General features: G+C 50.1%; 6 protein-coding genes across 6 annotated transcripts; all 6 read left to right on the forward strand.

Moving 5' to 3' along the window:
* The first annotated feature begins 4,374 nt into the window (after positions 1 to 4,374).
* ZNF541 (zinc finger protein 541) lies at positions 4,375 to 18,408 on the forward strand. The gene is made up of 15 exons (XM_036747277.1): positions 4,375 to 4,681; positions 5,969 to 6,212; positions 7,491 to 9,342; positions 10,370 to 10,428; positions 10,811 to 10,970; positions 11,389 to 11,562; positions 12,159 to 12,492; positions 12,950 to 13,013; positions 14,239 to 14,381; positions 14,792 to 14,895; positions 16,124 to 16,199; positions 16,504 to 16,592; positions 17,638 to 17,778; positions 17,969 to 18,150; positions 18,237 to 18,408. The coding sequence occupies exons 1-15, from the start codon at positions 4,375 to 4,377 to the stop codon at positions 18,406 to 18,408; spliced, it is 4,101 nt and encodes a 1,366-aa protein (XP_036603172.1).
* Positions 18,409 to 22,151: 3,743 nt separating this feature from the next.
* Positions 22,152 to 44,415, forward strand: NAPA (NSF attachment protein alpha). The gene is made up of 11 exons (XM_036746135.1): positions 22,152 to 22,408; positions 29,904 to 29,983; positions 31,955 to 32,071; positions 39,903 to 39,949; positions 40,953 to 41,030; positions 41,155 to 41,210; positions 41,297 to 41,381; positions 42,420 to 42,524; positions 43,033 to 43,101; positions 43,651 to 43,701; positions 43,796 to 44,415. Exons 1-11 carry the CDS (start codon positions 22,311 to 22,313, stop codon positions 43,895 to 43,897), a joined length of 888 nt encoding a protein of 295 aa, XP_036602030.1. The 5' UTR covers positions 22,152 to 22,310; the 3' UTR covers positions 43,898 to 44,415.
* Positions 44,416 to 44,821: 406 nt separating this feature from the next.
* Positions 44,822 to 51,530, forward strand: KPTN (kaptin, actin binding protein). Its single transcript, XM_036745559.1, has 12 exons — positions 44,822 to 45,102; positions 45,732 to 45,814; positions 46,581 to 46,665; positions 46,790 to 46,844; positions 47,130 to 47,205; positions 47,361 to 47,434; positions 47,619 to 47,728; positions 47,839 to 47,949; positions 48,201 to 48,279; positions 48,650 to 48,785; positions 50,676 to 50,873; positions 51,242 to 51,530. Exons 1-12 carry the CDS (start codon positions 44,877 to 44,879, stop codon positions 51,362 to 51,364), a joined length of 1,356 nt encoding a protein of 451 aa, XP_036601454.1. The 5' UTR covers positions 44,822 to 44,876; the 3' UTR covers positions 51,365 to 51,530.
* Positions 51,531 to 54,035: 2,505 nt separating this feature from the next.
* On the forward strand, positions 54,036 to 72,540 carry SLC8A2 (solute carrier family 8 member A2). Its single transcript, XM_036747644.1, has 10 exons — positions 54,036 to 54,339; positions 57,662 to 58,373; positions 59,397 to 60,064; positions 61,714 to 62,136; positions 65,882 to 65,985; positions 66,446 to 66,463; positions 67,780 to 67,904; positions 68,147 to 68,246; positions 69,643 to 69,921; positions 70,341 to 72,540. The coding sequence occupies exons 2-10, from the start codon at positions 57,699 to 57,701 to the stop codon at positions 70,715 to 70,717; spliced, it is 2,769 nt and encodes a 922-aa protein (XP_036603539.1). The 5' UTR covers positions 54,036 to 54,339; positions 57,662 to 57,698; the 3' UTR covers positions 70,718 to 72,540.
* A 26,314-nt stretch (positions 72,541 to 98,854) lies between these two features.
* Positions 98,855 to 106,903, forward strand: MEIS3 (Meis homeobox 3). Its single transcript, XM_036745950.1, has 11 exons — positions 98,855 to 98,866; positions 103,297 to 103,484; positions 103,694 to 103,865; positions 104,029 to 104,079; positions 104,439 to 104,489; positions 104,572 to 104,742; positions 105,270 to 105,381; positions 105,511 to 105,659; positions 106,054 to 106,130; positions 106,373 to 106,431; positions 106,713 to 106,903. Exons 1-11 carry the CDS (start codon positions 98,855 to 98,857, stop codon positions 106,901 to 106,903), a joined length of 1,233 nt encoding a protein of 410 aa, XP_036601845.1.
* Positions 106,904 to 118,311: 11,408 nt separating this feature from the next.
* Positions 118,312 to 120,518, forward strand: SELENOW (selenoprotein W). The gene is made up of 6 exons (XM_036745595.1): positions 118,312 to 118,436; positions 118,821 to 118,845; positions 118,957 to 119,010; positions 119,362 to 119,436; positions 119,638 to 119,730; positions 119,963 to 120,518. Exons 1-5 carry the CDS (start codon positions 118,408 to 118,410, stop codon positions 119,713 to 119,715), a joined length of 261 nt encoding a protein of 86 aa, XP_036601490.1. The 5' UTR covers positions 118,312 to 118,407; the 3' UTR covers positions 119,716 to 119,730; positions 119,963 to 120,518.
* The last annotated feature ends 8,879 nt before the right edge of the window (positions 120,519 to 129,397 follow it).

Genomic DNA, 129,397 nt, shown 5'->3' on the forward strand with positions numbered 1-129,397 from the left:
GCTGGATGATAGAATAGTGAAGTGCAGCCTACTGCCTGAGTGACCATGATGGGTCAGTGTGAGCTTAAAAGGAGGTCTTTAGTAGACTGGTACCCCAGTGATCTTATTTTTGCCCTCGTGTGTTGTTTATCATTTTTTAAATCAATGACTTTAGATAAAGGCTTATACTTATTAAATCTGCTGATAAGACATGACAGGTGTCAGAATCCAAAACGATGTTGTTGCCATGGTCAAATTTGGCTCTGAGTGGAGTAAGATAAAATTAATCAGGATAAATATAAAGTTTCATACTTAGGTTTTAAAAAATCAACTTCATGATCATAAGATTGCCGTGACTAGATAGAGCAATTCATGGCCCACATGAATGGGAAACCTTAATAGAAGTAAGAGTGCATGGCTGTATTAATAGAGGAATAAAGTTTAGAATGGGGATGTTCCTGTCCCACCGTACTCCAACCTGATCGGCTACAACTGCAGTATTGTGCTCTGGGTAGAACACCACATTTTAGAGAAGACACTGATAAGTTAGGAAATATCCACAAGAGGGCGACCGGAATAGTGAAGAGCTTCAAGGTCCAGCCATGTCTTGGAGGAGTTCAGCCTGCAGAAGGCAAGGCTTAGGACCTGAAAGGTATCACCACTTATTTATTTGAATCAGAAGGATCCATATCTGAATAGGGCACGAAGGTTTGCAAAGTGTTCTCCCTATAGTGACCAAGCTGTGTCTTGAGGCCTGGACTCTTTTCCAAGATCCTTTTTTTTGTCAGAGAAGACAGAACCAAAAGGGGAGTGGTTCTGACTCCTGGCCATCATCCCACCCACCCCAGAGCATCAGTCCTGTACCTTTTTGGATCCTCCCTTGTCCTAATGGTGTTTTCAAAACCTTTTTTTATCCTTAGCATTCATTGCCAGCCTGTGCTCATTCTGTGCTTTATGCTCAGCTGAATGTTATTCTTACAGGACCATGCAAGGTTCTATTCATCCTGTTCCCTAGCCTGGCTTCTATCTGCAGACCTCTGACTCCCTAAGTGACTTTCCCTTTTTTAGGAATTCTTCCCTTCCTCCAAAGCCCTCGGGTGCCACCTGTCTTCATGAATATTTTTCTGATCTCTCCACTCAACACCACACACCTAGGCATGGTCCCACATTTCTCAGATATATACTTATAACTTGCTTGATAGTTGTGTGTGTTCTCATCTCATCCCTCCTCCAAGCCTTTAAGGACCTTGAAGGCAAGAATCCTGCTTTGTTTCCTTTTTGTATACCTAGTGCAGAGTCTTACATATGACAGGGGTTTAATAAATGTTTTTTAGTATATTAAATGAAATAAACTCAATTCTGGTAGCTCTAATCCAGGAATGATTAGGAGAAGGGAATATCAGAAGGAAGGTCTAGATTTGTTTTGAAAGTGAGTGGAAGTGAAGCAGATTTAGACGCAATACAAGGATTGGTTTCCTAACAGTTATTCTGAAAGTTGACTGCACCGTTCCTAGAAGTCTTCCAGCAAAGGCTGGGTACCTACTTGCTGGGAATGTTGCAGGGGGTATTTTTGGTTGGGCATGAGTAACAACCCATGGTTTAGATGGCCTGGGAGGGCCCCTCAACTCTGATTCTGTGATTCTGAGCTTATCAGCCCAGGCGGCTTGATGCAGTAGGGGCACTCAGCTGAGTCCGGATACCTGAGGATTTCAGAAGCCAGTCATTGCCCGCCACCCCACCCCCCACTCAGACATAGGAAATTAAAACTTTGTTTTCAAAAATCTAGACCAGTCGGCAAGAGGACTCTTCTAAACTACAGAACGGTCGATTAGCCTTCTGTATCTGTGTGTGTGTTGGGAGCGGTTTACTTCCAGCCAACAAAGACTTCAGACTTCTGAGCATCACTCCGTTCTTTCTCCTTTGAGGGCCTTCACACGTCAGGAAGTTGTTTTCCGTTTTTTGGGATATCTTCATTCCCTTTACTGTCTTCTCCCCTCCATTCTTGTCCCACCGATATTTTATCCTTAATTGATTCCATGCTGTCTCCACTGGTATAAATTGTAGGCCCTCCATGCCTTCCAGTCCTGTGAAATCCTCAGTGCGAGAGTCAGTCGATATGCCAGAAGCCTTGTTATGGTTATTTTACAGTTTCAGGGATGCCAAGTTAGGATCATAACACTGTTTTCTGGTCATACCTGGCCACCTTTCAAGTCATCATTAGTAATATGGTAGTGCCCTGTTGCCTGTACTGGGTATCTTTCCTTTGCCGTATGTGTACCTGCAGTTTTGGTCAGTGCGATCAAAGGTAATCAGAGATCAGTGTTCCGTGCCTCTCAGCTTGGTAATATCAGGAGAATATTGATGATGAACAGTTTTGGGGATCATTGAAGAGTTGCTATTATTTCCGAAATTTAACACAGCTTTACATGTGTGTGTATACATATGTGTAGTATTTGTGTTTTTGAGTATTTTTTATTTCCTGTTCTTACTTTAGAAAATGGTTGAGTGGGACACTTTTCCCTCTTGATGACGAATCTGAACATACCAGCTTCTCTTCCCCTGTCCTTAGAATCCTTACATTTCTTCAAGGTGTTTCTCAGAGGCCACCTCCTCTGGGAAGCCGCTGCACCTGTCAAACCGTCTTCATCTGTTTACTTGTCGAGTCCTTCAGGAGAATGGACAGGCTTTGAAAGCAGGGGCTGTCGTGCCATGCTTGTTTTTGTGTTCCCAGTGCCTTGTGCTTAGTGGGTGCATCATAAATACTTGTTGAGTGAAGTGCATTTGCCTATTAATTAAATAATTAATTATTAGAATTTTAATGATTAAATTATTAATTATTAAATAAATAAAAATTCATTAAATATTATATAACCCTTTATTGATTTTTTTCTCCTGTCCATCATTGACGCTTGATAGAAAAAGAGTCTTTACTCCTGACTTGGGCCATCAAATAGTTTTAGGTAGATGAGAAAACAGAACATGGCAGGAATGTGATTTAGTGAGCAAACTTACATAAAGTGCTTTGCAAGCCTAGTGATTATAGTGTGCGAAGAAGAGGTTTTTGTGCCCTGAAGACAAGGAGATGGTCTCATTTTTCCTTATTTTGGGGAAGCAAGAAAACTGGTTTGACTGATGTCTGTGTGTGACCTTAAGCCTAATCTAATGGAAAACATGCTAGGCCTAGAGTCAGGAGGCCTGGATTAAAGTCCTGGCCCTGCCATAAACTCCCTCTGGGACCTTGAGCATAGACAGAGCCCCTTCTCCATAGAATTAGGGGGACTGAACTAGATGGTCTGTCTCTATGGCCTCTTCCACCTCTAATGTTTTGTGAGATTCCAATATCTTTTTTTTTCCACTTAATAGTGTTTTATTTTTTCCAATTACATGTAAAGATAGTTTTCAACATTCACTTTTATAAGATTTTGAGGTCCAAATTTTTTTCTCTCTCCTTCCCCTCCCCCCACCCTAAAACAGCAAGCAATCTGATATAGGTTATACATGTATAATTGTATTAAACATATTTCCACATTAGTCATGTTGTGAAAGAGGGAAGAACCACGAGAAAGAAAAAAAACAAGATAAGTGAAAATAGTTTGCTTCACTCTGCATTTGGGCTTCACAGTTCTTTCTCTGGATGTGGATGGCATTTCATGGAGACTCAGTTGTCTTATCTGTGAATGCAAGACCTATCTGTAGGCAATGGGTTGGACCTCATCCATCAAAGAGCTTCTGTAGGGATGCAAAGATAAATGAGACGCAGACTGTTTTCCAGGGTCATCTAATGTAATCTAGTGGAAGAAAAGATGTGGACGAATAGGTGGGATGACAAGGAGATAAGGGAACGAATGAACATTTGTTAAGTATCTATTATGTGCCAGGCACTATAACTGCTTTACAAATAAGAGAGGTCCAGGCAAAATACCATGAGGCATTTGGGGAGAGGAGGATTACTTTCATTTCCTCTTCCTTTGAGCAGCTGGAGATACTGGGCATGAGCTATATGCCTGGAGGAGAGAGGGGCAGGGCAGTTATGGAGTGGTTTAATTTAGCTAGAATGTAAAGTGCATGGGGTGGGAGCAGGGAAGGGGGGCATGCTAAAAGCAGGATGGAGATTCAGAAGAGCTTGAAGAGAAAGCAATGACAGGACTCCCTAATAGATGAGATTTGTGGGATTGAGGGAAGGAGTCAAAAATGACTCCAGAGTGGATGATGGTGCTCTCAGCACAAGCTAGGGGATGCTTTGTGGGGTTTCTTATAGTTTTGTCTGCCCCTCGTTTATCCTTAGGATTTGGATTGGGCCTCGAGGCTATTTTCTGCCCACCCTCAAATCTCATCTTGGTCAGCTTGTTGGAAATCGGAGAGCAGCTTTTGGCCAGGACGTGGCAGTGGAGCGCCATGGACCAGTATAGCCTTGGGGATGATGGTGCCCTTCAATCAGAGATGCATCTTCCTGGATTTTCAGATAGCCAGGGGCTGAACTGCAGTGACACCCTCAATCGGGACCTGTGCCCCAACACAAGAGACCTGCTCTACACTGGCCTGAGCAGCTTAGACCTGGACCCTGGCCTCCCAACACCAGATATGGCCAGCGAGGCTCTGGAGGACAATCTCGATGCCCTCTCCTTGTATTCGGGGAAGGAAGGAGACTCGGCAAAGCTATTGGAGGAGTATGCTGACTCGGATTCTCAGCCTTCCTTGCAGGGTGAGCCTGAGGGAGACTGGGGGGGGGGGGGACTGGACTTGTGGAAATGCCATGGCTGATGTGGGGTTGGGGGCATCCAGTCACATGAGGGGGGGTGTGAAAATTCTTCCCCATTTCATCAGAGACTTGAAAACTCATTTTTATGCACAGTTCAGGTCAAAGTCCTTCTATTTTGCACCAGAGTTGAAAGGGAAGAACTGAGGATGTTTTAAAATCATGTATTTTAAATCATAATCTGCTCCCAAAGAAGAAATCCATCATTTGATTGAACCCACTCAATGATTTCTTTGGAAATTGGTTTGAAAATATGAATGCATGGACCTTAAAAAATACTTAAATCTATTTTTCTCAGAAGAGGTTACTTCTAAATACTCTCAGTTGGAAAAGAAAAATTATCAATGCTGATTGCAACTGATGTTTCTAGAAAAGTTCCAGTACCTTGCTTGGATGGAGATTGTTCACAGGACTCATTCATTGTCCACCATGACACACAGAGGACCCTGAATCTAGAGCCAGATGGGCCCTTAGAAATCGTCAAATAGAATCCATTCATTTTATAGATGAGGAAACTGAGGCCTGTGGGAAGAAGGTGACTGGCCTTCTTGTGATTTCAGTCAGCAATTAGGCCTTTACAAAAAAGAGAGAAACATTTTTATCATAGGAGAAAGTTGGGTTCAAAGAGGACCAGACAGCATTTGGGGGACTCTCTGCCTCCCTTTCTCTAGCTAGTTTTCCTTAGGCAGAAAGTCTGAAACACCCTCTAGAAACCTACCTAAGCTGAGCCTGGCGTGCTTATCACCCCGGCCTTAGGTCACCCTGTCCTTAGGTGTCTAAGACCTTAAGACGGAGTCTTCAACTGAATTGAATCTGGCTGGAGTAGAGGGATGGAGAGAGAGAGTAAGAGTGCACACGAGTGTGGGGTACTTGTGAGCACATCTTTGGGGAGGGGGGTGTCATAAGACATCTTGGACTGATGTGTACATAGTCACATGGCTGTGTGGGTGTCAAGAAACCAAACAGGCAACAGCGCTGGCCTTGTGCAAGCCTGGCCTGGCCAATCCAGTCCCTCTATTAGCCTTCCCTCACATTGAAGAACAGGAGAAGCTGTTCAGGATGAGCCTTGGCATTTGAGCCCCTGGCTCTGTAGGTGGGGAGACTGAGGCTCACTTGCCCGGGGTGCTCATGTTGGGAATCAGCAGCAGAGCCAGTGTGGAGCCCCCTCTCCCATGAACTCTGGCTCCCCTTCCTCCCTGCATGTCTATAACTTGCTCCTCTCCCTCTGTTTAGACCTGGGACTGGGTGTTCTTAAGGCATCTAAAGAGGCGGACGAAGGAGGCAGGGCCAGCTCGGGCAGTGCCAGGAAAGGAAAGCGGCAGCACAGCTCTCCCCAGAACCCGTTCCTGGATTGCAGCCTCTGTGGAAAGGTGTTCAGCAGTGCCAGCTCCCTTAGCAAACACTACCTGACGCACAGCCAGGAGAGGAAACACGTCTGTAAAATCTGCAGCAAAGCGTTTAAGCGCCAGGACCACCTGTATGTGGGAGTTGGGCGAGGTCCAGCACCTTTTGGTGGGAGGGCAGGTGGGGCGGGGCGGTGTCTTCTTCCAAGGTCTGCCCCTTCTTTCCTCCCCCTCAGGAGCCTGTTTAATGCTGTCCAAGGCAGCAGTGTCTTGGGGCCCTCTGGGCCTAGATTCTTGTGCAGCTGTTGCTTAGGCTCCCAACAGGGCCTGGGTGGTCTGAGGGCAGCATACGTATTGCCTTTGAACAGAGCCTCTCTCGCTTCATCTGGCTCCTGAGGCCAAAGGCTCAGTTCAGCAGGCATTTAGGGAACGTCTCCTGATAGTGAGCCTTCTGCTAGGCCCTGGGGATACCGAGTCAGTTGGTCAGCAAGTGTTTATTAGGCATGTGCCATAGCCATGTAGTCTAGAGTCCCCTGAGGGGAGGACAGGTACGCCAATAACCACACGAGAGAGTGATGTATAGTAAAAAGAGAGGTCTAGATAAAATGCCATGAGAAATTTGGGGGGGCCCTGGGGTACCAGAAATCCCAGTTATGTGGGCCCTAAGGGAGAGACCGGGTCTGTTTACCAGCACTAAGGAAGATCCGAGACATGCTGAGGCTCCCAGGTTGAATCTAGGAAAGGACTGGCAGGTCCTGGCCACTGTGCTTCCCATTGAGTCAGAGGGACTTCTTCCCACCATGCCTGATTAGTGAGCTTTCCAAAGGGAATCTTTTCCATGGATCTCAGAAACATTCCTTTTATTCTTGGTGGACATGGTGGTGCCAGGTCTTCCCAGCCCACTGAAGAGAAAGAGAACCCTTGTCCCTAAGGGCAGGCCGAGTGTGGGCCAGGGCCTTATGATGGCTTCATCCCCATGCTCTGCTTCATGTCCTTTCCTGGGGGTTCCAACAGCCTTGAATTCATTTTACTCCTCATTATTCTAGTGCCTGGGGCCTGGTTGTGCCATGTCTTCACCAAGAGTGTAGGCAGGCTTCTCTTATACACTTGATGTGTTAGTGAGGAGCTGTGTCTATGTGGTTGTTTTGTGTCCTCCTGGTGAGACTATTCAGAAGAGTCCTTAGTAAAGAATTGCCCCCAGTTCTGTGCTGGGTAAATGGGGTTCAGATAGCTTGTCTGCCTGTAGCGGGGCTCAGAAGTGGCTAGGTACAGGTTGCTTTGGCAGCGAAGTTTGCTGACTAATTGGTAAGGCAGACATTCCAGATTGGGAGATCTGTCCCTTTCTCTAGGGGAACAAAATTCATTTTGTCCCAGCTATCTCACTGATTCTCCTTTTTGTGTTCTGACTCCAGGACTGGACACATGCTGACCCATCAGAAAACCAAACCATTTGTGTGCATTGAGCAGGGCTGCAGCAAGAGCTACTGTGATTATCGTTCCCTGCGCCGACATTATGAGGTGCAGCATGGCCTGTGTATCCTGAAGGAGGCCCCTCCAGAAGAGGAAGCCTGTGGGGACTCCCCCCATGCTCATGAGGCAGGCAGCCAGGCTGGGCCCAGCAGCCTCCGAACCATGGTACCCTCTGAGGCCTGCTCCCCCAGCTCCCTCCTGCCCAACCGAGACCTCCTTCGGTGCATTGTGAGCAGCATTGTCCACCAGAAGCTTCCCTCACCTGGCCCAGCCACTGCAGGGACACCAGATGTTGATGGGAGGGGCTCACTGTGCCCCTGTCCACCTAGTACAGGCTCTGTCTCCTGTACTCCTGCCAATGCCATGGCACCTACAGGAGCCCTGGGCATTGAGCCTCCCGAGGATCCTCGGCCCCCAAGAAAGGATCCGGCCCCCTCTGACATGTTCACAGTTATCCATTCAGGGAATCTGGCAACCGTGGCCCCAGGGGGAGAGAACGGAGCCTCTGACCCAGCTGATTCAGAACTGCCTTTCCTCCCACTCCCATCTGCTGGGCTGGAAAGTTGGTCCGATGGGGGGACCTTGCCTTGTTTGCCTCTCTTCCGAGGCCAGGCGGTCTCATCAAGCTCTCAGCCATCTAGTCACAACTTCCAGTGGGTCAGGAATTTGCCTGGCTGTCCCAAGAGCAAAGGAAACAGTGTCTATGTTGTCCACAAGCCAGCTCCAGTCCCTGCCCGAGAGGGCTCTGAGCCCGGGCCTGGGCCTGTGTCCCCTCTGCTGGACCCTCTAGCTGCTCCCGCAAGCACCGGTCCAGAGGATGTGCTTTCTTTTCCTCCCACGCTTCTGAAGGCACCGGGGGAAACCCTGAGTGATGCCAGGTTCGCTGGTGGGGAGGACAGTGCCTGGCCTGCCCCACGGAACAAGTGTGACTGTGAGCCCTTCCCTTGGCAGAACCCTGGGGAGCTAGGCCTCCAGGATGTGCAGAAGCCAAGTGGGCTTCCCTCGGAGAGCACCCCGCTCTTCAGGCAACTCTTTCTCAAGTCCCAGGAGTCCCTGGTGAGCCACGAGCAGATGCAGGTGTTTCAAATGATCACCAAATCCCAGCGGATCTTCTCCCACACCCAGGTAGCAGCAGCTCCCTCTCAGCTTCCACTCCCAGAGACCAAGCAGGCTTTGCTGAAACCACTGCAGGGCGTGTGGCAGCAGCCTCTGGCCCCAGGGGCCGACTCATTCCATGCTCTCCCGGGAAACCCGGAACAGGAGGGGTCGCCAGCCCGCAGAAGAAAGACCCAGGCCCTGTTTCCAAGAGAGTCTTCACCAGGAAGCACAAGGCGGGACCCCAAGGGAGGGCCAAAAGTGGCCACTGCTTTGCCTTCCCTTGGATCGTCCCTGGACCCAGATGCTTCTATGACCAAGCAGTTGCGGTCGACAAAAGGGAGCCTAGGTCTGGGGGATGTTTTTTCCCCAGCGCATCCTCGACCGTCTCCATCGGGGGTGGAAGAGCCAACTGGAGGCCAGTTCCATTCAAAGCTGTCTCAGACAGAGAACGGCGCCCCCTCGTCCACCAAGGGTGACAAGAGTCAGGCCTGTGCCAGAGAAATGAGCTATAGACTGTTCTCTGGCAGCACCAGGGCCCAGCGATTCTCCGGTTTCCGCAAGGACAAAGTCAAGATGGACATGTGCTGCGCGGCATCTCCAAGCCAGGTGGCCATGGCTTCCTTCTCCTCGGGCGGAGCCTCAGCCGAGCCCTCGAGGGACATGAAGTCCAAGCTGACCGTCTTCAACAGGATCCAAGTACTTGCTCCTTTCCCTCCTGCCTCCTTGGCTGCGGGCTGGCATGGGAGGGAGGCGGGGCGCTTTATTCCAGAGACCACCTAAGCCGTGATGGAGAATTCCCCAGGATTCCCTGCCCTTTCTTCTGCCTTCCTTTTCCTTTTTGGCTCTTCCTGCAGACGTTAGACTTTATTAACAGTATCAGCTTAGTCCCCATTTCTGTGGTGCTTCAGGGTTTGCAACTTTAACTCGGGACAGCCTTGGGAGCTTTAGAGGACTTGAGTGATCCTCCTTTCACAGAAAAGGAGACTGAGGCTCAGTGACCATCTGTTAAGGGCCAACTGCACACCTGCACTGTGGTGGTGGGAGGGTTATGGAGAGAGGCCAGAAACAGCCTCTGTCTTCCAGGAGCTCGACATCTCCTGGGGTGGGAGGGACCACATGCAGACCAATGTGGACAAAGCAAGCTGTGTATGGGATCAATAGGGAATGATTGTCAGAGGGAGGGTGCTGGAATGAAAAGCTGTTGGGGAAGGTTTCCTGTATAAGATGAAATTTAAAGGAAGCCAGCCCAGGATTGTGCATGTAGTCAGTGTCAGAACCAGGATTAGGGCCACAGGCTCCTGAGTTCACTCTGCTTCCCTCCCCCTCCCCCTGCCATGTCATAAAGCCTTTAAAAAAACACTATCAAAGGTAGAAAAAAATGGAGGCCCTTTTTCTTTGTTCAAACCCAGTGGGGAGATGGAGAAAGAAAGTTGCATCTCTGGATGGAATTCCTAGCCTCTCAGGCCATTCCATTTCTGAGCCTCAGTTTCTTAATCAAGCAAATAGGGATGATTTTGCTCACCCTACTGCGCAGGATTGTTGAGGAAAATGCTTGAGTACTAACTATAAACCACTCTTGAAGCGGGTGTTGTTTTATCCAATGATAATTAACCTTCCTACTCATCCTTCATGTCTCCTTGTGAAATGACCGTGTGCTTTCTGGCTGTGAGCCTTTCCCCTCTGTTTCTGACATATTCGTTGAGATGCCTTCTCTAATCTGCAGGGTGGGAGTATCTACAGGCTGCCCAACGCAGTGAGGGAAGAGGGCCCGGTGACTGGCTGGTAAGCCTGAAGCCCAGGAGACACCTCCCTGGGGACAAGCACCTTCAGCAGGGCCTTGTGTGGTAGGAGTGTGTTTCCTTGGTCAGGGAGGGGGTGGGCCTGGTGAGCCAAGAACTGGACCTGGGGGTCAGTCCAATTCAGCAGACATTTTAAAGCACATCCTGTGTGCAAAGACCAACCCTGACCTCAGGGAATGTGCATCCTACTGGAGGCACACCGGTCTAAATAAATTCACTGTGTCTACAAAGTTGTGCTGAGAGAGGGAGAGAGAATTCACAAAGAAAGGGGCACGTGGGGCTTTGGGTCCTCCCCAAAGCTTGCTGCCTGAGCAGACTTTGAAGGTCTTGGCTGCCGGTGACTCCTGGGTGATTTCTGCCCTCAGTAACCAGCTCAACGGTGTCTCTCCGGACTGGACGGAGCCCAGGAACACTTACATCTGCAAGAACTGCAGCCAGATGTTTTACACCGAGAAGGGGCTGAGCAGCCACATGTGTTTTCACAGTGACCAGTGGCCATCACCGAGAGGGAGGCAGGAGCAGCAGGTGGGGGGAAGCAAGGCTTCTCATTCGTCACAGGATGGCTGCAGGGCTGGCCCCAAACTCTTTGGGCTCAAGAAAGATCCTGGATGGAGGCGTGTGACTGACCTCGGAGCATCTGAAATTTTGGCAGATGACGCCATTTGAGGCGGGGCTGGGGGGCCGAGGCTGAGGGTGGTGATGGGGTTCCTTAGAACCAGGGTTTGGGGGCTTTTGGCCCCAATTTTATAACACAAAGCCTGTCTCTGGGCTGGGCTTAAGTCTTGGGCCTGTGTGCTCCCTTAGAAAATAGGAGTCATCCCTTGGTGACTTGTGAAGCATCGAACAGGGAAGAAAGAACTTTTGCCTTTGCCGGGAATATGCGTTTTCCTTCTTTTCTTGCCATGCCAGCTATGTAAAAAGTCTTCTTATTTCTTGGGTTCAGTTGTATAGTGCAGAATATTGCAAACCCCAGAGAATGGTCCTAAGGCCAGAGGGTGATGGACAAAGCCCCCCAGGAGCTAAGAGGCCTTTGGAAGATCTCACTGCAGCGCCTTTGGTGACCCCTGTGTCTGTCCCTGTGCCAGCTGGGAGCCGACCTCCAGGAAGCCTGACCAAGGTGGGTCCACCCTCATCAGACATTCCTGATGTGCTGTGTGTCTGCAGAGTAGCAGCATCCTGTGGAGGGTGGGCTTCGGTGTCTTTCCCACTCCCAGCAGGAATGGCCTAGGATTGAGGGACTTGGCATTCTTCTTCATCAGAGGGGGAAGGAAAACAGTAAAATTGGCAAACTCACTTGTCACTCATGTGACACTGGAGAGTGGGTGCCCTGGGAGAGGAGGAAGCAGGTTCTGGTTTGTTCCCTGAGCATAGCCCTCAGGTGAGGAGCAGGAGCAGGATTGTTTCGGGCCCCTCCCTCCCCAGGGGCACTCTCTGGAGCCTGGCCTCTGCTCAGTCACAGCTGGAGATCAGTCGTTCCTTCTGGAGGTTCCACCTTGCCTTAGTAGTGTAGTAATCCAGGGAAAGATCAAAGATATTTGTAATCCCAGCTCTGACACTGACGGGCCCTGTGACCTGGGGCACTGTGTTCACCTTGCTTAAACCTCAGTTTTCTCATCGGCAGAATGGATATTTCGACCTCACTGTGCTATGGAAATGAGAGTTGCTATTAACTGCAGGTGATCATTTGAAGCTCTCGATGTTTTCATTCTCTAGGGACATGAGAGGGCTGGCCGAGAAGAGAGAGACACTAAGGAGACCAGCCAACACAGAAAAAGAAAAAAGCGCCCCCAGCCCAAGGCATTATTTATTCCTCCTCCACCATCTGTTTTTGGAGAGATCCAGCCAGGCCCTGGAGGCTGCTATCAGAGCTGTCTTCGTTCCCCAGTGTTCCTGGTTGACCATCTCCTGAAGGGTTTATTCCAGTGTTCTCCATATACACCACCTCCAATGCTCAGCCCGATCCGGGAAGGGTCAGGATTATATTTCAACACTCTCTTCTCCACATCCGCTCATTCTGGTCCTGATAGGCTCTACGGGGCTGTGCTGGGTGAGTGAGGAGGACCTCTCAGGGGTCATGATTGATGAGCCGGGGGAAACAGAACTACCATCATGGGCTAGACACTCGCAGCCCTCCCTTGGTGTATATGGCCCCAAGTCTGATCACTAGATCAGTGGGTGGGGGCCGGTGAGGCAGAGAGGTCCCATCCCCTGGTGGTGCATCTGGTTTGTAGAGCTGAAGCCTAACAAAGCTACTTGTAGGTGGCCTTGGAACATAGAATGTTTGTATTAGAAGGGACCTGAGGGCCTAGAACATCAGTGCTGTAGAATGCGTGATGTTAGAGCTGGGAAGGGGGCCTTCAAGGTGATGCTGGCCACCCTCTCTTTTATAAAAGAGGAGGTGAAGTGTTGCCTCTGAATTTAGACGGGTCAGAAGCAACTGTATGAGGACAGAGGAGAAGGACCACTGGGATCCCTTGTAACGTCTTTGGTCCTGTGTTTTCTAGACCAAGTGGATGGCTCTTTGGGAATCGCTGTGGTCAAAGACGACACCAAGATCAGCATTGAGCCGTGAGTGAGAATGAAAGATGAGAGGAGACAGACATGCCTTGGTTGTGTCGTCCAAGAGGGATTCTGAGAGAAGGCCTGAGCCCAGGGGGCTGGGGAGGGGGTGTTACCAGACCATCGCCCCTCATCAAGGAGCGTGTCCAGCAGTCAGTACCCGGTGATTCTGACTGGGCAGGGCTGAGGTGAAGTGGGGGCACTGCCCACTGGGTCAATCAGCTGGTCACGAGTGTTTATAGCACTTTGTCTCAGGTGTCAGGTACTGTGCTGGGTGCTGCTGGAGATAGAGACAATGAGGAGGTACAAAATAAATATGGACTGGTAAAGAAAAAAAGGTCATTTTGGAGAGATATACCCATAGTTGGGAAGTCTTTATGTAGAAGGTGGTGCCTTGAGCCGCTGCTCGAAGAATGAGGGGGATTCCATAGAGGGGAGGTGACAGAAGAAGGGCTGCATTCTAGGGCTCAGGGACAGACTGGAGAGAGGCCTGGACAAGGCAGGTCAGGTGTGAAGCCCAGCTGGCATGATTGCAGAGGGCATGTGGGAAGGGAGGTTTGGAAGGCTTTCATCCCGGAGCAGTCAGGACTGGAATGAACAGGAGGGGAGTGGCATGGTCAACTCCCTTGTCCGCTCACCCCCTCTAACTGCCACTGCCGCACATACCAAGGAAGAGCTTGCATTTACAGACTATGAGCAGGGTATAAACAACACGGGCAGGGTGTGATAAGTGCTTTTCAAAAAGTGCCACCCAAGAGCAATGGCCGTACAGAGGAAGGGTTCTGCTTGGAGCGATGAGGGATCAGGGGAGACAGAGCAGAGCCTCAGAGACAGAAGAGTGGGGTGTATTGAGGAAACCCTGAGGTGCTTCCATCTGGCCTGTGGGGGAAGCAGGGGAGGTGAGGGCAGTGAGGTCAGTTGGAGCCAGAGGATGGAGGGTGTGAGTTATGGGCTGGGGGGTACATATGTGACTCAGGAGGCCTTGGGGGTGGGGGGGAGGTGTGAAGGCAGACACACAAGCGTAGGCGGTCCATGTGTCAGTGCCTCACTTGCCCTCAACGTTGGTCTGGAAGTCGACAGTGGGGGAGCCTCCACTGTAGTGACGGTCACTGTCAGCAGTGATAGGTCACCTGGCTATCTCATAGACAGTGACCTGAGAGCCTCACATTCTCAACTGACTGCTCTGTATTTTTCAGTTATACTTTGGTTACTATGTGCCTTGTTCCCTTCTCAGACATATCAATATAGGGAGCCGGTTTCAGGCAGAGATCCCAAAGCCCAGAGAGAGTTCTCTGGCAGAAGGTGACCAGCATGGTGCTTCGCTGGTGTGGAAACCATGGGGAGATGTGATGACCAACCCAGATACACAAGACAGAGGTGGCTGACTTTGGGGTCTTCCCATTTCCCTCTGCACTCCCAAGACCAAGGTCATGCCACGCTTTTCCCCATGGCCAAAGAGCAGGGCCCAGTGGCTGTTTAAATGTTTAGCTGCCTGGGAGCCTGCTTTGGAATTAATGAGACCACCTTGCCCACCTCTACATGGGCATGGTACTCAGAGGAGTCTCTGGCCAGAGGCCAGGGAGAAGAGATTCTCTCATCTCTATCTTGTCTCCTTCTGATTCCTTAATCTGGGCTCCCCAGAGTTGGGCAAGGGAAGTAGCCAGGGACCTGCCTGGGATAAGTTGAGAGGGGCATCAGTTTTCTTTGGTTCTGTTACAGTAATCTTTGGTTTTCTTGAATCCTCTCCCCCTGCACTCCCTGTATCTTGCTCTGCATTGCGACCATAGTGACTGAACTATGTAACGTGGCCTGCTCTAGTGTGATGCCAGGAGGGGGTACCAATCTGGAACTCGCTCTACACTGCCTGCATGAAGCCCAGGGTGATATCCGGGTAAGGGGCTGACCATTGTGGGAACAAGATGAGAAAATCCTTGGGAAGGGCAGAGGTGGGGGGGGTCACCTTCTGCCTCTTCTTCTCCAACCCTCCCATCCCTACAGCCAGCTTTGAGAAACTCAGTTAAGTAGTACTTAACCTCTCCCTTTTATCCCTGGGGGACCAGGGACCAGCCCCAAAACACCCAAATGCAGGCCCATCTGGGCTTGGATTTGGTCTATGTGTCTTATGACAATGATAGAAAATAAACCATGGGCCAAGGAATGCCCAGGCCCGGGGAGGTGCTCCTGTCTCCTGAGCTCAACTCCAGTTACCAGGTGCTTGTTGGACATCTTCACCTGGATGTCCAGGGGAGATCTCAAGTCCTCTGTGTCCAAAACAGAACTTACTTTCTACCTGCCCCCTCCCCTAAGGCTCCCCTCTTCTTCACTGTTGAGGATCCTGCCATCCACTTAGTCATCTGGGCTTCCCTGTCTCCCCTCTCCCTTGCCCCACAGCCATTCAGTTGACAAATCTTAATTGGTTTTTCCTTTCATCATGTAGCTCCCATTCATTCCCTTCTCCAGTCCTATGGCTCAGTCCACTAGTCCAGGCTCCTCACCCCTGTCCCTTGGACTGCTCCAGGAGCCTCCTCTCTGATTGGTTGCTCTGCCTCAATCTTCTCTCCTTTTCAACCCATCCTTCACATACAAGTGTGCAAGTGTGACCACGCCACTCCCTTGTGCCTCAAGGAGGCGGGACACTGGCTTTGGGATCAGCTTCCAGACTGTGTTCCTGTTCAGCTACAGCGGCCTGCTGTGCCCCGGGGACCCTGTGTCTCCTGCCTCTGCCGGGAGGCTCAGCTCACACCCTGCTGCACTGGGCACTTCCTCCCAAAACTACTTTGTATTTGTGTTTGCAATGAACATACACATGGTTTCCCTCCCAATAGAGTGTAAAACTCCTCGAGGGCAGAGCCATTCCCTCTCCTCTGTGTCCCTAGTGTAATGCCTTGCTTTGGAAAGCACACAGGAAGTGCTTAAGAAATGCTCGTTGAATTGAATTAAAGAAATGTGTCCCTCTAGGATAACAGACAGTAAGCACAGCTGAGTGTCACCTCAGGGGTGGTGAGAGGGGTCAGGAACTAAATGCCAATATTACGTGAGTAGAGATGTATAAAGTGAGGTCCAAAGGGGAAATGTCACCACTGGGGGGATCCTCATCAGGTGACCTGCCTTGGTTCTAGGATGCTCTGGAAACCCTGTTACTCAGAGGACCCCAGAAGGCTCCATCCCATCCTCTTGCTGATTATCGTTACACAGGCAGGTGGAGATGTCCTAGTGGGCCTGGGTCCCTGCCAGAGAGGAGGCGGCTCTGCCGGAGCTCCCTGTGGCTTCCGACCCCACCACCCTCCCACGGGTGTGTGGTCCTGAGCGTGGGCCTCCTTCTGGAGCTCAGTGCAGAGGGTGGGAGGGAGTGCTTCCTGGGCCGGAGGGAGAGAGGAGAGGTCGGTTAGGACCCAGTTCCTGTCGGGGCTTCTCAGGAATGGGGCTGCTCCTTTGTGGTCACTGTAACAGGACTTGGTGGCCAAAAGGGAGAATCATGCTTTTTCCCTGTGTTTGGCAGGTTCTGACATGTGGACTCCTGTGGAGAAGAGGCTGTTTAAGAAGGCTTTCTGTGCCCATAAGAAGGACTTTTATCTGATACACAAGACGGTAAGGGTTCGTTCTCACACAGGCCTCAGCTTGTGCCATTTGGGTTAAGCAGTGACATTGGCTGCTTGGCAGAAAGGCCCAGTTGGAAGCTCGGTCAGTAAAAGGAGGACCTGTGGATGGTGGGACAGGTCACTGCTTGATAATAACAACCACCATTTACGTAGAACCCAACCCACAAGCATCCCATGCCATCCTCCCAGCAGCCCTGCCAGGCAAGTGTACTTATTATCCGCAGCTTGCAGTTGAGGAAACTGAGGCAGACAGGTGCAGTGATGTGCCACAAGTGTCTGAGGCCAGGCCCAGCACTCTCTTCCCTGCACTGCTGGTATTCCAGAATGAAATGACACAAACAGGCAATAAGTAAATATTTAATGAGTGCACACTCTGTGCCTGCCAGGCACTGTGCTGAACACTGGGCACACACAAAGGGACAGGAGACAGTGCCTGCCTTCAAGGGGCTCATAGTCTGCTAGTGGAGACAAGCAGCAAGCTGTGTGCTGTATGGGATAAACAGGAAATCATTCCCTGGGGGAAAGCACTGGGATTGAGACACCAGGTGTCCTTGGGAGTCCCGGAAGTGACTCGCCCCGGGGAGGAAGGAGCAGAGCCGGCTTTGGGCTCCAGGGCCACTGGGGGCACTGTAGTGCACAGAGCGCCAGGCCTGGTGTCAGGCTGACCATCTCTCAAGGTCAAATCTGGCCTCACTCTTCGTGACGTGTGACCCAGGGCAAGGCACTTCATCACCTCTGCCTCAGTTTCCTCATCTGTAAAACGAGCTGGAGAAGAAAATGGTAAAACCACTCTGGTGTCTCTGTCAAGAAAACCCTGACGGGTCACAGGGAGTCAGACGCAGCTGACGGTAAAATTCATGGCTATGAGTCCGGTGTTCATCCCCTGTGCCGGTAGAGAGCAGATGGATTTGCCTGAGGAGGACTGGAGAGGTTCACTGGCATGAGCGGCCCCAGGGGGGCCGGGGTCGAGAGTGTGGCAGCCGCCATGAGGCCGCTGGTACGTGCTCTGTGACCTGCTTCTGTTCTCTTCCCAGATTCAGACAAAGAATGTGGCCCAGTGCGTCGAGTATTATTATATCTGGAAAAAAATGATCAAGTTTGACTGCGGCCGAGCCCCCGGGCTAGAAAAGAGGGCCAAGAGAGAGCAGGATGAGGTGGAAAGGACAGAGGACAAGGTAGAAGGACGCTCTGGGAAGGTCGAGGGGCTGGGGCCGAGGCTCCCCACTGTCCTGGACAGAAAGGGCCCCTCTCCTCAGTCTGGCTGCCCTCCAGCCGGGCGCTCCCCATCCTTGGGGCTTCCTCTGGTAGGGGTCTTGTGTGTCAATTCCCCAGGGCAGCAGGGTCCTAAGCATCTCTTCTCCCCAGGTGACCTGCAGCCCTCGAGACCGGCTCAGTCACCGGCCAACCCCAGAGCTGAAGATCAAAACTAAGAGTTATAAGAGAGAGGCCGGCGTCACCTCTAGCCCGACCATTGGCCCCAAGAGGACGCCGGAGCCACCGGGGAGCGCTGAGAGCCAGGGCGTGTTTCCGTGCCGAGAGTGTGAGAGGTATTTATCCCAGAGGCCCTGCTTGCTCTCTGTCACTTTGTCCTCTGAGGCTCTTGGACATGCCGTTCTCCCCACTCTCTCTTCAGGGTGTTTGATAAGATTAAGAGTCGAAATGCCCACATGAAGCGCCATCGCCTGCAGGAGCACGTGGAGCCTCTCGTCAGAATGAAGTGGCCCGTGAAGCCCTTTAGGAGTGAACCACGAGATGAGGAAGATGAGGAGGAAGCTGGGGCGGAGGGGGGCCCCCTCCGGTGGTGATGGGAGGAAGGCCAGGATCCTGGGGAGGCCTGCCTGGCCAGGGCCTCCGACCTGGGGGGAGCAGGTGACCAGGCCTGGAGGAGCTGCTGGGGCACTGGCGGCTCTCTTAGGCTTGGTCCGATTGGGAGCGTGCCCCTGACGTGGCCACAGCTTCTTTTTGCTGTCTCATTGGATAGCCCAGGTGTCTGATGGGGCAGCCATGTCCTATGTTGGGTCAAAATTAGGAACGGGTCAGGGAAAGCACAGGGTCATCACATGATTGTTGAGGCCATGTAGTATGGACATCCAAAGCTCTGTACCATTTGGTTGGGTGACCTCTCCCCTTTTTCCAATCGTATCTCTCTGGGGGGAGGGGAGGAGAAAAAAAGACAAAAAAGTTGGATCTAAGTAGCTCTTAAATCTTTGCCTAAGTTTTGGGGTTTGTTATTTTTGTTGGAAAAGGCCAAGATTTTAGAGAATCAGTGGGAAAGTACCTTTATAGCGTGACATGTCAGGGCTTCCCTCACCCAGGGAGGTGCCCTCTGCATTGAGTCCAAGGTCCTGTGGTGACTTGTACATTGTTCAGTTTTTTTGTACGTGCCTACTATATAGCTTATTAAATTGGATTTTTGAATGGCTCTTGGTGTGCTGCTGGGACTTTTTAAAGCAACAGAGGCCTTCCCACCTGCCACTTTTCATCCAGTTCAGTGGAGCAGTTATGAAGTACCTACTGTGTGCCAGGCACTGTGCAGGACTTTGGAGATATAAGACAGAACCAAAAATAGCCCCTGGCTTTAAGAAGCTTCAGTTGTCCCGGGAAGGACCAGGATTAGGACATTGACCCCCATGAGTAAAGGAGATCATCCTAGGAGAGAGGGGGATATCAACTGGCAAATTGGGAAAGGTTTCCATCAGCAAGCAAAAGAGAAGGGGAGGAAGAACAGGCTCCAGGTATAGGTCAGTCAGTGAACATTTATGAAGCACCTACTGTGTGTCAGGTACTATGTGCCAAGCACTAGGCACACAAAAAGAGGCCAAAGACAGTCCCTGCCTTCAAGGAGCTCACAGTCTGATGCGGGAGACAAGAAGCAAACTAGGTACAGAATAGGAAATAAGGAACAGAAGGCACTAGAACAGAGGGGCTGGTGAAGGCTTCCTGTAAAGGTGGGATTTTAGTTTAAAGGAAGCTGGGAGGAGGCACTGAGCAGGGAGAGCATTCCTGGCCTGGGGGATGGCCAGAGCATGCTCAGTGCCAGGAGATGGGGGCTTGGTGGGACAGCCAGAGGCCAGGTCACTGGAATGAGGCATGTGTGGCAAGGGGGCATGATGGGACCTGCACATTTAGCAGAATGGAGGATGGACCCTGCCCCCCAGCAGCTAGTTTGGTAGTCCAGGTGTGAGGCGACCAGGGCCTGCCCCAGGATAGGTGCGTGTCAGAGGAGAGAAGGGGGCATATGAAATGAACAGCTCAGATATTGGGGGAGCGGTGTGAGAGCTAGTGAGGAGCCCAGGATGGCTCCTGGGCTGTGAGCATGACGGACCAGGAGGAGGGGGTGCCTTTGAGGGTGAGAGGGTGGGTTTGGGGGGAAGAACATGAATTCACTTTTGGACATGCGGTGAATAGGAATCTACTGGACATGCAGGTTGAGCTAAGACTGGAGGTGAGCAGAGAGGCTGGGCTAGGAAAGGCAGACTTGAGTTACCAGCATTATTGTTGTTCAGTGTGGCCCACTCTTCCTTGAACCCTTGGCAGAGATACCAGAGGGGTTTGCCATTTCCTTCATCTTATTTTGCAGAGGAGGAAACTGAGGTAAACAGGGTCAAGTCACTTGCCAGGGTCACACAGCTAGAAAGTATTTGAGGCCAAATTTGATCGTAGGGCCTCCTGACTCCAGGCCCAGGGCTCTATCCACTGTGCCGCTCAGCTGCTCAAGTTATCAGCAGAGATGGTAATTAAATCATGGGAGTGGATGAGGTCACCAAGTGAAGTAGTACCAGGGGAGAAGAGGGCCCAGAACAGAGCTGGGGGTCAGAGGGCATGATCTGGAGGAGGATCCAGCAAAGGAGACAGAGGGAGCGGTCAGAGACGCAGTAGAACTGGGGTGGAGTGGGGTGTGGGGGAGAAGTGTCAACACCAAGGAGGAGAGCACTGGGCAGGGCCAGAGGTGGCAGAGGTCCAGGAGAATGAGGATTGAGGGAGGCCACTGGATCTGACCACGAAGCCATGCTTAGTAACTTTGGACACGGGGATGATGAGGTCTGAGGCCCCAAGGGGCAGAAAAGGTAGATGACGGAGTGGGAATGGAACAGTTGAGGAGGTATGGAGAGATGTGGGCATGTTTGTGGGCGGCAGGGAATGAGCCCCTAGAGAGGAAGAGTGGGGATGACCGGGCAGCAAGCTGGAGGAGGGGATGAAGTGGGACCCTGGAATAGAGGGGTCAGCCTTGGCAGGTGAGAGCAGTGACGGAGGAGGGCTGGGGAACAGTGAGTCCACCACAGCCTCTGCCTTCCCTCTCAAGTGTGAGGGGAGGCTCCTGTGGGGAGTGTGCGGAGGGCGGAGAAGGCTGGGAAGACGACGGGCAGGTCAGAGGGGGCCAGGGTGCTTGCCTGGCAGCACCGAGGGCCCCCTGAGCTTAGCTCTATAACACGTGGCGGCAAAGCCAGAAGGGCTGTGGGATTCCCTCCACGACCCCTCAGCAGCCCGGGTGTGTGTGTGGGGTGTTAGGTGAGAAGGGCCGGCTGCGGGCAGAGGATCCCCGGAGCAGAGTCACCGCCCCCGCGTCGGAAGGGGAGCTCCCTGGAGCCCGTGAAGTGGAAGCTCTCCCACGGCCCTGCAGGCGCTCAGCTTGGAGGGGGCCGTCTCCTGATCCGTCACGAGAGAGAAGTGGGGGGTCTCCATCAGAGCAGCCCCTCGCTCTGTCTCGGGAGCCCCAAACCTCGGCCGGAACGGATGGGGGCCGACGCCAACAAAGCCACTGGGAGAATCTGGCCGAGGAGAGGGAGGAGGGCTCTTTGTTGAGGCCCGGCAGCGTTCTGAGCGCACTCCCCTTCTGCCCAGTGAAGCAGGACCGGGGGTGGGTAGGGGGCACGGCTCGACTAGGCCCCCCCCCCGCACCTTCTCTTCTGGGGGGTTCGGAGAGCCCCGCGTTCCTGCCCCGGAGGCTCCCGCCAGCCTAACGAAGCGCGGGCCACGTGGGGCCAGTACTTCCCGACCGCTCTCTGCCTTCTGCGACTGCGCACTCAGAAAACTAGCACTAGGCTTTCCGCATGCGCCCTGCGGCGCGCCCAGGCTTAGGCTCGTCTCCTTTATTCCCCGGTTTGGTCAACAGGGGGCGAAGACTTGGAATAACAGGCCAAGTAGCCTGGGCATGCGGTTTTGCGTACCGTTCCAGCGGCCGCGCACGCGCGCTCCAATGTTTCCTCGGCCCATCTCGACGTGCCATGACAGCGCCTGTCAAAGGCGTGTCCCATTCTGTTCATTCTTACCTTTCCCTAGCGCACGCGCTCTGGGTGTAAGGTCCTTCTCAGTTACCACAACATCCGGGGCAAGGGGGCGGGCGGGAGGCGGGGTATCGGGATGGGAGGGGTAAAATTTAGGCAGCTGTCACCTGATGTTAGGTGTCTTGAGTCACGTGCTGCAGGACCGGCAGGAGGCGGGTGCGGAGAGATGACGGCGGACAGCGATTGGTGGATAAGAGTCACGCGGTGACACGGGGCTGGAGGTGAGGAAAGGGGTGTGTGTTGGGGGCGGGGCTCAAGGTCTCGAGGGGCTGGTGATTGGCCGATTCGGATCACGTGCCCTCGCGTCTGCCGCCGTCCTCTGTCTTAGTTCGTCGTCCTATCTCTGTTGTAGCTTCCCGGCTCTGCTCTGTCCTGTGCCACCGAGGCCGGGCCGTCCCGGAGACTCGAGCCGCTTCCCCGTCATGGATAACTCCGGCAAGGAGGCAGAGGCGCTGGCGCTGCTGGCCGAGGCAGAGCGCAAGGTCAAGAACTCGCAGTCCTTCTTCTCCGGTCTCTTCGGGTGAGAGCGGCGGGCCTGGGCGCCGGGACGGGCCAGAGAGGGCCCTGGGCGGGGGGTGAGGAGGAGGAAGGCACCCGGCCAGGGAGAGGGCGGGGGGGGGGTGAGGAGGAGGAGGAGGAGGGGACCCGGCCTGGGGGGCCCAGATGGATCACTTGCTAGAGCTGTCCTAGTGTAGAAGGGGAGGCCCCGGAGGGGTGAACCCGGCTGACAACTGCTACTGGGGGAGAAAGGGACCGACGGGGCTTCGTTTGTTCCGATCCGGGCTCCCCTATTTACTAGCTGTGTGACTGTAGGCAGGCCATGTGACTTATGTGGGCCTCAGTTTCCTCACCTGTAAAATGAGAGGATTGCGTGGAATAGGCTCTGAGGTTCTTTCTAGTACTAAATATTTGATCCCTTGGAGAGTTTGGGGGGGGGGAATGTTGGACCAAAGAATGTGGGGAGGAGATATTGGGGTACCAGGTGGACTGGGGAAGAATAAGAGGAGGAAAACTAAAAACTAAGGAAGTGGAGGGATGGGGAGTAGAGAGTGAGGGAGGGTGTGTGGGGCATGGAGGAGTGAGAAGGGGAAATAACAGAAGTATTTGTTAGTGTCCGATTTCTTTCCACTTCTTCCTCCTCCCTTATAGGTTCCTTGAAAGAAAGAAATGTGTCACTTTTAATCTTTGCAGTTCCAGAACAGATGTTCTTAATAAACTTTTGTTTACTTGATTTGAAAGAAGGAAGGAATGTGGTATAGGCCAGGGTGGGGAACCTGCTGCTTTGAGGCCACGTGTGGCTCTCTAGATCCTCAAGTGTAGTCTTTCGATTGAATCCAAACTTTGAAGAACAAATCCCCTAAAACTTGGACTCAGTCAAAAGGCTGCACCCAAGGACCTGGAGGGCCACATGTGGTCCCCACCCCGGTCTAGAGAGAGAAGCCTAGGGTAAAGGCTTGTTGAGGGGCACAAAGAAGGGAGACTTGGAAGAAAGACTGAGGAAGAGGGGCCAGGAAATATAGTGTTAGGAAGGCCTGCAGTATTGGAAGACCCTGGAATGGGAGCACTAGATCCAGAAGAAAAAGTGAGGAAAAGAACATTCAGATACTTGGGCATGGGAGATGTGGAGAACCGGGAACTGGAAGTGGGGAAAAGCTAGGAAGTGAGTGTTGACAGTTTGGTGTCTGGACCTCCTGGTTCCCTACATCTGACAGGGATTTGTTTTCCCACTAATTCCCAAGAGAAAAAGTTAAAGTTTAACTTAAGGGGAGGGACATATCCTAGAGGATTTTCTTGACCTTTTGCTCCTAGTGTTGGGCCCTTGTAGCCTGAGATATGGTACGAGATCTCAGTTTAGTAGGTCATGCCTGAATGTCAGTCCTGCTTGTGCCAGGCTGTACTGAGGGAAGGAGACACCAGTCGATCATGAGGACTTCAGATCTTAGAGAGGACCACCCACACCAGAGGCAGCATGTGATGAAATCTAGCAAGTGACCTGGATTCTAGGACCTCTCTCGGAGACTTGGGCCTCACTCAGCCACAGTTTTGGACTAGATGACCCATAAGCTAGCTCTTCTAGCTGCAAATTGTGATTTTGTGACTCAGCACTGGAAGAATTGAGAGAAGCAAGCTGAATGTTGATTTACAAGGCATTGTGTTCCATTTGAGGATGATTGTGATGGTGCATCCTAGACAACCTGAGGCTTGGCTTTGGCCTCAGAAGTTTGTAGGTCAGTGTTGCTTGGGCAGAAAGGCCCTGCAGATGGTCAGAAAAGGGATGGACAGAGGTGAAAATGAGACCAGCCTGGGCTTAGGGCTGCCTTGCGGGCACTTTGGGTGGTAGGTCAAGGAGTTTAGTCTTCATCATCTAAGAAGTAGGGTGTCATTCAGAGCGCTTTCTAATCCATGTGGCTCTTAGGTTCTAATTCACAGAATCTGATTTGGGAGGGGTCATCTTGGAAAGGAATCCCCTCCACAGCATCACCCACATGTGGTCATCCAGTGATGGGAAGTCCTGCTTATTTTGAGGCTGCCCTTTGGAACAGTTCTAGTTATGGATACCATTTGCTCTAGACTGAGACGCCCTTCAACCTCTGCTTACTGCTCCTAGTTCTGCCTTGTAGGGTCAACCAAAACAAATCGGAGACTTCTTCCTGAACCCTTCAGGAGGTCTTGTGTTCATGTGGCCTTGGCATTCTTTCTAGGAGGCCCCTTTATTGCACCTCTCCAGTGGAAGGCAGGCCCCTGCTGGCTCTCTTGGGCCATTTGGGACATACAGAGTTGGGGGAATGGCTGAAGGGAACTTTGCCTCCCAACTGTCACCCTGGGAATGTTCTTTCAGCTGCCCTGCATCATCTGCCTCTGGGCCCACCCATGTGCATTTGTGCAGATGCAGAGATTCACTTCAATTCAGAGTGCTAGCTTTCCTTTTTCTTTTTTCTGGGCTTCAGATGGAGTGAATGGGAACGTGACACAAAGCCATCTTCAAGAGCCATTTCTTTGTCCCCTTTAGTGCAACCAAATTACGGTTCTTAGAGGGTGATCATCCTGAAGTTGTTTGGTGGGCGGGGCTCTCTCCTGAGGTCCTGCCTGGGTCCCTGTTCATCCCCCCAGTCACCACCAGGTGTCTGCTGCCACCACATAGTACCTTTATTCTCAAGGGTTCCTCTTCTCTGGCTTCTCCTCACTGACCTTGGGTTTCATCTCGCACACTCAGCATGGCAGCTGTTGGAATTGGACCCTATTTGACATGCTTTGGGGAAGCTGACTAGTGAAAGGAGCCCCGTTTTGGTTGTGGTGGCACATGTTGGGTTTTCTTTAAACAAACCCAGCATTGCCTCCTTCTTAGCTGAGCACTGAAGAAAGATGGATGCCTCCTTCAGCTTCCAAACCTCCTTTGGTGTCAAAACCTGAAGACTTAGGCTCCAAAGTACACAAAATTAATTCTCCTGCTATATTTTTCCAGAAAAGGACTTGAATCTTCTCTGGTCATTGGTTCAGTTTAGTACCTGAGTTCATCACATAAAAGGTGGCATTTCTTGCCTGTCTCAGGGCTGTCAGCTTACGTTTATAGTAGGGAATATTTCTGAGGTGATGCAGGGTTTCTGGTTATTCCAGTGGTCAAACTGATCACCAGGTTGTAGGAAGCAGGTGGAGCTGCATTGTCCTGGGCCTTTTCCTGCTCTTGCCTTGATGTGAGGAGGTCAGGCCTGATGGCCTGTACTCTGCCCTTCCAGCTCCACAGGGCCCTGTGATTGGCTGATTAAGGGAGGTTTGACATAGTGTTATTTACCAGCATCCTTCCAGTTCAGGAATGGGCAACTGAGAAATTTTAGTCCTTCCTAGGAAGTCTTCGAGAAGAGAGGGCTAGGCTTTCCTCTGGCCTTGTTTTGTGCCTGTGGATGTGTTAAAGACTGCTTCACCAGCCTTCTGCTGTGGTTCAGTGTTCTGTGGGGCCTCCTTGTCCTTCTCTGGTCAGGCCCAGCCCTGGCTCCTTCAGGGCCAGGCTGCTGCCTCCAACGTGTGGTGGTGCTGGGTGTGGGTCTCCCGTACAGAGAGGGGTTCTCCTGACCTGTGGCTCCAGGCCGTGGCTGACTTCAGCCAAGTCATCTATAAAATGAGTAGTTGAGTTGTTGATGCTGCTGTCAGGAGTCCCAGGCTCCATCCCCTTGGATCCTCAGGCAGTCTTTGGTTCTAGGATACACTTCCTGAGGTCAGGACTTCTCATTTTGGGCCTTGTTTCCTCAATGTATTGCACATAGGAAGGGCTTAATTCACGTTTGATTCCTTGAATCCTGGTCACCGTGTCTTGGGGGTGTTATAGCTTGGCAACGTCCTCTTCTCAAATTGGACTTGAGATTCTAACTGCGGTGTGATCAGGTAGCACTGAAGAGGCAGGGGAGGCTGCTATAGCCCTACTGTGTGCCAGGTGCCGTGCAGAATGCTGTACACAAGCTCTCATTTGCTCCTCCCAACAGAAGCAGGAGGTGGGTCTATTATGATCCTCATTTTATAGTCAGTCAACATTTGTTAAGTGCCTTCTCTGTGCCAAGCACAGTGCTAAGAGCTGAGTGTCCAATCCTCCCTCAAAGATCACGCGGTCTTCTGGGAGAAAGCTGGGGTGGATGGCCCAGGCAGGAGTGCAGTGGGAGAAGGCACAACCTCCCCTATTTTGGCCACTGCTTCTTGCTGGTGGGACCTCAGCTGGCTCTCATCTCTTCCAAGTGTCTGTTGCTTCCCTGGCAGGCTTTTTCCTGGCAGAGTTGAACTCTTCCATCTGGCAGTCACTAGCAGCTGGTCCCAGTGCCAGGGAGACCTGAGAAGACTCCCTTCCTGTTCGCCATAGAGACGCAAAGTGTGTAATTATAGACACCCCAACACTAGGCTGGCCCAAACCAGTTTGCTCTATTCTGGTCTGTGAGCAGAGGGTTCAGGACCAGCCCTGGGAGCTGAGGCCTGCTTGAGCATGGGTGGGGGAGTGGGGGGGCAGCTGGCTGGCTGTCACGACTCCTTTGGGAGGGCCTCAGTGGCAGGCTTTCAGCTCATTTTCCCTTTTCATCCCTATTTCAAAAGGCAGTTTGGTGCCTCTGGAGGCACTGGAATTAGAGGTGGGACATACAGGCTGGTCCAGCCTGTGCCCTCTGACCATGGCCATTTGAGCTTCAACTTCCTTATCTGTAAGAGGAGAATCATTCTTCCCTTGCCTACCTCAATTCAGTCGGACGAATCACTGCCTTGGCAGGCTGAAGTATTTTATTGAGAGGCAGCTGCTTCAAGCTAATATTAGAATAGCCCACCTTTGTGCTGGATGCTGTGGGGGAGACAGATCTCACAGAGTCCCTGTTGCTATGGCACTTCCCACGGGACCCATCACCACCATGTGCCAGACCCTGGGCAGCAATGAGGCGTATGGGAAATAGCGTGAGGTCCAGCATTGGCCCTTTCCCCATCCGTGGGACCTTGGTCGGTCGCCTTTATGTCTCTGGGCAGCAGCAGCCTCTGTCTCTGGAAGGGCATGGATTCAGTGGCCCCCGAGGCCCTTCTAGCTCTCTGGAGAGCTCTGCGTCAGCGAGTTGCCTAGTTATGGCTGAGAGCAGGAAAAGGGGGAGCCCTCTGGCCCAGGAGTCAGTGCTGGCCACACTCTCTTTCTGAGATCCCTTGTTTTGCAGGGTCTCAGTCACCTGTACCATCAGATTTAGGGTTGAGGGACGCAGGAAATCAACTAAAGAGGAGGAGGCCAAAGTGAAGAAAAGGGAAGGTCTCAGGAGGCCTCGCCAGCTGATCCCCTTGGAAGGCAGGTTGGGAGTGCAGCAGGCCTTTCAGCTGGGCAAGGGAAGACTGTCTGGGCCCATGGAATCGGGGGCATCGAATGCTGCACCTAATATGTGTCCTCCATTACAGTAGCCTCAGCCCCAAGCTGAGCCACGGAGGGGCTGAGATGGGGGGACCAGAGGAACGTAGTCCTTGCTCTGCCCACTTAGAATCATGGCCTTCCAGAATTGTAGAATCTTAGCGCCAGAAGGTCCTCAGATGTAATGCAGCTCAGGGCCTTGACTTGACCTTTCATCACTGCATGAAGATTCTCTCTGCCTTGACTCGCTTTGAATCTGAGCATGCTCACAACCTTCTGAGGAGTGGGGGGACTTGGGGGGCAGGGCTCACAACTCCTAGACTTACAAGCAGGGACTTGGAGGGAGGGAGGGTTACAATAGGCCAGAAGTGGTGGAGTGGATGGAATGGAACCAGAGCCAGAGCGGGTGGCTGGGACTGGGAGGAATCGCAGGCCATTTCATTTATCCCCTTCATTGGACAAGTGAGGCCCAGTTCATGCCGATTGGGGCGGGGGGGAGGGGGGGGTTGCGGTTCTCCAGGCCTCTTTGCACCACCCCGCCATGCAGTCCTTGCCTCGTTCTCTGAGAGGACCTGGGTGAAAACAGGCAGGAGTTTTGGAAGAAGTGTCGGCAACAGCCCCTCTCCCACTTGTCTAGGTTCAAATATGAGACTTAGTGGATTCTCTTAAAATGTAATAGAAGCTTGTGGGAGTTGCTTTTGAATGTAGATGCATATTGTTTAGCCATGAAAGAAAGACTGTATGAAAATCTGATAATATCCAGATTCTTTTATTGCAAAAGCCACAATGGGAGGGGAGGGGAGACTGGAGGAGGGAAGGGCCAGGGTCTGTGACTGAGGCAAGAGTGGTGAATGACAACGTCCATGTAGGGCCTGGACTGTGGGGGCACAAGTTTTGTTATCTCCAATGAGGAAACTGATGCCAGGAAGTGCCTGGGCCAAGGTTTGAAACTGCTGGGATGACAGGTCCAGTGTTTTTATGCTTTGCCACGACACACTGCCTTTGGAAAAGACCTTGACACAAAGGAAAGTGTAACTCCACAAAAAAGTGAGCCCGGAGTGTGGGAGCAGCTGAAGGCAGGGGCCGGTGCCCGAGCAGGGGCTGGGCGAAGGGGCGGAGCGAGGAGGTGTCTCTTCCCTGGAGTCACTGGGGTAGGCTTTTCTGGGTCTATTCTGCCCCTGAAATTCCTAGAGTCTGGGAGTCCCTCTAGGGAGCCAGGCAGGTGCTTCCAGGAAGCTGAGCTTTGGGGTTTGGGTTTTTTTTTGTTTGTTTGTTTAACCTGAAGCTGTTTTCTACATTAGCCTGGAGGTGATTGTCTGGTTCCTTTTCCACCCAAGGGCCTGAAGCAGCTGTCACCACGAGGCAGCCACATCCTATGGGGAAGGGATTCCTAATCTTCATCCCTTCTTGTGCCAGGAAAGAACTTGGTCCTGTGTCCTGGCCCCAAAGCCAGGTGGGCTGGCGGCCTTTCAGGACCCAGCAAGAGCCATGTTCTAGGGGGAAAACAGGTGCTGCCCCAGCAGCTTTGCTGGGAGAACACATTTTATTAGTCATCCAGCCAATGTTTACGGAGCACTTGCTGTGTCCTGGGCACTGTGTTTGGCACTCCGGAGGCTGCAGAGCACTGGGGACAGGATTTCTACCCCCAGGGAGCCAGCTCCCAGGCCAAGGAGAAAGGAAACCTTGCTGGATTATCAGATATTCATTGAGCACCTACTGTGTGCAGGTCGTTGCGTCGGATGCTTGGGTGCTAGACCTGACTCTGAGCCATGTGACCTTGGGCACGAGCTCATCTTTGGCACTAGAAGATGCCCTATGCTAGGTGAGAGGGGCTGAGAAGGAGCAGAGGTGGTGTGCAGAGCATCCCTTCTGAGCAATCCCCAGTGCAGATCACCAAGCATGCATTAGGCTCCAGCCCTGTATGAGACACTCCCTCACCCCCTCCTCCTTTAGGGCAGTGCCCCCAGTGTTTGGTGACCAGGTTAGTGGTGTGTCTGACAGGAGGTGACTGCACATTGGAACCTGGAGCTGGGTGTAGGCTCAGAAGGACCAGGGGCAGAGGCCATGGCCGTGCCCACCCCTTCCCTACAGCACCGCTCTCTTATTTCCTCCAGCCAGTTTTACTCAGCAAACTCCTTAATGTTGACCGTTTTTTCTCCTCCGTCAGAGGCTCGTCCAAAATCGAGGAGGCGTGTGAAATCTACTCAAGAGCCGCAAATATGTTCAAGATGGCCAAGAGCTGGAGTGGTTTGTATCGTCTCGATGCTGCTTTTAGGGCCGGGGCTTGTTGGGGTTCTCTTCCAGGTTCCTCCCCCATCCCCAGAGTTCTTGATCTCAGAGCTGGAGGGGACTGTAGGATTAGAAAGACATCTAAGTCTCTGAAAGGGGAATGGTGTGGCCCCACATCTCTCACCAGCTGGTGTCTGAGCTGGGACAAGAAGCCCAAATTCCTCCTGCTTCCCCTCTGGCCCAGACTGCCTGCCTGGTGAGAGCTGACTCATGGTGCCTGTTCTTTAAGATGGGTTCTTTGTAGCTTTTGGGTCTCTAGGGTTTAGATGTCATCCTACAGAGGGTAGGGATAGAGAGGCACCTTTAACCTGGTTATAATAGGTTATTTAAACATTTCAAGCTATTTTGAGGGCACAGGGGCCAGAGAGGTGACTTTCGGATGTTAGGGTCTAGTCCAGGGGTGGGGAACCTGTGGCATCAAGGCCACATGTGGCCCTCTAGGTCCTCAAGTATGGCCCTTTGACTGAATTCAAACTTCACAAAAATCCTTTTGTTAAGGGGTACTTGAGGACCTAGAGGGCCGCATGTGGCCTTGATGCCACAGGTTCCCCACCCCTGATCTGGGAGAAAAACTTTACCCTCAAACTGTTCCTTGGTGTTCCCATCAGAGGCTGATCCCTCCAGGGAGATTCTTATATTCTTGGTTTTGGGGAAGCCTTGGGTCTAAAACGGACATCCTAGCTCTGTCTGATGCAGCATGTCCCATTCTGGGCTCCCCATGTGAGAAAGATCGTTGGAACAGAAACTGGAGCTTGTTGAGACAGGAGAGTGGCTGGGGTGGCCAGACCTGGGGCCTGAGGATGGGCCGGAGACGCTTGATGTGCTTGGCCTGAGTCTCAGACTGAGTCCAGAAGGACATGGGGAAGGATTGGGCCTTTGTTCTCTCTGCCCCCAGTGGGGTGAGGAACAGAGTGGTGGGTGGATGTGGTAGAAAGTGGACTGACTCTGCCATTCGAGCCATCCCAATGAATGGGCTGCCAGCCGGAATCCCTGCATGTGGGGGCTTCCTTCAGACAGACTGTAGCCATTGACTAGGGGTTTGGAATGAGGGCTTTTGTGGTGGGGAGTCGAGGGGCTTCTGGGTAACTGTCCAAGATGCTTTCTGAGAAGTTGGAGTAGCTTTGAGACTCAGTCTTTGGGTTCTTCAGGAAGTGGAGGGACCTTGGTTCTAGAAGGCTGTGGATATTCCTCTACCAAAAAGCAGGACTAGACACAGTGTGAGTCTGGGTCGGGTAGTGAGAAGGAATTGAATCTGGCTTCAAGCCCTGCCTGGGGTTAGTTGTTTTAGGACCAGGGTGGGCATCCTGAGGAAGTAGGAACTTGGCAGAGCCTAGAGTAAGGGGGCTGGCAGCCAGACCTCCCCTCAGCCCTCTCTGTGATGAGCTGGGGAGGGGTGGGATCCCTTGAGGAATACAGTGTGAACTGCCTGTGATGGGGAATGGGCTGGGGAGTGAACAGGGGTCGGTGGACAGAGGTGAGGAAGGAAATTCCAGCAGGGACAGTGTGTCATGATCCTGCCCTTTCAAAAAACTCATTCCAATCTGCCAGGCCCTGCCAGCCCTCAGCAGCTAAGTGCTCTCCTTTTGAGCAGACTCATAGATCGAAGGGAGGGTCAAGGAGGCTAAGCCTACGAGGGCCCAGTGGCCCCGCTCTAGCTCTGGCCATCTGGCTGTGGGAACCCAAGATGTTGAGGATGACCAGGCTGACCTCAGAGTTGCCGCCCTGCAGGATCCTGCCTCCGGAGTCATGAGGGGCCGGCTCCCCTCGACAAGCCCCTTCCTCTCCATCAATCAACAGGCCGTGATGGCCCCTCCCTCCCTTTCCAGGGTCCTGGGAGCTACTAACCTGCAGGAAGGAGGGAGGGAGGGAGGAGGCCTCAGTGCCTGGGGACGCTCATGGCTGACAGCAGTGTCCTGTGCTTTTTTCCAGCTGCTGGGAATGCATTCTGCCACGCGGCCCAGCTGCACCTCCAGCTTCAAAGCAAGCATGATGCGGCCACCAGTTTTGTGGATGCAGGGAACGCCTTCAAGAAAGCAGACCCCCAAGGTGAGGGGCCCGGCGGACACGGGGCAGGGCAGGCTTGGGGGGGTGGGGTGGTTTCTGGGTCAGCACTGAGGTGCACCCCTTCACCTTAGTGTTCACTGTGCATTTGAACCCTTCCCCAAGCCGTCGGTCACTCCCCTTCCTGAGTCTGGGGTGCATCTGTAAGTGGGTGTTGGCGCTGGAGGCTGACTCTGAACTGTGGAGGGAGGGTCTGCGCTGTTTTCAGAGCTGATATGGGGACCAGAGGACAGGGATAAACAAAGGGGTTTCAAAGACCAGCTGGCTTATGAGGGGCCACCCAAGACTGACCCAGGCCAGGCTGGGCACACAGGGACCTTGAAATGGGAGAGAGGGCAGGGCCAAGGGCTGGGAGGGAAGGGTGCTGCCCTGAAGAGGGCCGGCTCACACCGCTCCAGGAAGGTGAAAGGTCGCATGTCCCCTCCAGTTTGCCACTGGTGGTAGACGACTGCAGATTTCAGGGTTTAGAGGTCAAGTCTAGTCCAGAGCTCTCAATTTACATTCTGGGAAACCAAGGCCCACAGAGGCTAAGGGATTTTTCTAAGGTCCTGGACTAGTGAGGAACATCTGGTTGTCCTGCTCCTGTGCCTCAACTTGGGCCAGAGCTCTCTGCACTTCTCCCCTGGTCACCAAGATGAGGAGGGTCTGGATCCCAGCAATGCGTGTACATCCACCCGGCTGCTGGCAAGGTCCATGTTTACAGAGGACAGCCTCCTCCTGGGCTGGCAGTGCTAGTTAAAATGGAGAAGGGAGCTAATTATCCAGATAATTAGAACAACACAGGCAATTCTGAGTTCCTTGTGGTGACGGTGCTGTTTTAATTTGTTTTTTGTTGGGTTTTTTTTTTAACCTGACTCATCAGGCAAACAGTGCCATTCACGCTTGTCTTCATCACAGAAACAGGTCCTTCGGGTTGCCTGAGCATCTCCTGAACCCATGGGCACCGAGGGCCAGTAGCCAGGCCAGCTGGCCCTGTCTGGGTGGGGGCGTTTGTGCAGCAGATGGACTTGATTCTGTGCTGGGGTGGGGGGGCGGTACTTGGTCAGCCTGACCTGGGCCAAGCCAAGCACTTCCTGAATCAGCCTGAGCGGCTATGCTGAGTGCTGCTTTGGGGCCTTGCTCCCTCTGCCCTCCGGGACAACCCAAGGGACCCTGGGAGAACAGGAAAGCCCCTGGTTGTGGGTGGGGCAGGGTAGAGTGGGCCACAAAGCTATCTGGGGAAGGGGGGCCAGGGGAGGGGACAGTGGGTGGGGTACAGGCTTGGCCCAGTCAGGGACAGTCAGACTGCGCTGGCCACAGTGAGCCGCTAGCTCAGGCCCTCTTTCTGTGGCCTTTCCGGAGCTGTGGACTCAACTGTGTGAGGTCATGATGCATGAGACAGTGGAGAATCTGGCAGCCTTTGCACATCCTGGATGTGCTTTGCCATCTGGGCTCCCCACCCCAGGCCCGAGACAGCTGCGTTGCTCACCCAATATGGGCAGAGGTCAGCAGTGGCACCGGGGGGGGGGGGGGGGGGGGGACGTGCAGCCCTGTTGTTGGGAAGCTCCTCCTCCTCGGTGGTTCCTCTATCTTAGGGGGTTAGGTAGTCAGTCAGTAGCCACTTATTAGACACCTACTGTGTGCCAGGCACTGAATGTCAAGAATCTCTGCTGACTTGGATTTCTTCCAGGCATGGTTGGGCTGCCCTGGAGCTTCCACATGTGCCTGTGTAGGCCATGATGAAATCTTCTGCTGAAAAGCTCCCAGTCAGGAGTGCGCCTCGTCACTCCCTGGGCTCTGAGATGCTGTCACAGCTTCCGGCACTGGCTCCCTACAGCCCCGAGAGATCCTTGGTCTCTGTTCTTGCCGACGAGCTGCTTCTGTTGAGGGGGCAGCAGCAAGATCAGCCCTCCTGGCCTTTCATCGCTCCTGCCCCTTTCTGTTCCCAGTGGGGTAGTGGCCTTTGGTGTTGAGGGACAGGGATCTCTGCAGTCCTGATCACTGACCTGCCCTCCTCGCCTGTCACCGCAGAGTCCTTAACTTGGAGTCCTGGGCTTGGAGCCCAGGGGCTGCTTTCTGTCTTCCCAGAGCATAGTGACACTTGTCAGCCTTGTTGGCCTGGCCCCCCGATGGTGGCAGCTGGTGTGGAGGGGGAGGGGGGCTGCCACCCCCTGGGGCTTAGATAGAGGATCAGACATTCCAGCTGAGAGCAGCGCCTGGTGTCCCTGCCAGCTGGGAAAGAGGTTGCCCTGTCTGGGCTTCAGCTTCTCCCCACTTGCTATTTCTCCCGTCTGTCTACTTCTCTCTCCCCAAGCCCAGGGCTTCCCATCTTCCCACCTCAACCCTTCGAGCAGGCACAGTTGGCTCTCTAGTTTTGTCAGTGTTCTTGGTTTGTTTTTTTAACATTCATTTAAAAAAATTTTCAGTTCCCAATTATCTCCCTCTCTCTGACTCCTCTCCCACCTATTGAGAAGGCAAGCAACATACCAGTTACACATGTGAAGTCATGCAAAATGTAATTCAGTATTGTTGTTCAGTTGTGTCTGACTCTCTGTGACCCCATCTGGGGTTTTCTTGGCAGAGATACTGGAGCGGTTTGCCATTTCCTTCTCCAGCTCATTTACAGATGAGGAAACTGAGGCAAACAGGGTGAAGTGACTTGCCCAGGGTCACACAGCTAGGAGGTGTCTGAGGCCAGATTTGAACTCATGAAGATGACTCCAGGCCCAGCACTCTGTGCACTATGGCTCCCCCTAGCGCCCCCTAATTCCCTATTAGCCATGGTTTTGTTGAGTTTTTTTTTAAAGCAAGAACAACAAAGAAAGTGAAAAAAGTCTGACATAGTTACAAACTGCCCTCCTTGTACTAGACACTATACTAGGAGATGCCAATGTAAGGTGGAAAAGAGAAATAGTCTCTGTTGTCAAGGAACTGTGGGCAGCTAGGGAGTGCAGCAAACAGCACCAGGAAGACTCAGGTTCAAATCTGGCCTCAGACACTTAACTAACTGTGTGACCCTGGGCAAGTCACTCAACCCTGTTTGCCTCAGTTTCCTCATCTGCAAAATGAGCTGGAATAGGAAATGGCAAAACCACTCCAGTATCTCTGCCAAGAAAACTCCAGATGGGGTCAGGAAGAATCAGGCATGATGGAAGTGACTGAACAACAGAAAAAGAAGTTGGCCTCAGTCTGTGCTTAGGGTCCTTCACTTTTCTCTCTGGAGGTGGAAAGCATTTTTCGTCATGGACCCTTTGGAGTTTCTTGGATCACTGTACTGATCAAAGTAGCGAGGTCTTTCACAGTTGATCCTTGTCGACGGCGTCGCTCTCTTCCAGAGTACAAGCACTCTCCTGGCTGCTTCGTTTTGCATCAGTTGGTCTAAGTCGTCCCAGGGTTTTCTGAACCTCCCCACCTTGTTATTCCTTACAGCAAAGTAGCATTCCATCACAGTCATACAGCGCAGCTTGTTCAGCTGTTCCCCAGCTGATGGGTATCCCCTCAACTTCCAGTTCTTGGCTACCACGAAAAGAGCCTCTAGAAACGTTGTCCATGTGGGTCCTTTTTCTTTGATCTCTGGGATACAGACCTGGTAGTGATGTTGCTGGGTCAGAGGACGTGCACAACTTTGTAGCCCTTTCGGCCTAGCTCCAGATTGTTCTCCAGAATGGTTGGACCAGTTCACGACTCCCCTAAGTGCACAATCGTGTTCCCACGCCCCCTTCACCATCTGTCACATCGGCCAATCCGATGGGTGAGAGGTGGCACCTCAGACTCGTTTTCATTTACATTTCTCTGATCAGGAGTGGTCTAGAGGATTTTTCTTGTATCTCTTGGTAGCTTGTCAGTGTTCTTTTCAGGGCCCTGCCACTTCAGGAGAGCTAGCTGGCGCCTCTTCCCCTGCAGATGCCCTTTCCCCAGACTGAGCATCTCCAAAGCTCCTGGTACCATCTTCCCTTGCAGCTCTCTGGGCCTCATGTGTCTTCTTGTTACTTGACTGTCCGTGGTCCAGCTGCTGAGCTGCCCTCTCTGAGGGACCTACCAAGACCTCACCTGCTCTTCTGACCACCTGTCTGCCTCTGGGACATTGTTGTTTCTCTGCTTGGAGCCTTACTCCCTCTTGGCAGCTCACTCCTGGTCCTCCTCCTTCCTGTGTGTATGATGGCTTCTTTCCAAGAACCTAGGTTGGCTCATCATCCACATCCTTCTCACGGTGGCTCTGCCTGAGGACTGTCCTGGCCTCTCTTCTCCAGGCATCTTTCTGTCTTCTTTCTTGGTGACCTACCAGTTGCCTCTTCCAGGGCAGGCAAGCCAGCCCAGTGAAGCAGCTGGACCCTCTGAGGGGGAACGAGGAAGCAGGGTGGGCCAGGCAGTTGGACACCTTTAGCCGCCTTGACCACCACCTCCCCTTGGACCCTGAGCCCAAGAGTCTCAGGGATGGCCGTGCTTCCTGCTCAAGGCCCATACCCTTTTATCAGTAGGAATGACATTGGGGAAGGGGCAGCACCTTCTGCTTTACTGCTGCCCTAAGGACCATGGGACCTTTGCGGCCGGCTCACAGCTGACCCTTTGCTGTGTGTTGTCTCCCCAGTAGGGGCAAGGGCTCACTGAGGGCAGTCTCTGCCTTACCTTTCTCTGTGTCCCTGGCACTCAGCACAGGCTTTGTATATGGACAGTGCTTAACAGACACTTCCTTCAGCTCCATGGGTTTAGCGTCACCTCTCTGGGGATGACTGGGGTTAATACGCTCGGCTCCCATCTCTCCCCTGAACTTCAGTTCTGTGCCAGTGGTTGCCAGTTGGATCTTTCAGACTGGATGTCCTGGAGCAGTCTCAGACTCAGAACTCATCATCTTTTGTCCCAAAGGTACCTCTCTTCCAGACTGTCCAAGGCACGGCCACCCCTCCAGGCTCCCAGGCTTTTGACCTCTGTGTCGTCCTGGCCCCTGGTCAGGCTCTGTCACCCCACCTTGTTCTGTGGTATCTGCTCTGGGACAGCTGCCTACCATATGACATCCTGCTCCCAGCGGCCCTTCACGTAACAGCAAAGAGGTTTTCTCTGAGATGTTCCCCAGCTCCCCGTCGTCTGAGATCTAGACTTCTCCTTTTGGCTTGTGAGGTCCTTCCAGACCTCATCCCGACCTGCCTTCCCCTGCCCCTCACTGTGCCTCCAATGCATTCCCTCCTCAGCCCTGTTCTACTTTCCCAATCTGGGGTCTCCGCTTCTTGCCTCAAGCCTTTCTCGATCTCCTCAGCAGTCTCTGTCGATTCTGTTCTGTGTCTACTCAGAGGAGGCCTCGCTGGCTGCCCTCTGCAGCCCAGCCCAGAGCCTGGCATTTCAGATATCATGGGTAAAGAGATTTCTTCCCTTAGGCATTCCCTGGGCCAGCCAGGATCTGGTTAGTGCTCCTCCCTATCCTGGGAAGGAGATTTGATCCTACAGTGAGTGAGCCCCCCTTCTGTGTAGCCCTCAGGCCAGGAGAGCTAGGAGCGCACTGAAAGGTGCAGGGCCTTGCCCAGGCACACGCAGCTACAGTCGAACCCAAGCCTTGCTGACCAGCTGGCTTTCTTCTAGGCTAGCTGCCTCTCACGAAATAGGCATCATCACAACTGTTCCCAGGTATTTCAGAAACACTTTGGGGCAGTGTCGGGTGGACCACTGAGTCTGTGGAGGTCAGGCTACGGCGGTATGTCTTCTGGGGTGGCCGCCTGTGTCAGGCTCCTCTTGGGCCTCGTCCATTGTGGGGCTTGTTCAGAGGCAGTCTGGTCTGGTTGAGTTGGGCACCTGCCCAGGAGAGGGTGAGATTGAGGGCCTGCTTTGCTGCTAGTCTAGGGGTTCCCCTCTGATCTGTAAAACAAGTTGTAACAACAGAAAGGATTCTAGTAGTTGTCTGTTTCAGCTGGCACCTGAAGGAATGGAATAGATCATGGCAGTCGGCTCCAAGCTTGACCCAGGACTTAGGGTCTGAGGCCTTTGGAAGCCTCCCAAGCAAGCGGAGTCCCATGAGACTTGTCCTCTTCATACGGGGAAGTAACGATGGAGCTGAATGCCAGAGCCCAGCCCCTGGAATTGTAGGGAGGGAACACCGGTCTCAGGAAAACCAGGGCCGAAGGGGGCCTGCTTGTCTCTCTCCTGGCAGCTGCTGAGGCCATTTGCCTGCTCCCTGGGACAAGTGTCCGAGACTGGTTCCTGCTGCCTCTGTTGAGCCTCCTGACACAGATGGGAAAATGAGAGCCTGAGTAATGAAGCAGGAAGCCTTCTGGCACCGAGGCCTCAGGAGTCCTAAGGAGGAAGCTTCCCCAAAGAGAGGGCCGACCTCCAGCTGAAGGGATCCCAGGAGGAGAGGCCAGCCACACTAGACACCAGGGCAGAGCCATATTACACTGCCTGAGAGCAGGCCTCAGTGACAGGCAGTCCTGGCCATGGGTGCGGAGAAAGTAAAGCCCTCCCACTTGGGCAGCCCCCCTCCCTCCTCCAGAGAGACCCAGGCAGGACCTACTGCCTTCACTGTCACAGATCTGGAAGGAGCCTGGGCCAGCCCTTCATTTTATAGAGAAGAAAACAGAGGGGCCAATAGGAGAAGAGCCTGGCCCAAGGTCACAGCCAGCCTGGGGCCCATGATGGGATTCCAGCCCAGATCTCGGGGCTCCCCTTTCCTCAGCTCCTGAAGCAGACCCACATTATAGCACCTTTACTCCTCCCCCTCCCTCCCCTCTTCCCCCCCTTGCCTCCCCTCCCTCCCCCATTACCTCCCCTCCCTCTTCCCCCCCTTGCCTCCCCTCCCTCCTCCCTCCCTTACTTCCCTCCCCCCATCTCATCTCTGCTTTTCCCATTTCCCTTCTCTCTGAGCTTCACCCCACTTGCCCGCCCCCTCCTGGGCTCTCCCATACCTGGATTCTATCACTTGATCCTGTAGTGTCTGGCGTTGGATCGGCTGCTTCTGGAGGGCAGGCAGCCTGTTCTGGTTCACGTTTGTCCCTTCCACTGCACCTTAATGAAAGGTTTGCTGATTTGTGTGTGGAGGCCCTGCTGTGGCTGAGGGACATACCCTCCACCACCTGGGGCTGGGCAGCTTAGCCAGCTCTAGGTGGAGGGGGCGGAGCCAGAGATGGGGCGGGACACATCTGCCCCAGGGAGGAGGGAGGCCTGGGCAAGAGCTTGCAGGAAGGGCTGGGGCCTGGGCTCATTCCTTCCTCTTTCTTGGGCCTCATTTCTCATCTGGAAAATGGGAACAATATAATATCTTTCTGCTTTCCCAAGGTATTGTAAGGAAAGCACTATGTAAATGAGCTGTTGTTGTTGTCATGAGTACTTAGGGCATCCTGGCACCCCCAGCTTCCTCCTCCACTCCTGTCTCCTTCCTGAGAGTTGGTGGTGCATAGCTATGTTAAAATAAAAATATCTGCCTCGAGAACTCAAGTCTTTATGTGCTAGAAAATGAGAAAATACTTCCCACTCACTTGTCTTTTTCTCTCCTCCAGAGAACTTGTCAAAAATAAATATAAAAGACCCAACAAAAAATTTTAAATCTTATGAGAGATAGTAAAATGAGGGGAGCCCATTCCCTGCCCCCAGATGCCGTCCTGGGCTCCCTGCTGCTGGGACAGTTTGGGAAGGGGCAGCCCAGGGGGTGGAGGGCTCGGCCATGCCGGGGGGCTGACTCTAACCTGACCCCCAATCCTCTGCTGCCCAGGTGCAGGTTGGGGAAGGACAGGCATTTCTTATCATACTGCCGCCTTCCTCCAGCCCCCCTGCAGTGTCTCTTGGGCAGTGGAAGCAGGGTGGGCAGCTCACAAAAAACGTCTTCCATTCTCATCTCTCCCCTCCTCTTTCTCCCCAGAGGCTATTAACTGTTTGATGAGAGCTATTGAGATCTACACAGACATGGTAAGATTTGGGGGCCACCTCCCCTCCCCCCTGCCTGGCTAGGTCCCTACCCAAGCACCTCGAACTCCCCAGGTGATCAGCGCATCTATGGATTTATCTAAAAAGGCTTTTGGGAAGGGGCTTCTCTGCCTCCCGAATCAAGGAGGCTGGGAGTCACAGAAACACCTGGGTTTGGGATCAGTTGAAGCCCTGCTGAGGCCAGGCCAGAGGGGTCCAACTTGGCAGGGTGGAGGGAGGAGAGGATTGGGCCTGGACCTCCCAGCCTGTCTCACATGCAGGATGGTCGGCCTCCCTTGGATCGGGCCTGGCTCTCTCTCCCCTCCCCGCCCCCGGCCCCACGCCAGTCTCTTCTGAGGTTGACATTTACCTTCCTTGTATCTGTTCCTGGGGCCATTTGATGGTGAACATGTAGAAGGGCATCAGAGGTGAGCTTAGAGGGAAAGAAGTGGCAGCCAGGTGTGGAGTGCTTCACAGAATTAGAGACCGTGCAGCCATACTTTGCCGGTGGCGTTAGCCCCCTTCCTGAGGCCCAGAGATGAGATGCTTCTCCCCAGGGCTCCCAGCTCAGGAGCCATACTCAAGCTTTCCTCAGGTAGGGTGGTGCTTCTCCTGTCTCTCCTCTTCTCGGGGCAGTGGGAATCACTGCCCTCCTGAAGGCTGGCTGAGGGACTTCCCAGCCCTACGACTGCTTGTGGGCAGGCAGGAGGGGCACTGGTGGTGGTTTGTGGCCATCTGTGGACACTGACCGAGCACCTGCCCCCTGTATGTAGGCTCCCGGGCCCTGTGTGGAAGGTCCTTTAACACAGGGCCTGGCCCAGAGCAGGCTCGCCCTCGTCATCTGTCTTGTCTGAGCTTGGGGCATCCCTTCCTCTCTGGGCCCCTCATCCCTATCTGTCAGAACTTAGAACAGTCAGGTTAGGTGCAGGGCAGTGAAAACCCCAGCACAGCAGGGGCTTGTGGGGGTCACTGGGTGGTCCTTACTGACCCCTGCCTGCCTCTGCAGGGCCGCTTCACGATCGCAGCCAAACACCACATCTCCATTGCTGAGATCTATGAGACGGAGCTGGTGGACATTGAGAAGGTCAGCAGTGTGGGGGCTGCCCCTGGGGAGGGGAAGGGCAGAGCCCACCCCCACCCCAGCGCTTCCCTGTCCCCATCCCTCTCCTCGCCAGGGTAATCCCTCCAGCTGATGTGTTTCTCCACAGGCCATAGCTCATTATGAGCAGTCTGCAGATTATTACAAGGGGGAAGAGTCCAACAGGTAACTCCCTCTCCCCAGGCTTTGCGTCCCTTGCCCAGGCTGGCAGGATTTGCTCCCTGGCCCTCACTGTGCCCTTCTCCCCACAGCTCTGCCAACAAGTGCCTGCTGAAGGTGGCTGGTTATGCCGCTCAGCTGGAGCAGTACCAGAAGGCCATTGAGATCTATGAGCAGGTGGGTGACGCCCAGGCCCCTGCTCCATTCTCTGTCCCAGGGTGGCAGGCAAGGGGATGGCTGGGGAGAAGGGCATACCATAGGCTACTGCTGGCTTCAGCCCATAGCTGACACCACAGGATCCTGGGGAGTGAGCTGTGGGGCTTAGGGCTGGGCACTGCCATGCCACCTGTCACTTCCTAGTCGTCCTGTTTCCTCCTCCCCCACACAAGAACCCCTTCTGCAGTGACCCCTCGTGCTGTGGGAGGCACTCTTGTGCACCTAGCACAAGGCTTGTTGGGGGCCTTCTTTGGGTCTGGCCGGGGTGGGGGATGGAGGGCAGGAGAGGTCCCCAGTCCAGCAGCAGGAGATGCAGAGGCAGAAGCCGGCCTGGGGCCGCGTAGGCATCTTGGGAGGGCACCTTCAGTAGGGGACCACCAAGCATCTGCAGGAGTATGACACTCACCCCCTCTCAGGGCGGCCTGGCCCATGGCTTGGCAGCTGTCATCGGGCCCTCCCCTCCTCCTGAGCCCATTGGTTCAGTTATATTCTCTGGGCTTACGTCACAAGCCTCCAATTTTAAGATCCTGGGCACCTTGCACTGGGCCGAGGCAAAGCCACAGGAGAGGCTCTTGGACTGAATGTGTTTGGGATGGTTGGTGGGGACCCGACCCAGCCCAGCTCTGACATTCCCAGGACAGAGGGGAAGGACAGAATGTCAGTGGTGGAGGCTCCCAGTGGCTGTAGTAGGATGGGAGAGATTCCTGCCATATGTGGCGGGCTTAGCCTGGTCTAAGAGTGGGGTATCTGGGACTGGAGAAGAGATGGGCAGGCACTATCTTTCAGTGGCCCCTCAGCGCCCCTGCTCTGCCAGCCCTTCCCCTTCCAGTCACGGAGCAGGCGCTGTGTGGGGTGGCCATCTGGGTCCCCATGGTGATCCAAGGTACTGGCTGCCTCTTGCATCCTCCCTCCCACGCCTGCATCCATGGATGCCTTTTAGCAGGAGCCTTTTGGGTGCCCAGGCCCCCCAGGCAAGCCCCCTCCTTCTGTCATCTGCAGGTGGGAACGAATGCCATGGACAGTCCCCTGCTGAAGTACAGTGCAAAGGACTATTTCTTCAAGGCCGCTCTGTGTCACTTCTGCATTGACATGCTGAATGCCAAGGTAAGAGTCCCCGAGCCCCCCACTCCTCCCTCTGAGGCCCAGCCAACACCAGGCACCTGTGGATAATTGGGGCATTGGGATTCTCCAGGCCCCTTATTTCCCCATCGAGTCACCCTCCCCCCGGCCTGGGACATTCTACTCCTCTTATGCCTCGGTTTTGGGACCCCAGACCATCCTTGTGCCAGTGCCTTTCTGAGGCCTTCTGGAGGCAGCACCTTATTCCAGAGGAGAGCTGGGGTTTCAGGTGAGAGGGTGGCCAGGGATACCCCCTTTCTTCAGCCCCCATCAGCACCCTCTGCTCTGAAACCCCACTTGACCTGGGGACATAATCTCTGGAGGTGGAACTGGGCAGGACTCCAGCCAGTGCTGCCCGGGCAACAGGATGAGCCTGGGTCGCTGTGGCAACGAGGCTGGTCCCTGATCCCTGTGCAGAGGAGCAGAGGCCACTTCTTTCATCGATTTCTCTCGTCTCCTTCCCCCCACCCTGCTGCTGCCTGTCCACACTCAGTTGGCCGTACAGAAATACGAAGAGATGTTTCCAGCTTTTTCTGATTCCCGAGAATGCAAGCTAATCAAAGTGAGTGTGGGGGCTTCTGCCTCCCTGCGGTGGGTGGGGGCTCAGCCTGGGGCTCCCTGCTGACGGGCCTCGGCTTCTTTCTCACATGCATCTCCCCACCTGCCTGTTGAGTGCCTCAAGAGCTATCCAGAGCCCTGAGGGGAGGGCAAACTGAAGCCCCTCTCAGGTAGCAGTAGTAGTGATAGCCAACATTTTTGGGGCATCAGCTGTGTGCGAGGCACCAGGTTGAGTGCTGTACAAATATCACTTACGTGATCCTTACGATGGAGGTGCCGGGATGATCCCTGTTTTACACATGAAGAAACTGAGGCAGATGGGGAAGTGACTTGGCCAGGGTCACACGACTAGTAAGCTTCTGAGGCAGGATTTGACCCTAGGTTTTCCTGGCTGGGTGTTGCCGGAGCGACCTCTCCCTAGGAGGCTGCGGTCACCCAGTTCCTTGCCTGCACTCGATGGTGTCCAGGCTCCGTTTTTGCTCTCTTGTCCACACTGGGCCTGCAGTTGCTGTGAATTGGGGCTCCATTTCCCTCTTGCCTCCTCTCCCTACAGAAACTCCTGGATGCCCACGAAGAACAGAATGTGGATGCCTACACCGAGCTGGTGAGTGGATCCCTCGGTGGGAGGGCTTCTAGGGGCCCCCTGGGCTGGGGGCAGCAGGTGACTGCTGGTGATGGTTCCCTCTCCCCCACCACAGGTAAAGGAATACGATTCCATCTCGAGGCTGGACCAGTGGCTTACCACCATGCTTCTGCGCATCAAGAAGACCATCCAGGGGGACGAGGAAGATCTTCGCTAGCCCCCAGCCCCAGCGGGCTCTTGACCTCCATTGGGCTCCCCCTGACCTCCCCCCTTCAAGGCTAAACAGATTGTAGGATGGGTGGGGAGGGAGGTGTGGGGGAGACCCTGCCTGGAGGCCTGTAGCCAGGGGATTGAACCCCACAGCCAGAGGTCCAGAGGGAGTCCCAGCCCGGAGCCTGGCCCCTCTGTGGCCCAGCACATCTGCACAGAACCAGGACTTCAGCCTAACCCGTGCCCTGGCCTGCCTTCTCACCAGGGGAGCAGGGGGGATTCTCTGCTTCCCTTTGCCGCCCCCCCCCCCCAGGGGGCCCTCTGCTCAGGCTCTGCCCCCCTTTCTATGCATCCTTTCCCCCAGGCCCCCCCACCTCTCAGGTTTGGCCCTTTGGCCCAGGATGCTTCTCCCCTCCCCCTCCCGTGCCCCCCTCCCGCTGCTGGGGGAACGGGGCTCAGAGCATGTTTGTCAAGTGGGTCGGACGGGAGGATGACTGGAGAACAAAAATAAACAGTTTTGCATGAGCAGGCCTCGCCTTTCCCCTTGGGATGGTCCGCCCTCGCTCTTGGGTGAGCCTGAGCCGGCTGGGGGGGCTGTGCAGGGGCGTGCTGATAGGCCCCTTCGTGACCCAGCTTAGGGGAGGGGGGCATGCGTCAAAGCCTTCCTTCATCTCGCGGGGGCGGGGGGCCCTACAGCTGCCCCACGAGTCCGGGGCTGGACGCTCCTACGGACACGCCCCTTTGTTCCCTCCGGCCCCAAGCCCTGGGATGGGGGAGGGGGAGGTTAGGCATTCCCCGGCCGAGCGCAGGGGACGGTAGAAGGGAACCTCCGGCATCATCGGTGTGCGCCATCGCGGCAGCCTGGGCGCTGCCATCTTGGTTAGGGGCGGTGTTGCCGTCTTTGCTGGCGTCATCACCCCGCGCCAGTCCCGCCGTCGGGGCAAGCTGGGGCGGCTGGGCTGCTCCGGGGGCCCCCTGTGGAGTCGATGTTGGCGGGCGCGGCGGGCGCCCCGGGGCCGTGTCCCCTGAGTGAGGACAGCTTCACGCGCTTCTCGTCTCAGAGCAACGTGTACGGACTGGCGCGCGGCGCCCAAGGCCGCGGGGAGCTGCTGGCTGCCACTCTTAAAGGGAAGGTTCTGGGCTTCCGCTACCAGGACCTCCGACAGAAAATCCGTCCTGTGGCCAAGGAGCTGCAGTTCAACTACATCCCGGGTCCGCCCCGCGCATGCGCATGAGGGACTGAGCTCCCCCACTCCCCCTATTCCCTTCCCCCCCACGCCCCCCACCCTCCCCGCCGCTGTGCTTGCTGCGTTTGTGCATGACGGGGCTGGGAAGGAGGTGTGCGTGAGCCTGACAGGGATTGAGGCCCGCCCTCCCAAGCGGGCTTCAGGGGGCGGGGTGGGGTCAGAGGGCAACAGGGTGGGGGAGAAGGGAGTAGGGCAAGCTGGATGGATGGGGAGCTTAGAAGGAAGGGGAATGAGCTCCTCGTCACCCCGAGATGCGGGTTTGCGGTGGCTGGGACTCCGGGTCTGGGGTCCAGAAGACCTGAATTCAAATCCCGCCTTTAGTGTTTACTAGCTGAGCACTGGGGCAGCCCACTTCCTCGACTAGACTCAGTTTCCTCATCTGCCAGATGGGCTGTAGTGAGACTCAGGCGCCTTGGGGGCCATAGAGCTCAGCCCCGCTCCTTTTACAAGTGGGGGAGCTGAGGCCCAGAGGGGGTGTAGATGGAGCGCAGGATCTGAACTAGGTGTCTCCAGGATCGCTGCCTCCGGGAGCGCTGTGGGGGGAGGGGGGACACAGAGGGTGAGACACCGACTCCTCCCTTTTCTTCTCTGCAGTGGATGCTGAGATTGTGTCCATCGACACGTTCAACAAGTCGGCCCCCAAGCGGGGCTTGGTGGTGGGAATCACGTTCATCAAGGTGCCCACCTCCCCTTGCTCCCCCTGTGCCTTCCCCTCCCCCCAGCCCCAGCTTCCCCCTCCGTGCAATGGGCTGTTAACTTCCCTATCCGGGTGTTGGGAACAGCCAGTGAGATGATGCCCAAAGCACTTTGTAGATGTGGAAGGCCAGTGTAGATGATGACCATGATGGTGCAGTGGTGATAACAGTGATGGGGATGCTGCTGCTGCTGCTGCTGCTGCTGCTGCTGGTTCTTCCTGGTCTGGACCTTCCTCTCCCTAGGCCCTCCCACCTTGACTCAGTGCCCTCCCATTTCATGCCCCTCACCCCCAACCCCAAGACCTGGGTGACTCCAGGCCTCCAAGATGGTTCTGACCTCCTAAGACTTTTGTGGATTGAGCACTTGGCCTGGAGTCAGGAGGACTTGATCTCAGGTACTTGCTAGCAGTGTGACTCTGGGCAAGTTACTCAGCGTCTCTCTGCCTCAGTGTCCTCAGCTGTAAAGTGAGGATCCTAAAAAAGCACCTCCCTCCCAGGGTTGTCTTGAGATCTGTACAGGGCTTAGCACAGCCCCTGGTAGGTTATGGGCGCCTAATAAATGCTGATTCCCTCCCTGTGATTCCTGGCTCAGAACACCCTAAGGTTCTAAGGTTTTAAAGTGCTAAGATCAAATGAGACAATGGCTGCAAAAGCCTTAGCCAGTGCCTGGCATATAATAGGTGCTTCATAAATGCTTCTGCCTTCCCCTTGGTCTCTGGTCTGAAAGATTCTCACCTCTCTCTCCCAGGACTCCGGGGACAAAGCCAGCCCCTTTCTCAACATTTACTGTGATTATGAGCCTGGATCAGAATACAATCTGGACTCCATTGCCCGTGAGCCCCTGAGCCTGGCGGGGGGGAAGGGCAGGGGAGGGGCACAGCTGGGCCTGGCGGGGGTGGGGCATGATGGGGAGAATCACAGCCAACCCCGCTCACCCTTGTCCCCCTGGTCTTTCAGAGAGCTGCCTGAACCTGGAGCTGCAGTTTACCCCTTTCCAGCTGGGCCATGCCGAGTAAGCCCTGGCTCTGCCCCCTCCTGTCTCAGCAGCATAGATGGAGGAAAGTCAGAGACCTGGGTTCATGGTCTAGCTTTTGCTCCTTCCTACGTGTGACCTTGAGCACTGCCCTTCCTGGGCCACCTTTCGTTTGTAAAATGAGGTCTTGGACTGACGATCTCTGAAATCCCTCCCAGCCCTGACATTCCCTGTTCTAACCCCTGACAGTCCCTGTTCTCAGGCCCCTCCCAGCCCTGACATTCCCTGTTCTAAGAACCCTCCCTTGAGATCTTCTCTTTCCAGGGTCCAGGTTGGGGATCAACTGGAGACAGTGTTTCTGCTCAGTGGGAACAACCCTGCCATTCATCTTTATAAGGAGGTGAGGCCTGGGGTTGGGGGTGGCTCTGGTAGTATGATGGTGAGTGGATGGGAAAGGGCCTAGATAGTTGCCCAGGCTGTGTGGGTGTGTATGTGTAGGGAATCTTCCCCTGCCCCTGCTGTTGCTGCCCCTCAGCCGAGGCTGTTCTTCCCTAGAATGAGGGTCTGCATCAGTTTGAGGAGCAGCCGGTAGAGAATCTCTTTCCTGAGCTCACAGACCTGAGCAGCAGGTAGGAGGGCAGCCTGGGCCCTTGGGAGGGGAGGGCACTGGGCAACAGAGAGGGCAGCAGGGGGGCAGGGGTGGGGAAGGGGACCTTAAGCATGGGGGTTCAAGGTGGGGCCTGAAGAAGTCGGGCATCGGTAGCCGGGGAGCCTCAGCCAGGGGTTTATGGGGCTGCTGGGGTCTCTCTCCAGCGTTCTGTGGCTCCACGTGTCCAACATCCCAGGCTCGGGCCGGCGGCTCACCGCCTTTGGCTGCCAGAGTGGATATGTCCGGGTTGCCCATGTTGACCAGACCAGCAGAAGTAAGACCCCTGGGAAGGGGCGGGGGGAAGGCAGAGACTGGGGAGCAGGGCCTAGAGGGAGGGGCTGGAGCCATCTCTGATCACTCCTCCCCCCTTCCTGCCCTTCCCAGCTGTGCTGCAGACATGGACAGTCCAACAGGATGGACCCATCTCCCGAGTTGTGGTCTTCAGCCTCTCTCCCCCTGCAGCAGACCCCTCAGCCCCCAGGGAGGGGGGAAATGGTGAGGGTTCTTATCTCCAGATCCCTCTGCCTGTGGGTTCCTTGGTCTGCCAGCTCCCCACCCCCTGTCTATATCTCTCTATCTCCTGATCTCTGGATTTCCCAGATCCCATGATTCCAAACAACCCCTGCCACTGTGTCCCATCACCCTCACATTGTCATTGTGTAGGAGACAAGCAGGAGATATGGGTGCAGGGTCGAGGCGCTCCCATGTGAATGCCCTCCCTCAGCTCCCTCCCCTTCCTCTCCCAGAGGCCAAGGGGCTGCCCCCACCCCCAGAGGAGTACAGCATCTTGGTGGCCAGTATGATGGAGCCAGCAGTGGTGTATCGGTGAGAGAAGGGGGAGGACCACCCTTCACACCCCCTCCCTCCCCTTGACTTTGCGGGGCTGAGACCCAGGCTGGTGGAGAAGAGACAGCCTCCTTCTTCTGAGGGTGGGGAAGGGCTTCAGGCCTGGAGACAAAGACCTCTAGGGATCCATTAGGGATGAGTGACTTGAAGTCCTGGCCAAAGGAAGAGGGTGTCCAGGCCTCAGGTGATGGGAGTGGGAGGAGTCAAGCTTCTGGGTTTGGATACCAGAGTGTCTGGGGTGGGAGATGAGAGAGACCTAGAGCCTAGATCTGCCCGGCCCTTGGATAGGTGAGAGGTGACCTACCTAGACTAAAGCCTAGCCCTTCCCCTCTTGCCCCTGGGGCCCTAGGAATGTCTTGTCCCATGGGCTTCGGGACCAAGTGCTGCTGCCAGGGAGTGACCAGTTTGACAGTGTCCTGTGTGGGCTCGTCACTGACGTGGACCTGGATGGGAAGCCTGAGATTCTGCTGGGCACCTACGGCCAGGTGTGCCTTGTCTAACTCTGCTTTTGCTTATTTCCTTCCATCTCTCTGTGGTTCTGCCCCTCTGTACCTCCCCCATCTTTGTCTCTTAGGTCCTGATCTGACCTTCCCTGTGGATAAACCTCCATCTTCACCTTGTACTCCAGCCCTTGCCTCCTCACTCTGGTCTAAGCTCTGCCTCCCCACTCTGGTCTAAGCTCTGCCTCCCACTCTGGTCTAACCTCTGCCTCCCACTCTGGTCTAACCTCTGCCTTCCCACTCTGATCTAACCTCTGCCTCCCACTCTGGTCTATGCTGTGCCTCCCCACTCTGGTCTAACCTCTGGCTCTCCACTCTGGTCTAACCTCTGGCTCTCCACTCTGGTCTAACCTCTGCCTCTCCACTCTGGTCTAAACTCTGACTTTTCAGTCTAACCTAACCTCTTTACTTCTCAACACACTATTGCTTTCATCCCTTGCATTGCGGTTTGATCAACAAGCATTAAGCACCTACTATGTGTCAGGCACTGTGCTAAATGCTAAAGATGTAAATAAACAAACAAAAAATAATCTGTGCTCTCAAGGATCTCCCAGCCTAATGGAGCCAGGGAGAGAGGGTTCATGGGTTCTGGAAATAGAGTGTTGGTGTGAGGAGGGAAGTGCCAGGAGGCCAGCATCACTGGATTGGAGAGGATATGTTGGGGAGTAAGGTGAGAGACTGGAAAGGTGGGAGGGGGCAGGTGATGAAGGGCTTTGAATGCCAAGCAGAGTATTTTGTATTTGCTCCTGAAGGCACTAGGGAGCCCATGGAGTTTATGGAGTAGGGAGTGACATGATCAGACAGACCTGCACTTTGGGACAATCCCTTTGGTGGCTGAATGAGCGGGGTTTGGAGGGGGACAGACCCAGCAGCTACTGGAGTGATCCAGGGGGGAGGGGATGAGGCCCTGCACCAGGGTGGGGGCCATATCTGGGGCAGAAGGGGGCTTGTCCAAGAGACGCTGCAGAGGTGGTGGCAGCTGGCCTTGGCTCTATGTTGAATATGGGTGGGGGGAGATTGAGGAGCCCAGGATGGCTCCTGTTTGTGAACCTGAGGGATGGCAGGAGGCTGTTTTCTCGGCAGTAATAGAGGAGGGGGAGGGTTGGGGGAAAGATCATCAGGTCAGTGTGGGACATGTTCATTTTCAGATGTCCACTGGACCTGCAGGTAGAGGTGTCTGAGAGGCAATGGGAGAGGGGAGATCGGAGGTCAGCAGTAAGACTGGGGCAGGGAAGGTAGATGTGAGAGTTATCAATGTAGAGATGGTTATTAGATCCATGGGAGCTGACGAGACCCCCCAGGTGAAGTCCTTTGGAGGGAAAAGAGAAGAGGGCCCAGGACAGAGCCCTAGGGGTCACAGGGTCAGAGGGTGAGATCAGGAGGAGGAGCGGTCAGAGTGGGAGGAGGAGACACGGGGGGAGAGAGAGAAATAGAGACAGACAGACAGACGTGGGGTGGGGGGGGGCGGGGAATATCCTGAAAACCTAGAGAGAAGACAGTGTGGAGGAGGAGCCCATAGCTGCAGACAGGTCACTGTCATCTCAACCTCATTCCGCAAGTCCTGTGTCTGTCCTTATTTTGGTCTCCGGGTATCTCAGTCTCTGTTTCTCTGTCTCACTCTCTCTGGCTCTATCTCTGGCTCTCCCCTCTCTCTCTCTGTGTCTCTGTCTCTGTCTCTGTCTCTCTCCTTCTCTCTCCCCACCTCCTCTCTCTCTCTCTCTCTCTCTCTCTCTCTCTCTCTCTCTCTCTCCCTCCCTTTCTCCCTCCCTCCTTCCACCCCCCTTCCCTCTCTCTCTCCCCTTTCTCCCTGTCTCTCATCTCTGCCCCCCCCACCTGTGGTCAGGCTCCCTGAGGCTGCCTCTCACCCACCTACAGGAGCTGCTGTGTTACAAGTCCTGTGAGGCTGGGGGCCTGACTTTAGGCCTCCCCAAGACTGAGGCTGATGGCGGCTTCCGCCTCCTGTGGCATCGAAGTTTTGCCAGCCCTCTGCTGGCCATGGAACATGTGGATCTGACTGGGGATGGCCTTCGGGAGCTCGCCGTGGTCTCCCTGAAGGGTCTGCACATCCTACAGGTAGTCTGGCTGACCCCCATCAGGGCAGTCCCTCCGTGCATCCTCCAGGCTTGTCTTCCACTCCTCTGGGCCCCCTCCCACCCCTGTGATCTCCACCCACCCCTTTCTTTGGTGGAGTCTCTGCCCCTCCTGGCTCCCACCAGACTGGCCTTCCCCTCATTCATCCTGTCTGCTTAGACCTCTGGGCCTCCCCTGCCCTCTCCTCTGGCCTATCCTGTCCTCCATCCCTCGTGGTCTGACCTAACCTCCTTGGGGACCCTGGAACCCTCTCACCAAGGCACCACCTCCATCCCATGCCTCGTGGTCTGATGGCTCTCTCTCACCCTGCCATCTCAGCCTGGTCCCCCTGGTTCTGGTCTTATCCACAGCACAGTCTGACCCAGGCATCCCGACTGGTCCTGACCCGGCTTCAGCAGAGGGCTCAGCAGCAGAGACGCCAACCACAGGCCGAGGGAGATGGGCCCGGGACAGCCCAACGCTTGGTGCCTTGAGCCCCCTCGTCAATTCTCGTTGGCCCATCTGTCCTCGGCTCAGGGAGTCAGGACAGCAGGGAGGGCCGTGCCCAGGGACCCCTGCATTAGTTGGGGGTGGGGGGTGGGAAATTTTGGATGAGGTCAGATGACTGGGAATAAACCTGAGAAGAGGCTCTTCCTCCCACCTCCACGGTGTCATTGCCTTTTAGATGACCTGGGTTTGAGTTCTGTGTGGGGCCTGATCTCATCTGGGACCTGGGACAGTCTATAAAGTGGGGATGATCCCCATGCCCCCCTCCCAACATACACACATGCATAAGCACGCACATACACACGCGCGCGCGCACGCACACACACACGTTGTAAGGAGCCACAAGGGACCAGAACTTGAATAGATTGATCGACAAGTCAAATGTCCCCTCCTGTGTGGTCAACCCTGGCCTGGGCTTGTGTTCCAGTGGGGTAGGTTGAGGAGGGGGCAGGTAATGCCCCAGGGGAAGCGAGAGAATGGATCCAGTCTCTTTTTAGCCTGGGGATGAGACAGGCCCCAGAAGTGATGTTGAGGGGGACAAGAAGCCTCCTCTTGATTGTTGGTTGGGGGCTCACCACCCATCCTGGCTCCCCTTCATCTGGACATTGGCCCCATCCTTGCTCCCTGACCAGCTCTCCACACCATAGTACACTGGTTTCAGGGCCAGAGGACCAGGGTTCAAGACCTCGCTCTGCCACTTAGACTGTTTGGGCCTCAGTTTCCCTGCTCTCCAAAATAAAGGGGTTAGTTTGGGTGCTTTACGACCTCTTCATCAGTGCTAGTACACAGTACACAGGTCAGGGAAACACAAAAGAATGCAGTCATTTCAGGAAGCCAATAAGGGTTAAATGGGGGCTGGAAACCGGTGTGGACACGCTGGAGCTCAGGATTCCAAGTTCAGAGGTGAGGACCAGAGCTTTCTCCTATGGACCCATTCCAAGACTCATGAGAGGCTGAAGACCCTGGACGGCCTGAGTGTGAGGGGAACAAGGGAGATGGGAGCCAGATTGGGGAGGGCTCTAAATGTCTGCCTTAAGAAAGGAGACAAAGTCCAACGTGGGGTGGGAGTATTGGGAACCATCAGCAACGCGGTGTAACACCATCATTCCTGGGATGTCCAAGCCAGGTGTCGCTGGTCAGCCCCACAACTCATGAGGAGGAAAGTGATTGATTAAATGCCTTCACTAACACGGAACATCCCCTGGGTCTGGTTGGCTACCAGCATCTCCTCAACAAGACAGAGATCACAGGCTTGAGCAGAAAGGAAGTCCCCACGGTGCTGATTACTGGGTGTCTCTCCTGGGCTTGGTTTGTTTGTTTTTTTGCAGTCTGTGTCAGAGAGGAAACTATTCTAATCGATACAACTTGAATACTCCCAACCCCCTCCAGGGATGGTGACTTGCTTCCAGCTCTTGGGTCTCAGGTCACCCTTGGGTCTACTTAAAGGGAGGGTCTGCTTTTCAGTGCCAGCTGGCTGACCACCCTCACCCAGAGGAGAGGGACTGGGGTGGTGGAGGGCTTGTCCCCCTTAAGGTGGCCAGAAACTGGAGTGAGGCCATGGGGGCAGGGTCCTTATGTCCCTCTTATGATTTTTTCTGCCATGGCTGTCTCTCCTCCTCCCCGGGGAAGCAAGAGTCCAGAACAGAGGGTGGCCTGGTGTGTGAGATAGTGAGGCTGAAGGGGGAGCAAGTCCCCAGCTTCTCAGCTTATGGTGTCCCTGCTTCTGTGGCCCTAGCCTCGGGGGATACTATGATCTTTCCTCCATCTACTCCTCATGGTTAGGAGAAGCCTGGTCCTGGGGGAGGGGATGATGCATTAGAGTCCCACCCCCACCCCCCAAGAGTACAGACCTAGCCAGATTTGGGTCGTGGGAAGGAGCAGCAGTCAGCCTGTGCCAGGGGGTAGGCTAGGGCCAGAGCTGGCACAACCCCCCTGGCATGCCTGCCTCTCCTGTTTTCCCTGACCCAGAGGAGTCAGGGCTGGGGCCTGATGGGGAGGGGCCTTTGGGATGGATGGAGTCTGGCTGTTCAATTGGACTGGTGGGAAAAGTGACTGATTTGTATCTGAGCTGGAGACTTTGGGTAGCTCTGAGATCATATGAACCTGGGACTGTCAGTGTGCGAACCTGGAATTGTGAGTCTGAGTTTGTGTGAGTGTAGCATTGTGTATGAGTTTGTGTGAATCTGGGACTCTGTGTGTGTGTGTGTGTGTGTGTGTGTGTATCTGAGTTTGTGTGAGCTTGGGTTTGAGTCTGGAACTCCTGCTCTGAATTCTCCCCACCTCCCCTCAGCCCCCTGGCTCCCTCTCCCTGGTGCTGAACATGAATCTATACCCCACCCTAGACAAAGGAGGGTCTCTGATCCTCTCCCCTCCTCCTTTTCTCTGGGATCTCTCACACCTCCTCTGCCATCCCTTATCTCTGCTCTCTCCTCTCAGGGCTGCCTACCTCGATAGGTCCTCCCCCTCCCTGCCCACCCCACCCCCAAAGCCCTCCCTACCTTCTTCTCCCAGCCACCCACCTCACTTGGCTTTCCTCCTCCCCAGGCCCTCCACCCCGAGCCTTCCCCTCCCCTTTCCCCTCTCCTCCCTCCCCTCCCCTCTCCCTGATCCCTCCCACTTGCCCCTCTTCCCCTCCTTTCTCATTTCCCAGCTGCCTCCCTCAGCTTGGTCCTCTCCCTCCTCCGTCTTCCTCCCAGCTTCCTCCTCCTTCCCTGGCTCTCCTCCCCTTTCCCCGTCCCTCTTCCTGCTCTTCTCTCCCCCTCCTCTCCTTCACTCCCCTCCTTCTCTGTCCCTCCCCTCCCTCTCCCCAGCTCTCTCTCTCTCTCTCTCTGGTCTCTCCCTGGCCCCGGCTCCCTCTGTCTCCTTCCCCAGGTCTCATCCCCTCTTTTAATCGCCCCCATCTCACGCTTCCTATCACTGTCTCTTGCTCTCTGGTGGAGCATTGTGACCGGAGAACCAGCAGGTAGGAGCCCCCAAGCTGGGTAAGGAGATGGGGGTGGGGGAGTGGGATGGAGGGAGATTATTGGTCACTATTGGCGGATCCAGGCCCTTAGACTGGTATGTGCTGGTGAAGGGGGGTGGTGTCCAGGACCATTCTATGTATGGGAGATTGAGTCCCCCAGACTGGTCTGTATGAAGAAGATAAAATCTTCCAGACTAGTCTATAATGAAACTGGGGGCCCTCAAATGATGCGTGCTGGGAAGAGAGGCCCCCAGGTGGTCTGTCCTGGGAAGCGAGGGTCTGAGTGAGTGATCTGTGCTGGTGATGAAGACTTGGGTTCCCAGATCTTTCCTCTAACGCTGAGGGGAGGGGGGGGAGGAGGATGATTTCGTGGGATTCAGGGGCACAGAACCTATCTGTCTCCTCTGGCTCATGGTACCTGTCTATGGCCCTCTGTCTCTTTTCTGTATATGTGTCCCTTACCTTCATGCCTTTCCATCTTTCTGTTTCTTTGTGCTGCTCCTGTCTCTACATTCTCCAGCTCTCTCCTCTCTCTGTCCCTGATTCCCCCTCCCTCTCGTCTCCCTCTCGTCTCTCTCTCGTCTCTCGTCTCTCATCTCTCTCTCTCTCTCTCTCTCTCTCTCTCTCTCTCTCTCTCTCTCCATCCATCCATCCGCCTCTCCATCCCCTTCTCCATCCCCTTCTCTCCACTCTTCTCCCCCAGAGTCTGGTAAATCCCCGCCCACACACTCATCTCCACCCCCGCTTGCGGAGGCGGGTTTCAGGAGGGAGGGGTTTGAAATGAGAGGGGGCCCCATGACTGTTCCCACTACCTGAACTCACACCATCATCAGATGGAAGGGTTTCATCCTTTCCTTCTCTCCACCCCTAGCTCGGTCCCTCTAGCTTATCCCCTAGCCACCGCTTCCCCCTGTACTCAGGTCTGCCCTACGAGTCCCAACTGTATTCTGCCCTCCATCCTCCCCACCCTTTGGGGGCTGGCTTGCCCAAATAAGATAGATGGGAGACGAGGGCTCTGAGGACACTAGTTGGGGGTGGGGGGTCTTTTCATTAACATCCTTTCCCCTGGAGGCCGATGTTGATTTCCTGAGGGGTTTGCTTAAGACAATTCTTCCTGAAATGGAACTCCTCATCCCAAATTAGGTCCATTGAGAAGGGGTTGAGATGGGGGGGATGGGCAAAGTGAAGATGACTGTTGTGTGAGCGTGTGTACATGTGTGTCTGTAAGTGGTGTCTGTGTGTCTCTGTAATTGTGTTTCAGCCGGGAGACTGAGGGACCAAGCGTCTATTTCAGACGGGTGGCTCTGGGTGAGTGTGTTTTCCTGGTGGTGACCATCCATATGTGTGGTTGATTATATGTTGATATTCTGTAACTGTATGTAGTTTGTGATTGTGTGTTCATGCCTAGGAAATGTCTATGAATGTGTGTGTGTGTGTGTGTGTGTGTGTGTGTGTGTGTGTGTGTGTAGGGGAGGGGTTGTTGTGCACCTGGCTCTGTGGCTGTCTTGGTGAATGTGTGTGTGTGTGTGTGACTGTGTGATTGTGACCAAAGTTGGACACGGTCTGTGGTTGGTAGGATGTGTGTGTGTGTGTGTGTGTGTGTGTGTGTGTGTGTGTTCGTTCACCAGAGGGGGCTGGACTCTTCACATTCACAACTGGAAGACCCATTGGAATGAGGGTGACGCCTTACATAGAGCCATGGACACATAGTCGAACAGCTGCGTGCCAGTCACACACACACACACACACACACACACACAAGCATATGCCCAAAGAGGCACAGACACCTGGAAGGAAAAGGAAACTTCCTTCCTGTCCCCATCCTGGCCCACAACCTAACCAACAGTGGAAGATGGGGGTCAGACTATGGGAAAGACTTCCCAACAACCCCTAGAAAGTTAGGATGTCCCTGACAAAGAGAACAGATCCAGCCCCCTCGGGGACATATGACCAGGCTCATCTGGCCCCGGATCTCAAAGCCCTGATCCGGTTTCAGGTCAATGTCAGGGAGAGAGAAAAGCTGATACCTCAAGGATTAGGAATTGGGTGGCTGCTAAGAGGAGGTTACTGGATGTGGGGGGTGAAGAGGGTCTCTCCCCACCCCCACTCTACCATTGGGAAGTCCTTCCTTCAAGTCTGCCCACCCTCCCTCCTGCTGCAGGAGCAGGGGTAATGATGACTCAGTAAGAAGGAAGGTGGGACGTAATGAGGCTGTGAGCAGGGGAGGGCAGGAGAGGGGAGGGGGAGCAGACACACTGTCTCTGAGTGCTCAGGGGACACCTAGTCTTGGCCTGGCCTCCCTCCTCCCTGCTTTCCCCCACCCCCCAGCTTTTAATAGTCAGGAATCGGTTGCCATGACAGCTGGGAGGAGGTGGGAGCTGCTTCTGTCTCTTGTGTCTTGTACCATGCCTGTTATTGTCCCCATTCCCTCAGCCCAGGGGGTCCCAAATCACTATCCTGTAGGATCATAAGGTGGAGCTAGGAATTCTTTCTCCCTCCATCTCTCTATTTGTCTGCCTTGTCTCTCTGTCTCCCTGGCCCTTCCTGGTCTCTGTCTCTTTTCTTATCTGTCTCACTTTGCTTCCACTCCCAATTTTTCTGTGTCTCCCCCTTTCTCTGCCTCCCTCCATCTGTCTATCTGGTCTCTCCCTGTCTCTCTCTCCATTTGTTTGATCTCTGTCTCATCTCTGTGGTCCTCCCTTTCTCTACCTCTCTTCTGGTCTCTCTGTCTCTCCCCATCTCTCTCACTCTCTCTGCCTGATCTCTGTCTCTCTTCTTGTCTGTCTCTCCATTTGTTTGATTTCTGTCTCGTCTCTGTGGTCCTCCCTTTCTCCACCTCTCTTCTGGTCTCTGTCTCTCTTCCTGTCTCTTCCTATTTGTTTTTTTTGCCTTGGTCATTGAGGTGTGTCTGTCCCCACCTAGTTTTTCTGGTTCTCTCCTTCTATTTCTGCTTCATCTCTCTGTGTGGCTCTCCCTCTCAGTTTTTGAGAATCTTCCTTGAACCTGAAACCCCAGTGAGTGTGTGAGAAGAGACTAATTGAGTCAGACCCATATTCCATTCCATATGTGAGGAGGTCAGGGAAGATACTTGCCCCCACTCCCACCCCATCTCTCCTTCAGATCCATGGGCTTGGGAGAGAAGAGGGTAGAATTTATCTCCTTTTTCTGACTCTGTGCCCTGTCTCTGTGGGAGTGTGTCTTTCTTCATCTCTGTGTATCTCTGCTCAGTGTGTCTGTGCCAATATTCCCATCTCTTTGCTAGCACCCCCAACCCTCCCATAACCTTCCCACCTGACTGCCCTTCTTCATCTCTACTCAACAGACCAGGTTCATCCCGTGCTCCCTTTCCCTGTCTCTCCATGGCACCCTCACTAGCTCTGGCTGGGGCTGCCCTCCTGGCAAGTGTGGCCCCTTGCTCTGGGGATACCCCTGCCTCAGCCTCCCCGCCACCAACCTCAAGTCCCAACACAAGCCAAGAGAGCAGCTGCCCTGGTTCTACACGCTGTCAACCTGGTGTCCTGCTGCCTGTGTGGGAGCCGGATGATCCTTCGCTGGGAGACAAAGCTGCCAGAGCTGTGGTCTACTTTGTGGCCATGGTCTACATGTTCCTGGGTGTGTCCATTATCGCTGACCGCTTTATGACCTCCATTGAAGTCATTACATCCAAGGAGAAGGAAGTCACTGTCACCAAGAGTAATGGAGAGACCAGTGTGGGCACTGTACGCATCTGGAATGAGACTGTCTCCAACCTGACTCTCATGGCCCTGGGCTCCTCGGCCCCAGAGATCCTGCTCTCTGTCATTGAGGTGTGTGGCCATAACTTCCAGGCTGGAGAGCTAGGACCGGGCACCATAGTGGGCAGTGCTGCCTTCAATATGTTTGTGGTCATTGCCGTCTGTGTCTATGTTATCCCACCTGGAGAGAGCCGGCGCATCAAGCACCTGAGGGTCTTCTTTGTCACAGCCTCCTGGAGCATTTTTGCCTACATCTGGCTCTACCTCATCCTGGCTGTCATCTCTCCTGGTGTTGTCCAGGTAAGCCTGTGGCCCAGGACAATGTTCCTCCAAACCCAGGCTGGTCCCCTTGATAGCCCCTCCTGTCTCACTGCTGCAAGGCTGCTTTGCCTAACCCCAAATCCCAACCCACTGCCTCCCCTTGCCACTCTATCTGACACTATATAATTCTGATATTTCCCTCAATGTGGTCTAAGTAAGCTCCCCTAAACCCGCCTGCTGTCTCGGTCCTTGCCCTTAACCTGCTGCGTGGGTCCCCTGCTACCCTCTTCCCTTCTGACCCAGGTACTTCTATCCCCTACCCCTAAACCTGCAGGTCTGAAATACGATTCCCAGCCCGCCATTTATAGGCATAAAAATAATAGCTCACATTTATAGAATACTTTAAGACTTTTAAAGATTGTTAGCTCCCCCTTCCCCTCCCCTCCAGAACTATGGGGGAAGGGGTGGAGGAGACATCAGAATCCTTTATAAAGGACTACAGAGTTGGGAGGAGGGAAGTAAAGTCCTGTCTTCCTAAGTCTCTCTTTTCTGTGTATTTTATCCAGATGGAATAGCTTTATTTCTTTCCACTTTCCCCCCTCCAGGCAAAAGGGCCAAGCATCAGATTAAGGTTGGGGGTCCTCTCGGAGCTGGGACAGTTATTGAAGGGGCAAGAAGACAGACAGACAGAGATGGGAAGAGAAAGCTATGAGAATGAGTGGGACACAGCGATAGAAGGAAAGGTGTGGAGAGAGAGAAAGATAAGACCAGAGAGGAGAGAGGAAGAGAGACAGACCAGCAAGAAGAGTGAGGACTAGTGAGGCAGAGACAGATAAGGAGGAGATATATAGAGATGAGGAAAGAGGTGGATAGAGATGGGAAGTGATTAAAAAATGAGCTGGAGGGAAAGATGGGAGGAGAGAGAAGGAAGAAGGGAAAGAGAGACAGAGACACAGAGACATAGACTCATGAGAGCACAAGAAAGGAAAGGGGGCTCTCAGGCTCTTTCTTAACCATTTCCTCTTCTTGCTCTGTCCCTTTGCTGCCGTGCTTTGTCCCCAGGTGTGGGAAGCCCTGCTCACTCTGGTGTTCTTCCCAGTATGTGTGGTCTTTGCTTGGATGGCCGACAAGCGTCTGCTTTTCTACAAATATGTGTACAAGCGTTACAGGGCAGACCCCCGAAGTGGCGTCATTATTGGGGCGGAGGGTGACTACCCCAAGGGTATCGAGATGGATGGCACCTTTGTGGGGCCAGACCATCACCGGGTAGAGGCTGGGATCATGCCTGGGCCAAGCCCCGAAGACCGTGAGCTAGATGAAAGCCGGAAGGAAGTGATTCAGATTCTCAAAGACCTGAAACAGAAACACCCAGACAAAGGCCTGGACCAGCTGGTGGGCATGGCCAACTATTATGCCCTTCTCCACCAGCAAAAGAGCCGAGCCTTCTACCGTATCCAGGCCACGCGCCTCATGACTGGTGCCGGCAACGTGCTTCGGAAGCATGTGGCCGATGCCTCCAGGAAGCCGGCCCTGCTTGACGGTACCGATGAGGAAGAGGAGGATGGGGCCAGCCACATCTTCTTTGAGCCCAGTCTGTACCACTGTCTTGAGAACTGTGGTTCCGTCATGCTCTCCGTTGCCTGCCAGGGTGGGGAAGGAAATAGCACCTTCTATGTTGACTACCGGACTGAGGACGGATCTGCCAAGGCTGGCTCAGACTATGAATACAGGTGAGATTCTCCTTCCTCTCCCATCAGCCACCCAACCACCATCCCCAGCCCACTTCCTCCCTGGACCCAGTTTCCCCTGTGTTTTTTGTTCTGTCATCAAGCATCATCGGAGCTGACCAGCTCCTGTATACTGTGAGGTGGGGCTGGGGGTAGGAATTTATCTGAGGAGAGTAGAAGAGTCATGGTGACAGAGATATTTTTTTATTTTTTTTATTTTTTTGCTTTTTTTTTGGCAAGGCAATTGGGGTTAAGTGACTTGCCCAAGGCCACACAGCTAGTACAAGTGTCAAGTGTCTGAGCCCGGATTTGAACTCAGGTCCTCCTGACTCCAGGGCCGGTGCTCTACTCACTGCGCCACCTAGCTGCCCGACAGAGATATTTTTAGGGTAAAAGTGGAATTTTTGTAGCTAGGATTCTGTGTTCCCAAGGGACCCTGGCCCAATGCAGAAATTTGGGGGTGGAGAGGGTAGAGAAGGAGGAGCGACCTCCTTGAAAAGACAGATTATTTCATAAACCAAAGGCTTTCCTCCAAAGTGGGGAGTTCCTTGTAAGGAAACACCCTTCACTGACACAAATCACCACTTTCTCTTCAACTTCACATGAGGTTGCTGAGCGGGGACTCTGAGAGGTGACTTCACTTGCTCAGGCCTACACAGCCAGGTTGTGTGAGAGACAGAATTTGAACCTGTCTCTACCTGACTTTGAAACCAGGTCTCCAGCCACTATCCTAATGGCTGCCTCATTAATGGAAATCAATTAATTACTATGCATCAAGCACCAGTGGGAAGCACCCCCTTTTCATTAGGGCCCGAGATAGGAACTGGGGCTGTGGTCTCATTGCTATTGGGAACTCCCAAATGAGGGAAATTTCTCCTCTGGAGCAGATCATCACCAGCTCTGCCACAGAGGGGCTGGCTCTCTATCCACTATCTATCTCTATGCCCCTCATGGATCCTCAGTTCCCATTTCATGTAACTTTGCTGGCCCCCACTCCGTCCCCAGCCCTGAGACGAGCTTTGGGGGTGACTGAACACAGGGAGCCCTAGGCTGACTTTTGGGGAGAAAGGGAGGGAGACTCCCATCTCATTAGGGAGAAGAGGTTTCTTCTCAGTCCCTGTGAGGAACTCTCTGAGAACCTTCTAGGGCAGGATAGAATGCGGGATCACCCCAGTGTGAGGCTACCACCAGCCAGTCACTGGAGGAATTGGGGGAGGGAATTGGGAAGGCAATCCGAGAAGGAGGATCTGCCTAAGTGAAAATGCAGAGGTGGAAAGGAGTAAGCTATATTCTGTTTTAACACCTGGGACCTGTGAGCCTCCTCTCCTCTCCTCCCCAGCTAGACTGGAAGGACGGGGGGGGGGGGGGGGGGGGACTGTCTGAGGGTGGGGCCTTGAGCTGCCCCTTCACAGTCTCCCCTAGACTTCTAAGCACTTTGGGGGGGTGTTTGGTAGCTAGGTTAAGATTCCTGGCTTTGCCTCAGCTCCGGATGCACGACTTTGGGCAAATTCCTTCTCTTCTCTGGGCCAAGCTTTCCTCCCTTGTAAAAGGAGGGGATTGGAATAGCATCTCCAAAGTTCTAAAATGAAGATTCTAAGATCCAGGCTGTAGGATGACTCTTGTTTTTTTTCCCCTCCATGGATCCCCCAAAGTGAGGGTACATTGGTTTTCAAGCCTGGCGAGACCCAGAAGGAGCTGCGCATCGGCATTATAGACGATGACATCTTTGAGGAAGATGAGCACTTCTTTGTCCGGCTAATGAACCTTCGGGTTGGGGATGCCCAGGGCATGTTCGAGCCTGATGGCGGCGGGAGGCCCAAGGGCCGGTTAGTGTCCCCCGCCCTCGCCACGGTCACCATCCTGGACGACGACCACGCGGGCATCTTCACTTTCCAGGACCGGCGGCTGCACGTCAGCGAGTGCATGGGCACTGTGGATGTCCGAGTTATCCGCAGCTCTGGGGCCCGAGGCACTGTTCGCCTGCCCTATCGCACGGTGGAGGGCACAGCTCGTGGTGGGGGTGTCCACTATGAGGATGCTTGCGGGGAGCTCGAGTTTGGAGACGACGAGACCATGTGAGGGGCCATGAACTCATAGGGGAGAGGGGAGGGACCAGAGGGATTGGGTCATGATCCTAGGGAGAAGGGGACACTGAGGAATTCACAGAGAGACTCAAAACAGAAACAGGCCTGGAGAGAATGACATTCCAGCTGGCTTCAATCTAGGAATGGCACAGGAGTCCTTGGGAGAGGGGAGAAGGGGCCCCCACATGCCATTCTCATGCAGGGAGAGTTTTCTGGCTGGGGACGAGATATCATCTCTCTTCCCTCTCCCTGTATCCTCTCCCCTAATTAGCCATGTTTGCCAATAGGCCCCGTAGGGGGCCAGTGAGTGACTCACTACAGGCTGGGCTGGCAGAGAAATTGAGAAGAGGAGAACAGGGAGGAGCAGGGAGGAACTGAGGAGAGCATTGGACCCCAGAAAGATACAGATGGCCAGGGCTGGAGGGTGGTGGGAGAGAAAAGCCCAAACCCTGACTGGGCAGAGAATGTTTTCAGAACTGTTAGCACAGCAGGAGGGTTGGAGGCTGGAATGGAAGGACTTCCTGAGGTAGATTCCCCAAGCCTGGCCCCTTCTCCCCTCACCCTAAAGCCCCCAAAAATAAATGTACAGATTTGGTCTAAATCTGTGGCTTCATCAACGTGAGGGAATTCCCAGTGTAGAAACTCCCTCCATTGATTTAGGTCAGCCACTTATCTCTAACTTAGTCTTAGCTGCCTAAATTACTGAAAGTTTAAATCACTCAACAGCCAGAACATGTCAAAGGTCGCATTTGAACCCAAGTCGTCCTGACTTCAGGGCAGCCCTCTCTCCAGTATACCAGTGTGACTCTCAAAAACGTATAGCTCCATGTACAGACTTGGAGAGAGATCTAGGCCTAGAGGTGACTGCAAGGAGAGAGATCCAGAGATCCAGAGCTAAATGCCAAAGGGAGACCCTGACCCAGGAAGATACATGAGGATCGAGATACAAGGAGGAGACCCTGAGACAGGAAAATCAGAAATATGTGGCACTATGCAGATGATGCCCATGGAGAAAAAGACCCACTGACAGACCTATAGATATGTGAGCCTCTCTCCTCTTTTCCACAATCTCTCTTGCTCCCCACCTTTCTCTTTCTCCCTCCGTCTCTCCCTTTCTCTTTCCCTCATCTTTCTCTCTCTCCTCCCCTCTCTTTCTCCCTCATTTCTTTCTCCTTCCCTCACTTTCCCTTTTTTCTTTCTCTCTCCTCTCTCTCCCCATCGTCTCTCTTTCTCCCCAGCTCTCTTTCTCCTTCCTCTCTATCTTTTTCCTTCCCTCTCTTTCCTTCTTTATCTTTCTCTCTCCTTCTTCTCTCTCCCTTCTCACACACACACAAACATGATCACGCACACACAGACAGACTCCATCCATCACTTTCCACCCTCGCACTGCCACTGAGGAAGCTGCCAGCCCTTGCTTTCTCTCCCTCCACCCTCCATTCCAAAGACAGAGATGGAGCTGGAGCCCTCCCAGCTGCTGCCTGAGCCTTCTGTTCATAGATCTGGGCAACAGAGCTTCATCCCCCATCCTCCCCCACCAAAATCACTGTGCACCGGGGCTCCTGTGTCACCGACAAGGTAGAGAGAGACACTGAGAGAGAGATACAGACAGAGATGCTCAGAGACAAAGAGGGAGAATCTCGTGGAGACAGGGAGACTGAGGGAGTGTCATTCTCAGGAAGCCCAGATCTTGTCAAACTTCACACTTTCCTCCAGTTTCATGACTCTGTCCCTTCCCTGTCCTCATTCACCCTGGATGCATGAGAATCTGTGTGTGTGTGTGTGTGTGTGTGTGTGTGTGTGTGTGTGAGTGGGGGGGAGGGGCAGGGTGGAGAATATAAGTCCAACATGGTATATGGCAGAGGTGTCAGGAGAGTCCAGGGACCTGGATTTGGATCCTTGTGCTTCTCCTTAATAGCTGTGTGACTTTGGCAAGCACCTTTACCTCTTTCTATCTCCGTTTCATCTTCTGTAAAATCAGGGAGTTGTATTTGATTAGTCCCTCTTTATCTCTGAGAGTCCAGAGGTTTCAGAAATCAGGGTTCAGCACCTTGGACAGCCCCTCCCTCCTTAAGAGTGATTCCTGGGGGTAGCTTTTTCCCCACCTACAGGAATTTAAAATATATAGGAGGGAAAAAAGAAGGTACGAGTTGCAAGCTGGGTATTGGAGTGAGACAGGGTGTGTGTGTGTGTGTGTGTGTGTGCACACGCACAGGCGCGCACACTCACACACATGGCTCATGTGAATCTGTCTGCGACAGATGTATGGATTGTGTCACATCTAAACTTTGTGTCTCTGTCAGCACAGGACCCTGGACACAATAGATATTTAGTAAATGTTAATTGAATTGGATTGAACTAAACCAAATTGGAGTGCATACCTGTGCTATGTGATTCTGCAAGTACTATTTCTGGTGACAGTGTTGTTGAGTGTATGTGGTGCCGTTGCGTGTTTTATGGTGCTGTGGTTCTGGGTATTGTGTAACACTGCGATCCTGTGGCGAATGTTTGGCTAGATCTGTGTTATCTCTGTGTCACTGTTGTCTACAGTGTGCTTATTGTGTGATTGTGTTGGTGTGTGGCTATGCTTGGCAACAACAACAACAACAACTCATTTCCATTAAGCTTTGAAGTCTATAAAGCACTTTTATAGACATCATCTCATTTGAGCCTTCTAATAATCCTGTGAGTTAGGTACTACAGGTGCTGTGTCCACTTTACAGATGAAGAAACTGAGGCTTTAGGAGGGGGAATTCCATAGGATCATAGATATAGAGCTAGAAGGGGCCTCAGAGGCCATCAGGTCCAACTCCCTCACTTTACTGATGGGAAAATAAGGTGTTACATGATTTGCCCAGGGGAAGCTAGGTGGCATAGAGAGTAAAGCACCAGCCCTGGAGTCAGGAGGACCTGAGTTCAAATGTGGCCTCAGACATTTGACACATGTACTAGCTGTGTGAACTTGGGCAGGTCACTTAATCCCAATTGCCCTGCCCACAAAAACAAAACAAAAAAAGAAAAAAAAATTATTTGCCCAGGGTAACCAAATGGACAGTTCATTGAGGCTGGATTGGAAGTCAGGTCTTTTGATTCTACAGTCAGCTTACTTTCTATCATACCACACTTGCCCGGGGTCACACAGCTAGTAAGTTTTTGGTGTGGGATTCAAAGCTTTTAGGTGTGAGCTGACACTGTTATTTCCTCTACAGCTTTTATCGTTGTATGACTGTGTGTTGACCAGTTGTATGATTAGGTACCAGTATTACATGATTGGATATCAGTCATGTGTAGTTGTATTAGTTTTTGTTTGTGTTATACAGTGAGGTGTCAGTGTTTTCTGACACCATGTGTCTATTTTGTGTGGTTTGTGACTTTGTGTCTGTAATGTGAAGTCAGACACAGCGTCTGTGCTCATGCGAGGCTCTGCATGTGTGTGATGCTGCTGTGTGACTGGAGTGCTTGTGTTGAGGTCTGTGACTGTAAGGCAGTTTTCTCTCTGTTTCCTCCTTCTCAAATATGAGTCCAGTTCCCATGGTGATAGAGGTGCTCAAGAAACCAATTAGTGTCTTCAATTAACCCCCATGAAACCCAGGATCTGTTAGGGGTGGATCAGAATCAGGATATGAGGGCTTAGGAGGGATTACTAGAGGCTTGGAGAGAGTCCCCAAGAGAGAACTCAGGTCCCCCATGGATGGGCAACAGGAAGTCCACCCTCTGTCTCTCTCTTTTTTCCAACCAGGAAGACTCTCCAGGTGAAGATAGTGGATGATGAGGAGTATGAGAAAAAGGACAACTTCTTCATTGAGCTGGGCCAACCCCAGTGGCTGAAGCGAGGGATCTCAGGTGGCTGTGGCTATAGTTGGTCTGGGGGTTGGGGAGGGTCAAAGGGGCTGGGCCAGGAGATGACAGAGTTCAGTTTAGTAACTGAATGAAGGAAGGTGTGGAGGGATCAGACCTAGGAGGATGAATCAGAGAACCAGATGGAGCATAGGTGTGGGTGGGCAGGGGTTTCAGGGGGCATGGAAAATCAAGGATGAATGGGGATAGATGTGGCCCTTAGGGGAAAAGGAATCTGAGAGGAAGAGGGACAGGGGACCCTAGGACCAATGGAACAATGGTAGAGCCACTAGACCCTGATCAGAACCATGGATAGTGCCCAAACCCCTGTTCTCCTCTGGGTAGAGTGGGTGGAATAGTGGTTGGGTTAAAGGGGATGGGTGTCTGAGAAAGTGAGATTGTCTCAGATGAGACCCAATTAACACCCTTTCTTTCTATGTCTGTGTATCTTTGTCTTTCCGTCCAGCTCTCCTGCTCAATCAGGGTATGTAGGCTCAGGTGACAAAGGGCTGAGAGTGGGGGAAGGCAGTATTGGGGCTGAGATTTTTTTTTCAGATTCTTGGAGGTAAGATTGTCCTTAAAGGTAAGGTTGGGCTGGGATTAGAGTTGGGATGTGGTCAAGATTGGGTTAGGATCATAGTTAGGTTTAAGATGGACTTTTGTTGATGGATTGAAGGTTAGGGTCAGTTTCAGGGTGAGGCTTAAGATTGAGTAGGAATTTGAATCCAAGTTCCACTTTGGGGTCAAGCTTTGGCTTAAGGCTAAAACTAAGATCAAAGGTTGCCTTAGGATTCAGAATAAAGTTAGGGTTGGCGTCTCAGCTACTCTCAGGGGTCAAGGTCAGATTCATGGTTAGGGTTAGGACTATGTTCAAGGGGCAGCTAGGTGGTGCAGTGGGTAGAGCTCTGGCCCTGGAGTCAGGAGGACCTGAATTCAAATCTGGCCTCAGACACTTAATAGCTGTGTGATCCTGGCCAAGTCACAACCCAGATTGCCTCAAAAAAAGGACTATATTCAGAGTTAATGTCAGCATGGATCATAAGATTTTGATCATTAGATTTGAGAGATGCATCAATTTTAGAGTCAGGATCAGGATTAGTGTTGATACTGGTATGAAGAAGACCTCAGGTCAGGCTTAGATTTATAATATATGTATTAAGGTTAGGTTTCAGATTTGATCTGGATTAAGGAAGGCATCCTGACTTAAGTTGAATGTGGTCTAATGATGAAGATGCACCATTTTGTGGGAGGCTTGAGGTCAGCCTTAATCTAGAGCTCTTCTTCAGGTGAGGATCTGGGGATGGTTTGAAATCTTAGCATATGATATGATACCACCTGGCTGAGAGATGGTCTGGGGGTTGGTCTGGGGGGGGTCTCCTCCTTCCTAACTTTCCAAAAACCTTCCAAGCTGGAGAGAACTCAGAAGATGAGTGTGAGACTCATTCTGGGAAGCCAGAGTGGGATAGGGAGGGTCCAAAGTCTTTGGGGAGGGGCAGGGAGAGATTCCAGTAAAGGCCCTGAAAGATGGAAAATATTGGGAGAAGTGGAGATCAGGGGGAAGAAAGAATGGAGTTTGGAATATTTGGGGACCATCCTGAGGGAGCAGAGGGGGATGTCAAAGGGGGCAGTTTGATGAGCTAGAAGACTGACTGAGGCTGGGGCTGAGCTATTGTGGCTCTGAAAGCCAGCTCAGCTTCACCCCTCCCTGGGGTCTGAAGCAGCCATGCCTTCCCAGAATCTAACCTTCATCCTTCACACTGCAACCGAATCCCCCATCCCTTCCTGCGACCTGTCCCATAGGGGATGGAGACCGGAAGCTGACTGCAGAAGAAGAGGAGGCCCGGAGAATTGCAGAGATGGGGAAGCCGGTCCTGGGTGAGAACTGCCGCCTCGAAGTCATCATAGAGGAATCTTATGATTTTAAGGTGATGGATGCAGGGATTGGAGCCTGGGGACAAGGGGTAGAAAGGCAGGGAGTCCTGGGGATAAAGGGGCAGAAGAGCCTGGAGCCCTGGAAGAGAGGCTGCCAGTGTGTTTGCCCCTCTGTCAGCACCACGGAGAGCACCCATAGTCACTCCCCTTCTGGTTGAAGCTGGAGGGGCTGTGGGGAGAAAGAGTGGGGTAGAGATTGGAGTTCTCTGGGACCAACATGCCTTCTTTCCCTCAGAACACGGTGGACAAGCTTATTAAGAAAACAAACTTGGCTCTGGTGATTGGCACCCATTCCTGGAGGGAACAGTTCTTAGAAGCCATCACAGTCAGTGCAGGTACCACTTGCCCCCTCCATCCCCCTTCCATCCCTCCCCAAGATTAGGAAATGGAGAGAAGGAGTGAGAGAAAGAGAGAGGGGGAGTGGGAGAGAGAGATAGGGAGAGAAAGAGAGAGAGACAGAGACAGACAAAGACAGGCACAGAGACAGAGAGGAGAGAAAGAGAGACAGAGACAGTGACAGAGAGACAGAGACAGTGACAGAGAGAAACAGAGACAGCATCAGAGAGAGACAAACAGAAGGAGACAGAGAAAAAGACAGAGAGTCAAAGACAGAGATGAACAGAGAGACAGAGACACAGAGAGAGACAGAGAAAAAGACAGATAATGACAGAGAGAGAGAGAGACAGAGAGGAGATACAGACAGAGAAATAAGAATATGGGGGGAAAAGACAGAAAAGAGACAGGAAGAGTGAGAAGGAGGTGGGGAGTCCAAGATGCCTAGAGCCTAGGCAAAACTCTGCCTCTGTTTGGTGCTGGGCAAATATGTTTGGACCTTGGTTTGGTCCAGGCTTATGTCTGGGCCTTGATTTCTCTCTTTAAAATGAGGGGATTGGACTTGGTGGTGTGCTCCTCTAGGATCTGACATTCTGTGAGTACAGATAGATGTGGCGGGGAGGCAGACTGGAGGGAGGGGCCAACAATGATATGGGGAGGGAAGGGATTGAAGAGAAGGCTTCTCGAGGACTGGAGCTTGGGGAGGGTCAGGAGCACATGGAGGGGGCTGGGCACCACCATGTTTCAGTTATTGGGTGAAACCTCAAGGCTGGCCTCAGTAGCATCAGGGAGAGCTGTTTTTCCAACATCTCCCCACTGTTCTCCAGGAAGGCTTCAGAATGGCAGTGTTGCCCCTCTCCCCTAGGGGACCAGAGAGTAGCAGGACCTCGGGTGTCACTCTCCTGTAAACCCTCATCCCTGTTCTCCAATTAGAAAGAAACTAGGGTTAGGAGGTGAGATGTGGAGATGAGAGATAAAAGGCAAAGGGGTGTAAACCAAATCAAGGTAGCCAGACTTAGTAGAAACCAGGCAATGGGGATTAAGAACAAGGTAGTGGAGACTGGAACAAATGAGACTGTAGCATGCCTAATAGATGCCCTTAGAAAGGACATCTAGGGTGTAGCTAGGTGGCGCAGTGAGTAGAGCACCAGCCCTGGAGTCAGGAGGACCTGAGTTCAAATCCGGCCTCAGACACTTGACTTGACACACGTACTAGCTGTGTGACCTTGGGCACGTCACTTAACCCTAATTGCCCTGTCCCCCCAAAAAAAGAAGGAAAAAAAAGAGAGGACATCTAGGAGAAAGAAAGGTAAGGGCACCCCTAGCCTGAGGTGAGGACCACCCAAAAGATGGAGCCCACCACACCTGCCCTCTGATGAGGCTTGTCCTGTTGTATAGGGGACGAGGAAGAGGAGGAGGATGGGACAAGGGAAGAGCGGCTGCCCTCCTGTTTTGACTACGTGATGCACTTCCTGACCGTCTTCTGGAAGGTGCTGTTCGCTTGTGTCCCTCCAACTGAGTACTGCCATGGCTGGGCCTGCTTCGGAGTCTCCATCTTGGTCATTGGGCTCTTGACGGCCCTCATTGGTGACCTGGCTTCCCACTTTGGCTGCACAGTTGGCCTCAAGGACTCTGTCAATGCCGTAGTCTTTGTGGCCCTTGGGACATCCATCCCAGGTACTAGGGCAAAGGGCAAGGAGGAAGCCAGGGGAGGGGCATGGATGGAGGGAGATAGAGGGGAGGAGGAAACCACTGAGGCAGACAGAGACTGAGACAGACGCAGGGTGGGGGGCGGGGTGCTGAAGGGGGCCGAGATTGAGAGACAGAGAGAGAGGAGCTGAGTGGGAAAGAGACCAAGAAAGAGGAGGGAAGGACAGAGGGAGAGGTAGAGAGAAGTGGGTAAGTAGGGAGAGGGAGAGACACAGAAGCAGACTGACTGAGAGGCAGAGGGGAAGAAAAAGGTGGAGGAACAGGGAGATGGGAGACCCAGAAGCCAGACAAGATAGGCTAGAGAAGGGAAGAGAGCAGGGCTGGGGGAGGGACATGGGCTCCCTTGGAGGGCCTGACAGCTTCTTTCCACCCCCTTCCTGGGGCAGACACGTTTGCCAGCAAGGTGGCGGCCCTGCAGGACCAGTGCGCTGACGCTTCCATTGGCAATGTGACCGGATCAAACGCCGTGAATGTCTTCCTGGGCCTGGGCGTAGCCTGGTCGGTGGCCGCTGTCTACTGGGCCGCCCAGGGCAGGGCCTTTGAGGTGCAGGCTGGCGCTCTGGCCTTCTCCGTCACTCTCTTCACCATCTTTGCTTTCGTGGCCGTCTCTGTCCTGCTCTATCGGCGGCGGCCCCACATCGGGGGCGAGCTGGGGGGGCCCCGAGGGCCCAAGCTGGCCACTGCAGCCCTGTTCCTGGGCCTCTGGCTGCTCTACATCCTTTTTGCTAGCCTGGAGGCCTACTGCCACATCCGGGGCTTCTAGAAGATGCTGCTGCCGCCACCTCCGGGCAGCCCTCCTGCCCTGCCCATCCTAAGGATTTATGACCACACCCAGGGCTCCTGGAAGGGTGGCACAATTCAATCCCAGGGAGCCCTCCCCTCATGCTCGGGTAGCTACTGCCACACCCTTGGCTTCTAGGGCCCCTCCCCCAGCTCTGGAATGCTCTGCCCTCTCCCTTGGAGAAAATGCCTCCTCCAGGGAGCCCCCTCTCTCTTCCTAAGGATAGTGCCATATCCTCCCTCCTTTTCTTCCAGGCTGGGATGCTCACCCCAAGCTCCAGAGACAGCACCTCCTCCTGGCCCCCTAGGAATACTGCCTCCTCCAGGGAGCCTGCCTAACCTTCCTGAACAGAAGAGCTACTGCCGCAGCCGGCACTGCCCAGATTCCCCCTCCCCTCCCCGCTCCTCCCCAGGGCTGCCCCTTGCAGGGAGATCTCCCTGTCCTTGGAATACTGCCAGGCTTGGGCTCCCAGGCCACCCTGCCCATGGAGGCCTCCTGCCCTTTGTCTCCTGCCCATCTTGTGTCCCAGCCATAGCTTCCAGCCCCTCCTCCAGGCCTCCTTTACCATGCACCACCTCCAGGGAGCTCAGCTCTCTTTGTCCAAGAATCCACTGCCATCCACTCAGTCTTCTGGGGATTCTCATTCAGAGAGTGCATCTAATGGCTCCTGGAGGGACCAGAAACTCCTTCCCCCAAGGACCCCCTTCCAAAGAGTCATGTCCCCATTCTCACCAGCCTTACAGCCCAAGGTTTTGGGGAACCTTCTTGGGACTGCCTTCTCTGGAGAGTTTCCCAGCTCCTGGGACTGCCCTCCCCTGTCGTGTTCTGACTCCTTGGAGCCCCCTCCCACTCCCTTAATCTGTGGATGCCTCTCCAGGTGGGGTGAACTGAGCCCCCAAGCCCAGAACCAGGAAGCCTGGCTTCTAGTCCTCTCAGACTCAGTGTGGGACCAGGGGCCAGTCTCTTTTCTCCTTGAGGGGACTGCAGAGACCCTCGTCGTTATCTGGCCCCTGCCCTGCTCCGGCCAGGGCAGGGCAGGGATGACTCAGGCCCCGTGACACCTGGGGACTGGAATGCACTTTGCACCTGCAACTTCGAACATTCCAGGGGCCCCTGCTGGTCCTGCTACCTCTGGGCCCCGGCTGGGAACGGGGGAGGGGTACAGGGGCGGGGGGTGTATATAGAGTCGGGGTTGGGGTGGGTGGGAGGGCTGCATGATTGGGGGGAACAGAATCGCTGCAGGGGTAGGGAGGGAGGGAGGGCGAGCCCTCCAGGTCTGTCCCCTCCCCCTCTAAATCAAAGCAATGGAAGGGGAAACGGGGCAAGGAAGCCCAAAAGACAGGGCAGGACCAAGGGACCAGAACCAGAGAAGACCCTCCCCACTTGCATACACGTATACATACACATATACATCCTTCCCTGAAAACTGCCCTCGAAGAAAAGCTGGAGGGCCAGAAGGGACCCAGGCTATCAGACAGCCAGAGCTGCCGTGTCCCTGCCCACTGGGGGGGTGGGCTCAGGGGAGGAGGTCCTGTTTTTAACTTTAACTTTGGAGGCTCAATGTCTGTTGGTCTTCTGCATTTTCTTACTGTGGATTTTGTTTCCACCCCCTCCCCAAGATCTCTGGGGTCACATGGCTCTAAAGTGGGGAGGGGGGAGAGTGTGGGGCTGGAGAGAGGGCTCCGGGTTTACCAGGACTCTTGCCTCTGTCTTCTCTCTCCTCCCCTGCCCCACCCTGTCTCTTCCTCCCTCCTTCCCCATCTCTGTGATTTCTGCAAAAGTTGACATAAAACTTTGGAATTCTGCCTGTGAGATGCCATCTTTGGGGGGTGGAAATGAGGAGGAGGGCAAGAATCAGGAAGGGGCTAGGGGCCTCTTTTGGCACCCCCATAACCTTTACTAGCCAGACAGTCAAGTATGAAAGATCAAGATAGATACCCAAGGATAAAAGCCCTGATAGAAAGCCCCCTCTCCCCAACCATACCTGGGCACATCCATAGTTTAGCTAAACACACCCACCTGCTAGAAAGCCATGCCCACATTCCAACTAGGTGAATGCCAGTCTAGCTATTTGCACTTCAGTCTCTCTAGCTGCAACCAGCCCATTAGATGGGACCACACATAAAAACTTCCCACCTGCTCTTAGCACTACTAGGGGCCCCTGTTGGTGTTGTGGGAGGAAGAAGCGCTCTCTGGATTACCCTGGCTCAAGCCCTCATCAGCTCTCCTAGGCTACTGCAAGGGTCTCCCGATTGGCCTTCCAGTCCCCTGCCTCTCTGCTCTTCAGTCCATCCTTCACATGGTCACCAAAGTGATTTTCCTAAGCTACACCTCTGATCATATCGCACACACACACCCACACACACACACCCCTGGTCCTGTGGCTCCCTGTTATATCTAGCTAGGATTAGGCTTCCATTCCTCAATTTGGCACTTAAAGCTGGCTCCAACCCACCCTTCCATCCTTATTACCCTTCACCCCCCTTCTCACATGCTGGAGTCTGGCCAAGCTGGCCTTCTGGTTGTTTCTCCATCTCCCATCTCAGTGTCTCTGCTCTGGCTGTGCACCTCTCCCCCTGCCCCGCCCCCTCCCACTCCCATCCTTGGAATGCTCCCCCTGCTCCCCTCAAAGCTCAGCCCAATGGCCCGTTCTTGATCATCCCAGCTGCACGGACCCTGCCTCCATTACCTTATATTTATTGTGCAGGTTTTTAAAAATGGACTTATTTATGTGCACATTGTTTCCTCAGACTGAATGTGAGCTCCTTGAGGGGATTTTTGTCTTGTGTCCTCAGTCCCCAGTTTGGTGCTTGGGACAAAGCAGGGTCCCATAAATGCTCATCTTATTCATTGAATTTCTTCCACTCCCACCTTCTTCCCTATGGCTTTGAATTCTGAGCCAGGGAAGCATGAATTAGAGGTAAAGAGAATTAGGCTCCAAGACATACCTGCCGCTCAGCCACGTTGTTGCCCCTACTTGATTTTTCTCTAGAATAGAGCCAGCAGTTGAGGGTCTGGGGGTTCAGAGAGAAGCCCTGGAATCATTTAGGGGAGAGGGAGGGAGGCTCCAGCGGTGCTCAGGGAGGGTGCTTCACCCCAAATCCAAGGCCGAGTGACCTCTGCAGTGTGCAAGATTCAGGTTAGAGTCAAGGAAAACGCTCCCCACTCATTCCAGATGAAAGGAAGGGTTGGGGGCAGACACTGGGGCCCCCAGGGATTCCATTCCCAAGGCTGTATTTCCTCCCAGCCCACAAGAGGGCACCTGGTCCACAAGAATCATGGAGATAGATGGGCCATCCCATGCCTTTTTCTCAGTCTTTAGCCTTCTTGAGCTCCCTGCTGTGCTTCTGACTCAGTCGACCACTCCATTTTTTATTATTTTGAATTTAACAAACATTAAAAAAGAAAATTTCTACATGCAAAGCAGAACAGAAAAAGAAAACTATGAGTGAAAATTCTATGTGAATCTTTATTACGTATAGCTTGCTTTTCAAAAAAATATATAATAAATTCAACGTGTAACTTTCAAAGTTGTCCTGTTTATCTGTTTCTAGCCTTCCTTCTGTTCTCTTTTGTGTATTGAAAAAAATGCTTCAGTGACCCTCTTTCCTTTCTTTTCTTGTCCTTGACAGACCATGCTCTCCTATATGCACCCTCTTCTCCTTTCACACTGAAACTAGCCTACTACAGACCCTTATCATCTCATGCCTGGGCTACTGGAGTAGCCAACTGGTTGATCTCCCTGCCTTCTTCTTTCCACGCTCTACTCCTTCCTCTACCAGTTGTCAAACTCATCTTCTTAAGGTACAAGTCTGACCATATCATCTCCCACTCCATTAAAAAAAATTCCAGCCACTCCCTATCACTCCCAGTATTGATTATAAAATCCTCTGATTGGCTTTCACAGCCCTTCATAACCTATCTACTTCCTACCTTTCCAGTTTTCTTACACGTTACTCTCCTCCAAATACTCCTTTTAGAGATGCTGGGCTCCTTGCTGTTCCTCTTACAATACAACCCATCTCCAATTTCATCACCAATAAAAATATTTAATGCAGAGGCATATGAAACAGGAGATGAGAAAAGATGAGATGGAAAAGTTCAGGTCATCTATAGATTTGCAAGAAGTCCCAACAACACAGAAATGGAAGGTCAGTCCTAAGAACAACCATCTGACTATTGAAGAATAAAGCAATTAAGTATTTTCTCTGCCCCCCTCATAAAACCAGCTCCTGGTTTTATTTATTAGCTCAATGGTTTTGCTGCTTTCGATTTTATCAAACTCTCCTTTGATTTTCAGGATTTTCAATTTGGTGTTTAAATGGGAATTTTTAATTTGTTGTTTTTCTAGTTTTTTTTAATTGCATGCCTAATTTATTGTTTGAACCTTTCTCTATTTTATTGATGTAAATGTTTAGAGATATAAATTTTCCCCTAAGACCTGCTTTGGCTGCATCTTACAAGTTTTGGTATGTTGTCTCATTACTGTCATTCTCTTTATTGAAATTATATATTGTTTCTATGAGTTGTTCTTTGACCCAGTCATTCTTTAGGATTATATTATTTAGTTCCAATTAATTTTTAATCTATGTTTCCATGGTCCTTTATTGACTGTAATTTTTATTGCATTATGGTCTAAAAAGAATGAATTTAATATTTCTGCTTTTCTGCATTTGGTGGTGGTTATAGGGCATATGGTTATGCCTTAATAAGTGGCAAATTTTTGTGAAGGTGCAATGTACAGCTGAGAAAAGGTACATTCCTTGCTATTCCCATTCAATTTTCTCTAGAGGTCTATCACATCTAACTTTTCTCTTTTTGTACATATATTGTTTATTTTCATTGTTTCTCAGTTACACATAAACAAAAATTTTTAACATTCTTTTAAAAATTTTTTGAGTTCCAAATGTTCTTCCTTCCTCTTTCTCCTTCCCCCTCCTTGAGAAGGTGAGCAATTTTATATAGATTATACACTTGCATTCACACAAAACATTTCTACACTAGCCATGTTGCAAAAAAACAAAAACAAAAAACCACAGACCAAACCCCCCCCAAAATGATAAATTATCTTAAAAAGTTTGCTTCAATTGTCATTTAGACTCCATCAGTTCTTTCTATGGAAGTGGATAGCATTTTTCATCATAAGTCCTTAAGATCATTTTACTGCTGAGACTAGCAAAGTCACTCACAAAATTGCTGTTACTGTGTACAATGTCCTCCTGGTTCTGCTCACTTCACTCTGCATTAGTTCATACAACTCTTCCCAGTTTTTTTTTTCCTGAAACTATCCTACTCCTCATTTCCATAGTACAATAGTATTACATCATAACAATATGCCACAACTTGTTCAGCCGTTCCCCAACTGATGGACATCCCCTCAATTTCCAGTTCTTTGCCAACACAAAAAGAACTGCTATAAAAATTTGCCTGTGTATAGATTTTTTTCCATTTTTCTTTTGTCTCTTTGGGGTACAGACCTAGTGGTGGTATTGCTGGATCAAATAGTATGCATAGTTTGATAGCCTTTTTGAGCATAGCTCCAAATTGTTCTCCAGAATGGTTGTATTAGTTCACAGCTACACCAACAGTGCATTAGTGTTCCTAATTTTCCGTATCCCCTCAAACACTTATCATTTTCTTTTTCTGTCATGTTAGTCAATCTGATAGGTGTGAGGTGCCACCTCAGAGTTGTTTTAATTTGCATTTCTCTAATCAATTGTGATTTAGAGCAGTTTTTTATGTGACTACAGATAGCTTTGATTTTATCTTCTGAAAATTATCTTCTCATATCTTTTGTCTATCAGTTGGGGAATGAGTTGTATTCTTATACGTTGGACTCAGTTGTCTATATATTTGAGAAAGGAGGCCTTTATCAGAGAAGCTGCTGTAAAATTTCCCCCCGGTTTCCTGCTTTCCTTCTAATCTTGTTTGCCTTGGTTTTGTTTGTGCAAAACATTTTTAATTTGCTGTAATCAAAATTATTTATTTTACATCCTGTAAAGCTCTCTGTCTCTTGTTTTGTTAGAAATTCTTCTCTTATCCACAGATCTGACAGGTAAATGATTCCATGCTCTCCTAATTTGCTTATGATTTCTCCCTTTATGTCTAGATCATGTATCCATTTGGACTTTATCTCTGTATATGGTGTGAGATGTTGGTCTATACCTAGTTTCTGCCAAAGTACTTTCTAGTTTTCCCAACCATTTTTGTCAAATAGTGAGTTCTTGTCCCAAAAGCTCAGATCTTTGGGTTTATCAAATGCTAGATTACTATGGTTATTTGCTACTGCGTATTATGTACCTAATCTATTCCACTGATCCACCATTCTGTTTCTTAGCCAGTACCAGATCATTTTAATGATTACCTCTTTGTAATACAGTTTGAGATCTGGTCCTACTATGTTACCTTCTTTCACATTTTTTCATTGATTCTACTGATATTCTTGAACTTTTGTTCTTCCAGATAAATTTTATTATTTTTTTCTAGCTCTATAAGATAATTCCTTGGTAGTGTGATTGGTATGGTACTGAACAAATAAATTAATTTAGGTAGAATTGTCATTTTTATTGTATTGGCTTGGCTTACCCCTGAGCAATTAATAATATTTCTCCAGTTGTTTAGATCTGACTTTATTTGTGTGAAAAGTGTTTTGTAATTGTGTTCATGTAGTTCCTGGGTGTGTCTTGGCAAATAGACTCCCAAATGCTTTCTATTGTCTATGGTTAAGACTTTAATGGAATGTCTCTTTTTTTCTCTTGCTGCTGGACTTTGTTGATAATATGCTGATGATTTCTATGGGTTTATTTTGTATCCTACAACTTTGCTGAAGTTGTTAATTATTTCAACTAGCTTTTTAGTTGATTTCCTAGGATTCTCTAAGTATGCCATCATATCATCAGCAAAATAATTTTGTTTTCTCATTGCCTTTTCTAATTTCTTTCATTTCTTTTTCTTCTCTTATTGCTATAGCTAGCATTTCTAGAACAATATTGAATAATAGTGATAATAATAATCATCTTTGCTTCACCCTTGATCTTAGTGGAGAGGCTTCTAGTTTATCCCCATTACAGATAATGCTTGCTGATAGTTTTAGAGAGATATTACTTCTTGTTGTTTGTCCTTTGTTCTTGAAGAGGACCATGACATCTGTGAGGTGATGCCATGACGTGCAAGTGAATTGGATTTAAGTGAGGGAGGGCTGTGCAAAGTCACCAGCTTCATTTTCTCCTCTGGAGCCATCTGGGTCCAATGGCCAGATATAGATCAGGACAACCGGAGATGGCCCAGGATGCAGTGGGGGACCTTGGCCTTTTCAAGCTAAGGTCTTGAATCGGTTTCAGTTTGACTGAGGCAATACCCATTCAGTGATTAAGGCTTAGTAAGGAATGAGGCCTAGTCAAAAATGACCTAGTCAAAAAAAATGTATCTGGGAGGGGAAGACCCTCAGGGTTTCTGGCCAAAACAGAAACAATTTGAATGCAAACAAATATTACTTATCATTTTAAAGAAAGCTCCATTCATTCCTATGTTTTCTTTTAAATAGGAATGAGTGTTGTATTTTGTCAAAAGCTTTTTCTGCACCAATTGAGATAATCATATGATTTTTGTTGTTTTTGTTATTGATATGATCAATTATGCTGATAGTTTTCCTAATATCGAACCAGCCCTGAAATCCTGATATAAATCCCACCTGGTCATAGTGCATGATTTTTGTGATATATTGTTGCAATCTCCTTGCTAATATTTTATTTAAAATTTTTGCATAAATATTCATTAGGGAAATTGGTCTATAGTTTTCTTGCTCCGTTTTTGTTCTTCCTGGTTTTAGGTATCAACAACATATATATGTCATAAAAGGAATTTGGTAGGAACCCTTCTTTGCCTATTTTTCCAAATAGTTTATATAGTATTGGAATTAAGTGCTCTTTAAATGTTTCATAGCATTCACTTATGAATCCATCTGGTCCTGGGGTTTTTTTTTCCTTAGGGTACTCATTTATGATTTGTTCAATTTCTTTTTCTAAGATAATGTTCCTTAAGTATTTTATTTCCTCTTCCTCTATGTAAATATCCTCTTCCCTCTTTGTAAATATTCATTCATTTCACTTAGATGATCAGATTTATTTGCATACAGTTGGGAAAATTAGCTCCTAATAATTGCTCAATTTCCTCTTCATTGGTGGTGAATTCATGCTTTTCATTTTTGATATCAGTAATTTGTTTTTTTTTCTTTCCTATTTTTAGTCAAATAAACCAATGTTTTTTCTATTTTATTAGGTTTTTTCCATAAAACCAGCTCCTTTTATTAGTTCAATGCTTTTTCTATTTTCAATTTTATTAATCTCTCCTTTGATTTTCAAGATTTTCAATTTCATGTTTAATTGGAAATTTTTAGTTTGTTCTTTTTCTAGTTTTTTTAAATTGTATGCCTAATTTGTTGTTCCAATCTTTCTCCATTTTATTAATGTAAATGTTTAGAATTATAAATTATTCTTTAAGTACCACTTTGGCTGCATCCCATAAGTTTTAGCATATTGTCTCATTGTCATTCTCTTTAATTCCAATTAATTCTTAATCTATGTTTCCACAGTCCTTCATTGAGTATAATTTTTGTTGCATTATGGTCTGAAAAGGTTGAATTTGATATTTCTTCTTTTCTGCATTTGGTTATGAGGTTTTTATGCCCTAATACATGTTCAATTTTTGTGGAGGGACCATTTATAGATGAGAAAAGGGCATACTCCTTTCCATTACCATTCAATTTTCTCAAGAGGCTATCACATTTGATTTTTCTAAAATTCTATTTATTTCCTTAACTTCTTTCTTGTTTGTTTTATGGTTAGATTTATCTGATTCTGAGAGGAGAAAGTTGAAATTCCTCAGTAGTATAATTTTACTGTCAATTTCTTCCTGTAACTCATTTAAGTTTTCCTTTAAGAATTTGAAAGCTGTGCCATTTCAGGCATATGTCTTTAGTATTGATGTCACATCATTGTCTGTGCTACCTTTTAACAAAATGCAGTTTCCCTGCTTATCTCTTTTAATTAGGTCTCTTTTTGCTTTTTCTTTATCTGAGATCATGATTGCTACCCCTGATTTTTTTTTTTTTTACCTCAGCTGAAGCACAATAGATTCTGCTCTGGCCCCCTATTTTTACTCTGTGTGTGTCTCTATTTCGAGTGTTTTCTTGTAAACAACATATTGCTGGATTCTGGTTTTAATCCACTCTGCTACCTGCTTTTATTTTATGGGTGAGTTCAACCCATTCACATTCAGTTATGATTATTGTGTATTTATTTCCCTTCATCCTATTTTTCACTGTTAATCCTTCTCTGTCTCTCTGTCTCTCTGTCTCTCTCTCTCCCCCCACCTCCCTCTCTCCCTCTCTCTCTCCTCAAAAACTTGTTTTGCATCTAAACAGCTGCCTCCCTTAATCTTCCCTCTTTTCTGTTATTTCATTCCCTACCCCATGTCCTTTATTCTCATTCCTCTCTATTTCTCTGTAGGGTTAGATAGATTTTATACCCCTCTGAGTGTGTGTTATTCCCTCTTTGAGTCAATTCTGATGAGAATAAGGTTCAAGTGCTGCCTGTCAACATGCTCCCCTCCATTTCTCCCTCCAATATAATGGCTTTTCCTTTCGCACCTCTTTTATGTGAGATAATTTTCCCTGTTGTTCCTCTCCCTTCCCCCTTCTCCTAGTGCATCCCTATTTTTCATCTTTTAGTTTAATTTTTAAAATCATCCCTCATAGTCATCCTTCTGTCTATTTTTACTCCTTCTAGTAGCCATAATAATTGTAAAGTTCTTAGGAGTTACCAGTATCATCTTCTCATATAGGAATGTATATAGCTTAACTCTTATTGAATCTTTGATTTCTCTTTCATGTTTACTTTTTGTGCTTCTCTTGAATTTGAAATATGCTGTTCTTGTGTTTGAAAGTCAGGTTTTCTATTCAGCTCTGCTCTTTCCATCAGAAATTCTTGAAATTCCTTTATTTCACTAAATACTGCCCTGAAGGATTATTCTCAGTTTTTCTGGGTAGGCTATTCTTGGTTGTAACCCCAGCTCCTTTGACTTCTGAAATGTATTCCAAGTCCTCCTCACCTTTAAGGTAGAAGCTGCTAAATCTTGTGTGATACTAATGGTGGCTCCATAATATTTAAATTTTTCTTTCTGGCTGCTTACAATATTTTCTCCTTGACCTGTGAGCTCTGGAATTTGGTTATAATATTTTTGGGAGTTTTCATTTTGGATCTCTTTCAGGAGGTGATTGGTGGATTCTTTCCATTTTTATTTTATTCTCTGGTTTTAGGATATCAGAGAAGTTTTCCTTGATAATCTCCTAAAATATGATGTCTAGGCTCTTTTTTTCTATCATAGTTTTCAGGTAGTGCAATAATTCTTAAATCATATCTTCTTGACCTATTTTCTGGTTCAACTGTTTTTTAATGATATATTTAATATTTTCTTCTTTTTTATTCTTCTGGCTTTATTTTATTATTTCTTGATGTTTAATGGAGACATTAACTTTCACTTGCCCAATTCTAATTTTTAAGAAATTATTTTCTTCAGTGAACTTTTTGATATCTTTTTCTACTTGGCCAATACTACTTTTTGAGGAGTTATTAATCTTCAGTGGATTTTTGGGCCTCTTTTATCATTTACCCAATTCTGTTTTTTAAGGTGTTATTTTCTACAGTATTTTTATTGTCAGCCAAGCTGTTGACCCTCTTTTCATAATTTTCTTGCATGACTCTCTTTTCATAATTTTCTTGTATCACTCATTTCTTTTCCCAAATTTTCTTCTGCCTGTCTTATTTGATTTTAAAAATCCTTTTTTGAACTCTTCCAGAAATTCTTGTTGGACTTGTGTCCAATTCATATTTTAATTTGAGGCTTTGCATGTAGCTTTTTTGCCATCATTGCCTTCTGGGTGTGTCTTGATCTTCCTTATCACCATAGTAACTTTTTATGGTCAGGTTCTTTTTTGTTGTTGTTTGCTCATTTTCCAACCCATTTCTTGACTTTCAACGTTATGTTAAAGTTGGGCTTCCCTCATCTCAGGATGAGGAGGCACTGCCACATGCTTTCAGGCTTTTTTGTGCTGTTGTTTTCAGAGCTAGTTCTGGGGGTCTGTAAGTTTTCTGGTGTTTCCAAGGTGGTATGATCTAAGGAAAGATGTAGTCATTGCTCTCCTGGCCTGTCCTCTGGTCTTTTACCTGGGAAGGGACCTTATTCCCCTACAGCCACAAGTACTGGCATTACTCTAGTGTGTGTTGGAACTCTGACCAGGGCTTCTACTCCCCTGTGGCAGCTCCTCTTCACCCTTGAACTGCAACCCAGAACTGCATCTGGGCAATACAGTAGGGTCCTGAAAGCACCTGCAAAGGATCCCCTATAATTTCTTTCTGATCAGTTGTTTTCTCCTTTTACCATCTGTGGGCTAAGAGCTCTCAAAGTTGCTGTTGCACCTGCCTCCAAGACCTGCTGCTGGCAATGCCATAGCAGACTGTAATATTAATTAAGATGGGACTTTTTTTTACTGTTTTAGAATGATAAATTAATTAAGTGTCTTTGACTGAGTCTTACTAGGTATGAAGCCCCAGGCTCAAACCCCTATCTACTAGGTGCTAAGCATATGTGGGTGTGAAGCCCTCAGGGTCCTAAGGGAAGTTGCTAAGACCACAGCCAATAGTAGGAGCCTGAGTTCTGCTTGCTCAGATGACATTTGATGATGGCTGAAGGGTGTATAAAAAGAGAGAACAGAGCTATTTGGGGGGCTTTCACTCACTAGAAGAGTGGTGTGTGACTGGAAGAGACTCTGGGCAGCTATTAAGAGTCCCCCAGCTTGTAAACCCGGATGTTCAGACTTTGTTAAACCCTGGTAACTATGAATTGAGATTTGAATCATCAGACAAGATCTGTCTGTTGATGTTTGCAGTTTGCTTGTATTTGCTCTGAAATTCAGGGTGCTGGCTTTTTCCCCTGAACTAAATGAATTATATTTGTATGTTGGATTGAAATAAGATTGTTAACCCCCTTAACACTACTTTCCTTAGTAAAGCAGATCAAAATAATCTGTGCTTGCAGCATTTTTGTTGTTGGGCTTGTGTTGGTTGTTCACCCCCACAGCAGCTGCTAGCCGAATTGTTGCAACAGAGACATATCCTGTGCCCCAGAACTGATCACCACCTCACTGGGACAGACCTTTCCTGCCAACTTCCTAAGTCATCTTAGACTGGAAAACTATTCCACCCTGACCTTTTGTTGTCTCTGACACTCAAGAATTTGATTTAGGATGCTGTTTTGTTGTTGATTGGATGGGAATTTGGGAGAGTTCAAGTGAGTTCTTGCCTCTATGCTGCCATCTTAAACAAAGCAATTATGCAAGGGGAGATGATGGAAACTCTAGCTTCTCTGCAAAATGGTATGGCTGAATATTGGCTCACACTTTTATATAAGATCTAAGCAGTTTTCCAGCTTCCTATCGGGTGCAAGCCTGATCTCATCTTTCTTTCTTCTGTTTTTAAAAAAATCTAACCAGCATTTATTTTCACTTCTCCCCTTTCCTCCTCTAGCTGAACAACCACAGGAACCCCTCATAACAAATACGCAGAGGCCAGCAAAACTCGTGCCCATATTGGCCAGGTCCAAAAATGTAGGTCTAATTCTGCACCTGAAGTTCATCACCTCTCTGGGAGGAAGTAGGTGCTGTGCTTTCTCTTTGATCATCTGGAATCTGTATTGATCAGAATTCTAGTCTTTCAAAGTGTTTTTTCTTTATAGTGTTGTCACTGTATAAATTACTGTCCTAGCTCTTCTCACTTCACTCTGCATCAGTTCATAGAGGTCTTTGCAGTTCTCTCTGAAGATGTCCACTTTGTAATTTCTTATGGCTCAATAATATTCCATTACATTTAGATACTATAATTTGTTTAGCCATTCTTAAAGAGGTGGGCACCTTCTTAGTTTTCAGTTTGGGACTACTATGAAAAGAGCTGCTGTAAATATTTATGTGCATGTGGGTCCTTTTCCTCTTTCTTTGGGGTAAAGGCTTAGTTGTGGCACCACTGGGTCACAAGGTATGCACAGTTTAATGATTTTGGAGGCAGAGTTCCAAATTGCTTTCCATGCATCTGTTTTCCTGCAGCTCCTCCAACATTTGTCATATCCCTCTTTTGCCATCTTTACCAATCTGATGGGTTTGAGGTAGAACTTCAAAGATGATTTCATGTACCTTTCTCTAATTATTAACTATTTAGAAATTTTTTTCATATGTTTATTGATAACTTGGATATCTTCCTTTGAAAAATTCTGTTCATATTCTTTGACTAATTATCTATTGGAAAATGGCTACTAGTCTTATAAATTGGAATTAGTTATTCATATATCATATATCTTGGATATCAGAAAAACTTGCTGCAAATATTGTCTTCCCATTTACTTGTTTTCTTTCTAATTTTAGTTGCATTGGCTTTATTTTTGAAGATTTTTTGAATTACGTATACAAAATCAGTATTTTTGTAACAGGCTTTAAAATTGAGCAGCTTAAAATGTGTATTTTTAATGGATTTAATAAATTAATTGTGGAAAAATTTTTGTTCACAATATAGCTTATCTGTGCTCTGAATAATAACTACTGATGGTCTCCCAGGAGCCCAGATGGTGGAGTAAGCAGTAAACTGCCATAACTTTCCCATATTCAACTCCAAACAACCATATCACCCCACAACAAATCCTGGAACAGCACAATGAGCAAAAAGATGGGGTGAAATAATCTTTTAGTCCAAGAAACTTGGAAGATCAGCAGGAAAGGTCTGTCTCACTCAGGTAAAACAGGAGTGCAGTCCAGGACAGGAAGTGTCCCAACAAGCCAGCAGCAAGCCCCACCTCAGCAAACCAGTGGGAGATCCTGAGCCCCAGTACAGTGGAGCAGACAAACAACACCAGGACACTCCACCCCACCCCACCCTCCACGTGCCTCAGAATAGCCCCAGGCAACAGGTGGAATCCAGCAGTCAGACCCTTACATGCTTCAGTGTAGCCCTGGAGATATGCAGAAACACCCCACTGGCCTCAGCACACACCAGACACCAGCACTAGGACCCCATCTCAGCCCTACTTAAGCTGCCAGACCCCTACAGCCTCCAGTAGTGCCAGCTACCCCCACCCCACCCCCTCAGTGCAGCACCAGACAGGAGGGACAATATCAGTGAAGCACCAGGTAAACAGCCAGGGCCTACAGCCCCTGGCATAAGAAATCTGAGACAGTGCCCCTTCCACCCTGAGTGCAGAGCTCAAATATAAAAGAAAAAAAAAGCCAAAAAAAGATCAGCAAAAAACAACAAAAAAAGAATCTGACCATAGAAAGTTATTCTGGTGACAGGGAAGATCAAGACACAAACTCAGAAGAGGACAACAGCATCAAAACAACCTACAGGCAAAGCCCCAAAGAAAGGTGGGAAGTGGTATCAAGCCTAGAAAGAACTCATGGAGGACCTCTAAAAGCACTTAAAAATCATATAAGAGAGGTAGAAGGAAACTTGGGAAAAGAAATGAGAGTGATACAAGGGAATTATGAAAAAGAGTCAACAGCTCGGAAAAAGAAAACAACTGCTTAAAAAAGTAGAATTGGCCAAATGGAAAAGGAAGTACAAAAGCTTACTGAGGAAAACAACTTCTTAAAAGTTAGAATTGGGTGAGTGGAAGCTAATATCTCTATGACACATCAAGAATCAATCAAACAAATTCAAAAGAATGAAAAAATAGAAGAAAATGTAAGATACCTCATTGGAAAAGCAACAGACCTGGAACATAGATCCAGGAAAGACAATATCAGAATCATTGGACTACCTGAAAGCCATGATCAAAAAGAGGAGCTGGACAGCATCTTTTAAGAAATTATCGAGGACAACTGCCCTGATATCTTGGAACCAGAGGGCAAAATAGGCATTGCAAGAATCCACCAATCACTTCAGGAAAGAGATCCCAAAATAAAAACTCCAAGGAACCTTATAGCCAAATTTCAGAACTATCAGGTCAAGGAAAAAAAATAATGCAAGTGGCCAACAAGAAACAAGTCAAATACTGGGGCACCACAATCAGGATTACACAGGATTTAGGAACTGCAACATTAAAGGATCAGACATCATGGAACATGATATTCTGGAAGGCAAAGGAGCTAGAACTGCAACGAAGAATCACCTACCTGATGAAATTAAGCATAATACTTCAAGGGGAAAAATGGTAATTCAATGAAATAGAAGAGTTTCAAGATTTCATAAGGAGAAGACAAGAATTGAACAAAAAAATTGATCTCCAATATCAAGACCCAAGAGAAGCCTAAAAAGGGGAAAGAAAACATAAGAGATTCAATGGAATGGAACTATTTATGGGAAGATGATACTTGTAATTCTTAAAAATTGTACCACTGATAGTACAGCTAGAAAAAGTATGTATAGATAGAGAGTATGGGTATAAAGTGAATTTGAGGGAATGACATAAAGAAATAATTAGAGGGTGAGAAAGAGAAGTACACTGGGTGCAGAAGGAAGGGACAGGTAGAATGGGGTAAATTATTTCACATAAAGAGGTGCGAAAAACCTATTTCCATGGAGGGAAAGATGGGGTGGTGGGTGATGGGCATCACTTGAACTTTACTCTCATCAGTATTGGCTCAAAGAGGGAATAATATACACAGTCACTTGAATATAGAAATCTATTCTACCTAACAGGAAAGTAGAAGGGGAGGAAATTAAGTAAAGGGAGAAGGAGACTGACAGACAAGATGGCAGAGTAGGAGGAGGTAGACAGAAGCAAAACATTGTCAAGGAGGGAAAGGGTGAAAGGAGAAAGAAGACAAACAAGGGGTAAAATAGGCTAGAGGGAAATACATAGTTAGTAACCATAACTGTGAATGTGAATGGTTTGAACTCTCCCATAAAACAAAAGCAGATAGCAGAGTGGATCAAAAAATAGAATCTTAAAATATGTTGTTTATAAGAAACATACTTGAAGCAGAGGGATATACACAGAGAAAAGGTAAGGGACTGAAGCAGTCTCTATTATGCTTCAGCTGAAACAAAAAACCAAAACAGAGGTAGTAATCCTGATTTCAGACAAAGCAAAAGTAAAAATAGACTTAATTAAAAGAAATAAGGAAGGAAACTACATCTTGCTAAAAGATATCATAGCAATGAAGTAATATCCATACTAAATTTGGTATTTATATTCACTCTGTGCTAGGAGGGCAGGGACCTATAATCCAATCTATGAGAATGTGAATTAGGTTTAAGGCTTGGTTTTTGAGAAAGAAATCTAGCCAGTAAACCTGAAGTTAAGGTTTCAGCCATTGAATGGAGCACAAAGAGGAGGCAGAGGCAGAGGCAGAGGCTACTCAGAGGTTGTGTTTGTCCTTCATTCTCAAAGAGAACCATGACATCAGGGAAATGATGACATGACTTGCAGTTGACTTTGATTTGAGGGAGGGAGGGCTGTGCAAGGACACCAGCTGCACTTTCTCCTCCAGAGCCATCTGGGTCCAGTGGCCAGATATTCACCAGGATGACTGGAGATGGCCCAGGATGCATTGTGAGACCCTGGCCCAAGTACCAAATAGTAACTGTTTCTCTTTTGGCCAGGAACACGGGCCTCCCAGTTTCATTTTTTTTTTTTGGAGTTTTGATTAAAAGGGCCATCCCTCGATTAACTTCTTAAAGAGGCCTATTCACTGAATGGGCATCACCTTGCTCAAAGTGAGAACCTGAAAAGACCTTAGCCTGAAAGGGCCAGGGTCTCCCAATCAAAGTCAATGGCAAGTCATGTCATCATTTCCCTGATGTCATGATCCTCTTCAAGAATGAAGGACAAACACAATCAATACGAAAATAGTCTACCTGTCAGATCTATGGAGAAGGGAAGAATTAATGACAAAAGAAGAAGTAGAGGGCATTATGAAATGTAAAATAGATAATTTTGATTACATTAAATTAAAAAGCAAACAAACAAAACCGATGCAACCAAGATTAGAAGGAAAGCAGAAAGCTGGGAAATAATCTTTACAGCAAGTGTCTCTGATAAAGGCCTCATTTCTCAAATATAGAGAAGTGAGTCAAATATATAAGAATATAAGTCATTCCCCAATCGATAAATGATCAAAGGATATGAACAGACAATTTTCAGATGAAGAAATCAAAGCTATCTCTATAGGTATATGAAGAAGTGCTCTAAATCACTTTTGATTAAAGAAATACAAATTAAAACAACTCTGATGTACCACCTCACACCTATCAGATTGGCTCGTATGACAAAAAAAGAAACTAATAAATGTTGGAGAGGATATGGGAAAACTGGGACACTAATGAACTGTTGGTGGAACTCTGAACTGATCAAAGCATTCTGGAGAACAATTTGGAACTATGCCCAAAGGGCAACCAATCTGTGCATTTGATACAACAATACCACTACTAGGTCTGTATTCCAAAGAGATCATAAAAAAATGGAAAAGGACATACATGTGTAAAAATATTTATAGCAGCTCTTTTCATGGTGGCAAAATATTGGAAATTGAGGGGATGCCCACCAGTTGGGGAATGGTTGAATGAGCTGTGGTATATAAATGTAATGGAATACTATTGTTCCATAAGAAATGGTGAGCAGGCAGATTTCAGAAAAACCTGGAAAGACTTGTATGAATTGATGCAAAGTGAAATGAGCAGAACCGGGAAAACATACACAGTATCAGCAATGTTGCATGACTCAGCTCTTCTCAGCAATGCAATGATCCAAGACAAATGCAAAGGATTCATGAAGGAAAATGCTATCCACATTCAGATAAAGAACTGAGAGACTCTGAATGCAAATCGAAGCATACTTTTTTCACTTACTTATTTTTCATGTTTTTTTTTCCTTTTGCTCTGTTTCTCCTTTCACAATGATGACTAATATGGAAATGTGTTTTGCATGATAGCACATGTATAACCTATATTAAGTTGCCTACTATTTTAGGAAGAGGGAATGAGAGGAAGGGGGGAAGAAAAATTTGGAACTGAAGATCTTGTAAAAATGAATGCTGAAAATTGACTTAATATGTAATTGGGAAATATACTTTTTAAAAAAATAACTGCTGGTTATAGCTGTATTTTTGCATATAGAAGAGGAAAAGTTATAACTATTCTGGTTTCTGAGCAGAACTAAAATAGATTGTCAAAATTGGTAGATGAATGAAATGATTTTTCCATGTAAGATGATTTGGAGATGAACTCAATTGGATTAATGTTATCTCTCAGGCAATAAGTTTTATTTTGTATTTCATGTTTAAGTTCATAACATTTTTTATGTTAGTATAAAGCTTAGTTTTTTGCTTTGTGAATTTGAAAAGTGTTGTATAAGAATGCATGGATTTTTGGAAAGATTTTTTAAAAATTACTCTTCCCCTCACTAGAGATCTGAAAGGTAATTTCTTCCTTCTTCCTCTAGTTTGCTTATGATATCACCCTTAATGTCTAAATCATGTATGCATTTGGAGCTTGTCTTGGTATATGGTATGAGATGTTGGTCTATATTTAGTTTCTGCCAGATGGTTTTTCAGTTTTTCCAACAGCTTTTATTAAATAGTGAGTTCTTACACCAGAAACTAGGGTCCTAAGTTTTATTGAACACTATGCTACTGTATTTGTTTGCTTCTGTACACTGTGTGTACCTAATCTGTTCCACTGATCAGTCTCTTTCTCTCTTTTAACCAGTACCAAATCATTTTGATTATTACGATGTTGTAGCATAGTTTGAGATCTGATACTGCTGGGCCTCCTTCCTTCCTACTTTTTTCCTTAGTTCCCTTGGGATTACTGATGCTTTATTTTCCAGATGAAATTTGTTGTTTTCTAGATCTATAAAGTGGTCCTCTGGTAGCTTGATTGGTATGGCACAAAACAAATAAATTAATTTAAGAAGTATTGTCATTTTAATTATATTGGTGTGACCTATCCATGAGCAATGTATTTATCCAATCATTTGTCTCTCTTTATTTTTGTAGAGGGCAACTAGGTGTCACCCTGGACCTAGGGTCAGGAAAACCTGAGTTCAAATGTGACCTTGGACACTGTGTGACCCTGGGCAAGTCACTTAACCCCATTTACCTCGGTTCCTCATTTATAAAATGAGCTGGAGAAGGAAATGGCAAACCACTCCAGTATCTTTGCCAAGAAAACCCCAGATGGGGTCATGAAGAGTCGGACATGACTGAAACAACTAAAACTACAATTTCTTTGTAGAGTGTTTTTAGTCGGATTTATATAGTTCTTGAATCCAAACTTTCTTAACAAAAGGCATCGTGTGTGTATTACTGAAAGATGAGACCACCAGCATGATATCATCGAAGAGGCTCAGGATTTGGAGTCAGAGGACCTGGGTTCAACTCCTCTGCTACTGAATGCCTGTGTGTCCTTGATCAAGCCACTGCTTCTCTGGGCTTCAGATTCCTCATCTATAAAACAAATAGAGTGAAGTTTAGAATCAGGAAAACTTGAGTTCAAATTCAGCTTCAGATATTCATCAATTACATGACCTCAGGAGAGTCACTCTAATCTCTGTCTGCCTCAGTTTCCTCTTCTGTAAAATAGGGATAATAACAGCATCGGCCTCCCAGTGTTGCTGTTGTGAAGATCAGATGAGATATTTATAAAATGCCTAGCACAGTACTTGGCACATAGTAGTTTTTAATAAATGCTTATTTTCTTATATCCTTGTTCATTCCTTCCCTCCTTTCCTTCCTTCCCTCCTTTCTTATTTCCTCCCTCTCTCCCTCCTTCATTCTTTCCTTTCTTCCCTCCTTCTTTCCCTCTCTTCCTTCTTTTCTTCCTTCCTGTCTTCCTTTCTTCCTTCCTTCTTTCCTTCCTCCCTTCTTAGCTTCCTCTATGGTCCATTCCAGTTCTAAGTATTATGTGGTTATCATTGGATTATAGATTTTGAGCTAAAAAAGGGACCTTAGAGGTCATCTAGTCCAACCCTTGAATTTTGCAGATGGAGAAACTGAGGCCCATAGAGATTAAATGGCTTGCCAAAGGTCCCATGGGCAGTGTGTACAAGAGCTAGGGTTTGAGCCCAGGTCCAGTACGCCTTATACTGTCTATATGCTTTATGCAGGGTATTCACAGCCTGTAGCACTAAAAAAAACACAACCCAACAACAACACCACCTACAAGAAAACAATATATTTGTTGAGGACTCAAAAGTCTGTGCCCCCAAATCCAAAGGCTGTAAAGACCAGCTCGTTCTCAATTCAATAATTCTGAATTATAGGGGGCTGTGGCACACTCTTTTTAATCCCAGCTCCTGGGGAGGCTGAGGCCGACACATTGCTAGAGCTCAGGGGTTCTGAGTTGCAGCATACTAAGGATGTCAGCACCAACCCCAGCACCAATATCACGAGCCCCCCAAGTGCAGTGGAATGGGAGCTCAGAGTCACTGCATTTTCAGCCTCGGTGAGAAAGGAAGACACATTCTCCAAAAAAGAAAGTCAGTAATTATTGAACAACCTTCCCAAACGCCCTATACCATTTATACTATCTTTGCTAATTATCACAGAGCCTTTTATTCAGTTATAGGCTTATTCGCGTATGGCCAAGATACAAAATAGGCCCCCAGTATAGTGAGAATGTGAGAATATTTTACATCTACATGGAAACCTGTTCTCTATTTAAAACACAGCACCAACACCATAACGGCAAGTACAATTAATATAAAATGTGGCATTTTTCAGAGAGACAGTTTAAGCCATTATCGCTCAGTCTAGTCTTACATCCATTATTCTCCCTCCTAAATAGAACTAAGAATGGCTCCAAAATTAAAGAAGTCGAACCACATCACTGCATTATTAGGGTTATGCCTTCACTGAAAAATGCATTAAAACTCCTCATGGGAGCTTTCTCCAAAGATACAAAAGTGGCATCGGACTTGACAAGTATAACATTCCTAACAAACACCAAAGCAAGATAGAGACTGGAGGGTTTGAATCTGAATCCAGAAATCATATCAAGCTAACGAACTGAAGGCAATACCTACAGATACCTTACTCTCCTCCAAAGCAAGACACATTGAACATAAAAGTATGGTGGAGGGGTAGCTAGGTGGCACAGTGAGTAGAACACCGGCCCTGGAGTCAGGAGGACCTGAGTTCAAATCCAGCCTCAGACACTTGACACACTTACTAGCTGTGTGACCTTGGGCAACTCAACCCCAATGGCCCTGCCTTCCCCCCTCCAAAAAATCAAACAAACATAAAAGTATGGTGGAGAAAGGTAAAGTGGAATATATTACAAGTATTCCGGAATCGAGACTGAATGGGAAGAATGCATTTAAAGTGACTAACACCTACATAGTACCTGTCTTAATATGTGTTTTCAGAATTGTAAATAGATTTGGGATTGTAAATAAATTTGGGAAGTATCCTCCTAAAAATTGTACAATGTTAATGAAAGGCAGGGCCAACTACCTTCAAGTAGCTATAGAATGATCAATTCTTCTGCACCAAAAAACAGGGAAAAGATTGATAGATATTCTCAAAGCAAGTAACAAGTGAAAAACTAGAGAAGTTCATTTGAACAAGCGGACATCACTTCTTTAGAGCCGCTAAGGTGTACATGCCATCGGATTTGTCCAATGTAGACAAGATGGTTTACTTCTGAATGGAGCTTGTGAAATGCTTACAATCCAAGAATGGAACCAAAAGTCTCACCATGGGAGAAAGCCCCACGAACTCAGCCAACGGCATGTACACAAGGAAGCATCAGACAAGTGACCGAGACGTGGATTTGTTGTTGGACTTTATGATAGCGATTCATGACCAAGTCATTTAGGGGTAAGGACTGCAGACTTATTGAAGGTGACATGCCTAACTGAAGGCTGAAAAAATTTAGAGCCTATCAAATCCCTAGCAAGAAATGACCTGGGAGTCAGAATTATGCAGCTGAAGAATACTATAATTCATCCACTATGAGATAACAAATCTTCATGCCGCAAATACTGATCTCACAATATCATTGGGACAATTCACCCAATAAACTCCACAGAAACTGGACCATTATCCCAGACTCGACTATTGCCCACAATTCCCTAGATAAAACATTGACATACACAAAAACTTAAGAAGAATGTTTTAAGTAAATGTTGCCATATTAAAAACTCATAGTCTCAAAGTTACATGGAACGGAAAAGCTTTCAAAATACAGAAGAGAGAAAAGTCTTGTAGGAACAGGATGAGATACATATTTTCTGTGTTGTCCAGTCCTGCTAATGAAATTGTGCTGGGGTACCTTCAGTGAGCCTACAGAAAATGGGTTAGACTCTAATTCTTTTCTAATGGAAGGGGGAATTGATCAGGCTATCCCTGATCAATTGATTCCCCCCCCCCCATGTCAGCCCGGCTGATGAAATCACAGAAGGGGAAGGTAACAGAGAAGAGATTTCATTTTGATACTCCTTATGAAATGTGAAAGAGTTCTTGATGGAATTAGAACAGCTTGTTTCTGGGTGGCCAAGGATAGGACACACTCCTGATGGCCTTTAAAAAATCAAAACAAGTCTTCTCTTAAGGGTGAGCAATTCTGAGAAGTAACCCCAGCAGCAGATAAAAGAGACAGCTATAGTTTCAAGTAAGAATTAGCCCAGGCATAGAGAAATGGAGCTACACCCACAACACTCAAATGAGTGACTTGTCCAGTAGAGATACTTTTCCCAGGGGGAAGCATCTTGAAGATACCAAGAGAAGAAGAAGAAAATCAGGACCCTGGCAGTACCAGGGAGACACGAGTAGCCTTGGCCATATGTATTCAATACATGTCTCCTCCACTACTGTCCTGCTTTATGTATGCATCTAATCTATCCACCGATGCTTTCCGTATTTGGTGAGAAAGGGTGCCTGAGGGTTATGGGGGGAATGAATGTTTTGTATCTATTGTTTTTTATGCCATATTTGTAAATGATTTTGCTTTGAGCTAATTATGCCTACTGGCTCACTACTGAAGGTAAGCCAACCATGGGGGCTCATGGGCTATGGTTTTAGGAATGCGCTAGAAAGTACCTTGAGCAGAGGGTAGGGCCCAACCTGCAACCTGTAAAAGGCCGAGGTAGTCCAGAGGACACACTACGCTTTTACTCAAGCATTTAAAAAAAAACCCAACAGTTGCTTTATCCATCTGTGCAATAGGCCATAGAACATTAAAAATAAAATGATACTTTCAGAATAGTAACTGGTCCCAGTACCTTTCCCATCTGAAAGCCACAGAAGAAGATGAGAAGGAGACAATAAAGTAACTTTCCCCATTTCGCTGGTTTAATGTTTACAAAGACCACCTGAAGGGAGGTCATGTGAGCATTATTATGCTCGATTTATAGATAAATGGACTGAGGCCCACAAAAGGGACTGACTCAGGTCTCTTGGCCTTTTGCATAGAGAAGAGAGCGAGGAAACATGGGAATTTGCTTCCCCACCCTTCGCTGTTATGGTCGAGGGGATCAGCGAGGGAAATCAACATTTGCTGAATGTAGGACCTGATCCCTGTTTCCTTCTTGGTGGCTGCCTATTTTTCTGTCTTTATTCCCCTCTGTCTTCCCATCCCTTCCTCCATCTCACTTTGGCTATTTCTTCCTTCCTCTCAGTCTGTTTCTCCTCTGTGTCTCTCCCTGTGGCCGTCTCTCTAGGTAGTAGATACCTTCCCCCACCTGCTCCTCTCGGGAGCCTCTGACAGGTGACGGATGAGCTCTGTGTACACACACACACACACACACACACACACACACACACACACACACCATGGAAGGAGCTCCAGCTGCCAGATTAAGTCCCATCCATCCCATCCATCTTCCCTGCCCCCCACCCCACCCCAGGTCAGCAGGCCAAGCAGTCTAGGAGCCTGGTCTTCTGGCTCCCTTGACCCCAGGACCTGGGCTGGAGGGTGGCGGGGGTGAGGGGGGTTAGTTTTATGTTTTCATTGGAAGTTGATTGAAATTAATTTCCTGCTCTCAAGCCCTTGGGCTGGGGAGGAAACTCAGAGACAGAGAAAGAGGGCCATTCTTAAAGGAATAAATCTCTCTCCACAGAGAGGAGACTCAGAGAGAGAGGGGGAAAGAGAGAGGGGGAGGGGGGGAGAGAGAGGGAGGGAGGGAGGGAGGGAGAGAGAGAGAGGACACAGAGAGGACAGAGAAGAGAGAGAGAGGTAAGAGAAGAGAAGAGAAGAGATAGGGAGAGGGAGAGAAAGAAAAAGAGAAAGAGAAAGAGGAGGAAAGAAACGTGAGAAGTGGTAGAGAGACAAAGAAAGGTACAGACAGAGATAGAAAAGGAGAGAGAGAGAAATAGGAAAAAGGGGATCGATGTGCCCCGAGATTTGGGCAAAGAAGCAAAGAACAAAAGAGAAGGGAAAGATGGAGAGAAAAAGCAGAGAGAGAGCTGAGACAGGCAGAGAGCTACTGTGTGTGTGTGTGTGTGTGTGTGTGTGTGTGTGTGTGTGTGTGTGTGTGTGTTTATTTCTTTGCCTTATATTTATGCCGTGAGAGGGTCACATGAGAAAAGAGGTCATTTCCTCCATGCTCCTGCCTCCCAGCACCAGCCCTTTGCCTCTCTCTGGGCCCTCACTTGGTTATTTCTCACATTTCTTCAGGAACACCACCCCCTCAATGATTTTGCAGAGACCCCTGCAGGAATTCCTGGCTGAGGGGAAGAAAGGGCACAGGGAACAGCAGTGAGAAGCCAGGGCTCAGCGGGGACCCTGATTAGGGACCTTGGGAAATTATCAAGTTAGCACTCTCAGTGGGGATCAGTGCTCGGGCCAGGGAAGGACAGAGGCCAACAGCTGTGCATGGTGGGAGGTTTGGGGCGGGGGCGGGGTGGGGGGAGGTCCTCTCTGTCTCAATGTGTCTCTTGTTTCTGCTTCTGCCTCTCGGTTTCTTGCCACTCGCCTCGGCCTCCAATCTTTCTCTCTCTTGGGAGAAGGTAGGCCCAGGATAGAACAGGCAAACAGATTGTTGGGTCACATCTTGAACCCTTGGAAAGGTCCTTAGAGGTCATCTGGTCCAATCTTCTCGTTTTACGGATAGAAACTAAAGCCCAGAGAGATGATTTTCTCAAGGTCACATAGGTATTAAGTGGCAAGATTCTAACTCAAGTCTGGTGTTCATCGATCTTTCCAAAGCAGGCAAGCCAGCAAGTGGGCAGAAAGACAGATAAGCAGGCAGAACAGATAGACAGACAGAAAGGCAGGCAGGGAGAGAAGCAGACAGACAAACAGAAAGACAAGCAGACAAGGAGGAAAGGGAGGAAGGTAGATAGAGAAGCAGAAAGACAAAGATGTAGAGATAGATGGACAGACAGGTGGATAGATACAGACAGAGAGATAAATAGATCGAGAGACAGATAGATGGACAGAGAAATAGAGAGGCAGACAGAGAGAAAGAGACAGAAAGATAAAGACAGAGAGACAGACTGATAGGTGGAGAGAGAGGCGGGGGGGGGGAGAGAGAGAGAGGGAGAGAGAAATAGAGCAAGACAGATAGATGGATCGGCAGATAGACATAAATAGGGAGACAGAGAGAGACAGAAAGATAAAGACAAATAGGGAGACAGAGAGACAGATAGATGGACAGATAAATAGAGAGACATAGAGATAGATAGATAGTAGGTAGATAAGCAGACAAGCAGGCAGGCAGATGGACAAGTAAACAGACAGGCTGGTAAGGAAGACATGAGATAAATAAGAAGACAGACAGGGAGGCAAGCAGGAGGGAAGGAAGGGGTGAAGGTAGATAAGCAGGCAGAGGAACAGGCAGCTAGATAACAGGCAGGCAGGTAGGACAGTCAGATAGAAAAGCAGACAGACAGACAAATAAGCAGGCTACATTTCGTCCCAACCGTTAAAGCTTTCCCTCCCTCCTCTTAAGGGGCTGTCTTGGTTTTCAGTCTGGGAGATAGCACCCGGGGCCTAGGTGATTCAGCCACCTGCTCCCTATTCCTCTCCTCAATTCCCAACAGAGTAGCCAGAGACCTCAGAGATAAAATTCTTCAAGCCAGAGAGGACCAATGCACACAGAGAAGGAGCTCCTTCTACAACATCGCCAACAAGTGGTCTGCTCAGCCTCTTCTTGAAGCCCTCCCATAACAGGGAGCTCAGTACTGCCCTTTCTACCTTGGAATAGCTAATAATTCAAAACTCTTACTTGTGTGGAGCTGAAGTTGGCCTCTCTGCAGCTGTTACTCACTGCTCCTGGCTCTGCCTTTAGGGCCCAAGCAGAACAAGAAGGTGGTGGGGGGCTCTCTAGCAAATCTTCACAACTCCAACTCCCCACCTCCAAGAAATCTGACCACTGCCCCTCCACCTACCAACTCACTGTCCCTGTCTGCACACACACATACAAACATACACTCCTCCTCTTCCTCCTCTTCCCTTTCTTTCTCTTCTCCCTTTCTCTCTCCTCTTTCCTTCGTTCTTCTCTCCTTTCCTGTCCTCTGAATACATCTATACTCTGAGTCACACATATTCAAAGATACAGACATACACAATCAAACACAGATGACCAAATGAACACCCTGGCCATTGCTGGACCTCAGGGAAGTAGAGACATTCTAATTTCACTCTAAGGGGGAAAGGGTCCAGAGTGGTGACAAAATGACTCCCTCTCTATGTCTCACAGGTGGAAAAGAAAGAAACAGACACAGAAATGGATACATCATGAAAGAGAGATGAGAAATAAACAGGTTGAAAGATAGATGATACAAAGAGAAATAGACAGATGGAGGGAGAAAGAGAAAGACAGGGGGATAGGGAAAATAGGCAAAGAAAGAAAGAGAATGGGAGCAATGGGTCAAAAGAGGGTGAGGCAGGGAGCCAAGGATGGGAGGGGGGAGAGAGAGACACACACACAAACAGACAGAGAGAGATGGGAGAGAGAAGAAAGACAGAGACAGACAGAAAGACAAAGAAGGAAAGGAGAGGAAGGAAGAGAGAGAGAGAGAGAGAGAGAGAGAAGGAGAAGAAGGAGGAGGAGGAGAGGAAAAAGAAGAAGAGGAAGAGGAAGAAGAGGAGGAGAGGGAGAGAGAGAAAGGAGAGGAGAGGGAGGGAAGGGGGGAGAGAGAGGGAGAGAGAGAGAGAGAGAGAGAGAGAGAGAGAGAGAGAGAGAGAGAGAGAGAGAGGGAGAGAGAGAGAGAGAGAAGCTTGAAGTGAGAAGAGAGAAGAGAAGAGAAGAGGAGGGGAGAGGAGAGAGACCGCTAAGGAAAAGAGCTAGAGATTCACAGAAGACACAGAAAGACAAGGCTGAACCTCGGAGGGGGGGAGGGGGCGGAGGAGCAGGCGGGGACCAAGAGGCCTCTTTTCCCTCTCAGCAGCCCCAGCCCCAAGCCCGCCCTGGCCCCTCTGGCTTCAGTTCTGGCCCCTCCAGCAGCCGGCGGACAGTGGGTTAAGGATTGGGTGATGTGGGAACTTCCGGATATGATCACAGAGAGAGAGAGGAGGGAGACAGAGGGAGACAGAGAGAGACACACACACACACACAGAGGCAGACAGCTGAGCATCCACTCAGCTGCTTACCAGCCCCCACACCAGGGACCCAGGGGCCCAGCCCAGCCCAGCCCCTTGCCAGTGGGGCCAGGTCTCCCCATACCGGTGCCTTCTTCTCAGCTTCCCTTCCCCTCCCTCCCTCCCTCTCTGATCTCTGTCTTTCTTTCTTTCATTCTTTCTGTCTCTCCCTGAATCTTTCTCTGTCTTTCACTGTCTCTTACTGGATTCACTGAGGCTCCAGTTCTGGGGTACTGAGGGGTGGCTGGGGCTCAGAGGAGCCTTTTGACACCCATCCTGGGGTCCAGATCCACTCCCCAACTCTCTCCACCAGCCTGGGATGCCCCTGGAGCCAGGGCACTGACCCCTGGGGGCTGGGCAGGAGGCTGTGCTCTAGGGTCCTCATGACAGAACACTACGCCCACCACTGAGCAGAAAGAGGGGGCCCTGGGCTGTGGGGGGAACCTGGGGGGCAACCCGTGTCCCCACTCACCCTCCACAGCCCAGCCCCCAGGCCCGGATCTGGCGAGGGACAGACATTGGAGCTGCCTGACGTGGGCCCCAATTCTGGGGGCCCATGGCACAGAGAGTAAGTATGGATGCATGTCCCCAGTCAGTCAGCATCACTGAGATCTTATCCTTCATCCCTATCCACCCAGTCTCCATTTCTCCAGCTCCTTGTTCTCACTCTCTGCTCCCACATCCTCCTATCTCCATCCCTCCTTCCCTCTCTGTTCCTAATTTCTGACTCTCCAGCTCTTGCTTATCTCTAGCACCATCATTCTATCCTGCATTCCTGTTCCCTATCCCACTGTTCCCCCTTCCCTACATCCCCTATTCGAATGTGCCCCCACCTCTCCTCCCTGTCTCTCTAGCTGTCTCACATCTGTCCTCATCTTCCTGTCCCCTATCCCTCTTTTTCTCCACCCCACTGTCCCTGCCTCCTGTCACCCACTGACATGTGGCCCCCTTCCACTTTTCCCCCCTCTTTCTATCCTCCATCCCCTGTCCTCATTTCTCTGACTCTCACTCACTCTATCCCCCCATCTCTAGCTAATTTCATGCCATACTTCATGCTTCCATCCCCTTCATACTTTTCCCCATCTCTCTTTTTTCCATCCCTCTACCTCCCCATCCCCTCTCTCCGGATCTGTCTCACATTTCTCTGCCCCATCCTTCCCTACCCGACCCCTTCTCTGTCTCTACCACTGTCCTCTATCTCTCTATCTCTCCAGTTCCATCTCTGCTCCTATCCTTAGGTCCCCATCCCTCTTCCCCTCCACCCCATCTGTCCAGTCCCTCAGGTCTTCCAACTCTTCCCCAGCCCCTTTTGCTCATTTATCACCTCCATCCATGTTTCTCTATCTCTATCTCAAATCTCTGTGCTCATTAGTTCTCCCCCCTTCCTCTGCCCCTATCTCTCCATCCTGGTGAAGTGTCTCTGTCCTCATCATTCTCCTCCCAGTATCTGTCCCCACTTGACCAAATCCTCATTCTTCTACTCCACCTATCTCCCCACTCTTTATCTTCACCCTCCTCTTTTTCAGGCTCTGTCCCCTCTCCCAGCTCTCTCTTCAGCTGTCTTACCTCTTTCTCTCCTCATCCCTCCTTTCTTCCATGCTTCTTCCACCCACCCTCTGTATTCCTGTCTCCTGTCTCTCCATCTCTGATTCCTATCTCTGTTCCACATACCTCTGTTTTCCATCTCTTCCTCCTCAGTCTCTGTCTCATATCTCTCTCTTCATCCATTCTCTCTCCCCTTCCTTCTCTCTCCCTGTCCTCCCACTCATTCCCCACTCCTTTTTCCCTCCAAACTGTCCTCCTGTCTCTCCCAATCAATCCCTCCTTCTGTCCATATTTGTCCCCCATGTCTCTGTCTCTCCATCTCTCTCACATCTCCCTACCTCTTGTTCCTCTATCTCTCCATTCTTCTGTATCTACTCTCTCTTTACTCCACCTCTGTATCTTATCCCTCTCTCCCCCATTTAGGTGCCCCATCCTTGTGTGTTTCAATACTCCATCCAAATCTCCCTCAACCTCCTGTTGAATTGTCACTCATACTTCTGTCCCCATCTCTCTGTTGCTCATTTCTGTTTTTCAGCTCTGTCCCCATTGGTCTATCTGTCCCACTTTTTGTCACCCACCTGCTTTCTCCCATTCACTTCAGTCCTTATCCCTTCGTTCTCATTATTCCTTCCTCACCTTTGTCTCTCTCTCTCTCTCTGTCCTGCTCCTATCCTTCAGTGCTACATTCTTCTTGCCCTCTGCCACTCTCCATCTCTCCTCTGTCTTTCCTTTTATCTCTCCCTTCATCTACCCTTGATCCCTTTCTCCCATCCTTCAGTCCTCATCCCTCTGTCCCTCTTTGCTCTTTCTCTCCATGTCTCTATGCTTCCATTCCTCTCTCCCTCCCTCTCTGTCCCTCTATCCTTCATCTCTCTGTCCATTATTCTTCTGTCCCCCATCCCTATGTCCCCATTCCCCTATCCTAATCCTTTTATCACCATCTCTAATTCTCCATTCTCTTCCCCTATTTCTCTTTCCCTCCATCCCTCATTCCCTGAAAGTCTCTTTCCTTCCATCAATCTACTCCTTCATGCCTCTGTTTCACATTCATCTTTCCTCACTCCTCTCCATCTCTCTGTCCCAGTCACTCTGTTCCCCCAAATCCTTCCAGTTATCCATTCCTGTTCCTCATTCTTCTTTTCCTCCAACCTTCTTTCTATCCACCTCTCTGGTCTCCAAGCCTGTTGACATCCCTGTCGCTCTGTCCATTAAGCATCCCATATCCCTCTGCACCCATTCTCTAGCCCCCACCTATTTGTCCTTCTACCTCCAGCCTCCATCGTTCCTCAGTGACTGACTGTTGCCCCTGTCCACTTGATCTCTGTCGCTGTTCCTCATCCTGCTGATCCCCATCTCTCTACCTCATTTCCCTCTATCCCTTTATCCCCCAGCCTTCCCCCCATCCTTTTCCCTATCTTTTTTCTTTTTTCATCCTTTTCTCTTTTCCTCTCCTTATTTCCTTTTATCTTCCTCTACATTATCCCTCTGTCTTCCCATCTGATGTCTCCCCAGTTTTCTGGTTCTGCCCCCTTCCCCCCACCCCATATGTGTCCATCTCCCTATTCCTCAGTTCTCTGGCCCAATTCCTTTGAACTTTATTTCTTTCTGTCACTCTATCCTCCATCCTTCTATCTCCATCCCTCTGTTGTCCCCCACTCAACCTCTCTATACCTCATCTCCCTGCCCCATCCCTCTTCTATTCCCCATCTCACTGTCTCTTCACTCATTTTTTCTCATCCCTCTTCTGCAATTGACTGTTCCTCAGCTCTGTCCCTCTATCCCTCTGTACCTTATTTTTCTCTGCCCCCATCCCTTTGTCTCCTATTTCTCTGTCTCTGCTCCCTCTGTTCCTACCTCCTCTGTCCCCCATGTCTCTGTCCCAATTCTCTAACATCTATCCATCTGTCCTTCCCTCTGTTTCTTCACTCTGTCCCTCTATCTCTGTCCTCATCCTTCTGACCTGCTGCCCCATCATCCCTCTGTCTTCATTCCATGCCCCCCCCAGAGCCCCATCTCTTTGTTCCATTCTTGTCCCTGATTTTGAAGAGGGGGAGGCAAGGAACAGGAAGAAGAGTTCAGGCTGAGCCCTGGGACATGTAGGAGAGGGAGAGGAAAGTGGAGAGCAGAAGGTCGGCTCCCTGGAGGAGATGAGTGTGTCAGTCAATGTCCTCTCCAGACTCTGAGAGATGGAAGGGGGCAGACAGAGCTTCTAGACACTGTCCCCCAGCTGAATAGTTGGGGTGCGACTTCTAAGTTGAGATAGACTCCTTCAGATCCCCCAGTGTCAGAGGAAAAGTTTAGAGCAGAGGTGTGTGTGTGTGTGTGTGTGTGTGTGTGTGTGTGTGTGTGTATGAAGAGCGTAATGTGTCTGTGTGTTTGATTGTGTTCCCCAGGCTGTATGGACCAGAACGTGGGGTAGGTGGGGGGAGTGGGTAAGTAAATTTGACTTTATTCGGATTAGTGTTCTGTAAATGGAGAGGGAGCTTAGCTTAAATTGTTTGGGATGCACACACAGTCTGCTAAATAGAACTGAAATGAAGAAGGCGGAGAAAAAGTCTTTATCTTCCTCCTCCTCCCAACACACACATGCAGAGGAATATGTAATAAGAAAAATGCACCTCAGACCTCACACACTAGGAAATACATTCAGAACCCAGGTGTTTATCCCATACACCTGTCTCTGGAGGCTCGCTGCTATTGTACTTTCTATGTATGAGTGTGTGTGTGTGTGTATGTGTGTGTGTGTGTGTGTGTGTCTGGGTCAGGGGATTCCTGGGCTTGGGTATTCCAAACTCAGACTGATTGATCCCTCCTGAATCATCCCCAAGGGATAATGAATCAATCTCTGACTATGAATGCTTTGAAAGGAAGTAAAGGAAGGGTGGGTACAGAGATACAAACAGAGACAGAAAGTGACAGGGTTAGTTCCACAGAGAAAGTCAGTAACTAAGTAGAGGCAGAGAGAGAGATACAGAGAGAAAAACAGGAACACCTACATGGACTAGCAGTAGTTCAGAGACAGCTCTACACTGATACAGTGATACGGCAGAAACCAGAGACAAGGATGGAAATGCAGACAGACAAAAACAGCTAAACAGAGACAGACTCCAGTAGACAGAGGTACCCTACCAGAGACCCAGATAGGGAGACAAAGACAGCTACCCCAAGGACAGAGATATTGATGCGGACAGAGACAGCGATAGGAAGAGGTAGAAAAGATGGAGATACTGAGGAAGAGGCTCACACAGCACATGGAGAGAAGGAATTTGGTGTGGCCAGAGGAAATGAGAAAATTCTCCGACGTCTCCCTCTTCCCCTCCCCAAATCCTACTGAGAAGCAAGAGATGTCCGGGCTTGTGAGAGAAGGGGTACAGGAAGGTGTCCGAGCACCCGAACGCCTGGATCCAGGGGCAACCCCTCTCATCCTCTCTTTTTCTCCCTCCCCTCTCACAGTACGATGAGCTGTATCCCGGCGTGGACAGCGCAGGCCTGGCCAACTTCTCGGATGCCGCGCCCCGAGGGAGCGGGCGGCCAGCTGTGCTGCCCCAGGCCCCCTACGGCCCAGCCCCGACCCCAGGGCCGGCCCGGAGCCGAGCAAGAGGAGGAGACGGACTGAAGAGCGAGAAAGACGAGATCTACGGGTGAGGGAGGCTTCTGGGGCCCTGCTTCGGTGGGTCCCCTCTTTCTGCGGGCATTGCTCTCTCTTGCATGTGTCTCTTTCTCCCTCTCGCTCTCTGCTGCTGCCTCACGGGGGGCCTCAGCCTAATTTAGGTGCTCCTCTCCTCCCCTGAGCCCCGTGGGTGGAGCCCCAGGCTGGGAACTGAACCCTGCCTCTCCCGGTGCCCTGCAGGCACCCGCTGTTTCCGCTTCTGGCTCTGGTGTTTGAGAAGTGTGAGCTGGCCACGTGCTCCCCCAGGGACGGGGTCGGCCCGGGACCTGGGGGCAGCCCGGGGTTGGGGCCCGGGGCAGATGTCTGCTCCTCCGACTCCTTCAACGAGGACATCGCGGCCTTTGCCAAGCAGGTGGGGCCCCTTCTCCAGGACCCTCTGGGCGCGGGTGGGGGGCGGGGGTATGAGGAGCACACGTGGAGACTGGGGGCTGGGAGGGTCAGGCAGCCCCCTGACGTGCACTCGATGCTTCCCCCTCCTCTGTCCCCTCCCATTCTCTCTCAATGTCATGTCTCAGGTCCGCATGGAGAGGCCTCTGTTCTCCTCTAACCCAGAGCTGGACAACCTGGTGAGAGCTTAGCGCAACTGCTCTAACTAACCCCAAAGCTTTGGTTTCACCCCAAACACCAGGCTTAGCCTGAGGTGCAGCACCCTCCTCCCTGGGGGGAGGGGCTAGGAAGAGCGTCATTAGGCCGTCTTTCCTCTGCTCCTTGGGGGCCTCATCTCTCAACCTTGTTCCAGGTCTTTCCATCTTCCCATCTCTATCTCTGTCTCTGACTCCATGACCCTTTATATCTCTGACTCTCTCTCTTCTTCTCTTTTCCTGTCTGCCTCTGTCTCTTTATCTTCTGGCATGTCTTGCTCTCACTGCTTCTGTCTCTCTGTCCCTGTCTCTGTGTCTCTCTGTGTCTCTGTATCTCCCCTCAGATGATACAGGCCATCCAGGTACTGCGGTTTCATCTGCTGGAGCTGGAGAAGGTGAGTGCTTGCCTTTTTCCTCTGCCCCTTCCCCACTGCTTGCTCCCCAGCTCACCTCTATTCCTGCCCCTACCCCCACCAGGTACACGACCTGTGTGACAACTTCTGTCATCGGTATATCACCTGCCTCAAAGGGAAGATGCCCATCGACCTGGTCATTGAGGACCGAGACCGAGATGGTGATGACTCCATTGTCCCTTGCAAAGCTGACCTGGATGACTTCCCAACTCCTGGCCCTGGGCTCCCCCACCAGGTGCAGCCTCCCCCCTTCACACACACACTCACACACACACACACACTTACACGCATGCACTCATACACACTCATACATGCACACACATACACACACACTTAGATACATATCCAGAGGTACACTTGGGAAAAAGTCACACACACTTAGGGATAGTCACACGCTCATAGTCCCACTCAGCCACAGAGAAATACAGACACTCAGACACACATACAGAGAGGTATTCAGTATGGCAAAATACAGCCACCCTCTCACATGCACATACTCAGATACAGTCATACACTCATGTCACACACTCAGATGCCCTTAGATCCACTTGGTCACACACTCAAATTGTACTCATTCCTCTTACAATCACATTCACATATAGATAATACATAAGCCTGGTTGGGGAGAGGCAAGGGTGTGGGTAGCCAGATGATCCTAGGTGAGGCCTGTGGGATGTCTAAACCCACCCTGTGTCATCCTATGCCTTGGTGGGGGATCCTTAACCCCCCAAATCCATACTAACCATTCTCTTTTCTCCTCAGAACAATTCCTGGGTTCGAGACCACAGTGACAGCGGATCTGTGCACCTGGGGACACCAGGTCCATCAAGTGGAGGCATGGCCTCCCAGAGTGGGGACAACTCCAGTGAGCAGGGTAAGGATGGGGGGGCAGGGAGGACCAGGCATAGACATTGACCAAGGAAGCTCCTGGGGTCCTTGTGGGGTGGATGGGGTTGGGCTTCCCAAGGCTCTGTTATGATGGGAGGCTCACTCTCCCTGTCAGGAGATGGGCTGGAGACCAGAGCAGCCTCCCCCAGCTCTGGGCCTGAAGATGATGAGCCTGATCATGACCAGAGGCAGAGTAAGAAGCGGGGAATCTTCCCCAAGGTGGCCACCAACATCATGAGGGCCTGGCTTTTCCAGCACCTGGCGGTGAGCCCCTTACCCCCTAGCACCTGCTCCCAGAGAAGGCACTGGACACATCTGGCCAGACCCACAATGAATCTGGAAGTGGGTCCCCCCATAATCTCTCTCTCTCTCTCTCACACACACATACACACACACACACACACACACACACACACACACACACACACACCCCAAAGATATCCCTCAGGCCTCAGGTATCCCCAGGTCTGGCCCAGCCTTAGATCCTTCCCTGGAGCCCCTAGCATCACTGGGTTTGGCTCAAGGGAAAGAAAGGCCTTTAATCTTTTCCTCTATTGGAATGTAAAGATATTGGGAGGCCCTGAACTTGGCCACTGTCTTCTCTTTCTCTTTGTGGGGATGATTCCTGGTCCATCTCCACCCTCTGTGTTGCCCCCAGCACCCCTATCCCTCTGAGGAGCAAAAGAAGCAGCTGGCCCAGGACACGGGTCTCACCATCCTACAGGTCAACAACTGGTGAGGAGCTCCTGAGGGGGGGAGAAGGGGGAGGGGGCTGGATGGGGGTGCCCAGGGCCTCCCCCTCCCTCTATCTCTCTGTCCCCATCCCTCCTCACTGTCTGCCTTCCCATCCAGCTCTGCCACCAACCCCTGAGCATACCTGGACCTGGATGCCTGTGTCTCTCTATGACCCTATCTGTGTCTCTCTCTGTCTCTTGCTGTCTCCCCATCTGTTGGTGTCTCTGTGTCTTCTCCCACAGGTTCATTAATGCCAGGAGGCGGATTGTGCAGCCTATGATTGACCAATCCAACAGGGCAGGTGTGTGTGTGTGTGTGTGTATGTGTGTATGTGTGTGTAAAAATAGGACTTGGAGCAGGAAAGGGACCTTAGAGACCATCTAGTTCACCCTCTTTAGACAGAGAGGAAAACTGAGTCCTAGAAAGGTGAGGGCAGCTGAGGGCAGAGATGGAAAATGACCCCAGGTCCTGTGCCTCCTCTCCTTCCTGGGCTAGACCACAAAGCCTCACTAGTCACTGCTGGGGTGGGTAGGCATGTCGTAAAGGGACCCCTCCCATGGATGTGTCATGTCCCCCTCACAGGCCCTGGCACAGCCTACAGCCCTGAGCACGCCCCAGCCCTGGGGGCCTTTGGCCCAGACCAGAGTCCAGGCCCTGGGCCCCCCATGAGGACCACCGGTAAGTCCTGCCCCCAGCCCAGGCTCCTCCTGCTCCCAGACCACAGAGATCTCCCCATCTACTCTGAGCCTCCCTTGGGGGCCCAGGACTCATGAATAATGCATAAGCTTCCTTTGCATGCAGGAGCCCACACTGTCCTAGTCCCACCCACTGTCCCTTCTTAAAGGGGCCCCACACCTCCTTACAGGGGGTGGATTTGGGGGAGGGTCTCCTTCCCCCACCTCTCATCCCCAGGGTCCATGGGCATGAGCGTGAGCCTGGACAGGCAGTGGCACTACATGTAGGGGCATCTGCAGCCTCACCCACTGACGGTGAGTGTCCTCCACAAATACCCATCCCCCTGGGTCTCCCAGTATAGCCAGCCCTGGGAGCAGCAGAAGAGGGGCAGCCCCCTGAGAGAGCGCTCTCCTGGGCACTGTCTGCATCCGGAGGGAACCCAGGCCAGGTGTGGGACTCACCTGGGAGCTGGGGAGGGTCTGGGGAGAGGAGTCTGCAGGGAGGGAGTCTGGGCTGCTCGCTGGTGGAGACCAGCTCCTGTCAGCACAGGCTGCTCGGCTCCTTCCCTCTGTCTCCTTCTCTTCTCCTGTCTTGCTCTCCCAGCATCTCTGCTTCCCATTTTCCCTTTTGGACTCTCCTTATACGCCTCTGTCCCTCAGCTTCTCCTTCCATCTCTGTCTCTCCCACATCTCTTCCCACGCCCTGTTTCCCCTCCCTCTCTCCTCTTTCTCCCTCTTTCCTTCTCCCCTTCGCTGTCTGTCTCTCAGTTTGTGGGTCTTCCTGTATCTTCATTATCTCTTTTTGTCTCTCCCCTCTCTTTCTGCCTAGTGTCTCTGTGTCCTTGTATCGGGGAAGCCACCAGGATGGGGGGGGGGGCGGGGCGCGAAAGGGAGAGAAGGGAGATCTGGGAGTCCCCGAAGCTCCTCTCATCCCCTGACCCTCTGCAAACCCCTTCTTTCCAAAGCCAGGACTCCTTCTCCGTGGATATGGAGGGTCCTGTGAGCTGAGCCCCCCATACACACCTGGGGCTCCCAGCCAGGGCCCGGCCTGATGCGGGCCGGGCCTGATGCCCTCCCACCTCAACGCCTACCTCCCCGGGCTCCCCGGGCTCCTGGGCTGGGACTCGCTGCACACTGAGCTATCCATGCCTCATGATGAGGAGAAGATACCCACTCCATCCTGCAGGCCCCTTCCCTGCTTCTCCCGAGCTCCAGACCCACTCGTGTTCCACCCTGGGGAGCTCCAAAAAGGGTGGGGGGAAGCTCAGAGGAGCGGGGGAAATGGTCCAGGCCCCTTCTTCCAGGCCTGGGCAAGAGAGGTCTTGGGACACAGACAGGGCAGGGGCCCCTCGGGTTTTTCCCTGTATTTCCCCGCTCTGTCCCTACTCTCTTTAGTCTGTCTCTGTCTCTTTCTCAGTCTTTTTTTAAAAAATGATAAAATCTTAAAAAAAAAAAAGATATCTTCCTCTCCAGCCTCTTTCCCTCCTTCAGTCTATCCTTCTGTTTGTTTCTTAGGTTAACAATGAAGAGCTGACTAGAGGAGGAAGGGGCAGCTGGCCCCTGGGGAGGGGGCTGAGGGAGGAGGGGGACAACGAGGCCGGATGCCTCTGGCCCATATGCTGTATCCTTCTCCCTCCCTCTGTTTCCGACGCTCAGTCTCCACCTTGGTACCTGGACCTCTGGGTCTCACCCCCATTTCTCTGTCTGTCTTTGTCTAGCTACCCAAGCAGTATTCAGCTGGGGCTGGAAACCTCCCCGGCACTTCACACAAAGGATGGAAGAGTCTGGGGGGAGGGCAGGGAAGTCGGGAGGATGACTGAGAGGCTTCACTGGGTGTGGCTTAGAAGAAGACTTTGGGGGGGCGTCCCCAGGTGGGAGGGTGATAAAGGAGTCAGCCCCCCCCTTCCTTCTTTCCTACCTCCTATTCCTATCTCTTCCCTTTATCATCTCAGCTGGAGCTGAGGAGGGGGAGAAGGTGGGGGCAGAATGTCAGAGCAGGAAGTACCCTTGAGGACCTTTCAATAACCCATCCCCTTCATCGAACAAATAAGCATCCGGAGGCTCAGGGCGGGGGATGTTTACCTGAGGTCAAAGAGCAAATCAGGGGGCCTAGTTCCCTGCCAGGGCTCTTTCCACCATTCTCCTATGGGTCCCCCCTAGACACTAAGAGCCCTTGAATCAGTAGTTTCTCTTAGGGGCTAGTCTTGGATCTTTTTTGGGAAGAGAAACTGAGGCAGATACAAAAGTTGGGTGTGGTGGGGGGAATCCTTCTGTTCTGGCTCTTAGCCCCTAATTCACAGAGGAATGAATGAACAGATGAATGAAAAATATTTATTAAGCACCTGCTGTTTGTCAGGAACTATGTATAGTGCTAGAGATACCAAAACAAAAGTCCCTCCTCTCCAAGAGCTGACTCTTAAAAGGGAGAGAGTCGGTGGGAAGGGTGTTGGGCCTGAGCAGGGCAGCTCTGGTGGGAAATAGGGGCTGGGGTCATCGAAAGAGAGTTCAGTGGGAGAACTGGCACACCACTGACCCATTGACTAGGATTGGCCTGACCGTGTGTGTGTGTGTGTGTGTGTGTGTGTGTGTGTGTGTGTGTTTGTAACCATGTAGCTGGATGATGGATAGCTTGGTCAGGATTCCCCACCTAAGCTGAGCCCATCCATCAAGACAGTGACAGGTAGGTGCATGTGTTTCTGTGCCTCTGTGTGTGCATGTGCATGTGTGTGTGTGTGTGTGTGTGTGTGTGTACAGACTCCAACCTTTGTACTAACCATAAAGGCCAGCAGATAGCCTCAGGACACATACACACACTACAACAGACACTACCCTGCCCTTGACTCCACACATGACCTTGGGCAGAGGTCCAGCACATATCTGATGACGAATCTCTCTCTAACATCTCTGATATGGAACCACCTGGCTGCTGCTCAACGACCCCAAGGAAGGACAAGTCCACTGCCTATCCCTTCCTCCCAGCAGCCTATTCTGGTTTCGAGCTGGTCTAGTAGGGAAATCTTTCCATCCAACTTTAATCAGCCTCTTCAAACGTCCACCCATCGTCCCAGTTCTGCCCTCCAGAGCCAGGCTCATCCCTCTTCACGTAATAACCCTGCCCTGTGCCCCCTGAGCATCCTCTTCTCCATACTAAGCATCCCCAGTTCCTTTAATGCACCACATAGTGTGGATGTGGGGCCCTTCTCCCTCCTGGTTCTGCTCCTCTCCAGATTACAGACAATCTTGCTAGACCTAAGTCCCTGGAACTGAGCACCATCCTTCAGACAGGGTCAGAGCAGAGGAGATCAGAACCATTGCCTCTCTCATGCAGAATATTATGCCCAAATATTATTATGAAGCTTAGGATGCCATTGGCTTTTTTGGCTAATACATTAGACTATCGACTACCATTAAGCTTGCAATCTTCTCCTCCCCCTCACTTTTAGCCTCAGTTTCTCTTTCTGTAAAATGATGGGGTTGGACTAGAGGGCCCTTCCAGCTTTGATGAGCTGGGTTCAAATCATGGCTGTCATTTCCTACTTGTTTGACATTGGGCAATATGGGACACATCTTAAGAGTGTGGTCTAGGTGGGAACTCTGAGGTCCCTGCCAGCTCTAAAGAACCATCCCAGGATGATATCTTCCCATCTACATCGGGCTGCCTCCAGGGGTATAGATCGCAGCCCTCCACACCTTCTAATTCTGCCCAGCACTCCTGGTCTTCCTTGCCGTCATCCATACAGGGTCCACCCAACACACCAGGAGGTCTTCCTCTAGATCTGAGGACACTGTGTGGATGTCCATTAGAGGCCGTCTCTCCTCCATTTTCAGTACACGACCAACCCATCTTTGCCAGTCATACATTTCTCTAATAATATTCTTTATGCTTCTTCTCTTAAGTGGGTCTTCATTACTCATAGGATGCAACCTGTTCACATCCACCAGACACCTCTCCGATGTTCTTTGAGGTATCTTTCACTTTAATTCACTGAGGTCTGTGGAAGTCATAGGTCATCCCTGGAATTTTCGATCATTTTTTAGTCATGTCTGACTCTCTGTGACCCCATTTGGGGTTATCTTGGCAGAGGTACTGGAGTGGTTTGCCACTTCCTTCTCCAGCTCATTGTACAGATGAGGAAACTGAGGCAAACGTGGTTAAGTGACTTGCCCAGGGTCACCCAGCTAGGAAATGTCTGAGGTCAGGTTTGGACTTAGGAAGGTGAGTTCTTGACTCCAGTCTGGCGCTCTATCCATTGAACCATATAGCCGCATTATTCCCTGGAATAAGGTGTCAGGTTTTTTCTGACTTTTAGGAAGAAACTTGGGTCACTAAAATCTCTGGACACATTCCTAAAAGCAATTCAATCTTATTTGCTCTTCTGGAGTTCAATTCTGGGTTTGGTTATTAGTCATGATCAGTGTCTGTAGAAGAGATAGGATTACAAAGTCAGATTCTAGGTAGATTGTCTTTCCATCTGCCTATGGATGAACTTTGATGACAAAATTCCATGAGGATGGAGATTCCATGATCCTAAAATTTTAAAATGGCTATGAAGTATTTCCATGATTCTATTAATTCTGCAATCCTACAGTTCTATGAATTCTGAGATTGTATGATCCTATGAATTCTGAGACTCTACCAAGTCAGAGAGATTCTATGATTTGGCAAAGCTATGATTTTTATGAACTCTGAAATCCTTTGATTCTGTGATACCATCGCTTTAAAATTCTAGGTTTTTAAGATGCTAATACTCAAGACTCTATGACCATCTAAGACTGGGAGGGTCCCAGAGACTCTTTTCCATCAAATCTGAAATTGTAGAAGCCCAAGATTCTCTGGTCTGAAATGTTGTGATTCTTTTCTTTTCTCTTCTCTCCTCCCTTTCTTTCCTTCTTTCTTTCCTTCTTTCCTTTTTTCTTTCTTTCTCTTTCTTTCTTTCTTTCTTTTTCTTTCTTCCTTTCTTCCTTCCTTTCTTTCTTTCTCTTTCCTTCTTTCTTTCCTTCTTTCTCTCTTTCCTTCTTTCCTTCCTTCTTTCCTTTTTTCTTTCTTTCTCTTTCTTTCTTCCTTTCTTTGTTTCTTCCTTTCTTTCCTTCTTTCTTTTCTTTCTTTCTTTCTTTCTTTCTTTCTTTCTTTCTTTCTTTCTTTCTTTCTTTCTTTCCTTCTTTTTATTTTGTCCAGATCTATGATTTCATTGGTTAAAGTCATTTCCTCTGTCAAGGAAACTCCCTCCACCAGTACAGGCAGACAACCCCTCCAAAGCTCAATATGGGCATGTCTAAATTGGAGAAGGGAACACTCATCATAGATATCTCCAAGCATCTGAAGGGACTCCTTTGTGGAGAAGAGAATGGACTGGTCCAGTTTGGCTGCAGAGGGCAGAACCAACAGCAATGAATAGACGTTTTGAAGAGGGAATTTAGGTTTGATGTCAGGAAAAGCTCCCTAACCATGGGAGATGTCCACAGGTGGACTGCCCTGCCTCCAGAGGTCATACATTTATAGCTAGAAGGGACCTTCAAAACTCTGGGGTCCAACTCCATAATCTTACAGATGGGGCAACTGAGGCACAGAGAGGTCAACTGACCTGCCTGCGGTCATACAGCTAGCAGTGGGCAGAGGTGAGGTCTTATCCCACATCTTCCTGACTGCAAAGCCAATGCCTAGTCTATGGGGGGCAGGTTTCCACATTCATCTGGATGACCATTTGTTGAGTATGTTAGAGTAGGGACTTCTTTCATGTATATTTTGGACTCAGTGGTTGCTAAGAACACTTCATCTCTCCAGTTCTGTGGTTATGTAGTGTTAGAGAATTTCCTGAGACTCCGAGAAATAATCCATTTACTCAGGATCACACAGGTGTCACAGGTAAGACTTGCTCAGGTCCTGCTGACTCCAAAGCCCACTGTGCAACAGCAATGCCCCATCGAAATTCTGATTCAAAGGTTCTACTATTCTACGAAATCTGAGATTGATTCTAAAATTCTGTGACGCTGAGACTATAATTTTTGAAATTCTCTGTTTTTAAGAGGCTGTGACTTTATAATTCCACGAAGTCTGAGATTCTATGATTCTGAGATGCTATTGCTTATCAGAGAAGGAAGGGAGACATGCTGGTGGTGGGATAGGGGTCCGGCCAACAGCAAGGATTTCCCAATCCAGCCTGAGCCTCCCTGAGATATCAGGCTCCCTAGCCCCCACTACTGTCCAGCATCCAGCCTCTGAGGGTTGGATGCTTCAAGCCTACCTAGTATGGGGCGGGGAGAGGCAAAGGAAGAGGATGCAGAAAGGAGGATGGGGGATTGGGGTGAGAGGGCAGGTAAAGAGAATTTGAGACCATCTGAGACTGGGAGGGTCCCAGAGACTCACTCTTCTCTGTCCTCTCATTGTATGGATGGTGAAACTGAGGCCCAGAGAAAGGAGAGTTCTTAGAGGGATGAGCTGTACTTGTAATGGAAGCTGTTTGAGGAGAAGAAACAGCTACTGTGTCACCTCCCCACCCAGTTTTCTCTAGGAGGCTCTAAGCTCTCCCCACCCTTTCCCATGACCTGGGGTCCTGCCGACTTCATTCCCTGTAATTAAACCAATTGGCTCCAGCAGTAGTGCAGATTGCTTAAGGAAGGGAGGTGGGAGGGAAGGTTAATGGTAGCTAAAAATACCTGTCCCCCTCCCACCCCCAGGACCCCTGGCCAGACCCCAGGCCCAGCCTTCAGCAAGACCAATTAGAAAGGGTAGGGTACCTGTGGGAGGCAGGGTAAGGAGATCTGAGCCGAGAGACAGAGAAAGGGAGGGAGAGAGGGAGGGAGAGAGAAAGAGAGAGAGAGAGAGACAGAATGTGTGTGTGACTGCGTGCAAATGGGTACCTTCGGGTACATCCTGCACTGTCTGTGGAATGCTGTTATGCCTCCTTCTGGGTGTGCGTGTCTCTGTGTCTCACACAATGCTGGCCAACGCTGTGAGCCCCTTAAAGTGATACAGACCACTAACCAACCAATCAACAAGCCTGTATTCCAGCATCCAGGAGACTCGGTGGATAGAGCCCTGGGCCTGGAGTCAGGAAGACCAAATTCAAATCCAGCCTCAGACACTTTACTCACCTCTGTCTGCGTCAGCGTCCTCGTCTGTTAAATGGGGATGATCATTGTGCCTACCTCCCAGAGTTGTTGTGAGGATCGAACGAGCATTTTGCAAACCTTAGTGAAAGTTAGCGACTGCTATGATTTTTACTACCCTGAGAAAATAATTGAGCTCCATAGACGTCAGTCCCTTCCTCTGCACTGTGAGGGGGGCTAGACCAGCTGGCTCTGAGGTTCCTTCCAGGGTCTGTGGACTTAGGAAATCGGTTTAAGGGTCAAGAATTGTCCAGAAGAACTACGCTCCCAGGTTCCCCTAGGGGAGATGTGTGTCTGCTATGGGAGTCAGAGATAATGCTGAGTCTCTAAATTAGCCCAGACCCACTTTCCTTTCATTCATTTGTTCATTCATTCACTTTACACAGGCTCTTCCCATTCTTTGAGCCCTGAACCCCTTGAGACAAACTGGTGAAGCCTCTGGATGCCTTCTCATGATTTTAAATGCATTAAATAAAATGTAGAGGATTACAAAGAAAACTAATTCTATGGAAAGTCAGTTTTCTAAATATTTTTTCAAAGTTCATAGTTAAGAACCCTTCCCCACCTCCCCTCCCCCACCCCATGTCCCCTCTGCCACATATCAGCAGAGCTGACCTCTAATTACCCCATTGTACACGTGGGGAAACTGAGGCGTGGAGTCTGGCAGATGCCAGTCAGCAAGTGCAGAGTCACACCTCCTGAGACCTAGGTTTCCACTGGTCCCTTCCAGGGACGTGGGAAAGACAAAGCAATTCTGAGAGACTCAGGACACCTGAGTTCCCTTGGGGCCTTTCCCTCTATATTCTTTCATGTTTATTTTCTTTATAATATATATACATATGTATATGCTACACTCACATACTCCTTGAGAATAGAGGTTGATACATTCTTTGCAATCCAAAGTAGGCACTTAAAAATGCTTATTAGTTTGTTGATTGTCCTTAATATAATAGGAAAACTTATATATATGGATATGTGTATATAAGTATACATGCATACATATATATACATATAGCTTAGTTATATACATGTATGCATGTGTGTGTATGACTGTAAGTTTAACAAAACCCTTTCCAAACATTTTCTCTAGGCCTCCAAAGCCCTCCACCACCTGGCTCCAACCTATCTTTCAAGCCTTATTATATTATATAATAATCTCCTTCATATACTCTATATTATGGCGAAACTGGCCTTCTTGCTGGTCTTCCCATGAAATACCCCATTTCTGATCTCTGTGCCTTTGCCCAGGCTGTCTCCCGTACCTGGAATGCCCTTCCTCCTCATCTCTGCCTCTCAGAAGCCTTAGTTTACTTGAAAGCTCAGGCCTTTTACAATCCCGATAGGTAGGACCATAGTGCATAGAGTGCCAGTCCTGAAGTCAAGAAGATTCATCTTCCTGATTTCAAATCTGACCTCAGATACTTACTAGCTGTATGAACCTGGGTAAGTCACTTAGCTCTGCCTCAGTTTCCTCATCTGTAAAAAGAGCTGGAGAAGGAAATGGCAAACCACTGCAGCCAAGAACACTCCAAATGGGGTCACTAACGGTCAGGCCCGACTGAACAACAGGGCTCTTTTATGCCCCCTGGTGTTTTCTCCAAATTATATTCCATTTATTGTATATATATTTTGTACAGAGAAAGTCAGCACAGTATATCAGATAGAGAGCTGGTCTGGGTTCAAGTCTCACCCTGACATCCTGGGAAGTCACTTAACCTCTCAAGGGGTCTAGACAACGCCCCAAGTCTACGACTTTACCAGGAGGTAAAAAAAAACCCACACTGGCAGAGGGGTTTCCTATAGCACTGAAATCACACTCCCTGTCCTTGTGTTTACTTATGAGGCAGCTGGGTAGTTCAGTGGCCAGAGCACTTGCAAGGCTTTGTGATACCCCTCCCCCCCAATAGAAGGGCAAGTGGAGGACAGTGAAGGCTGAGCCTTGGCAGGGCACAATCCATGCTATGATAAGGGGCCAGGTACTCAAGGGAAGAAGACAGGCTACAGTGGATCTGGTTCACCAAAGGGTCAGGATGGGGAAAGGAAGAGAGTGGATTCAGTTCAGGAGGGATGGCCTGGGAAAGTACCCAAGGTCCAGGTGAGGGGGGTGGGGTGAGGGGTTGCAGGGCAAAGGGAGAGGTGGGAGAACAGCAGATTATGATCAGAAGGACTTTCCCAGTTCCTGAATGTGGAAGCTGAACCCTTGTGGGTTATGACAGGATCAGGGTATGACTCTGTGGCTGAAGTGGACTAGCAGAGAGTCATAGGAACTGGGGGGTCAGAGGGCTGGAGGGAGCATCAATATACACAATCAAATCCCTTAATATAAGAGGAGGAATTAGGGAAGAGAGAAAACTTGTGAGCCATGGACTGAACTCACTGAGGAAGGAAGGGGAGCAGCCTGGAGGTCTGCAGACAACAGCCCCCAGAATCTTGATCCAGTGAGAAATAAGAATGGACTGATGTTCAAAGGACTTGGGTTCCTGAATGATGGAGGTGGGAGGCAGAGCCGGGAAAGGCCAGTGGAAACTCGGAGGATTTCCAGCCAAGTCACCAAGATGGTTTCAGGGAGAGCAAGAAGATGAAGAGGGTGGGAAGGAGAAAAGTTTGAGATGAAATCAACTTTGTTAACTATGGAACAGGCATTCCAGAGAGCACAGTGAAAGGGTGGGTAGGTCTAGAGTGGGGCATTTGGGTGGTCCGCTTGAGTGGGATGGGAGAAAGGGAATGGCAGTGGTGCCTGGGAACGGGGCTTGTCCATTGTCAGCTGGGAGTTCAGAATCCCTGGCATGGGCAGAGGATGGTGGGGGGTTGGGAGGATACTAGTCATTAAAGAATGAGTTTGCACAGATTATCAGTGATTGGAAAGAAGCCCACTGAGGGAGGCTGAGGATTCCACTGGGTTAGTATTATCAGGTAGTAATCGTTAGCTCCCCTCAGGCCCAGACAGCAGGCAGAGATAGTCCTGGGGCAGTGCCCACAGGAGGCAGGAGCTATCGGCAGGTTCTAATCTGGGAGTGGCCTCCAAGACCTAGATTTGTGGCAGAAAGCACTCCCTAGGAAGACCCTGGAGAAGCTACAGATTCCCTTCGAAAGCAACACTCCCTAACTGGCCTTCGAAGATTTCCCCTCACTCCAATTTGTCCTTGACACTGTAGCCGGCAATGTCCTGAAGTGTCACTCCCCCCTACCCCCACCTTCCTGATGAATTCCAATGGTTCACATAGAAACTTCCAGTAAAGGGCTGAAAATCCTTCCCAGCCCGGCCCCAAGCCCCTTATCGACCCCTCCCCTCTAACTTGCTCCATCTCCACCATTTGCGCTTGCTGTACTCCATACCTGGAACGCTGGGACCCTTTACCTCCTAATCTAGGCTTCCTTCAGGGCTTAGCTGTCACCACCCCCCACCCCCGCTTCTGTCCGAGGCCTTTCCAGATCGCCGGCCACCCTCCTCTCTGAGATTCCCACCTATCCATCTTGCCCTTTTCTTGGCTTAGACTCGGAGCTCCCTATGGACCGGGACTGGCTTTTGCATTTCTTTGTCTCTCCAGGACTTAGCCCCGTGACTGGCACGTGGTAGGCGCTGAATAAACATCTTCTTATATGTTTTGCATGATTGCACATGTATAATCTATATCAAACTGCTTCCTGTCTGAGGGAAGGGGGGGGGGGGAGAAGAGAGGAGGCAAGGAAAGAATTTTGAATTCAAAGTATTTTTTAAAAATAAACAGCTTGTTAATTGCAGTTGAGTTTGCAAAATGAGATTGCTAGCTCCTTGAGGGCAGGGGCTGTCTTTTGCCTTTCTGGATCCCCAGCGTTTAGCACAGCCCCTGGCACATAATACGAGCTAAATGTGTTTACTGGAGGCATACTGCAGAGGCGTGGAGAGCGGCCAGGGGTGGTGGAACTGGGTGCCTGCCGAGCCAGACCGGCCCACCTACACGGGGGAGGACCAGTTATAGTCGACCTGAGCACCCTTCAAAAGCCATCAGCGCAGGGAGAGAGGGGCTGCACTCTGCACCAGAGTACCCAGCCCCCGCGAGGATGAAGTTATCGGTAAAAGCAACGGACGGAGCACCCTCCCCACCCTGAGCTGGGATCTGGCGGGGAGGGGAGAGAGGCTCCTCCTCGGCAAGGGCCCGCCCAGAATTCAGGCTCTACCATTTTTGCCCCAAGAGAGGGGGAGCAATCTAGGGAGAGAGGCTCCTCTGGCTCCTCTTGGGTCCCCGCAGCGTATCTAATCCTCATTTGGTCACTCCAACACCCGACTTCCGCCGCGTTATAGGCGAAGAAGGGGGCCTGTGTCAGCTCTCGGACGGTGTTCCCCTGGCTCTCCTCCCAGGTCTCCCCCCCCGCCGCGTGAGAACAGTGGAGGCGCCCCATGGATCGCTTTGTAATAGTTGCTGACCGCAGCGTTCTAATTTGGAACGCTGGCGGCGCCGGCGTTCTATAATCCTGCAGCGCACTAGCGGGTTCGGGACAAAGCCGGGTCTCCAGCCATGGCGCTCAAAGTGCATGTGGTTTACTGGTGAGCGGCTCCGGCACTTGGGGATCCCCTTGGGGAGGCGTACATGGCGGGGACGGGCTGCGACGGGGCCCCCACCCACCCACGCCCGTGTGCACGGGGGCCAGTCCAGCAGAGAGCTCCTCTCTGGAACCTTCCAGGGGAGCCAGAACTGGGGCTGGGGGTGGGGAGAGAGTGCCGGAGTCGGGGGTTGGGGGGGTGGGGTGGGGTTGCTGCACACCTTGGGGAGAGGAGGCACCCAGCGGGCCCTTCTGTGGGGGTGGAGGGGCTCGGAAGGGAATTCTTCTCCCTTCCTTTCTTGTTGCATTGAGTGTTTTCATCCTAACCGAGGTTCCTTTCTTCTCCCCCCCCCACCCCTGTCTTTCTCCGATGTACCCCATCTGCTAGCGGTGCCTGAGGTTACAAGCCCAAGGTCAGTGTCTGGGATTGGGCGGAGGGTGGAGGAGGGGAATGATAGGGGAGGGCCGCGTTCCAGCCCCCGCCCTGTGTAATCAACATCCCATCTCCACGTGCTCTATTCCAGTATCTGTTGCTGAAGAAGAAGCTAGAGGATGAATTTCCCGGCCTCCTGCACATCGTGAGTGACTCGTGGTGGGAGCTGGGGGGAGGGGTGTCAAGTAACTAGAAATCTTAGCACCGAAGATTCCGGCCTAAGATGTCTGCTCAGCGAGCACGGTGGGGCAGGGAAGCTCTTACCCCAGCTCCCCATCTGGAAGCTTTGCATTTTCACTCTTTGTCCTGTTAAATGGGCGCTGACTTGTGGGCGGTACCCTTGTAAAGCCAGTGCCCTGGCCCACAGCTCCTGGGGCATTGCCTTAGTTATGGCAAACACCTTGTCCCAACCCACTTCGGGCTGTCCCAGAGCTGGGGTGGGGACGGTGGGGGAAGGGACACTGAGGGCCTCAACCTCTTTTCTCCCTGCCTCCAGAATGGCGAGGGGACCCGGGAGGTCACCGGCTTCTTTGAAGTAACAGTTGCTGGAAAGCTTGTACATTCCAAGAAGGTGAGTGGGGCTGGGGCTGGGTCTTCCATTCCCATCCTTCCTGTCAGGTCACTGCCTTGGTGACCTGAGGCCAGCAGCTGCCTCCATGAGGAGGAGGGAACGGCCCTCTGCACAATGGAAGCATTGAGCTGTGGGGGAGACTGTGGCTGGAGGAGCTGGGAGGGGCACCCCGTTCCTGCTTATCCCTTCTCTGCTCCCCAGGCTGGACATGGCTTCGTGGACTCCTCAGATAAATACCTTCGTATTGTGGCAGAGATCAAGGCCGCCCTAGGAAAGTGAGGCCTGAAGGCAGAGGTGAGGGGGCCCCTGGGGCAGCCAGGCCAGAGATGGGGCACAGGTTTTAGGGCTGCCACAAACTCCTCCCCTGACCTGAGGTGTGACTTTACCCAAATAAAAGTGGGGGCTGGGGTGGACCACCTCATTCCAGGCTTCCAGTTCCCACAGATTCTTTTCACTGGTCTTACCAAGCCTGTGTCCAACCTTGAAATCTGGCTGCCCTAACCCTCCCCTTTCTTCTCTCCCCTAGCTCAGGGGCCTTGTCCCCATCCCTGCCCACGATGCTTTATGACGGGAAGGATTGAAATGTCCTCTGGATCCCAGGTTCTTCCCTGAATCCTTGCATCCATCGGGCTGGGGCTGAGATGGATGCCCCTGGATCCTGCGCCAAGTGTGTGTGTATGTGTGTGTGCGGCCCCTTGTCCAAGGTCTCTCTGTTCTCTGGGTCTATTACACTCCTCTTGGATTCCTGTTTTTTCCTGCACCAACTCAACCCAAATGCTGTCTTCCTCACTGAGGTCTTCCTTCCTTAGCCCCTCCTGGGTCTCTTAGACCTTCCCTCTTCCCTGCTTGAGGCTTAGCTCTCCTGCCCAGCGTTCTGGGTTCTCAGACATCCCTTCTGCAAAATGAGAGGGTGACAGCCTCAGAGTTGCCTTGTACATTGGAGAAGGGCCTTTTCCACCTTGACTGGAGATGGAGGGAGGCTCCCGCCTGGCCTGGTGTGGCCCAGGAAGGCCCGTTGGAAACCCAGAAAAACGTATTTACCACAAGGGCTAATTAATAAATGTAAAAAGAATTAAGTTTCAGTTGTGTCTGTGATTCTGGTCTTGTGCTGGGAGAGGGGTGGCAGCTCCCAGGGTCTCCAGGTCTTGTTTTCCTATGGGCCCCAGGCTCTTCCTTTCCCAGGTCCAATTCAGCAAGCATTTACTGTAGGTGAGCTCTGTGCTAAATCCTGGGGAATTTAAAAAAAAATGCAACTCAGCCTTCCAGGAGCTTACTGAGGGGATGGATTGGATGAAGTGACTATGGACAGTCCAAGATTATTTGAGGTCCCTTGATAACTGAGAGGTTTGGGAACTGCTTCCCAAAGGCTGTCTCAGATGAGCTAAGCCTAGAAGGAAGCAAGGGCTTTTTACAGGCAAGGTGGAAGTGCATTCTTGGCATCAAGCACAGCCTGGGCAAGAGCGTAGAGGTGGGAGATGAATTGTTGAGGTTATCAAAGAGCTAAAATAGCAGGTATGAAAGGGAGGAGTAATGTGAAGAGAGCTTGGGGAAGGCTGATTGGAGCTAGAAGGAAGGGTTTGATGGGAGGGAGGGGGGTTAGTACTTCATTCTAGAATAACTAAGGAGCCATTGACAGTTCTGAAGTGGGTGAGTAACCTGGTCAGACTGTACCAGCCCTGTGGAGCAGAGATTAAGAGAGGAGACACTAGGGAATTGGGAGTCCAATTTGGGGGGGGGGGGAGATTGGACTGGATCTCGAAGTTCTCTGCTTAAATTTGTTTTAGAATGGTGGTTTAACCACAATTGGGTGGCTGGATTTGGGGTGTGGGTAGGGCCAGGAAGTTCAAATCTGGCCTTAGGCACTTACTAGCTGTGTGACCCTGAGCAGGTCACTTAACCCAGTTGGCCTTGGTTTCCTCATCTGTAAAGTGGTCTGAAGAAAGATATGACAAAACACTCCAGCATCTGCCAAGAAAGTCTCAAATGAGGTCACAAAAAGTCAGACAGGACTGAAAAACTACCTAGTAGTGGAGGGAGTTTCCACACCAGAAGTTACCCTTCCCAAAGCACCCTCTCTCTCGATCTGCCTCTCTCTTCTCTCTTTCTCCCTCTCTCCTCTCTCTTTCTCCCTCTCTGTCTCTTTCTCTTCTCTCTCTTTCTCTGTCTCTGTCTCTCTCTCAAGTAATGTGCTATAACCATTGGTTCTTAACCCTTTCTAGGTCAAGGAAGGACCCCTAAGCTAATGGACCTCTTCTGAGATTCATGTTTAGTTTGTTTTTTTAATCATAATTGAAGAAAATGCTAGACTCCAGTGAGAGAGTTAGATGCAATTTTTTTCCCATCCAAATTCATGGACCCCCTGAAATCTATCCACAAACCCCAAGTTAAAAATTCCTCCTCTAGAACTTTGCCAGAAATTGAGATAGAGTTCGCTGGTCTAGTCTTCACAGAAACCACTCACCTCCTTTTTTTGAAAATCAGAATATCTGCCCTTGTCCAGTCTTCTCCAGCTCTCCCTTCCTCCATGACTTTTCAGAGGTCACTGACGGGAGCCTGGGGATCACTTTTGCCTGTTCTTTCAGTGCCCAAGGTTATGGTTCACCAGGGCCAGGTAACACAATTGAATGAGGGAAGCTGGGGAGCTCCCAGTCCGTCCTCACTGATTTGGGCTCTCTGCTCCCCATCGGGCATCTTTGTTCTGCCCCGTTCCAGTGTGCAGAGATCACCCTCCCTCGCAGAGAAAACAGGCAAATTAAAAACCAAACAGCTCTGGCTTCTCTCTGCTGTCAGCCATCATTGTCCCATCCACCCGAGGGATATCTGGTCCTCTCCCTCCTTCCATGTTTCTTATTCCACTTTTAAAATAATTTATTTTCCAATGAATGAACATTTATTTTCTCCTCCTCCCGCCCCTCCAGTTGAAAAGAAGAGAAAAACAAAATCTTTGTGACAGATAGGCATTGTCAGACAAAACGAATTCCTGCATTGTGCATGTCCAGAAATGATTCTCTTGGCCATGCCCCAAGTGATAAATGTTCAAAGCATATACGTGTAGTACTCAAGGGAAGACGACCAAGCTAGCTATTACCACATTAAAAAAGAATGCTCAGTCATTTAGAGTAAAGCAACTCTCGCGTACCACTCCAAAAGTTGACAAAAAAATGAGAGACAAATATTGGTGAGGCTGTGGGGATGGGCATGCTACTGCCCATTCATTGGCAGGTAAAGCTAGTTGTTCTTTGGACCAGCCATTCTGGAACTCTGTCCCCCGAATTATTAATTGTGCATACCCCCTGACCCAGAAAGATGCCCCCAAAGAGATCAAAGAAAGAGAAAAAGGACCCAAATGTACCAAAATATTTGTGGCAGCATTTTTTAATCATGGCAAAGAATTGGAAACTTACAGGATGCCCATCAACTGGGGAACAGCAGAACAAGCTGCAGTATATAAAGGTGATAGAATACTTTTGTGGTACAAGAAACGAAGGGGATGTTTTCAGAGAAGCTTCGGTGACTCGGCTGGCATCACACAGCCATTAAGTGTCTGAGGTTGGATTAGAACTTGGATCTTCCTGACTCCAGGCTCAGTGTTCAATCCTCTTCACCACCTGGCCCCTCCATAGACCTTGTCTCATCAAGTCAGTGATAATGATGAAATCAAATTTATCTCCACTTTAGGACCTCTAAGTTCTTTTTGTTTATTAACCATACTTTGTGCATTTGTGTATAGACATCTGAAGTCATGGGTTTTTGTCTCCTGTTTCTGAGTCTCGGCTGCTATTCTGCTTAGAGTATAGCTACTGGGTATGGTATCTAGCTCGGTGGAAATAAATAAGTCTTTTCTTCTCAGTATAAAGTTTGTTTTTGGATTAAGTTTGCAAGATTACAAGCAAACATTCTTAGCGTCCTTTGCTAGATACACTCCATCCCTGGCCAGGGAACTGCTATTTCCACATTTTAGGTCATGGTTCAGAAAAAAAATCCAAATCCCTTTTTCAGATATCATCTTAACCAGCTGTTCATTCCCTTCATCCTTCTCCTTCTTCTGTGGGTAGCAGCCCACATGTGCATCACGTGGGCCACGTGAGACCTCCAGTATCTCGCCCATGACTAGTCTTTGACTGAGCTATGTTCCTTCAGACAGTACCCCTACTGTCTCTGTAAATAATCACAAGCAGCGAGTCAGCTCTGCTCCAACAAGCTTGGGGAGGTTCTCTGCTGAGTCTTGGACACGTGCCCCAGAAAGGCAGCAGATTTCTCCAGCAATCACCAATGCCACTACTCTCCTCCCACCTTCTACCAGAAGCCTTTCCCGATCCCCCTCAACGCTGGTGCCTTCCTCAATAGACAGTCTATAGTTTTCTTTTCCTTTTTTTTTTTTTTTTTGCATGCAGTCTCCCCCATTAGACAGCTCCTTGAGAGGAGGGACTGTGTTTTTGTCTTTCTTTATATCCCCAGTCCTTAGGTACTGCATACAAGTTTGACTGACCCACAGTGGATGGTCTCTTACCTTGCAGCACCTGTGGATATCCTTTAACATCCTCAGAAGACAAGCAGCCCCTTCCTCCTCAGAGCATCTTGAACTCTCCTTTTTAGGTAGAGCCTCCAATGCCTTTCTTGCCCTCTACCATGTTCAATGCTCCTTCCTCCCTCTCTCAGATCTCTGCCACATTCTTCCCCACCCCAATCTCTGGACACAGGTCGGGTTTCCTTCTCTTTTTTAGGGAGTAATCACTTCACTGTCCTTAATAATCTGGAAGGTGAAGGAGCTCTCTCTCCAAACTTCGAGCCTAGATTTCAGGCCTCGGGGCTGTGCAAACATCTCACTCTAAAGGGCGTCCAGGTAGGAATTTCCCCGCTGGCCACGCTCCCTGGAAGGGAGGCCCCGTCTTTGTTTTTAATGTTTACTGAATTGTCCTTCAGAACAGGCCAGGCAAACTGCTTCCAGGGAATGCCACCTCCAGGGGTCACGGGATCATAGATTCAGAGCTGGGACTTTTGAAGTCATCAAATTCACACATACACACACACACACACACACACACACACACACACACACTAGCTCGTGCCTTTTTTTTTTTTTTTTTAACAAATAAGGAAATTGATGCACAGAGAAGTGAAGAGACTTGGCCTGTCACCCAGCTAGTAAGTGGATCAGGTGGGATTTGAATCCAGTCTTCCTGACTCCAGTTCCAGCCCCCATCCTTATCCCACACTGACTCAGATGGATTCCTTCCTAATTCCACCTTCAGACAGAATCTTCCCTCAGTTTATTTCGCTCTCCTTCAACTTTTCCCTATCTTCCCAAATTTCTTCTCAATAAATTCAATCTCTGACCTTCTTCACAATGACAAAGCCCTCCGAATGCCATCCAGAATTCCTCGGGTTTTTCCTTCATTTCACCTTCTTCTGCTCGGCGCTCCTACAACCGGTTGTGCTGTTGTTTGAGGGGAGGGTCTTATCCCCCTTAGCAACTAAGACAGTGGCTGGCACAAGGTAAATACCTAATAAACATGCGTTAAATGGAATTGTATTAAACATCGATCAAGGCAGAAAACTAGATTTTTGCTTTCCTAAGATGTCTGCCATTAGCACGGACGATAATCAACACATTTATATAAAGCAGTAATAGCTAGCCTTTACATAGTGCCTTCTATGGGCCAGGTAATGCGCTGAATCCTTTATAAATATTATTTCATCCTCACAACCACCCTGGGAGGGAGGTGCTGTTTTTATTCTCCTTTTACACATGAGGAAAGTGACTTGCCCAGGGTCACACAGCTAATAATCTGTGGCCACATCTGAACTCAGGTCTTCCTGATTCCAGGGCTGTCAGATTTATCCACTGAGCCACCTACCTGCCCCTACCCCCCAAAAACAAATATTAATTTATTTTATAAACCCTTAAAGTTTTGCAAAGCGCCTTGCTTTATCTCATTGGCTCCTCCTAACAAGTCTGCCATTAGGTGCTAATTATTAATATCTTCATTTCACAAATGAGGATACGGAGACAGAGAAGCTAGGCGCCATGCCCAGGGCCATTGAGCTAACTAGGATCTGAGGTAGGATTTGAAATCGGGTCTTACTCCCTCCAACTCCAGCACTCTGTCCACTTCACTATCTACTGTCTCTAGCTCCACTATAGGCTCTAAATGGAAAAGGGATGGCCTGTGAATGCTGAAATCCTTTGGATGCTTCCCTCTAAGGACAACATTGTACTGATTGTAACAGTCTCCTTTATGTAGAGGACTCAAGTCTGGCCTGACATGCCACACATTAAAAACCAAATGGATGAAAAATGTTTATTGTTCAGCCTGTGGACATGACGATTTGATGAACAACTCATTTATTGTGTTGTTTTTGGGTATGGACATCTTTGACAGATACTGCAGATGAAAAATGAGCCAGGCTCAGGATCCAGTGGATTGTATTGAAGGTCACATAACTAGTGTCTGAGGCTGGATTTGACCTTGTCTTCCTGACTCCAACTTCAGCATTCTATCTATAAAATAAAAACCTATCTTTTAAATGGTGATATTCTGCAACTCTCCCAAAGAACTACAAAGAAGCCACCACTCTTAATTGGCAGAAGTAACTCAATGGATAGCGCACTGAGCCTGGAGTCAGGAAGATCTGGGTTCAAATCCAGCCTCAGACACTTCCTAGCTGTGTGACCCTGGGCAAGTCAATTCACAGCTATCTGCCTCAGTTTCCTCATCTGTAAATTGGGGATCATAATAGCAGTTATTGTATGGACCAAATGAGATTGCTGTAAAACTGTATCTGGCACTTAATAGAAGCTTGTTTGGAAAAAAAAAAAAAAGTTGCCCTCTGGTAGCAATCCAATATAGATCCAGTCTCCACCCAAAATTCTTCCAGTGATATCTCTGAGTCGCTGATGTTCATTGAAGACAAATGGTATGTGACCAGAAGGAAAACTGCAAGATGCAGAGTGGCTGTGGATAGGCTGGGTCCATCTCACCAAAGCTTATCCTCATGCCACATGTGGCACTGAGAATCTGTGGTTTCTAACAAGTAGGCATTGTCAGAAACCAGAATCACGGAACGCCCAAGCTGGAAAGGCCGCCCAAGACCATTAAGGCTAGCCCACAAGTAACAAGAATCCTCTCAGACACACACACCCTGCCAAGGAGTTATTCAGCCTTGGTGTGTTCAAGTCGGCTGGGGAAGGCACGGTAGCTCTCACCACCAGGAAGCTTCTCCTGACTGCCAGCCAAAATCTCTACCTCTCTGCAGCTTCCACCCACTGATTCCAGCTCTGCCTCTGGGGCCAGACAGAACCAGTCTGTTTCTCTTTTACACAACAGTCTTTCCTGAGCTGACATGCCCCCTCACTCAACTGTTTACCTCAAGTTTCCTCATCTAGAAAAGGAGCTGGGGTGTCAAGCCACTCCAAAAGGGGGTCACAAAAAGTTGGACATGACAGAAAAATAACAAATTAATGTCCTTACTAAAATGTGGTGACCATAATATTCCAGATTTTCTGAAAAACCTGACTAGGCCAGAGCAGAGTCAAATGAATCACTCACTTCTGGGCACCCTCTCTTTAATGCAGCTTAAGGGGGCATTAGCTTTGTCGGCTGCCAAGTCCCACTGCTGCCCAAAGGCCCCAGAACATCTGGATCAAACACCAAATGACTGGGCCTCTCCCTTTTTGCACTTGTGAAGTTGATTATTTGGACCCCAGTGTAAGAATTTGCATTTGTCCATTAACATTCATTGTATAAAGTTCAGTCCAACAATTCAACCTTTTTTTTGTGGTCATTGAATCATTTTAGAGGTGTCTGACTCTCCGTGACCGTATTTGGAGTTTTCTTGGCAGAGATACTGGAGTTAGTTTGCCATTTCCTTCTCCAGCTCATTTTACAGATGAGGGAACTGAGGTTAAGTGACTTGACCGGGGTCATACAGCTAAGTTTCCAAGGCTGGACTTGAATTTGGGTCTTCCTTACTCCGAGGCTGGTGCTCTATCCACCGTACTATCTAGCTGCTCAACCCAACAGTGTCCTTTGTGAATCCTGGCTAGCCAACCTAACAGTTAACACTTCAGCTTTGCATCATCTGCAAAATTTCATGTCAGCTTTTATGCCCAATATTGCATTTTTGTTGCTGTTGTATTTGCAAATTAAGTTGCACTGATACTCTCCACTGTATCCCTTTTCCTCAAGACCTCCCAGGGAGCCATTCCTTATAAGAAAGAATTTTAAAAGGGGGTGGGGGAGGGTGGAATTTTAGCAAAACTAACATGACAAAAAAGGCCGATGTTATATACAGTGCCCCACACCTGAAGGGTCCCACATCTGCCTTCTCATGACTTCTTTGGGGCCAAGTTTGTTCATTATAATGTGGCAAGCATTTAGTCTCAATTATTTTGTTGCTCTCCTGTTTATGTTGTTTTAATCATAGTCTTGTCTTCCTGGATTTATTTCACTTTGCATCTGTTCATCTAAATCTATGCTTCTCTGTCCTCGTCATAATCATCATTTTCTATGGAACAATTATATTCCATTATATTCATTTACCACAGTTTAGCCATTCCCCAAATGACGAGCAAGCAATTTGTTTCTGATTTTTCTGGATACTACAGAAAGCGCTGTTGCATCTTGGTAACTGTTATATCTTGCCTTGGAAGGTGATCTCCTTGGGGTATGTGCCCGGCAGTGGGATGTCTGGGTCAAAAGGGATGAACTATTAGCCAATTTGTGCACAAAATTACAGACTGCCTTCCAGAATGGTCAAATCGATCCACAGCTCCACCAACAATGCATCAGTGTGTCTGTCTTCCCACCACCCCAACAACATTGATTATTCCTGTCTTCCACCATCTTTGCCAGTCTGTTGGGTATGAGGTACACACCTCAGGCCAGCTTTGATTTGCATTTCTTTCTTTTTGTTGTTCAGTTGTGTCCCACTCTGTGCGGGTTTTTCTTGGCAAAGATACTTCAGCGGTTTGCCATGTCCTTCTCAAGCTCATGTTACAGATGAGGAAACTGAGGCAAACAGGGTGAAGTGACTTGCCCCGGGGTCACAAAGCTACTAAGTGTCTGAGGCCGGATTGGCACTCAGAAAGATGAGGCTTCCTGACTCCAGGCTTGACACTCTATCCACTGCACCACACAGTCACCCTCGAACTTCCCTTATCCGGAGCATTCTTTCATACGGTTAATAGTTTACAATCCTTCTTTTGAATACTGTTTGCTTATATCCTTTGCCCGCTCTTCTACGGGGGAATGGCTTTCAGTCATACATTTGTTAGTTGCCCATGTTAGTTTATAACATGGAGTTAGTTTATGTTGTTGCCTATATGGCTAATATGGAAATGCTGTGCATGACTGCACGTATATAATCCGTAGCAAACTGCCTGCCTTCTCGAGGAGGGGGGAGGGCAAGGAGGGAAAGAATTTGGAACTCAAAATTTTTAAAAACGAATGTTAAAAAAAATTTATGTGTAATTGGAAAATAAAATAAAATAGAAGAATTTTAAAAATAAGTTAGTTGCCTACATATCAGACCCTTACTGGAGATAGTTGATACAAAGATTTTTTTCTTATTCTCAATGCATTGATTTCACATAATTAGAATTATTTTATCTTTTGTAATCACCTTTATCTTTAGTCTGGTTAAGGATTCCCCCCCTGCTCATAGCTGTGAATAGCATGTAATCAGTTTTCTTCCAAGGTTTGTTTGTTTGTTTTTAATTACCCAGTAATTGATAAAGAATGTTAAATAGCCCAGGGCCAACCACAAATCCTCAGAGCCTCCCACTGGCACCCTCTCTCCATCATCCAGTCATTCAGCTAGGGTGAATCCACCCACCCACCCACCCACCATGCCACGGTCTCCTGCATCCCTCCTCTCTGCATCTTTCCCCAAGAAGGCCCACATCCTGATGAAGTCTATGGGAACCCTTACATAGACGTCCCCCTGCCCTCCTCTCCCA

Source organism: Trichosurus vulpecula, chromosome 2 (assembly GCF_011100635.1).
Source record: "Trichosurus vulpecula isolate mTriVul1 chromosome 2, mTriVul1.pri, whole genome shotgun sequence".
Lineage (NCBI taxonomy): Eukaryota > Metazoa > Chordata > Mammalia > Diprotodontia > Phalangeridae > Trichosurus > Trichosurus vulpecula.

Bases quoted from the DNA above. Each gene is read 5' to 3' on its own strand.
- KPTN (XM_036745559.1), top strand. From the start codon at position 44,877: ATGTTGGCGGGCGCGGCGGGCGCCCCGGGGCCGTGTCCCCTGAGTGAG. The intron at 45,815-46,580 runs GTGCCCACCTCC...TCTCTCTCCCAG, and splicing joins TGGGAATCACGTTCATCAAG to GACTCCGGGGACAAAGCCAG. The intron at 47,950-48,200 runs GTGAGGGTTCTT...TTCCTCTCCCAG, and splicing joins CCCCAGGGAGGGGGGAAATG to AGGCCAAGGGGCTGCCCCCA.
- MEIS3 (XM_036745950.1), top strand. The intron at 104,080-104,438 runs GTGAGAGCTTAG...ATCTCCCCTCAG, and splicing joins ACCCAGAGCTGGACAACCTG to ATGATACAGGCCATCCAGGT. The intron at 106,131-106,372 runs GTGAGGAGCTCC...CTTCTCCCACAG, and splicing joins ATCCTACAGGTCAACAACTG to GTTCATTAATGCCAGGAGGC.
- NAPA (XM_036746135.1), top strand. From the start codon at position 22,311: ATGGATAACTCCGGCAAGGAGGCAGAGGCGCTGGCGCTGCTGGCCGAG. The intron at 41,382-42,419 runs GTGGGTGACGCC...TGTCATCTGCAG, and splicing joins CCATTGAGATCTATGAGCAG to GTGGGAACGAATGCCATGGA. The intron at 42,525-43,032 runs GTAAGAGTCCCC...GTCCACACTCAG, and splicing joins TTGACATGCTGAATGCCAAG to TTGGCCGTACAGAAATACGA.
- SLC8A2 (XM_036747644.1), top strand. From the start codon at position 57,699: ATGGCACCCTCACTAGCTCTGGCTGGGGCTGCCCTCCTGGCAAGTGTG. The intron at 60,065-61,713 runs GTGAGATTCTCC...GATCCCCCAAAG, and splicing joins GGCTCAGACTATGAATACAG to TGAGGGTACATTGGTTTTCA. The intron at 62,137-65,881 runs GTGAGGGGCCAT...TTTTCCAACCAG, and splicing joins TTTGGAGACGACGAGACCAT to GAAGACTCTCCAGGTGAAGA.
- ZNF541 (XM_036747277.1), top strand. From the start codon at position 4,375: ATGGACCAGTATAGCCTTGGGGATGATGGTGCCCTTCAATCAGAGATG. The intron at 10,429-10,810 runs GTAAGCCTGAAG...TTCTGCCCTCAG, and splicing joins GAGGGCCCGGTGACTGGCTG to TAACCAGCTCAACGGTGTCT. The intron at 17,779-17,968 runs GTAGAAGGACGC...TCTTCTCCCCAG, and splicing joins TGGAAAGGACAGAGGACAAG to GTGACCTGCAGCCCTCGAGA.